At 46.8% G+C, this 126,388-nt stretch overlaps 1 long non-coding RNA gene across 1 annotated transcript; it reads right to left on the reverse strand.

Annotated features, from left to right (window-relative positions):
- Positions 1–20,349: 20,349 nt before the first annotated feature.
- LOC141173012 (uncharacterized) lies at positions 20,350–110,356 on the reverse strand. Its single transcript, XR_012252571.1, has 4 exons — positions 110,311–110,356; positions 56,933–57,041; positions 30,226–30,256; positions 20,350–20,381 (listed from the first exon to the last, which is right to left on the reverse strand). It is a non-coding gene; the product is annotated as an uncharacterized lncRNA (long non-coding RNA).
- Between the last annotated feature and the right edge of the window lie 16,032 nt (positions 110,357–126,388).

Raw genomic sequence — 126,388 nt, forward strand, 5'->3', positions numbered from 1 at the left:
GTGGTCACGGCAAGTAACGACAGAGCCTCCAGGTAGGCTAGCAGGCTGGCAGCAGGTGGATGCTCCCAGGTGAGCGAGCAAGAGTCTCTGGACAGGCAGGTGGTCACAGCACGTGACGGCGGAGCCTCCAGGTAGGCTAGCAGGCAGGTAGCAGGTGAGCGCTCCCAGGTGAGCAGGCAAGATTCTCTGGACAGGCAGGTGGTCACAGCACATGACGGCGGAGCCTCCAGGTAGGCTAGCAGACAGGTAGCAGGTGAGCGCTCCCAGGTGAGCGGGCAAGAGTCTCTGGACAGGCTGGTGGACACAGCACATGACGGCGGAGCCTCCAGGTAGGCTAGCAGGCAGGTAGCAGATGTGCGCTCCCAGGTGAGCGGGCAGACCGATCCATAGACAGACTGGCAGAGCTGCTAGGCAGACTGTCGGACCGCAGGAATAGCAGCAGGTAGACAAGAGTCAGGCAGGTATCAGACAGGAAACTGGCAGGTAACTGGCAGGTAACTGGCAGGTAACTGGCAGGTAACTTGAAACGGGACCTGATGGCTGAAGCAGAGTGATGAACTGGGCTACAACATTGCTCGGGCACCTCCATTATGGAGGAGGAGCCTTAAATATGGTGAAGTCCTCCGGCCATTGGCTGGGGACTCTTTAGGACGGCGCGCGCGGCCCCTTGAAGAGAGGGGGAGCGCGCGCGCCCTAAGCACCGTGGCCGGGAAGCAGCGCGCGCTGCCAGCAGAGCGGGAGGAAGACGCCGGGCACGTTGCGGAGAGGTGAGGGGAACAGCGTCCCTGCCTAGCAGGAGGCAGGGACGCCGACGCTACAGTGTGTTCAGCGCTGCTGGTGGTGTGCTGACAGATAAGCGCGTGCGGCTGTCCACTGACATTGTAGACAGACTCACGTTCATAAAGATGAACAAATCATGGATCCGCAAGGACTTTTCTACCCCTGTGTCATCCTGGGAAGACTAAAAGCTTGAGGATTTTGTAAAATCACCTCACCAACCATTTTAAGCAACTCTGGGGCAATTGATGCCACTTAAGTGATGTCTGTGCCACAATTTTTGGAAAAAATGGAGATGCTTTTTGGAGTCCCCTTGCTGTGTTTTAATGACATTGGCATTGTTAATTCCAGGTGGGTCGGGTCGCTCCCCCCTTTTTAACCGTAAGAAACTACATACACTATTGCTTGGGGTAACACAGATGGTTGAGTCTGCAAAGCTGTTTACTCATAGTATAGCCTGGAAATCAGAGGTCTGCTCCAAAGCTTCAGTGTCTGCTAGTCAGTGTAGTAGCCTAGCTGTGAAGCAAGCTACACCACCTGTGTATCTAATAACAATTTTTTACTGCATCTAACCCAGCCAATCATTTTGGGCTAGCAGCAGTGTCTCGTAGTCAGCGGAGTAGCCCATCTGAAGCAAGCTACACCGCCTTTGTATCTAATAACAATTTTTAACTGCATCTAGCCCAGGCAATACTTTGGGTCTAGTAGCAGTGTCTGCTAGTCAGCGGAGTAGCCCAGCTGTTAAGCAAGATACACTGTCTGTATATCTAATTACAAATTTTTAACTGCATCTAGCCCAGGCAATACTTTGGGCCTAGTAGCAGTGTCTGCTAGTCAGTGGAGTAGCCCAGCTGTTAAGCAAGCTACACCGCCTGTAGCTCTAATTACAAATTTTTAACTGCATCTAGCCCAGGTAATACTTTGGGCCTATTAGCAGTGTCTGCTAGTCAGCGGAGTAGCCCAGCTGTTAAGCTACACCACCTGTGCTTTGGACACTTAATTATTTCAAAGGAAATGCTTCTGGCCCCCGGAACACTCAGTGAAGAGCATCGGGGAGGCGCCTCAAGGCACAGGGGCTGGGACTGGCAGTAGCACGCCTTGCAGCGGACCAGCAAGTTCGATCCTTCTAAAAGATTTTTAACTGCAGCAGCTGTAGTGGACGCTACTGGAGCTGGAATTACAGCGGCTGGTGGCACCAGACTTGCCCTCCAATAGATCCTTGTAAAAGGATTTAAAGTGTACTCATTCAAATTACAGAGCATAGACCTGCCTCCACCACGGGGTGTCTTGACCCACCAGTATTGGGAGAGGGGGGCTGGCCATCAGGATCCACCGAGGCTCTGGCACAAACCCGGCGACATGAAGGTCACATGGGCAGGAACGGCCTGGCCGTGTCTGCTTCGCACTCTAGCGTAGTCCCTCTGCCCGCTCGCGCCCGTAACCTCAAGGGGATGCGCAAGCGGCTTTTCTTCCCAGAGCTGTTCCCCACCCAGCAGGAACGTGGGGGGAGCTCAGGTCGGCCTTCCACCGTACTCCCTTACCTCCCTCGCCCTCTTTCCTTCTTCTGTTCTCCATCTAACCCCTCGACTCTGTGGTGTCCACTCTCCCTCCAGTTCTCTCCTTCTCACAGGTAGACTGCCACGTGTATTCACACTGTGGTGAATCTTTTGGGCCCAGGCATAAGAATTCATTGAGTTAATGGATAATATGCGCCCCCTTAGAAACGTCCATGATAACCCATTCGAGGAAGCAACTAAATGCCTCAAATAGTGAGCAGGATATGGAGGTGCCATGGACAAACAGCGATCTATATAGTATGATCCTTCCCAGAAACAGCCCAATATTCAGAGCGTATTCAGAGGCACAAGTAGTAAGTAACCGGAATGCCCCCTCAAAGTCTGTTTTGGCCATTAGGGTGCCCCTTCCCAACTTCTTAACCCGCCTGATTGCCTTGTCAAAGGATGTACAGTATATACTACTGTACTTAGTTCTGTGTCGATGTTGTCATTTACTGACCTGCCCCTTGAATATGACAAATGGTGGATTAGTCCGAATGTATTGGGTTCCGTTTTTGGCACGACTCCCAACGGGGATACCAATACGTCTTGTAAGGAAAGTTTTCTGAATGGAACCGCCATTCTACCTAAAGATGTATATTTTTTTAATTTTCTTGTCACGACGTCTGGGTGTTGGTAGGCTGATTTTAGATTTTTACTCCAGCCTTTCTTGATTTTAGAAGGGCATGACATGCCTATATCTCTGTCTCCTCCTCCTTTTACTCCTCCACCTCTTTTCTTTTCGCATGACTATATGTACTTGTCACTTTTCCATGTGTTATTTGTGTCTTCTGAGCAGTTTGTCAGCTTTTGGACGCTTTGAAGGTGTTTTCTATGTGTTTTCTATGTGTATCTATGTGTTTTTGTTTGCCTGCCATTGGTTTTAACGGTGTTCGACGAACCGAACCGAACCCGAACACTACGGGGGTGGCTCAACACTAATTGTCTCAAAAGAATGATCTAATTTATTATTAGAATCCCCAAGGTTTTATACTTTTGTATCAGGGGATAGGATTATGTGAATTTGCGTAAACAACATATGGTACTTGGCAGACATTTATACAGACATTTGGGTTAAAGGAATTAATTGTGTACCTTCTATCAGGTCACTGTGATAGTGTGGGATACATCCTTTCACACACATAGAATCTTGGGGAAATTGCCAATCCTTGGCTAACCACTTATTTTTGGTACAATCCAATCTTGGGGACATTTAGGGAGTTTTTCCTGGAATTGATGAATCAGAATAGAAATGATGTTCTTTGTCACTACTGGACAGATTTGGACATGCATAATAATTGTAGGCTTGCACGCCAATTTGTCAGTAAGTATACAGGTCATTCTTGATATCTTTTAGAAAAACAATATGAAAAAGTGAAAACATTTTGTAAATTACACTCCTGAAGGAATTTATCTAGAGGTGTGGTGAGCACCTTAATCCCACAAGTGCTTCACAGAATTTTATAATGTTGAGTTGTGGAAATGTAAAAATAAATTTTTCTCACAAAAATGTTGCTTTAGCCCTAAACTTTTCATTTTCACAAGGGTAAGTAGAGAAAATGAACCATACAATTTGTTGTTCAATTTCTCCTGAGTACACTAATACCCATATGTGGTGGAAAACTACTGTTTGAGCGCATGGCAGGACTCGGAAAGGAAGGAGCACCATTTGACTTTTGGAGGACAAAATTGTTTGGAAACAGTGAAAAAAACATAAGTCACCCCATTTTGGAAACTACACCCCTCAAGGAATTTAACTAGAAGTGTGGTAAGCATCCTGAATCCATATATGATAAATCAAATTGTATAACATTTGATCGTGAAAATAAAAAATTAATTATTTTCCAAAATAATGTTGCTGTTCTCCAAATTTTTCATTTTCATAAGGGTACCAGGAGAAAGTGGTTGACAAAACTTGTTGTGCAATTTCTCCTGAGTACAGGGATACCCGATATGTGGTCAGAAACTTTTATTTGAGCACACGGCAGGGCTCAGAAAAGAAGAAGCAATATTTGATTTTTGTATTGCAAAAGTGTCTGGAATAAATTGTGGACGCCATATCCCACTTGGAGAACAATTGAGGTTCAAAAACAGTGGAAACCCCCACAATTGACCCTATTTTGTAAGCTTCACCTCGTGAAGAATTCCAAAGGGATGTAGTAAGCATTTTATACCCACAGAATTGTATAACATTGAGCTGTAAAAAGGACAAATTACATTTTTTCCACTAAAATGTTGTTTTAGCCCTAAGTTTATAATTTTCTAAAAAGCTAATATGAGAAAATGGACCAAAAAATGTGTTACAAATTTTTTTTTTTTGTTATCAAAAACTTCTTTTAAGCACAGTGCAAAGCTCAGAACAGCAGAACCACTCATAAGGAACCCAATTTTACAAATTACACCTCTTGATGAAATCATCTAGTTGTGCAGTGAGCATTTTGACACCACATATGTTTCATAAATTTTATACTATTGAGCGGTGAAGAAAAAATAATTACATTTAAACTACTAAAATGTTGTTTTAGCTTAAGATTTTATATTTTCACAAAAGGTAGTAGGCAAAAATGACCAAATATTTTTTTACACAATTTCTTGTGAACAAAGCAATAATACCCCATATGTGATTTTACAGTACTGTTTGGCCTCGCAGAGTGACTCTGGAGAGAAGGAGCACTATTTAAGTGCCAGAAGAGCAGAAACCTCCCTAAATTTACCCCAATTCAGAAATTACACCCCTCTGGAAATTTATCAACAGGTTCAATGACGATTTTGATTCCATTTTGATTGCACAGGTGTTTTCTAGAAGCAAGCAAAAATGGACATTGCAGAGTAAAAATCCAAATCTGCCATTGTAGTGCTCATACATTGTAGTGCTCATACATTGTAGTGCCCATTATATTGCAGTGCCAGTACATTGTGCCCAGTTCCTGCTTCTGGAGACATGTGGGGCTCAGGAGGAGGAGGAGCCTTTATGCTCCCAGAAATGTGGACACTTCCTATATTTCTGTTAGCAGATGATGGACTTCAGTGGAGACTTGATTTTTTTCAGTTCAGTACAAATTTTATTGGTAGCATTTTGGGTACAGAACATTTTTGATCAGTTCACATCTATCCATGTTTTGTCGTTTCTACACATTAAAACAATTTTATAGAAAAAATATTGTTTTTGCATCTTGGTATTCTGAGAGTTATGACTTTTTTATTTTGTCACTGATGGAGCTGTATGGAGGTTTATTCTTTACAGAACAAGATGATGTTTTTAGAGATACCATTTTTATTTACATTCTTCTTTTTGATCATGTTTTATTCCAGTTTCTTTCTGGATGTATGATGAAAAAGCATCAGTTTTTGCTCTGTGTTTTATTTATTTTTTATGTTGTTTACTGTAGGGGTTAACTAGTGTAACAGTTTTACAGATCAGGTCATTCTGGACGTGACGCCACCAAATACGTTTACTTTTTTATTTGCATAAACATGTGTATTTTTTGGTGTATTATTTTTTTTATTTTATGGGGGGGTTTCAATCATTTTTCAATTTTTTCTTTACTTTATTTTACCTTTTTAATTAGCCCCGCTAAGTTTAACTTTCATTACTCTGATCACTTGTCTCAAGTATTGAAATTCACCAGCACCGCAATGGATGAGACCTGTGAGATTACACTTGCAGATTGCCTGTTTCACCCTGCCCATGGCTGGGTCTAACAGGCCACCATACCTGGCTCAAATCCAGGTGCCATGACATTCATCGGCTCCCTGTGATTTTGTCATGAGGGTGCCAAAGGGTGTGGACCGGTGGCACACTCCCTCTTACAACCTTTGAAATGACACAATTGCTATTGATTGCGACATCTGTAGTGTTAATCAGCTAAGGGCGGTACAGGTAACGACACATACCAGCCCCAGCTGTTACCTAAGGAGCTGGCCTGCCAAGTTCTCGGTGGTGATCATGCAGGTAAGTGTTGATGTTTCAGCACTACCCACTGTTCACATGCTTTGATCGGTCAGTCGGATTAACTGACCGATCAAAGCAATCAAAGAGCTGAATAAATTCGAGGATCGCTGAAATGGGTCCCTGTATCTCTTGTTGAGGTGGTCAGTTATCAGTGACTGCTGTCTGTACAAGGCTGTCACTGTGTGTTTTCAGACAGTGACAGCTCAAATACATCACATTTGCAGCACATCATGATGCGGGAACTGACACCTGCTCATGACATGCTATACCTGTCATTGGTTGTTAAAGGTTAATATTGCTAAAGGGAGAGTATATCTAACTTTTTACATTATAAAAGTATGCACAAGTAAAGCTTTAGCTTAACATTAGTTCACTCAACGAGTGTTCTGCAACTTCTGAAACAAAGGTTTTGTTAAATTCCTTCTAATTCCTTTCCTTCCAGTTTTGGCCAATAGATGACTCGTATCTGGAGCTTAGAATTCCTGGTCTAATTTTGCAGAAAAAGCATTAGAGAAAGAGCTTCTGCTATAGCCAGGTGCCTTGTGTAAAACTTACATCAAACTGTTAAGGGGTTGTATGTCTAGTACTTTGATATTGATGACCTCTTGTTAGGTTAGATCGTCGGTATCAGATATCGGTGAAGGTCCAGTTCAGCTATTATTAGATCCAGCTAAAATTGCAAAGTGCTTTTAAAAACTATCAAGTCTGAAACTTACCTCTTATTAAGAATTCTCTCCAATTGTCAACAGCAGATACATTTTTAACTTTATGGTTTAATGCTCACTGTCTAGGTTACTAGCTACATCTGCCACCTATCAGAGGTTCAGAGTGGACAGTTCCTTATGAAAGAAGCAAGTGTTTTCCTCTGCTTAGCATCTTAGATCACACAATCAACCTGGAATGCACCACCGCTGGAGGCAAGTTTGAAGCTTCTAGACAAGGAAGTGGTGCACCCATTATGACAAAATAGTTACCACAAATGCTTGAATATATGTTATCCACCTTATACAGTTAGGTCCATATATATTTGGACAGAGACAACATTTTTCTAATTTTGGTTCTAGACATTACCACAATGAATTTTATACAAAACAATTCAGATGCAGTTGAAGTTCAGACTTTCAGCTTTCATTTGAGGGTATCCACATTAAAATTGCATGAAGGGTTTAGGAGTTTCAGCTCCTTAACATTTGCCACCCTGTTTTTAAAGGGACCAAAAGTAATTGGACAGATTAAATAATTGTAAATAAAATGTTCATTTCTAGTACTTGGTTGAAAACCCTTTGTTGGCAATGACTGCCTGAAGTCTTGAACTCATGGTGTTAAAACTCTCCTGTTAGGTTTTTTCTATCTTGCTGGTCACAAGACCTTTTTTGCCTATTTAGTCCTGCTCCGCCCTCCTGGCCTTGCTGGACTTCATTGTAATTTCTACTCTTAAGCTATCTTGGTGCTTAGTTACTTTTATCAGTCAGTTTTCCTAGGTCTTCGGACCTTTGTTCTATGTTGTGTGTTTGTCTTTTACTGCTACAATTTCTGCTAGAAGGTGTCCAACTTTATCTCAGTCCCTAGTTCTTATAGGATCCCTTCCTTGCATCTATAGGTCTTCGTACAGACTAGCCGAGGACTTTAGCGGGTCTGATCGCAGGATCAGGTTCCCCGTTACATCGTAGGGATCTAGCTTAGTTCTATTGTAGGGACAGATCTCCTTTCTTTCCTTAGTGCTTGTAGCAGATCATAACAGTAAGTCCAGCCCAAAAATATCTCTAAGGAAAGACTTCCAGTTTCCATCATGGTGTCGGTTCAGGATTTGGCTCAACGCCTGCAGGGACTCTCTCTGGAGGTGGCCGAGCTCCAACAACACGTGAGTAGCTGTTCTGGAGCGCATTTTGTGGAGCCAAAGGTACGTTTGCCTGATTTATTTTTTGCTGATCAACAGGAATTTTTTTCCTTTAAAAATGCTTGTTTATTGTATTTTCGTTTGAGACCCAGATCCTCTGGTGATGAATCACAGCGCATAGGGTTCATAATGTCACTTTTGCGCAAAGAACCTCATGGATGGGCCTTTTCTCTCCAACCTAATGACCCATGCTTTAGATCAGTGGATAGTTTTTTTTCTGCTTTGGGTTTGTTGTATGATGATCCTGATCGTGTCTCATCAGCTGAGACTGAATTGAGACGTTTGAGGCAGGGATCAGGTAATGTGGAAAAATATTGTTCTCACTTCCGTCGGTGGTCTGCCCAGGTGGGGTGGAACGATTCAGCTTTGAAAAGTTTGTTTCTTGCGGGGCTAGGTGAAAGGGTTAAGGATTTGCTGATTGCTTTTCCCACACCTGGAAACTTGCAGGAGGCAATGCAATTAGCTATACGGGTGGACAGGAGACTGCGTGCAAGAGTTAACGAGAGTAAATCCTCTGCCAATGCAGCTCCTAGTCTTGAGAGGGTCTGTACTGACATTGGAGAGCCGATGGAGAGTGGGGCGATGGCACCCCACTCTCAGGAAAAAGACCGCAGGTATTCTGAAGGTTTGTGCTTTTATTGCGGGAAATCTGACCATTTTATTAAGAACTGTGTGCAGCGTATGAACAAAGAAAAAAAAAAGGTCAGTTACGCCCGTATAGCCTGTTTAAATACTAAGGGTGTATTTCTTTCTGCTACTACTGCTGCTCAGGAAGAATTAATTGAATTTCGGGTATTTGTGGATTGTGGTTCAACTCTGAATGTGATTGATGGGGGATTCTTGGAAAAACTTAAATTTAATCCCAAACCTTTGTCATCCCCTATTGCTGTGGTTTCTGTCGATGGCTCTCCCTTGAAGAGTGTTACCCACAAGGTCTGTAAATTTCCCCTCACTATTAATGGTGTTCACCAAGAGAATCTGGATTTGGTAGTATTAAATAATTTGCCTTCTCCAGTAGTTTTGGGATTGCCCTGGTTAAAATTGCACAATCTTGTACTGGATTGGTCTACCAATGAAATTAAGTCCTGGAGCCCTAAGTGTTATGACAAGTGTTGTAACAGACGTATTGCTGCGGTGGAAAAAGGGGAATTACCTGTACCTATTCAGGATTTTTGGGGAATTTTTTCTGAGGAGGAGTCACAAATTTTGCCTCCCCATAGAGACTATGATTGTACCATTGAATTTGTCCCTGGAGCGACGCTTCCTAAAAGTCATTTATTTAATCTTACTATTAGTGTTGAGCCACCCCCGTAGTGTTCGGGTTCGGTTCGATTCGTCGAACACCGGGATGTTCGAGGAACTGTTCATCGAACTGTTCGTCGAACACCTTAGAACACCGTCGAACACCGTTAAAACCAATGGCAGGCAAACAAAAACACATAGAAACACATAGAAAACACCTTCAAAGGTGTCCAAAAGCTGACAAACTGCTCAGAAGACACTCTCTTTAAAAAAGCCGGCCGGCAATTCAGCAGCGGCATACACCGGTACCCGACAATTTAGACAAGAAGAAATAGAGCCTCACACATAGATTAGATAGATAGAAACATGTCAGTCACATATATATGAAGTACAGTGACAGTGTTGCTTACTGTACTTGTCATTTAGTGTAAAGGATTTATTAAAAAATATAATAGTGTTTTCATGCACTGTCTCTTTAAAAAAGCCGGCCGGCAATTCAGCATCTGTACCCGACAATTTATAACAGACAGAATAGAGCATCACACATAGATTAGATAGATAGAAACATGTCAGTCACATATATATGAAGTACACTGATAGTGTTGGTTACTGTACTTGTCATTTAGTATTAAAATAAAGGATTTATTATTAAAAAAAATTGGCGTGGGGTTCCCCTTAATTTTAGTCTCTAGCGGAGGTTAAGCAGACAGCTGGGGCAGATGTTTGAAGCCTGGGAAGGGGGTAATACCCACGGAGCTTCCCAGGCTACTAATATCAGCCCCCAGCTGAATACATAGCCTTTACTAGCTATTAAAATGGGGGACCCCCCCCAAAAAATGACGTGGGGTCCCCCCTAATTTAATAGCTAGCAAAGGCTAGGCAGACAGCTGGGGGCTGATATTAATAGCCCAGGAAGGGAGCCTTGAATATTGGCCCCCTCCCAGGCTAGAAACACCAGCCGTCAGCCGCCCCAGAAATGGCGCATTCATAGGATGCGCCAATTCTGGCACTTAGCCTCGCTCTTCCACGCTGCCCTGTAGCGGTGGCAGGGGGTAATAGGGCTGGGGTTGATGTCAGCTTATAATGCCAGCTGACATCAAGCCCAGGTTAGTAATGGAGAGGCGTCTATAAGACACCCCCATTACTTACCCCCTAGTCAAAGTTAAAAGAAAACACAAACACCCAGAATAAAGTCCTTTAATTGAAATAAACACACAATTCTTTATTGTTCTAAATTAAACTATACTTACCATCACGCCCATTCCAGCTGAAGCCAACGATCTCCTGCAATAAAAGAAAAATAATAAACCAACCTCATCCTTACCTTTCCATGGTTCCCACGACAGCTTCAGCTCTGCTACATCGAGATGACAGGCTGGACCGCAGCAGAACGCCGCCATCCAGCCTGTCATCCCGCAGACACTGAGAAGAGCAGGCATGCTTGCGCTCCTCAGTGTCTCGCTGTGACGGCATCCAGATGAGACGAGGTCATGTCCAATGAACTCGGCTCACCTCATGCACGTCACTGACAGCGTGGGAAAATTCTCACGCTGAAGTGCTGAGTGCAGAAGAATTCTCCCACGCTGTCAGTGACGTGCATGAGGTGAGCTCATGTCCAATGAACTCAGCTCACCTCATGCACCTCACTGACAGCGTGGGAAAATTCTCCTGCACTCAGCGCTTCAGCGTGAGAATTCTCCCACGCTGTAAGTGACGTGCATGAGGTGAGCCGAGTTCATTGGACATGACCTCGGCTCATCTTTATGCCGTCACAGAGAGACAATGTGGAGTGCAAGCAAGCCTGCTCTTCTCAGTGTCTGCGGGATGACAGGCTGGATGGCAGCGTTCTGCTGCGGTCCAGCGTGTCATCTCGATGTAGCAGAGCTGAAGCTGTCGTGGGAACCATGGAAAGGTAAGGATGAGGTTGCTTTATTATTTTATTTTTATTGCAGGAGATCGTTGGCTTCAGCTGGAATGGGCGTGACGGTAAGTATGGTTTAATTTAGAACAATAAAGAATTGTGTCTTTATTTCAATTAAAGGACTTTATTCTGGTGTTTGTGTTTTTTTTAACTTTGACTATGGGGTTAGTAATGGAGGTGTCTTATAGACGCCTCTCCATTACTAACCTGGGCTTGATGTCAGCTGGCATTATAAGCTGACATCAACCCCAGCCCCATTACCCCCTGCCACCGCTACAGGGCAGCGTGGAAGAGCGAGGCTAAGTGCCAGAATTGGCGCATCCTATGAATGTGCCATTTCTGGGGCGGCTGACGGCTGGTGTTTCTAGCCTGGGAGGGGGCCAATATTAATGGCTCCCTTCCTGGGCTATTAATATCAGCCCCCAGCTGTCTGCCTAGCCTTTGCTAGCTATTAAATTAGGGGGGACCCCACATCATTTTTTTGGGGGGGTCCCCTATTTTAATAGCTAGTAAAGGCTATGTATTCAGCTGGGGGCTGATATTAGTAGCCTGGGAAGCTCCGTGGGTATTACCCCCTTCCCAGGCTTCAAACATCTGCCCCAGCTGTCTGCTTAACCTCCGCTAGAGACTAAAATTAAGGGGAACCCCACGCCAATTTTTTTAATAATAAATCCTTTATTTTAATACTAAATGACAAGTACAGTAACCAACACTGTCACTGTACTTCATATATATGTGACTGACATGTTTCTATCTATCTAATCTATGTGTGATTCTCTATTCCTTCTATTCTAAATTGTCGGGTACCGCTGCTGAATTGCCGGCCGGCTTTTTTAAAGAGACGGTGCATGAAAACACTATTATTTTTTTTGATAAATCCTTTACGCTAAATGACAAGTACAGTAAGCAGCACTTTCACTGTACTTCGTATATATGTGGCTGACATGTTTATATCTATCTAATCTATGTGTGAAGCTCTATTCTTTCGGTTCTAAATTGTCGGGTACCGGTGTATGCCGCTGCTGAATTGCCGGCTTTTCGTGTTTCACTGTGAGCACAGTTCCCATCGATTTGGGCAATCACTGTAATGCCACAACCACCATGGCTGTGGCATTACAGTGAGTGGCAGACAATCCCTGCATGATTCGTGCTCTAAATAGCACCAGACATGCAGGACACGCTTTTGGTGCACGAACAGTTATCGAACATAACCTCGAACAGCCGAATTTTTTGCAAATCGTTCGGGTTCGTCGAACAACTCGAACACCGCCCAAAACAGCTCGAATTTGAGATTGGCGAACAGTTCTAGTCGAACACCGCTTATCTCTACTTACTATTCCTGAGAGAAAGGCTTTGGAGGAACACATACAGACAAGCTTGGCCGCCGGTCACATTAGGCCTTCCAAGTCTCCTGTGGCTGTTGGATTTTTTTTTGTTAAAAAAAAGGACGGCGGTTTACGTCCTTGTCTGGATTTTCGTGAGATTAATAAAATTATTGTACGCAATCCTTACCCACTGCCATAGATTCCTGATTTGTTTAACCAGTTAGTGGGGGCCAAGTGTTTCTCTAAAATTGATCTCCGGGGGGCATACAATTTGTTGCGCATGAAGGAGGGTGATGAATGGAAGACTGCTTTTAACACTCCTGTGGGTCATTTTGAGAATCTGGTTATGACTTTTGGTCTTACCAATGCTCCAGCATTTTTTCAGAATCTTATTAATGACATCCTTAAACCGTTGATCGGCAAAAATGTGGTTGTGTATTTGGATGACATTTTGATTTATTCACCGGATCTGGAGTCTCATTGGCGGAGAGTACGTGAGGTATTGCAGTTATTAATTGACAATTTGCTTTTTGCTAAGCTGGAGAAATGTGAGTTCGCTGTACAGAGAATTAGTTTTTTGGGCTACATTATCTCCAGCGAGGGCTTTGAGATGGACGCGGTGAAAGTTCAAGCTATGCAAGAATGGCCTAGGCCTATTGGTTTGAAATCGATACAGAGGTTTTTGGGTTTCGCCAATTATTACAGAAAATTCATTAAAAATGTTTCTATTATTGTCAAACCACTGACCGATCTCACCAGGAAAGGTGCTAATGCGGTTCAGTGGACTACTGAGGCCATTGAAGCTTTTGTGTTTCTAAAGGAGAGGTTCAGTTCTGCTCCCATCCTTATGCAGCCTGATGTGACTAAGTCGTTTTTGGTTGACGTTGATGCTTCTTCGGTGGGGGTCAGTGTGGTGTTGTCTCAGAAAAACAAGGATGGAGTACATCCCTGTGCTTTTTTTTCCAAAAAATTTTCTGAGACTGAACTTAATTACGATATTGGTAATCGGGAATTGCTGGCTATTAAACTCGCATTTGAACACTGGCGTCATCTCTTGGAAGGTGCTGAATTTCCCATTCAGGTTTTCACTGATCATAAAAATCTGATCTATCTTGATGCTGCCAAGCGCTTGAATGCCCGTCAGGCTAGGTGGGCACTTTTTTTCTCGCGGTTTAATTTTTACGTTACTTACATCCCGGGCACCAAGAATGTTAAAGCTGATGCTTTGTCTCGCAGCTTTTCTCCCATGGTCGGTGCTGAGGAGGAGGAGAGCATTTTACAAGAAGGTGTTGTGATTGCTGCTTTGGACTCCATTTTGGAAGATGAGATTCTTAAAGCACAGGAGAATGCCCCATCTAACACTCCCCATGGGAGGTTGTTTGTGCCTAGGACCTTTAGGAGAGATTTGTTTGTCGAGTGTCATGAGTCTCGGTTGGCAGGTCATCCAGGAATTTCTGAGACCAAGAGACTTGTGGGTCGCAGTTTTTGGTGGCCTGGATGGCAGAAGGAAGTCATTAAGTGGGTGCGTCAATGTACGGTGTGTGCTAGATCTAAGTCTTCACATGCTCCTGCAGCAGGGTTGCTTTGCCCTTGGGAGGTTCCTAGTGCACTTTGGACACATCTGGCTATGAACTTTATTACTGACCTTCCCCCCTCTGAGGGTTTCACGGTCATCTGGGTGGTCGTGGACCGTTTTAGCAAGATGTGTCACTTGGTTCCCTTCATCAAACTGCCCTGCACTAAGACACTCGCTTAGGCCTTTGTCAAGGAAATTGTCAGACTACATGGCGTTCCTACTGACATTGTTTCGGACAGGGGACCTCAGTTCGTGGCTCATTTTTGGTGTGCTTTTGGTGACAGGTTGGGAGTTCATTTGTCGTTTTCATCCGGATATCATCCTGAGTCTAATGGCCAGACAGAAAGGAAGAATCAGAATGTTGAGCATTTCTTGCGTTGTTTTGTGGCAGACAATCAGGAGGGGTGGTCTGAGTTTCTGCCACTTGCTGAGTTTGCTCTTAACAACCATGCATCCTCTTCTGCTGGTTGTTCGCCTTTTTCTAGTTGTTCTGGGAGACATCCGTCTTTTGGGTCATTCTCCAAATTGGTATCGGCTGTGCCTGAGGAGGAGAGTTTTTCCGGTGATTTGGAGAGAGTTTGGACGGATGTGCGTGGTAATCTTCAGGAGGCTAACAAAAATTCTAAGAAGTACTTTGATAGGAAACGGCAAAAGGTTTTGTTTGCTATTGGTGACATGGTTTGGTTGTCCTCTAAGAATCTGCGGTTGAGGATTCCTTCTAAAATATTGGGTCTCAAGTTTGTAGGGCCCTTTAAGGTGCTTCAGGTAGTTAACCAATCTGCTGTTAGGTTGGAGGTTCCTACCTCCTTGAAGATTTCTCTGTTGAAAAGAGCTTATGTGTCAGATGGTGACGTCTCTGCCACTGTTCCTCCGGTGGTGGAGGACGGGGAATACGAAATTTCCCGCATCCTAAATTCTAGACGGTAGAGAGGGAGTTTGCAGTATCTCGTCGCTTGGAAGGGTTTCGGACCCGAGGATAACTCATGGGTGAGGGCGGATGATGTTTCTGCTTCCGGACTTGTCAGAGCATTTCACAAGAGGTTTCCTGATAAGCCTGGGCCTAGGGGATCCGGAGGATCCTCATAGAAGAGGGGGGTACTGTTAGAACTCTCCTGTTAGGTTTTTTCTATCTTGCTGGTCGCATGACCTTTTTTGCCTATTTAGTCCTGCTCCGTCCTCCTGGCCTTGCTGGACTTCATTGTAATTTCTACTCTTAAGCTAGCTTGGTGCTTAGTTACCTTTCTCAGTCAGTTTTCCTAGGTCTTCGGACCTTTGTTCTATGTTGTGTGTTTGTCTTTTACTGTTACAATTTCTGCTAGGAGGTGTCCAACTTTATCCCAGTCCCTAGTTCTTGTAGGGATCCCTTCCTTGCATCTATATGTCTTCGTACAGACTAGCCGAGGACTTTAGCGGGTCTGATCGCAGGATCAGGTTCCCCGTTACATCGTAGGGATCTAGCTTAGTTCTATTGTAGGGACAGATCTCCTTTCTTTCCTTAATGCTTGTAGCAGATCATAACACATGGACATCACCAAACCCTGTGTTTCCTCCTTTTTGATGCTCTGCCAGGCCGTCACTGCGGTGGTTTTCAGTTGCTGTTTGTTTGTGGGCCTTTCTGTCTGAAGTTTAGTCTTTAACAAGTGAAATGCATGCTCAATTGGGTTGAGATCAGGTGACTGACTTGGCCATTCAAGAATATTCCACTTCTTTGCTTTAATAAACTCCTGGGTTGCTTTGGCTTTATGTTTTGGGTCATTGTCCATCTGTAGTATGAAACGACGACCAATCAGTTTGGCTGCATTTGGCTGGATCTGAGCACCCAGTATGGCTCTGAATACATCAGAATTCATTCGGTGGCTTCTGTCCTGTGTCACATCATCAATAAACACTAGTGACCCAGTGCCACTGGCAGCCATGCATGCCCAAGCCATCACACTGCCTCCGCCGTGTTTTACAGATGATGTGGTATGCTTTAGATCATGAGCTGTACCACGCCTTCGCCATACTTTTCTCTTTCCATCATTCGGGTAGAGGTTGATCTTGGTTTCATCTGTCCAAAGAATGTTCTTCCAGAACTGTGCTGGCTTTTTTAGATGTTTTTTAGCAAAGTCCAGTCTAGCCTTTTCCTTCTTGATGCTTATGAGTGGCTTGCACCGTGCAGTGAACCCTCTGTTTTTACTTTCATGCAGTCTTCTCTTTATGGTAGATTTGGATATTGATACGCCTACCTCCAGGAGAGTGTTGTTTACTTGGTTGGCTGTTGTGAAGGGGTTTCTCTTCACCATGGAGATTATTCTGTGATCATCCACCACTGTTGTCTTCCGTGGGCGCCCAGGTCTTTTTACATTGATGAGTTCACCAGTGGTTTCTTTCTTTCTCAGGATGTACCAAACTGTAGATTTTGCCACTCCTAATATTGTAGCAATTTCTCGGATGTTTTTTTTCTGTTTTTTCAGCTTAAGGATGGCTTGTTTCACCTGCATGGAGAGCTCCTTTGACCGCATGTTTACTTCACAGCAAAACCTTCCAAATGCAAGCACCACACCTCAAATCAACTCCAGGCCTTTTATCTGCTTAATTGAGAATGATATAGCGAACTGATTGCCCACACCTGTCCATGAAATAGCCTTGGAGTCAATTGTCCAATTACTTTTGGTCCCTTTAAAAACTGGGAGGCACATGTTAAGGAGCTGAAACTCCTAAACCCTTCATCCAATTTTAATGTGGATACCCTCAAATGAAAGCTGAAAGTCTGAACTTCAACTGCATCTGAATTGTTTTGTTGTTTAAAATTCATTGTGGTAATGTCTAGAACCAAAATTAGAAAAATGTTGTCTCTGTATAAATATATATGGACCTAACTGTATATTATGCACCAAAAAAGGCAAAAATTATTATAATCCAATGAAAATTGTAACTTTATTTATGATTTAGGCATTTAGCAAGAGAAAAACACTTCCCTGCTAGAGGTGAAGACTTTGCTCATTTGTAGTGTCCCTGCCTCCCATATACAAGGTCACAAATCCGAGACCCTGAAGAAACAAGTGAAAAATAATTACCTATGTATGAGAGAATTTTTGTTTTTACAAATACACTTTGTATAATTTCTGAGGTGATGTATTCTAGACAGCACCTTTATTTACCTACTCCCTTTGGAGTTGAGTCACAGTCTGGTCAGCACTTACGTGATCTGATGGAAATAAAGTTACTGAAAGAACATTTTCAAAATTTGGATTTTACTGACTCAAGATTAGAAAACACAAAAGTCGCATTTCAAACCCTCGTTCTCAGCATCAGTGGGACCTCAATTGATGAGGATACTAATCGCGGTTGACTCATTAAAGCTTTTACACTAGAAAACTGTGGTTGAAGTTTTGAAAAGTTGCAAAAGTTTTGTGCAATGTGGAGTTGCACAGCAACTTTGTGACTTTTTTTTTCATTTTCCCACTAGTTTTAATTAGCTCTGCTAAAATGAACGGAGTATGGGGAGCAGCCGGGGCAGGACGAGACTTGTCCACATCCACCTGTCCAATTAATTAAATCTGCCAGCGTTTTGTATGCCAGAAAGTCCCTCTTTTGACTTATTAACTTTCCTCTGGAGCCATACTTACAGCGAAGTTCCACAATACAAGGGCGTTTTTTCTTACCTAATCTTGTATTCATGCTCTTTTTCTACTGAAGTCTGGAAAGAAGTCTTGGGTTCTCTATGTCTTATATTGTTGCTCTCATTACATGTGACTATCTTTTTTTTCCATATTGATCTTTACATATTGTTGGTCTTATCACAACCCAAATTATATGGTGCATTTGTATTATCCATGATTCCATAATTATTGCCTTAATTTAAGCTGATATTGGTTTATTCCAGTTTTTAAATATTTGGAAAAATATCTAATGATATTTTTCACTCAATCATTTAGATTGTTATTTATTCTGGACCAATGAATGCTTGTAATTCCTTATTTGTTACTCATGGTTAGGTGCATTTGTATATTTTTTTCACTATTTATTATTTTGTCCTTACGCAGTGCATCTGATGAAGGTCAATGTTTTGTCCAAAACGTTATGCTTTCACGCGGATTGAATCTATGAATAAAACACCTTAAATTGCAATTCTTTTTGAGTGCCAAGTGGTTCAAGAATATCTTTCTAAAAGTTTGGGCCCCTACTTGTACATCAACATTACGGGAGTTCCTTGTTCTATTTAATAGGAAGAAAAAAATGGGGGGAAATTTCAGCCTACCATACATATGCCATTAGGGTCCACTGGTGCACGCAAATCCTTGGTAGCGAATACAGGGATGAGAAGCAGTAAGAAGTAGATTAGAAAAACTCCAGCACCTTCTCCGTATCCATCACAAGAGATGTAAAGTTAAAACGTCCATTTTCCATTAATAAAGCACCATATGTAAGGCAAACCTTACGTGTTTCGAACCAAACAGGGGTTCTTAATCAAAGGTTACATTGCTATGGTTAAAAGACATATATATATATATATATATATATATATATATATATATATATATATATACATATGGACTGAAAACAAAAGAGAAAATAGGGTGGAGACCGACAAAGAACTGGAAGTTCATTAGTGAATGAAAATCCTCCTGAGGATTATTGCTCAGTAATATGCATAAATTAAACTTATGTGCATGGTATGCTGGCAAATTAAGTACATCATTAGAAAAAAGTATCAAAAAATGTACATTAAATCATCGCGAAAATTGAGACCATTGGGAATGCGAGAGTTAAGTTTAAGAATCCATGAGGCTTCTCTGGCTAGGAGAAGTTTGCCTCTATCTCCGTATTTGTCTTTTCACCTTGTCTATACCAATAACCTTAACTGTGGAAAGATATCCACAGTGAAAATCAGCAAACTGTTTGCTGAGCCCTGACATGGAGGACTCACTGCATTAGGACTGGAGTCCTCCAGTAACATGCTCTGCGATGCGTCTTTTGAGCATGCAGCTGGTGCAACCCACGTAACATTTTTTGCAAGATGTGCACAGTGCTTGATAAATGACATATATACTAGAGCCATTAATAAAGTGCTTGATATTATATATTTTGCCTTCCCTGTCAGTAAATGTCTGGGTCTTAAACATAAATTTGCAAATATTACACTTGGTTCCTCCACGTTTATAGGATCCATTAATATGAAGCCATGTGTCAGACCTTGGGCTTTTGGTGGACAAAAAACTTGGAGATAATAAATTTCCTATATTGGGGGATTTTTTTAGCAACTAAATTTACGCCTTAATTAAGGATGCTCTGAACTACTTTGTCCTGATGTAATATACAAGCAAGCATATTTCCGAATTAAATCTGTGGTAGCCGGATAGACTGTACTATAAGTAACTTGTTGTTTATTTCTCTTACATACCGTGTTATTCTCCAGTAAAGATGTTTGTGTTTTGTGAAAGGCTATATTACGGGCTCTGCAAATATCTGTATGTGAATAGCCTCTATGTTTAAACCTGTGCTTCAGTATGTCACATTCATGACTATAGCTCTCATCCGTAGAGCATAGACGTCTGGCTCTAATGTGTTCACCTAGTGGTAGGTTTTTAATAGTATGTGCTGGATGACAGCTGTTTGCCATCATCATCGTATTGCCAATGGTTGGTTTTCTGTACAGACATGTGGGGATGCAGTTATTGCTGCTGTCTCCAGTTAAATATACATCCAAAAAGGCGGTCTCATTTTGACAAATGTTAATGGTAAATTGACTTTCAAACAGCCCTTAAGATAATGAGACATACAACAAAGATCATTCCGTTATACCAACAACATTTAACCAGTCAATGGAAATATCATTTTTCTCTAACAAAAGTAAAGCGATAGACCCCATGCCTACATCAGTAGAAGATTTTATTATCATCCATGTTGTTTGTGGACATTTTCATAATCATTAGCTGCACCAACATCCGATGACGATGTCTGCACGGGTCATAGGCTGTAAAATAAAACATTGAAATTCATATAAATATGCGAAAAAAAATCAAAATAAAAGTAGAATTATAAACACCAGTAAACAACAGAGTTGCAACAACAATATCATAATTACCTTCAATTGATGTCACATGTGTCTGTAATTTCTGACCTCCTCAGATCTGTATATGTGGCTATAATCTGCCGGAACAAAAAGTTGTGATTGAATTAAATTTCAAAGACATTGAGAGAAAAAATAAAAAACTTTCAAGAATTATTTTTGCTTAAGTACTCGTATTTTAAGCTAACTATGTTTGCTGTTGGACTTTAGTGATGAGCGAGTATGTTTTGTTAACCCTTTCGCTGAGTATGCTCGGGCGAGCACCAAGTATTTATAGTGTGCTCGGTGATATGTTTGAATCGCTTCCCGTGTGCATGATTTGCGACTGTTTGACAGCTTTAACACATGTGAGGAATGTCTGCTTCTTACACATTCCTATCACCGAGCACGCTGTAAATACTTGGTGCTCGCCCGAGTATACTCGGCGAAAGGGTTAACAAAACATATTCACTCATTACTATTGGACTTCAATAAAAATGTTGAACCATTTGTATTTTAACAGTTTTGACTGTAGAATGAGTTAACCAAAAACTTATCAATGAACTTGTTCTGTTAGAGCATGTATAACTCATTTATCAGTCTTTTTTGAGCATTTGGATGCTTGATCGATGTGTCGAGTATCATGTCGTGCTCGAGTTCTAGGATTACTGTAACAAGCTCATTTGAATCTGAGCCACACTTTGCACTGAATCTGGAAATTCTCTTGCTGGGAGCGCAGGGTCCTCTGTCAGCCGGACTCTTTGTGAGCTCTTTCTCTCTCATCTACTTCAATCAGTCATATGTATACAGCACCCCCAGAGATCCAGCCACAGTAGCAGAGAGGATGTCAGGAGAGTCAGCCACTCTGTTGCTGTGGCTGGCTCTCTTGATATCCTCTGTGTTCCTGTGGCTGGCTCTCTTGATATCCTCTGTGTTCCTGTGGCAGGATCTCCTCACATCCTCTGTCCTGCTGTGGCTGGCTCTCCTGACATCCTTTGTGCTGCAGTGGTTGGAACTCTGGAGGTTGCTGTGCACATATGATTGGCTGATGTAGATGAGAGAAAGAGCTCACAAAGAGTCCAGCTGACAGGAGTCCCTGCACTCCTAGCATGGGAATTCCCAGCTTCAGTGCCGGCTCAAGGCTCAGATTCAAATGAGCTTATTACAGGGACCCGAGCATCTCTCTCTCTGACCTTGCCATCAAGTGCAGGTTTACTGGAAAAATGATTGACTCCTTCATTGACTTTCATTATGCTTGGTACTCGAATCGAGCACTCCGACCTGCTCGATTCGAGTACTGAGCACCCGATCAGTTACTGCTTGCTCATCACTAGAGATGAGCGTTGTTCTACTCGAACTGTTCGCCAATCTCAAATTCGAGCTGTTTTGGGCGGTGTTCGAGCCGGTCAGCGAACACGAACAATTTGAGAAAAATTCGGCTGTTCGAGGTTATGTTCGATAACTGTTCGTGCACCAAAATCATAACTGGATTTTTTCTCAGTAATGATGAAAATTAATGTTAATACGCAGTTTGAGTGTACAGCGGGACGGGGGGAGGGGCAGGGGATGGATCTCTGCAGGAACAATGAAGATCTCCATTTTTTTTTCTCTTTCCCGCATTTGCAGTGGGGAGGTGCAATCTGTCAGCCTATCAGCAGCGCACACACGGAGCGAAGTGCTTTTTTTCACACAAGCAAGGGCATGTGTGATTGGCAGTGTATGTCACATGTCCTTGCCCTATAAGACCAAGCCATTTTCCCCATCGCCACCATTTTCTCACTGCTGCAGCTGCGTGTTAGACGGCACCGCTGTTGCTGTGTGCGATATACCTTGTTGATTTCAAGCCAATTTTCGCACAAATATACAGATAGCTTGGGAGTAGGGAATAGTTGTGATTGCAGTCCTTTTAAGGACTAGGTTACAGCATTTCCTACGACTTTTATCAGGCAGGTCTGTGCTCTTAAATAGATAGATTGTGGGAGTAAAGACTAATTGTAATTGGAGTCCTTTTCAGGACTAGGTTACATCAGTTCCTATCAGTTTTTGCCAGGCAGGTCTGTGCCAGTGCTGTGCAAGTTTTTTTCACAGCATTTGGCTGAATCTAGCAAAGCTAATCCTTTTTGGCCTATTGCAGAGTGTGTTAGTCAGTGGAGTAGCCTATCTGTGTTGCAAGATATACCACCTGTGTATAGAATACCAATTTTTTTACTGCACCTAGTGAAGTAAAATCTTTTGGGCATAGCATCATTCTATTAGTCCATCTATACTGACCTCCATCAGGTTGCAAACTGAATATAATTTTTTTCTGCACCTAGCTCTGAAAAAATATTTGGGCTTCTAGCGGTGTGTGGGACTTGGTCTATTAGTCCATCTATACTGACCTCCATCAGGTTGCAAATTAAAAATAATTTTTTTCTGCATCTAGCTCTGAAAAAATATTTGGGCTTCTAGCAGTGTGTGGGACTTGGTCTATTAGTCCATCTATACTGACCTCCATCAGGTTGCAAATTAAAAATAATTTTTTTCTTCATTTATCTCTGAAAAAATATTTGGTCTTCTAGCAGCGTGTGGGACTTGTTCTATTAGTCCATCTATACTGACCTCCATCAGGTTGCAAATTAAAAATAATTTTTTTCTGCATCTAGCTCTGAAAAAATATTTGGGCTTCTAGCAGTGTGTGGGACTTGGTCTATTAGTCCATCTATACTGACCTCCATCAGGTTGCAAATTAAAAATAATTTTTTTCTGCATCTAGCTCTGAAAAAATATTTGGGCTTCTAGCAGTGTGTGGGACTTGGTCTATTAGTCCATCTATACTGACCTCCATCAGGTTGCAAATTGAATAAAAAAATTTTCTGCATCTAGCTCTGAAAAAATATTTGGGCTTCTAGCGGTGTGTGGGACTTGGTCTAATAGTCCATCTATACTGACCTCCATCAGGTTGCAAATTAAAAATAATTTTTTTCTGCATCTAGCTCTGAAAAAATATTTGGGCTTCTAGCAGTGTGTGGGACTTGGTCTATTAGTCCATCTATACTGACCTCCATCAGGTTGCAAATTGAATAAAAAAAATTTCTGCATCTAGCTCTGAAAAAATATTTGGGCTTCTAGCGGTGTGTGGGACTTGGTCTATTAGTCCATCTATACTGACCTCCATCAGGTTGCAAATTAAAAATAATTTTTTTCTGCATCTAGCTCTGAAAAAATATTTGGGCTTCTAGCAGTGTGTGGGACTTGGTCTATTAGTCCATCTATACTGACCTCCATCAGGTTGCAAATTAAAAATAATTTTTTTCTTCATTTAGCTCTGAAAAAATATTTGGGCTTCTAGCAGTGTGTGGGACTTGTTCTATTAGTCCTTCTATACTGACGTCCAGCAGGTTGCAAATTGAATATAATTTTTTTCTGCATCTAGCTCTGAAAAAATATTTGGGCTTCTAGCGGTGTGTGGGACTTGGTCTATTAGTCCATCTATACTGACCTCCATCAGGTTGCAAATTAAAAATAATTTTTTTCTGCATCTAGCTCTGAAAAAATATTTGGGCTTCTAGCAGTGTGTGGGACTTGGTCTATTAGTCCATCTATACTGACCTCCATCAGGTTGCAAATTAAAAATAATTTTTTTCTGCATCTAGCTCTGAAAAAATATTTGGGCTTCTAGCAGTGTGTGGGACTTGGTCTATTAGTCCATCTATACTGACCTCCATCAGGTTGCAAATTAAAAATAATTTTTTTCTTCATTTAGCTCTGAAAAAATATTTGGGCTTCTAGCAGTGTGTGGGACTTGGTCTATTAGTCCATCTATACTGACCTCCATCAGGTTGCAAATTAAAAATAATTTTTTTCTGCATCTAGCTCTGAAAAAATATTTGGGCTTCTAGCAGTGTGTGGGACTTGGTCTATTAGTCCATCTATACTGACCTCCATCAGGTTGCAAATTGAATAAAAAAAATTTCTGCATCTAGCTCTGAAAAAATATTTGGGCTTCTAGCGGTGTGTGGGACTTGGTCTATTAGTCCATCTATACTGACCTCCATCAGGTTGCAAATTAAAAATAATTTTTTTCTGCATCTAACCCAGCCAATAGTTTTGGCCTAATACCACAGTTTGGCCACTCAGCTCTGCTCGGTTACCATCCATTGTTTTTTTGTGCAAACAACTCCAGAGTTGTGAATTAGTTAACCACCAAAATGAGTGGAAAAAGGCCTGCTGCTGGTGGAAAGGGGAATAGGCGTGTTGGGAAGGGGAAAAAAGGTTGTGTCCGTGGGGTAGGTGCAGAAGAAAGACCATCTTCCAGCCAAACTAAAATGTCTACTTCTTTTAGCGGACAATGTGATAAGATCCCTTTCTTACGGCCACGCCAATCGCTACAAATTCCAGATGAGGCACAAAAACAGCAGGTGCTTCAACGGATATCAAGTGCTCCTTTAAGTGGGCTCTCCTCCACATCAACTTCAACATCACAAATACTCCAGTCCTCAAAGGTGTCACCCAAATCGCACTTGCTTCCTCACAGCTCCCAAATCTCCAGCTGCCCGTCTGAGTATGAGGTAGAACAGATGGTTGAGTCTGCAGAGCTGTTTACTCATACTATAGCCTGGGAATCAGAGGTCGACTCCAGCGCTTCTGTGAATCCAGACGAGGAAATGATCTGCACTGATGCCCAGAATCTTTATGAGTCGGATCCAGGACCAGACGCAGAAGGTTCTGACCATAATGTAGACCCTCATTCCCAAACTCTAACTCCTGTTGGTGGAGACAATGAGGAAGACGATGATAAGACTCAAATACCTGATTGAAGCGACAACTTTAGTTTTTTGTCAGGGCAGGAACAGGTTGGCTCTGAGGACGACGGGTGTGATAACGCACAGGGTGATGATGATGAGGTCGGAGATCCCACTTACTGTCAACCCACAGTCAGCCAAGAGATGAGGTCAGCAGAGGAGGTGGAGGAAGATGCTAGTGACGACGAGGTCAGGTTGCGCCTTCCTGGACAGAGACGTAGTACTGGAAGCACGTCAACAACTGCATCCTCAAACACAACTCTGCCTCTCACCACAAGTCGTGGTGGCTCTTCAGGTCGCATGGGTGCTAAGCCTTGCATAGCCTGGGCATTTTTTCAGATCGATAAAGATGACCCAACTCGTGTTATCTGTAACATTTGTCAGCAAAAGCTAAGTAGAGGCCAAAAAATACATAGTTTGAGTACTTCATGCATGAACCGGCACATGGACATTAAGCAGTTTGCCGGGGACACCCTTATCAACCCCGTCTAAGCACAATAGCCAGCCCTCGGTCCCTCAGATGTGGACAAGTAAAAGACCATTTCCTCCTAGCCATGAGAAAGCTAAGAGGTTGAATTTCACCATCTGCAAGCTCTTGGCTACAGAAATGCTGCCTTTCCGCCTGGTGGACACAGAGGATTTTCGAGACCTTATGTCCGTCGCAGTGCCCCAGTACCAGATGCCCAGTCGGCACTACTTCTCAAAGAAAGGTGTGCCTGCGCTCCACCAGCATGTCGCACACAACATCACCGCTTCTTTGAGAAACTCTATGTGTGACAGGGTGCATTTCACCACAGACACTTGGACGAGTAGGCATGGACAGGGGCGTTACATGTCGCTGACTGGTCACTGGGTAACTATGGTGACAGCAGGACAAGGGGCTGCTGTCCAAGTCTTGCCGTCCCCACGAGTTGTGCGTCAATCCTCTTTATGTCATTTTTCCTCCACTGCTTCTGCCTCCTCAACCTCCTCTCGGTCTTCCACCTGCACCCAAAGCCTGTCTGGTCATGCCACAAGCTTTCTAACTGCGCAGAAGGGATCCTGCACACCTCCTTACTATGCTGGCAGTAGGGCTCAACGTCATCAGGCGGTTTTTACATTGAAATGTCTGGGAAATGTGAGTCACACAGCTGAGGAGTTGTGGTCAGCTCTGGAGAACCAATTTCATGAATGGTTGTCTCCACTGGACCTGAAACCAGGGAAGGCCGTGTGCGACAATGCTGCAAACCTGGGTGCGGCCCTTCGCCGGGGCAATGTCACACACGTGCCTTGTATGGCTCACGTGTTGAACCTGGTTGTCCAGCAATTTTTAGCCCACTATCCCAGACTAGATGGCCTTCTGCAGAGGGCACGGTCGCTGTGTGCTCACTTCCGCCGTTCGCATCCCGCAGCTCAGCGACTTACATCTCTACAGAAGTCGTTGGGCCTGCCACTTCACCGGCTAAAATGCGATGTGCCTACCCGGTGGAATTCAACTCTGCACATGTTGCAGCGACTGTGGCAGCACCGACAAGCCCTGGTGCAATACGTTCTGACGTATAGCCTGGGCCAACGAGATTCAGAGGTGGGGCAAATCACGCTGGAGGAGTGGTCTCAGATCAGGGACCTATGCACCCTTCTGCACAGTTTTGAAATGGCGACGAAGATGTTTAGTGCTGACGATGCCATTATCAGCATGACTATTCCGGTGATTTACATGCTGGAGCACATGTTAAACAGAATTCGGAGTCAGGTGGTGGCACAAGAGGAGGTGGAGGAAGTAGAGGAGGAGGAGTTGTATGCGGAAGGGCTAACATCTGTAAGGTCCAGACGGTCGGCAGCACCAAGGCGGCAGGCATGTGAGGGTGGGGGAGATGGTTTAACCAGGGTGCATGGTAGCAGCCAAACTAGTGAGGAAGGTGCAGGAGCCCAGGAAGAAGTGGAGGACGAACTGATGGAAGACTCATCAGATGAGGGAGACCTTGATCACATTTCTGTTGTGCGAGGTTGGGGGGAGAGGACAGAGGAAGGAAGCATGATTGTTACCTCGCCACCAACACAACAGGGACTTGGTGCTCCTGGATGCGCAACACACATGAGTGCCTCCTTGCTGCACTACCTGCAACATGACCCTCGAATTGTGAGAATTAGAAATAATCCTGACTACTGGGTTGCCACACTGTTAGATCCCCGGTACAAAAGTAAATTTGCAGAAATTATTCCTGCCATAGAAAGGGATGCACGCATGCAGGAGTATCAGCAGAGACTGTTGCAGAATCTTACATGTGCTTTTCCACAAAATACCAGTGGTTCACGTAGTGAATCTTACAGTTCTAACTTGCCAACCGTGGTCTTTATGGAATTGTTCAATAAAGGGCCCAAAATTAAGATAACATAGATGGGAGAGGTCTCTATGAATAGGAATTCCTAAGTATTTGATACCCTGTGAGGGCCAGGCAAAGGGAAAGTTGGACTGGATGGAATCCTATATGGATTTAGGGAGGGAGACATCGAGGGCCTCAGACTTCGCTGCATTGATTTTAAAATTTTACCATGTAACAAAGTGATCTATTTCAGCCATAACAGCAGGGATGGATATATGTGATTGAGTGATATATACTAGGACATCATCAGCAAATAGAGAGCACTTGTACTCGGTGCCTCCCACCTCAATCCACCTACTATTGGGGTTATGGCGAATTGATGAGAGCAGGTGCTCCGTCACTAGGATGTATAAGAGAGGGGACAGAGGACATCCCTGCCTTGTCCCATTGGTGATTGTGAAAGGTGATGAAAATGTTCTGACGCACCCCCTGGGCCTTGGGACACCCGGAGCCGGACCCTTTTTGGTGGATGCTGGTGGTTGTAGTCTTCGTGGCGGCGATCCGGTTCCGTGGCTCAGGGCGGTCAAACCAGTGGCGGAACTATTTATGTGGTTTTGATGTTTAAATGTCCGACTACGCCACCCGTGGATTGCGGTCAGAGTGAACCGCCGCTACAGGGCAGACCGCTAAGGCTGGTGTTGTGGGTGCAGCAGAGCGTAGCATAACTCCCCACGGGAGGAGTATAGCCTCAGGGCAGTGTATGCGGAGGATGGGGGTGATGGTGCAGGGCAGCAGCAGTAACGACACGGAGTCAGTGATGCAGTTCAGGGCCTTTACTCACAGTTCTTATTATCCAGACCACGTCTGCAGGTAACGGCTGCCCACGTCGTACTGTGCTCACCAGGTGAGGGGCTCAGACAACTCCCAGATAACTTTGGAGCGCTTCACAGGACCCCCTTTGTGTGTCCTTTGTCTGGCCTTTCTTACCAACACTTCTGTCCGGCTGCCTCGGGCCTCCTCTTGGTAAACTTGGCGCCAGTTTCCCTGACCCTATGTGGTGCCTTCCTAGCGGGTGGAGCAAGGGGCTGCGCCACATAAAATGTCAGAGCCTCCGGTTTCTAGCTGAGGGTCGTTTCCTGCCTCCACTAGTTCGGGGACCGGTCTACCCCTTTGGCCTGACCCCTCCACGCAGGTGGATTCGGGCGTGCGGTGGCGACTCGCCCGTCCGCACCCCTGGGATCCCTTCATTCCTCGTTCCTGGAGCCTTCTCCGCTCCTCTTCCTTCCTTCTCCCTCTTGCAGGCCTGGGCCTCTGTTACTAGGCCCGCCTCCGGAGCAGAGCTCATGCAGAGCCCTTGCTCCCTGCCACTTCTGCTCAGACTTCTCTGCACTGAACTAAGATGGTGCCCACCTTTTATACTCCCTTCTCAATGCACCCAGGAACTGCTTCCTCCCTGCTCCTGCACTGCAGGGTTCCCCTTCCTCAGTGTTCCCTCCCCCCACTCCAGCCAGGGACAGGGACTGTCGTGCCCATCTCAGGGGCATATTGGTCGCCCTGCCCCACGGCAATGTGGTGTAATGCATGCAGGTGTCGGGTCCTGATCCACACTCCATCCTTATCTGAGAGTGAGATATCACACCTCTGGGTGAGGTGCAATACGTCTGTAGCAACCGAGCCCTCAGTGCTACAGTTCCATTTATCTTCAGCCTAGGTGACGTATTGTGATACAGGGCCGTGATTTTGGCTATAAAAGGGTCCCCTAGACCCCTACCCCAAGCTTTTTAAGAGAATCATATATGGCGTGCCAGAAGACTCTATGGAATGCTTTCTCAGCATCCAACGAGAGTATCTACTTACAAATTTTTAACTGCATCTAGCCCAGGAAATACTTTGTGCCTAGTAGCAGTGTCTGCTAGTCAGCGGATTATCCCGGCTGTTAAGCAAGCTACACCACCTGTAGTTTGGACACTTAATTTTTTCAAAGGAAATGCTTCGGGACCACGGGATACTTAGTGAAGAGCATCAGGAGGCACCCCAAGGCATAGGGGCTGCGACTGGCACTAGGATGCCTTGCGGTGGACAGCCGAGCTCGATCCTTATAAAAGCTTTTTAACTGCAGCAGCTTTAGTGGACGCTACTGGAGCTGGAATTACGCGGCTGCTGGCATGAGACTTGCCCTCCAATAGATCCTTGTAAATGGATTTAAAGTGTATTCATTCAAATTAGAGGGACAATTTAAATTAAAAAGCTTAGAGCTGCCTCCACCACAGGGGGGCTCTCTCGACCCACCAGCGGACAGGCACCAGTATTGGGAGAGGGGGGCTGGCCGTCAGGGTTCACCGCGGCTCTGGCACAAACCCGGCGACACGGAGGTGGCACGGGCAGGAGCGGACTGGCCGTCTCGGCTTCTCACTTTTTGGATTTTAGAAGGGCATGACATGCCTATATCTGTGTCTCCCCCTCCTTTTACTCCTCCACCTCTTTTCTTTTCGCATGACTATATGTACTTGTCACTTTTCCATGTGTTAGTTGTGTCTTCTGAGCAGTTTGTCAGCTTTTGGACACCTTTGAAGGTGTTTTCTATGTGTTTCTATGTGTTTTTGTTTGCCTGCCATTGGTTTTAACGGTGTTCGAAGGTGTTCGACGAACAGTTCGACGAACAGTTCGGCGAACACACGGGTGTTCGACGAACCGAACCGAACTCGAACACTACGGGGGTGGCTCAACACTACTCATCACTAGTTAAACACCAAAAATATTGTCTTAGAGAAGATTACAAAGTAATTACAAAGACATCCATATACCTAAAGAAGGCCAATAGAAAGAAGTGGTCTTCAATATCTTAGTATGCCACATACCTCAATGCTCGTTAGCTTCTTCTGTCTTTTTCTATGGAAACAGTAAATATGTCACAATTATTACTGATGATAACAAATTAGAAAAAAAATGAAATATTGACAGAAAGTGTAATTATAGTTACATTTTTAAAAACTCTTTCAGTAATCACGCTAGACCTGCTGGGGATCCTAGCAACACATGTTCACTTTGCCTGCAGTGCCACCACAGGAAAAATTAAGTATTACAGTATGTTAGTATTGTAGAACCTGGGATAAAATTGACACTGTTATGTCTGTCAGAATTTAGAAACCTAAAAGCTTACATCAGACAGACTTGGCTAAGCCACTCCGTCAAACAGATCCCATAGGAAGACCAGCCTTTCAGTTTTAACCTTTATTCAGGGATCTAGACTTACTACGGTGCTGAGTGGGTTGCATCCACGGAGTGGCTGCTGTCAAGAGGAGCGAACTTGTAGCAAGGATGGTCAAACAAAGCCAGTGCAACATCAGGAGAGACAAAACAGAGTACAGAAACAAAAAAAACAGAAGTCTGAGAGGAAGCTGAAGTCAGAAACCAAAAGGTCAGTCAAGAGAGGAGTCAGAAAAGTAGAAATCACAATCAGGAAGGATATTGGAAAAGACTATGATCAAGATAAAGCCAGTTTAGAAGCAGAACATTGGCAGGAATTGCACAAGTGATGTCTCAGTTTAAGGCCAGATTCCGAGAGAATCAGTCCAATTATGTTAATCACACTCTGATCAGAGGTTGATCAGAGTATTATCAGAGTGTGATATGATTTTCTTGGATGTGGAGAAGATGGAAAAATGTCTCTATCTTCTCCATATTGTTAGTCTATGAAACTCAAATCATATTTGGATGTCATCCGACTGCGGTCTGATTTTTTTGACGGATCCATTGACTAGCATGGCCGAGTGTGTTACCATTATCAGATGCAAATCATTCATGCTTCAATTTTTTCTCAAAGAGAGTCAGGCTGAGGAAAAAAAATGAGACGTGGGCATAGCCCCATAAAATAACATTGCTCCGAGTGTGATGTGAAGTTTTATCGAAACACACTAGGATCAAAAATACAATCGCCTGTGTAAACTTTCTCATAGGCAAGTGCCATGAGTCCGACACCCCGGCACACTACAGAAATTACGGGCTTGCTTTTGGTTTGTGTGCTGTTGTTGTGACTCTGGACACTTCTTGACTCCTCTGGTCTGTCGCGATAAGCATGTCCATGATCCCTGCGACTCCATGAACGGGAGACCACAATAGTTTATAAAAACAAATTCAACTTTACTGTCCGTTTCATTTATCAACAAAGCACAGCAAGACATGCAGACATCTTTCTTTGAGTTACAGTACAGAGGCATGTCTTCAACAAACATTTTCAGTGGCACAGTTGATGAAACTTCTCACTAGCAGAGTTAGGAGCTTTCAAGCTTCCAAGAAGAGATGAGCGTTGTTCGCCTCGAACTGTTCGCCAATCTCAAATTCGAGCTGTTTTGGGCGGTGTTCTAGCCGTTCGGCGAACACGAACGATTTAAGAAAAATTCGGCTGTTCGAGGTTATGTTCGATAACTGTTCGTGCACCAAAATCATAACTGGATTTTTTCTCAGTAATGATGAAAATTAATGTTAATACGCAGTTTGAGTGTACAGCGGGGTGGGGGAGGGGCAGGGGATGGATCTCTGCAGGAATAATGAAGATCTCCATTTTTTTTTCTCTTTCCCGCATTTGCAGTGGGGAGGTGCAATCTGTCAGCCTATCAGCAGCGCACACACGGAGCGAAGTGCTTTTTTTCACACAAGCAAGGGCATGTGTCATTGGCAGTGTATGTCACATGTCCTTGCCCTATAAGACCAAGCCATTTTCCCCGTCGCCAGTGAAGTAAAATCTTTTGGGCATAGCATCATTCTATTAGTCCATCTATACTGACCTCCATCAGGTTGCAAATTGAATATAATTTTTTTCTTCTTCTAGCTCTGAAAAAATATTTGGCCTTCTAGCAGTGTGTGGGACTTTCTCTATTAGTCCATCTATACTGACCTCCATCAGGTTGCAAACTGAATATATTTTTTTCTGCATCTACCTCAGAAAAAATATTGGGCTTGTAGCTGTGTGTGGGACTTGTTCTATTAATCCATCTATACAGACCTCCATCAGGTTTCAAACTGAATATAATTTTTTTCTGCATCTAGCTCTGAAAAAATATTTGGGCTTCTAGCTTTGTGTGGGACTTGTTCTATTACTCCATCTATACTGACCTCCATCAGGTTGCAAACTGGATATATTTTTTTCTGCATCTACCTCTGAAAAAATATTGGGCTTCTAGCTGTGTGTGGGACTTGTTCTATTAATCCATCTATACAGACCTCCATCAGGTTGCAAACTGAATATATTTTTTTCTGCATCTACCTCTGAAAAAATATTGGGCTTCTAACTGTGTGTGGGACTTGTTCTATTAGTCCATCTATACTGACCTCCATCAGGTTGCAAACTGAATATAATTTTTTTCTGCATCTAGCTCTGAAAAAATATTTGGCCTTCTAGCAGTGTGTGGGACTTTCTCTATTAGTCCATCTATACTGACCTCCATCAGGTTGCAAACTGAATATAATTTTTTTCTGCATCTAGCTCTGAAAAAATATTTGGCCTTCTAGCAGTGTCTGGGACTTTCTCTATTAGTCCATCTATACTGACCTCCATCAGGTTGCAGATTAAAAATAATTTTTTGTCTGCATCTAGCTCTGAAAAAATATTTGGCCTTCTAGCAGTGTGTGGGACTTTCTCTATTAGTCCATCAATACTGACCTCCATCAGGTTGCAAACTGAATATATATTTTTTCTGCATCTAGCTCTGAAAAAATATTGGGCTTCTAGCTGTGTGGGGGACTTGTTGTATTAGTCCATCTATACTGACCTCCATCAGGTTGCAAACTGAATATATTTTTTTCTGCATCTACCTCTGAAAAAATATTGGGCTTCTAGCTGTGTGTGGGACTTGTTCTATTAGTCCATCTATACTGACCTCCATCACGCTGCAAACTGAATATAATTTTTTTCTGCATCTAGCTCTGAAAAAATATTTGGCCTTCTAGCAGTGTGTGGGACTTTCTCTATTAGTCCATCTATACTGACCTCCATCAGGTTGCAAACTGAATATATTTTTTTCCGCATCTACCTCAGAAAAAATATTGGGCTTGTAGCTGTGTGTGGGACTTGTTCTATTAATCCATCTATACAGACCTCCATCAGGTTGCAAACTGAATATAATTTTTTTCTGCATCTACCTCTGAAAAAATATTTGGGCTTCTAGCTGTGTGTGGGACTTGTTCTATTACTCCATCTATACTGACCTCCATCAGGTTGCAAATTGAATATAATTTTTTTCTGCATCTAACCCGGCCAATAATTTTGGCCTAATACCACAGTTTGGCCACTCAGCTCTGCTCGGTTCCCATCCATTGTTTTATTGTGCAAACAACTTCAGAGTTGTGAATTAGTTAACCACCAAAATGAGTGGAAAAAGGCCTGCTGCTGGTGGAAAGGGGAATAGGCATGTTGGGAAGGGTAAAAAAGGTTGTGTCCGTGGGGTAGGTGTTAAAGCAATAGTAACATCTGCAGAAGAAAGACCATCTTCCAGCCAAACTAAAATGTCTACTTCATTAGCGGACAATGTGATAAGATCCCTTTCTTACGGCCACGCCAACCGCTACAAATTCCAGATGAGGCACAAAAACAGCAGGTGCTTCAACGGATATCAAGTGCTCCTTTAAGTTGGCTCTCCTCCACATCAACTTCAACATCACAAATACTCCAGTCCTCAAAGGTGTCACCCCAATCGCACTTGCTTCCTCACAGCTCCCAAATCTCCAGCTGCCCGTCTGAGTATGAGGTAGAACAGATGGTTGAGTCTGCAGAGCTGTTTACTCATACTATAGCCTGGGAATCAGAGGTCGACTCCAGCGCTTCTGTGAATCCAGACGAGGAAATGATCTGCACTGATGCCCAGAATCTTTATGTGTCGGATCCAGGACTAGTGTTGAGCCACCCCCGTAGTGTTCGAGTTCGGTTCGGTTCGTCGAACACCCGTGTGTTCGCCGAACTGTTCGTCGAACACCTTCGAACACCGTTAAAACCAATGGCAGGCAAACAAAAACACATAGAAACACATAGAAAACACCTTCAAAGGTGTCCAAAAGCTGACAAACTGCTCAGAAGACACAACTAACACATGGAAAAGTGACAAGTAGATATAGTAATGCGAAAAGAAAAGAGGTGGAGGAGTAAAAGGAGGGGGAGACACAGATATAGGCATGTCATGCCCTTCTAAAATCCAAAAAGTGAGAAGCCGACACGTTCAGTCCGCTCCTGCCCGTGCCACCTCCGCGTCGCCGGGTTTGTGCCAGAGCCGCGGTGAACCCTGACGGCCAGCCCCCCTCTCCCAATACTGGTGCCTGTCCGCTGGTGGGTCGAGCGAGCCCCCCTGTGGTGGAGGCAGCTCTAAGCTTTTTAATTTAAATTGTCTCTCTAATTTGAATGAATACACTTTAAATCCATTTACAAGGATCTATTGGGGGGCAAGTCTCATGCCAGCAGCCGCGTAATTCCAGCTCCAGTAGCGTCCACTAAAGCTGCTGCAGTTAAAAAGCTATTATAAGGATCGAGCTCGGCTGTCCACCGCAAGGCATCCTACTGCCAGTCCCAGCCCCTATGCCTTGGGGTGCCTCCTGATGCTCTTCACTGAGTATCCCGTGGTCCCAAAGCATTTCCTTTGAAAAAATTAAGTGTCCAAACTACAGGTGGTGTAGCTTGCTTAACAGCCGGTATAATCCGCTGACTAGCAGACACTGCTACTAGGCACAAAGTATTTCCTGGGCTAGATGCAGTTAAAAATTTGTAATTAGATACTCTCGTTGGATGCTGAGAAAGCATTCCATAGAGTCTCCTGGCACGCCATATATGATTCTCTTAAAAAGCTTGGGGTAGGGGTCTAGGGGACCCTTTTATAGCCAAAATCACGGCCCTGTATCGCAATACGTCACCTACGCTGAAGATAAATGGAACTGTAGCACCCTGAGGGCTCGGTTGCTACAGAGTTATTGCACCTCACCCAGAGGTGTGATATCTCACTCTCAGGTAAGGATGTAGTGTGGATCAGGACCCGACACCTGCATGCATTACACCACATTGCCGTGGGGCAGGGCGACCAATATGCCCCTGAGATGGGCACGACAGTCCCTGTCCCTGGCTGGAGTGGGGGGAGGGAACACTGAGGAAGGGGAACCCTGTAGTGCAGGAGCAGGGAGGAAGCAGTTCCTGGGTGCATTGAGAAGGGAGTATAAAAGGTGGGCACCATCTTAGTTCAGTGCAGAGAAGTCTGAGCAGAAGTGGCAGGGAGCAGGGGCTCTGCATGAGCTCTGCTCCGGAGGCGGGCCTAGTAACAGAGGCCCAGGCCTGGAAGAGGGAGAAGGAAGGAAGAGGAGCGGAGAAGGCTCCAGGAACAAGGAACGAAGGGATCCCTGGGGTGCGGACGGGCGAGTCGCCACCGCACGCCCGAATCCACCTGCGTGGAGGGGTCAGGCCAAAGGGGGAGACCTTTCCCCGAAACTAGTGGAGGCAGGAAACGATCCTCAGCTAGAAACAGGAGGCTGTGAAATTTTATGTGGCGCAGACCCTCGCTACACCAGCTAGGAAGGCACCACATAGGGTCAGGGAAACTGGCGCCAAGTTTACCAAGAGGAGGCCCGAGGCAGCCGGAGAGAAGGGTTGGTAAGAAAGGCCAGACAAAGGACACACAAAGGGGGTCCTGTGAAGCGCTCCAAAGTTATCTGGGAGTTGTCTGAGCCCCTCACCTGGTGAGCACAGTACGACGTGGGCAGCCGTTACCTGCAGACGTGGTCTGGAAAATAAGAACTGTGAGTAAAGGCCCTGGACTGCATCACTGACTCCGTGTCGTTACTGCTGCTGCCCTGCACCATCACCCCCATCCTCCGCATACACTGCCCTGAGGCTATACTCCTCCCGTGGGGAGTTATGCTGCGCTCTGCTGCACCCACAACACCAGCCTCAGCGGTCTGCCCTGGAGCGGCGGTTCACTCTGACCGCAATCCACGGGTGGCGTAGTCGGACATTTAAACATCAAAACCACATAAATAGTTCCGCCACTGGTTTGACCGCCCTGAGCCACGGAACCGGGTCGCCGCCACGGAGACTACAACCACCAGCATCCACCAAAAAGGGTCTGGCTCCGGGTATCCCAAGGCCCAGGGGGCGCGCCAGAACATTTTCATCACCTTTCACAATCACCAATGGGACAAGGCAGGGATGTTCTCTGTCCCCTCTCTTATACATCCTAGTGACGGAGCACCTGCTCTCATCAATTCGCCATAACCCCAATAGTAGGTGGATTGAGGTGGGAGGCACCGAGTACAAGTGCTCTCTATTTGCTGATGATGTCCTAGTATATATCACTCAATCACATATATCCATCCATGCTGTTATGGCTGAAATAGATCACTTTGTTACATGGTCAAATTTTAAAATCAATGCAGCGAAGTCTGAGGCCCTCGATGTCTCCCACCCCAAATCCATATAGGATTCCATCCAGTCCAACTTTCCCTTTGCCTGGCCCTCACAGGGTATCAAATACTTATTAAATCCTATTCATAGAGACCTCTCCCATCTATGTTATCTTAATTTTGGGCCCTTTATTGAACAACTCCATACAGACCACGGTTGGCAAGTTAGAACTGTAAGATTCACTACGTGAACCACTGGTGTATTGTGGAAAAGCACATGTACACTGTGTTCCAAATTATTATGCAAAAAGTGTTTAGGAGTGATAAGGGAAGAATTTGTTTGTTTGTCAGTTAAACTCATTGATGGTGATGTGTGTCAGGGCTCTTTATATCACTGTAAGCAATTGCAGACACCTGTGCTAATTAGTTTGGCAGGTGTGGCCAATGAAAGGCAAGACTACTTAAGAAGGCTGTCTCACATTATTAAGCAGCCTACATTTTCTGCCAAAATGGGAAAGAAAAAGGATGTGTCGGCTGCTGAGAAGCAACAAATTGTGGAGTGTTTAGGTCAAGGCATGACTACAATCAACATTGTGCGATGATCAGGATGAAGTGTCTTGGCAATCAAGAAGTATGTAGCTGATTCACAGTACACACGTGTGCGTGCTGATAAGGGCAAATTGAGGACTCTTTCCTACAGGCAATTACGTCAGGTTGAAAGAGCAGCGGCAAAAAAGCCTTGTCATAGCAGCAGACAAGTTTTTGAAGCTGCTGGTGCCTCCAACGTCCCCCGAACAACAAGATGCAGGGTCCTTCAGAGGTTTGCAGCTGTGCATACGCCATCCTGTCGACCTCCTCTATCCACTTCACACAAGCAGAAACGGCTCCAGTGGGCCAAACATTACATGAAGACTGATTTCAAAACTGTTTTGTTCACGGATGAGTGCCGTGCAGCGCTCGATGGTCCAGATGGATGGAGTGGAGGATGGCTGGTTGATGGACACCCCACGCAAACACGGCTACAGCGCCAACAAGGAGGAGGTGGAGTAATGTTTTGGGCTGGAATCATGGGGAGAGAGATTGTCGGCCCCTTTAGGATCCCTGAAGGCGCTAAAGATGAACTCCATAATGTATGTGGATTTTCTCAAACAGCACTTCCTGCCATGGTTCAAGAAGAAGAACCGTGTATTTCACAGCAAGATCATTTTTTTGCATGATAATGCACCATCTCATGCTGCACATAAAACATCTGCATCTCTGGCTGATATGGGCATAAAAGGGGACAAACTTATGGTGTGACCCCCATGCTCCCCTGACCTCTACCCCATTCAGAACCTTTGGAGCATCATTAAAAGGAGTGTCTATGATGGCGGGAGGCAGTTCACATCTAAGCAACAGCTCTGGAAGGGTATTCTGTCCTCATGCAAAACAATTGAAGCAGAAACCATCCAAAACCTGACAAATTCAATGGACGAGAGAGTTCAGAAGCTCCTTTCGAACAAGGGGTCCTATGTGAAAATGTAACATCACCTAGAATAAAGTTTTGAGCTGAAAACTGTTTGATTTCAGTTTCTAACAACCTGCTAATGCTTATAATTTCAAAAATGACCATTTTTTTGGTCTTTATTAAAATGAAAAGGTTGATCGAAAAGTTTGGGGGATCTAAGAGTGTGGCAACCCAGTAGTCATGATTACTTCGAATTCTGACAATATGAGGGTCATGCTGCAGGTAGTGCAGCAAGAAGGCACTTATGTGTCTTGCGCATCTCGGAGCCCCAAAATTATTTTCCGGGCTAGATGCAGCTAAAAATTATTATTAATTTTAAATCTGGTGAAGCTTTAGTATAGATGGCCTAATAGGATCAGTGCTGCACACTGCTACAAAGCCCAAATTATTTTCCAGTCAAGATACAGATAAACATGATTAGTAATTTTAAATCTGGTGGAGCTTATTATAGATGGCCTAATAGAATCAGTGCTGCACACTGCTACAAAGCCCAAATTATTTTCCAGCCAAGATACAGATAAACATGATTAGTAATTTGAAAGCTTAAAATGGTTGGTAGGGTGATTTTAATCAATCATCAAGCTTTTACTCTCCCCAGGATGACACAGGGGTAGAAAAGTCGTTTCGGATCCATGATTTGTTCATCTTTATGAACGTGAGTCTGTCTACATTATCAGTGGAGAGCCGCGTGCGCTTATCTGTCAGCACACCACCAGCAGCGCTGAACACACGTTCAGACAGAACGCTGGCTGCGGGGCATGACAAGATCTCCAAGGCGTAAGTGGCTAGCTCCGGCCATTTATCCAGATTGGAAGCCCAAAAAGAGCAAGGGTCCAGTGACACAGTCATGGCTTCAATGTTTACTTGGAGATACTCCTGTACCATCGTCTCTAGGCGTTGACTATGTGTCAGACTTCTTGTCTCCTGTGGCCTTGCAAAGGATGGGCTAAAAAGTGGTGAAATGATTCCGCAAAATTGATGTTACCAGCAGATACTGTGGTTCTGTTACGGTTTGAGTGCTGAACACTTGACGGTCCCACGGTTGGCAAGTTGGAACTGTGAGATTCACTACGTGCACCACTGGTATTTTGTGGAAAAGCACATGTAAGATTCTGCAACAGTCTCTGCTGATACTCCTGCATGCGTGCATCCCTTTCTATGGCAGGAATAATTTCTGCAAATTTACTTTTGTACCGGGGATCTAACAGTGTGGCAACCCAGTAGTCAGGATTATTTCTAATTCTCACAATTCGAGGGTCATGTTGCAGGTAGTGCAGCAAGAAGGCACTCATGTGTGTTGCGCATCCAGGAGCACCAAGTCCCTGTTGTGTTGGTGGTGAGGTAACAATCATGCTTCCTTCCTCTGTCCTCTCCCCCCAACCTCGCACAACAGAAATGTGATCAAGGTCTCCCTCATCTGATGAGTCTTCCATCAGTTCGTCCTCCACTTCTTCCTGGGCTCCTGCACCTTCCTCACTAGTTTGGCTGCTACCATGCGCCCTGGTAAAACCATCTCCCCCACCCTCACATGCCTGCCGCCTTGGTGCTGCCGACCGTCTGGACCTTGCAGATGTTAGCCCTTCCGCGTACAACTCCTCCTCCTCTACTTCCTCCACCTCCTCTTGTGCCACCACCTGACTCCGAATTCTGTTTAACATGTGCTCCAGCATGTAAATCACCGGAATAGTCATGCTGATAATGGCATCGTCAGCACTAAACATCTTCGTCGCCATTTCAAAACTGTGCAGAAGGGTGCATAGGTCCCTGATCTGAGACCACTCCTCCAGCGTGATTTGCCCCACCTCTGGATCTCGTTGGCCCAGGCTATACGTCAGAACGTATTGCACCAGGGCTTGTCGGTGCTGCCACAGTCGCTGCAACATGTGCAGAGTTGAATTCCACCGGGTAGGCACATCGCATTTTAGCCGGTAAAGTGGCAGGCAAAACGACTTCTGTAGAGATGTAAGTCGCTGAGCTGCGGGATGCGAACGGCGGAAGTGAGCACACAGCGACCGTGCCCTCTGCAGAAGGCCATCTAGTCTGGGATAGTGGGGTAAAAATTGCTGGACAACCAGGTTCAACACGTGAGCCATAAAAGGCACGTGTGTGACATTGCCCCGGCGAAGGGCCGCACCCAGGTTTGCAGCATTGTCGCACACGGCCTTCCCTGGTTTCATTTCCAGTGGAGACAACCATTCATGAAATTGGTTCTCCAGAGCTGACCACAACTCCTCAGCTGTGTGACTCACATTTCCCAGACATTTCAATGTAAAAACCGCCTGATGACGTTGAGCCCAGCTGCCAGCATAGTAAGGAGGTGTGCAGGATCCCTTCTGCGCAGTTAGAAAGCTTGTGGCATGACCAGACAGGCTTTGGGTGCAGGTGGAAGACCTAGAGGAGGTTGAGGAGGCAGAAGCAGTGGAGGAACTTTGACATAAAGAGGATTGACGCACAACTCGTGGGGACGGCAAGACTTGGACAGCAGCCCCTTGTCCAGCTGTCACCATAGTTACCCAGTGCCCAGTCAGCGACATGTAACGCCCCTGTCCATGCCTACTCGTCCAAGTGTCTGTGGTGAAATGCACCCTGTCACACACAGAGTTTCTCAAAGAAGCGGTGATGTTGTGTGCGACATGCTGGTGGAGCACAGGCACACCTTTCTTTGAGAAGTAGTGCCGACTGGGCATCTGGTACTGGGGCACTGCGACGGACATAAGGTCTCGAAAATCCTCTGTGTCCACCAGGCGGAAAGGCAACATTTCTGTAGCCAAGAGTGAAATTCAACCTCTTAGCTTTCTCATGGCTAGGAGAAAATGGTCTTTTACTTGTCCACGTCTGAGGGACCGAGGGCTGGCTATTGTGCTTAGACGGGGTTGATAAGTGTGTTCCCGGCAAACTGCCGGTCTGTGAGGAATATGCATGTTTAATGATCATGCTGTGATGGAGGGAGAACGCGGTGTCCACCACTTGTTCAAGTCATAGCCTTGAACAAGCGGTGGACACCGCGTTCTCCCTCCATCACAGCCACCCTTGATCACTATACCCCACAGCTCATCTCTTCTAGACTTCTTCTGTACACCGATGAAGGTCCGTGGGACCGAAACGTCTGCTTATTGTACTACATTATCATTAAACAATTATTTTTTTAAAAAAATCTTCAAAGAAATCTTCAAGTCTATTTGAGTGCCAGGTTTTTGGTTTAATATTACGTCGGGCTTGCAACCCTACCTGAGCACCTCACTACTCCAGGAGTGCGGTAGTTTCTCTATTTTGTGAGGAAGATGCAGGCGGACATGTTAGGTTGCCTTGATCCAAAGGTGGTGCTATCGATGTCGGACAGCGCTCAACACCAGCTGGTGTTACCACCTCCAAAGAAAATGATGACCTGCCAATCACGCTGGCTGTTGCGGGTAAACAGGTGGCAGGTCTGCGCCCCAATACAGGTGTGACTGCTGTCCCCCCAGTCACAGAGGATGAAGAGGCCGCGGATGCACAAGATATGGCAGACGGTGGTTGGCCCGGCCGGCTAGGACGCATTGTAGCACACTGAGCTTCCCACTGCAACTTATGCTTCATGTCCATGTGCCGGTTCATGCATGAAGTACTCAAACTATGTATTTTTTGGCCTCTACTTAGCTTTTGCTGACAAATGTTACAGATAACACGAGTTGGGTCATCTTTATCGATCTGAAAAAATGCCCAGGCTATGCAAGGCTTAGCACCCATGCGACCTGAAGAGCCACCACGACTTGTGGTGAGAGGCAGAGTTGTGTTTGAGGATGCAGTTGTTGACGTGCTTCCAGTACTACGTCTCTGTCCAGGAAGGCGCAACCTGACCACGTCGTCACTAGCATCTTCCTCCACCTCCTCTGCTGACCTCATCTCTTGGCTGACTGTGGGTTGACAGTAAGTGGGATCTCCAACCTCATCATCATCACCCTGTGCGTTATCACACCCGTCGTCCTCAGAGCCAACCTGTTCCTGCCCTGACAAAAAACTAAAGTTGTCGCTCCAATCAGGTATTTGAGCCTTATCATTGTCTTCCTCATTGTCTCCACCAACAGGAGTTACAGTTTGGGAATGAGGGTCTACATTATGGTCAGAACCTACTGCATCTGGTCCTGGATCCGACTCATAAAGATTCTGGGCATCAGTGCAGATCATTTCCTCGTCTGGATTCACAGAAGCGCTGGAGTCGACCTCTGATTCCCAGCCTATAGTATGAGTAAACAGCTCTGCAGACTCAACCATCTGTTCTACCTCATACTCAGACGGGCAGCTGGAGATTTGGGAGCTGTGAGGAAGCAAGTGCGATTGGGGTGACACCTTTGAGGACTGGAGTATTTGTGATGTTGAAGTTGATGTGGAGGAGAGCCCACTTAAAGGAGCACTTGATATCCGTTGAAGCACCTGCTGTTTTTGTGCCTCATCTGGAATTTGTAGTGATTGGCGTGGCCGTAAGAAAGGGATCTTATCACATTGTCCGCTAAAAGAAGTAGACATTTTAGTTTGGCTGGAAGATGGTCTTTCTTCTGCAGATGTTACTGTTGCTTTAACACCTACCCCACGGACACAACCTTTCTTGCCCTTCCCAACACGCCTATTCCCCTTTCCACCAGCAGCAGGCCTTTTTCCACTCATTTTGGTGGTTAACTAATTCACAACTCTGGAGTTGTTTGCACAAAAAAACAATGGATGGGAACCGAGCAGAGCTGAGTGGCCAAACTGTGGTATTAGGCCAAAACTATTGGCTGGGTTAGATGCAGAAAAAAATTATATTCAATTTGCAACCTGAAGGAGGTCAGTATAGATGGACTAATAGAACAAGTCCCACACACAGCTAGAAGCCCAAATATTTTTTCAGAGGTAGATGCAGAAATTTTTTTTATTCAGTTTGCAACCTGATGGAGGTCTGTATAGATGGATTAATAGAACAAGTTCCACACACAGCTACAAGCCCAATATGTTTTCAGAGGTAGATGCAGAAAAAAAATATATTCAGTTTGCAACCTGATGGAGGTCAGTATAGATGGACTAATAGAGAAATTCCCACACACTGCTAGAAGGCCAAATATTTTTTCAGAGCTAGATGCAGACAAAAAATTATTTTGAATTTGCAACCTGATGGAGGTCAGTATAGGTGGACTAATAGAACAAGTCCCACACACTGCTAGAAGGCCAAATATTTTTTAAGAGCTAGATGCAGAAAAAAATTATATTAAGTTTGCAACTTGATGGAGGTCTGTATAGATGGATTAATAGAACAAGTCCCACACACAGCTAGAAGCCCAAATATTTTTTCAGAGATAGATGCAGATAAAAATTATTTTTAATTTGCAACCTGATGGAGGTCAGTATAGATGGACTAATAGAGAAAGTCCCACACACTGCTAGAAGGCCAAATATTTTTTCAGAGCTAGATGCAAATAAAAATTATTTTTAATTTGCAACCTGATGGAGGTCAGTATAGATGGACTAATAGAGAAAGTCACACACACTGCTAGAAGGCCAAATATTTTTTCAGAGCTAGATGCAGATAAAAATTATATTCAATTTGCAACCTGATGGAGGTCAGTATAGATGGACAAATAGAACAAGTCCCAAACACAGCTAGAAGCCCAAATATTTTTTCAGAGGTACTGTAGATGCAGATAAAAATTATTTTTAATTTGCAACCTGATGGAGGTCAGTATAGATGGACTAATACAACAAGTCCCACACACAGCTAGAAGCCCAATATTTTTTCAGAGGTAGATGCAGAAAAAAATATATTCAGTTTGCAACCTGATGGAGGTCAGTATAGATGGAGTAATAGAACAAGTCCCACACACAGCTAGAAGCCCAAATATTTTTTCAGAGGTAGATGCAGATAAAAATTATTTTTAATTTGCAACCTGATGGAGGTCAGTATAGATGGACTAATATAGAAAGTCCCACACACTGCTAGAAGGCCAAATATTTTTTCAGAGCTAGATGCAGATAAAAATTATATTCAATTTGCAACCTGATGGAGGTCAGTATAGATGGACTAATAGAGAAAGTCCCACACACTGCTAGAAGGCCAAATATTTTTTCAGAGCTAGATGCAGATAAAAATTATATTCAATTTGCAACCTGATGGAGGTCAGTATAGATGGACTAATAGAACAAGTCCCACACACAGCTAGAAGCCCAAATATTTTTTCAGAGGTACTGTAGATGCAGATAAAAATTATTTTTAATTTGCAACCTGATGGACGTCAGTATAGATGGACTAATAGAGAAAGTCCCACACACTGCTAGAAGGCCAAATATTTTTTCAGAGGTAGATGCAGAAAAAAATATATTCAGTTTGCAACCTGATGGAGGTCAGTATAGATGGACTAATACAACATGTCCCACACACAGCTAGAAGCCCAATATTTTTTCAGAGGTAGATGCAGAAAAAAATATATTCAGTTTGCAACCTGATGGAGGTTAGTATAGATGGACTAATACAACAAGCCCCCTTCACAGCTGGAAGCCCAATATTTTTTCAGAGGTAGATGCAGAAAAAAATATATTCAGTTTGCATCCTGATGGAGGTCTGTATAGATGGATTAATAGAACAAGTCCCACACACAGCTAGAAGCCCAATATTTTTTCAGAGGTAGATGCAGAAAAAAATATATTCAGTTTGCAACCTGATGGAGGTCAGTATAGATGGACTAATACAACAAGTCCCACACACAGCTAGAAGCCCAATATTTTTTCAGAGGTAGATGCAGAAAAAAATATATTCAGTTTGCAACCTGATGGAGGTCTGTATAGATGGATTAATAGAACAAGTCCCACACACAGCTAGAAGCCCAATATTTTTTCAGAGGTAGATGCAGAAAAAAATATATTCAGTTTGCAACCTGATGGAGGTCAGTATAGATGGACTAATACAACAAGTCCCACACACAGCTAGAAGCCCAATATTTTTTCAGAGCTAGATGCAGAAAAAAATTATATTCAATTTGCAACCTGATGGAGGTCAGTATAGATGAACTAATAGAATGATGCTATGCCCAAAAGATTTTACTTCACTAGGTGCAGTAAAAAAATTGGTATTCTATACACAGGTGGTATATCTTGCAACACAGATAGGCTACCCCACTGACTAACACACTCTGCAATAGGCCAAAAAGGATTAGCTTTGCTAGATTCAGCCAAATGCTGTGAAAAAAACTTGCACAGCACTGGCACAGACCTGCCTGGCAAAAACTGATAGGAACTGATGTAACCTAGTCCTGAAAAGGACTCCAATTACAATTAGTCTTTACTCCCACAATCTATCTATTTAAGAGCACAGACCTGCCTGATAAAAGTCGTAGGAAATGCTGTAACCTAGTCCTTAAAAGGACTGCAATCACAACTATTCCCTGCCCCCAAGCTATCTGTAGATTTGTGCGAAAATTGGTTTGAAATTAACAAGGTATAGCGCACACAGCAACAGCGGTGCCGTCTAACACGCAGCTGCAGCAGTGAGAAAATGGTGGCGACGGGGAAAATGGCTTGGTCTTATAGGGCAAGGACATGTGACATACACTGCCAATGACACATGCCCTTGCTTGTGTGAAAAAAAGCACTTCGCTCCGTGTGTGCGCTGCTGATAGGCTGACAGATTGCACCTCCCCACTGTAAATGCGGGAAAGAGAAAAAAAAAATGGAGATCTTCATTGTTCCTGCAGAGATCCATCCCCTGCCCCTCCCCCCACCCCGCTGTACACTCAAACTGCGTATTAACATTAATTTTCATCATTACTGAGAAAAAATCCAGTTATGATTTTGGTGCACGAACAGTTATCGAACATAACCTCGAACTGCCGAATTTTTCTCAAATTGTTCGTGTTCGCCGAACGGCTCGAACACCGCCCAAAACAGCTCGAATTTAAGATTGGAGAACAGTTCGAGTAGAACAACGCTCATCTCTATCCAGGACCAGACGCAGAAGGTTCTGACCATAATGTAGACCCTCATTCCCAAACTGTAACTCCTGTTGGTGGAGACAATGAGAAAGACGATGATGAGACTCAAATACCTGATTGGAGCGACAACTTTAGTTTTTTGTCAGGGCAGGAACAGGTTGGCTCTGAGGACGACGGGTGTGAGAACGCACAGGGTGATGATGATGAGGTTGGAGATCCCACTTACTGTCAACCCACAGTCAGCCAAGAGATGAGGTCAGCAGAGGAGGTGGAGGAAGATGCTAGTGACGACGAGGTCAGGTTGCGTCTTCCTGGACAGAGACGTAGTACTGGAAGCACGTCAACAACTGCATCCTCAAACACAACTCTGCCTCTGACCACAAGTCGTGGTGGCTCTTCAGGTCGCATGGGTGCTAAGCCTTGCATAGCCTGGGCATTTTTTCAGATAGATAAAGATGACCAAACTCGTGTTATCTGTAACATTTTTCAGCAAAAGCTAAGTAGAGGCCAAAAAATACATAGTTTGAGTACTTCATGCATGAACCGGCACATGGACATGAAGCATAAGTTGCAGTGGGAAGCTCAGTGTGCTACAATGCGGCCTAGCCGGCCGGGCCAACCACCGTCTGCCATATTTTGTGCATCCGCGGCCTCTTCATCCTCTGTGACTGGGGGGACAGCAGTCACACCTGTTTTGGGGCGCAGACCTGCCACCTCTTTACCCGCAACAGCCAGCGTGATTGGCAGGTCATCATTTTCTTAGGAGGTGGTAACACCAGCTGGTGTTGAGCGCTGTCCGACATCGATAGCACCACCTTTGGATCAAGGCAACCTAACATGTCCGCCTGCATCTTCCTCACAGACCGGCAGTTTGCCGGGGACACCCTTATCAACCCCGTCTAAGCACAATAGCCAGCCCTCGGTCCCTCAGATGTGGACAAGTAAAAGACCATTTCCTCCTAGCCATGAGAAAGCTAAGAGGTTGAATTTCACCATCTGCAAGCTCTTGGCTACAGAAATGCTGCCTTTCCGCCTGGTGGACTCAGAGGATTTTCGAGACCTTATGTCCGTCGCAGTGCCCCAGTACCAGATGCCCAGTCGGCACTACTTCTCAAAGAAAGGTGTGCCTGTGCTCCACCAGCATGTCGCACACAACATCACCGCTTCTTTGAGAAACTCTGTGTGTGACAGGGTGCATTTCACCACAGACACTTGGATGAGTAGGCATAGACAGGGGCGTTACATGTCGCTGACTGGGCACTGGGTAACTATGGTGACAGCAGGACAAGGGGCTGCTGTCCAAGTCTTATCGTCCCCATGAGTTGTGCGTCAATCCTCTTTATTTCAAAGTTCCTCCACTGCTTCTGCCTCCTCAACCTCCTCTCGGTCTTCCACCTGCACCCAAAGCCTGTCTGGTCATGCCACAATCTTTCTAACTGCGCAGAAGGGATCCTGCACACCTCCTTACTATGCTGGCAGTAGGGCTCAACGTCATCAGGCGGTTTTTACTTTGAAATGTCTGGGAAATGTGAGTCACACAGCTGAGGAGTTGTGGTCAGCTCTGGAGAACCAATTTCATGAATGGTTGTCTCCACTGGACCTGAAACCAGGGAAGGCCGTGTGCGACAATGCTGCAAACCTGGGTGCGGCCCTTCGCCGGGGCAATGTCACACACGTGCCTTGTATGGCTTACGTGTTGAACCTGCTTCCTCACAGCTCCCAAATCTCCAGCTGCCCGTCTGAGTATGAGGTAGAACAGATGGTTGAGTCTGCAGAGCTGTTTACTCATACTATAGGCTGGGAATCAGAGGTCGACTCCAGCGCTTCTGTGAATCCAGACGAGGAAATGATCTGCACTGATGCCCAGAATCTTTTTGAGTCGGATCCAGGACCAGACGCAGTAGGTTCTGACCATAATGTAGACCCTCATTCCCAAACTGTAACTCCTGTTGGTGGAGACAATGAGGAAGACAATGATAAGGCTCAAATACCTGATTGGAGCGACAACTTTAGTTTTTTGTCAGGGCAGGAACAGGTTGGCTCTGAGGACGACGGGTGTGATAACGCACAGGGTGATGATGATGAGGTTGGAGATCCCACTTACTGTCAACCCACAGTCAGCCAAGAGATGAGGTCAGCAGAGGAGGTGGAGGAAGATGCTAGTGACGACGAGGTCAGGTTGCGCCTTCCTGGACAGAGACGTAGTACTGGAAGCACGTCAACAACTGCATCCTCAAACACAACTCTGCCTCTCACCACAAGTCGTGGTGGCTCTTCAGGTCGCATGGGTGCTAAGCCTTGCATAGCCTGGGCATTTTTTCAGATCGATAAAGATGACCCAACTCGTGTTATCTGTAACATTTGTCAGCAAAAGCTAAGTAGAGGCCAAAAAATGCATAGTTTGAGTACTTCATGCATGAACCGGCACATGGACATGAAGCATAAGCTGCAGTGGGAAGCTCAGTGTGCTACAATGCGGCCTAGCCGGCCGGGCCAACCACCGTCTGCCATATTTTGTGCATCCGCGGCCTCTTCATCCTCTGTGACTGGGGGGACAGCAGTCACACCTGTTTTGGGGCGCAGACCTGCCACCTCTTTACCCGCAACAGCCAGCGTGATTGGCAGGTCATCATTTTCTTAGGAGGTGGTAACACCAGCTGGTGTTGAGCGCTGTCCGACATCGATAGCACCACCTTTGGATCAAGGCAACCTAACATGTCCGCCTGCATCTTCCTCACAGACCGGCAGTTTGCCGGGGACACCCTTATCAACCCCGTCTAAGCACAATAGCCAGCCCTCGGTCCCTCAGATGTGGACAAGTAAAAGACCATTTCCTCCTAGCCATGAGAAAGCTAAGAGGTTGAATTTCATCATCTGCAAGCTCTTGGCTACAGAAATGCTGCCTTTCCGCCTGGTGGACACAGAGGATTTTCGAGACCTTATGTCCGTCGCAGTGCCCCAGTACCAGATGCCCAGTCGGCACTACTTCTCAAAGAAAGGTGTGCCTGCGCTCCACCAGCATGTCGCACACAACATCACCGCTTCTTTGAGAAACTCTGTGTGTGACAGGGTGCATTTCACCACAGACACTTGGATGAGTAGGCATGGACAGGCGCGTTACATGTCGCTGACTGGGCACTGGGTAACTATGGTGACAGCAGGACAAGGGGCTGCTGTCCAAGTCTTACCGTCCCCACGAGTTGTGCGTCAATCCTCTTTATGTCAAAGTTCCTCCACTGCTTCTGCCTCCTCAACCTCCTCTCGGTCTTCCACCTGCACCCAAAGCCTGTCTGGTCATGCCACAATCTTTCTAACTGCGCAGAAGGGATCCTGCACACCTCCTTACTATGCTGGCAGTAGGGCTCAACGTCATCAGGCGGTTTTTACTTTGAAATGTCTGGGAAATGTGAGTCACACAGCTGAGGAGTTGTGGTCAGCTCTGGAGAACCAATTTCATGAATGGTTGTCTCCACTGGACCTGAAACCAGGGAAGGCCGTGTGCGACAATGCTGCAAACCTGGGTGCGGCCCTTCGCCGGGGCAATGTCACACACGTGCCTTGTATGGCTTACGTGTTGAACCTGGTTGTCCAGCAATTTTTAGCCCACTATCCCAGACTAGATGGCCTTCTGCAGAGGGCACGGTCGCTGTGTGCTCACTTCCGCCGTTCGCATCCCGCAGCTCAGCGACTTACATCTCTACAGAAGTCGTTGGGCCTGCCACTTCACCGGCTAAAATGCGATGTGCCTACCCGGTGGAATTCAACTCTGCACATGTTGCAGCGACTGTGGCAGCACCGACAAGCCCTGGTGCAATACGTTCTGACGTATAGCCTGGGCCAACGAGATCCAGACGTGGGGCAAATCACGCTGGAGGAGAGGTCTCAGATCAGGGACCTATGCACCCTTCTGCACAGTTTTGAAATGGCGACGAAGATGTTTAGTGCTGACGATGCCATTATCAGCATGACTATTCCGGTGATTTACATGCTGGAGCACATGTTAAACAGAATTCGGAGTCAGGTGGTGGCACAAGAGGAGGTGGAGGAAGTAGAGGAGGAGGAGTTGTATGCGGAAGGGCTAACATCTGCAAGGTCCAGACGGTCGGCAGCACCAAGGCGGCAGGCATGTGAGGGTGGGGGAGATGGTTTTACCAGGGCGCATGGTAGCAGCCAAACTAGTGAGGAAGGTGCAGGAGCCCAGGAAGAAGTGGAGGACGAACTGATGGAAGACTCATCAGATGAGGGAGACCTTGATCACATTTCTGTTGTGCGAGGTTGGGGGGAGAGGACAGAGGAAGGAAGCATGATTGTTACCTCGCCACCAAAAGAACAGGGACTTGGTGCTCCTGGATGCGCAACACACATGAGTGCCTTCTTGCTGCACTACCTGCAACATGACCCTCGAATTGTGAGAATTAGAAATAATCCTGACTACTGGGTTGCCACACTGTTAGATCCCCGGTACAAAAGTAAATTTGCAGAAATTATTCCTGCCATAGAAAGGGATGCACGCATGTAGGAGTATCAGCAGAGACTGTTGCAGAATCTTACATGTGCTTTTCCACAAAACACCAGTGGTGCACGTAGTGAATCTCACAGTTCCAACTTGCCAACCGTGGGACCGTCAAGTGTTCAGCACTCAAACCGTAACAGAACCACAGTATCTGCTGGTAACATCAATTTTGCGCAATCATTTCACCACTTTTTTAGCCCATCCTTTGCAAGGCCACAGGAGACAAGAAGTCTGACACATAGTCAACGCCTAGAGACGATGGTACAGGAGTATCTCCAAGTAAACATTGAAGCCATGACTGTGTCACTGGACCCTTGCTCTTTTTGGGCTTCCAATCTGGATAAATGGCCGGAGCTAGCCACTTACGCCTTGGAGATCTTGTCATGCCCCGCAGCCAGCGTTCTGTCTGAACGTGTGTTCAGCGCTGCTGGTGGTGTGCTGACAGATAAGCGCACGCGGCTCTCCACTGATAATGTAGACAGACTCACGTTCATAAAGATGAACAAATCATGGATCCGAAACGACTTTTCTACCCCTGTGTCATCCTGGGGAGAGTAAAAGCTTGATGATTGGTTAAAATCACCCTACCAACCGTTTTAAGCTTTCAAATTACTAATCATGTTTATCTGTATCTTGGCTGGAAAACAATTTGGGCTTTGTAGCAGTGTGCAGCACTGATTCTATTAGGCCATCTATAATAAGCTCCACCAGATTTAAAATTACTAATCATGTTTATCTGTATCTTGGCTGGAAAATAATTTGGGCTTTGTAGCAGTGTGCAGCACTGATCCTATTAGGCCATCTATACTAAGCTCCACCAGATTTAAAATTAATAATAATTTTTAGCTGCATCTAGCCCGGAAAATAATTTTGGGGCTCCGAGATGCGCAAGACACATAAGTGCCTTCTTGCTGCACTACCTGCAACATGACCCTCATATTGTCAGAATTCGAAGTAATCATGACTACTGGGTTGCCACACTCTTAGATCCCCCAAACTTTTCGATCAACCTTTTCATTTTAATAAAGACCAAAAAAATGGTCATTTTTGAAATTATAAGCATTAGCAGGTTATTAGAAACTGAAATCAAACAGTTTTCAACTCAAAACTTTATTCTAGGTGATGTTACATTTTCACATAGGACCCCTTGTTCGAAAGGAGCTTCTGAACTCTCTCATCCATTGAATTTGTCAGGTTTTGGATGGTTTCTGCTTCAATTGTTTTGCATGAGGACAGAATACCCTCCCAGAGTTGTTGCTTAGATGTGAACTGCCTCCCGCCATCATAGACACTCCTTTTGATGATGCTCCAGAGGTTCTGAAGGGGGTAGAGGTCAGGGTAGCATGGGGGTCACACCATAAGTTTGTCCCCTTTTATGCCCATATCAGCCAGAGATGCAGATGTTTTATGTGCAGCATGAGATGGTGCATTATCATGCAAAAAAATGATCTTGCTGTGAAATACACGGTTCTTCTTCTTGAACCATGGCAGGAAATGCTGTTTGAGAAAATCCACATACATTATGGAGTTCATCTTTAGCGCCTTCAGGGATCCTAAAGGGGCCGACAATCTCTCTCCCCATGATTCCAGCCCAAAACATTACCCCACCTCCTCCTTGTTGGCGCTGTAGCCGTGTTTGCGTGGGGTGTCCATCAACCAGCCATCCTCCACTCCATCCATCTGGACCATCGAGCGCTGCACGGCACTCGTCCGTGAACAAAACAGTTTTGAAATCAGTCTTCATGTAATGTTTGGCCCACTGGAGCCGTTTCTGCTTGTGTGAAGTGGATAGAGGAGGTCGACAGGATGGCGTATGCACAGCTGCAAACCTCTGAAGGACCCTGCATCTTGGTGTTCGGGGGACGTTGGAGGCACCAGCAGCTTCAAAAACTTGTCTGCTGCTATGACAAGGCTTTTTTGCCGCTGCTCTTTTAACCTGACGTAATTGCCTGTAGGAAAGAGTCCTCAATTTGCCCTTATGAGCACGCACACGTGTGTACTGTGAATCAGCTACATACTTCTTGATTGCCAAGACACTACATCCTGATCATCGCACAATGTTGATTGTAGTCATGCCTTGACCTAAACACTCCACAATTTGTTGCTTCTCAGCAGCCGACACATCCTTTTTCTTTCCCATTTTGGCAGAAAATGTAGGCTGCTTAATAATGTGAGACATCCTTCTTAAGTAGTCTTGCCTTTCATTGGACACACCGGCCAAACTAATTAGCACAGGTGTCTGCAATTGCTTACAGTGATATAAAGAGCCCTGACACACATCACCATCAATGAGTTTAACTGACAAACAAACAAATTCTTCCCTTATCACTCCTAAACACTTTTTGCATAATAATTTGGAACACAGTGTACATGTGCTTTTCCACAAAACACCAGTGGTTCACGTAGTGAATCTTACAGTTCTAACTTGCCAACCGTGGTCTGTATGGAGTTGTTCAATAAAGGGCCCAAAATTAAGATAACATAGATGGGAGAGGTCTCTATGAATAGGAATTCCTAAGTATTTGATACCCTGTGAGGGCCAGGCAAAGGGAAAGTTGGACTGGATGGAATCCTATATGGATTTGGGGAGGGAGACATCGAGGGCCTCAGACTTCGCTGCAGTGATTTTAAAATTTGACCATGTAACAAAGTGATCTATTTCAGCCATAACAGCACGGATGGATATAGGTGATTGAGTGATATATACTAGGACATCATCAGCAAATATTGAGCACTTGTACTCGGTGCCTCCCACCTCAATCCACCTAATATTGGGGTTATGGCGAATTGATGAGAGCAGGTGCTCCGTCACTAGGATGTATAAGAGAGGGGACAGAGGACATCCCTGCCTTGTCCAATTGGTGATTGTGAAAGGTGATGAAAATGTTCTGATGCGCCCCCTGGGCCTTGGGACACCCGGAGCCGGACCCTTTTTGGTGGATGCTGGTGGTTGTAGTCTCCGTGGCGGCGACCCGGTTCCGTGGCTCAAGGCGGTCAAACCAGTGGCGGAACTATTTATGTGGTTTTGATGTTTAAATGTCCGACTACGCCATCCGTGGATTGCGGTCAGAGTGAACCGCCGCTCCAGGGCAGACCGCTGAGGCTGGTGTTGTGGGTGCAGCAGAGTGTAACATAACTCCCCACGGGAGGAGTATAGCCTCAGGGCAGTGTATGCGGAGGATGGGGGTGAGGGTGCAGGGCAGCAGCAGTAACGACACGGAGTCAGTGATGCAGTCCAGGGCCTTTACTCACAGCTCTTATTATCCAGACCACGTCTGCAGGTAACGGCTGCCCACGTCGTACTGTGCTCACCAGGTGAGGGGCTCAGACAACTCCCAGATAACTTTGGAGCGCTTCACAGGACCCCCTTTGTGTGTCCTTTGTCTGGCCTTTCTTACCAACCCTTCTGTCCGGCTGCCTCGGGCCTCCTCTTGGTAAACTTGGCGCCAGTTTCCCTGACCCTATGTGGTGCCTTCCTAGCGGGTGTAGCGAGGGGCTGCGCCACATAAAATGTCACAGCCTCCGGTTTCTAGCTTAGCGTCATTTCCTGCCTCCACTAGTTTCGGGGACCGGTCTCCCCCTTTGGCCTAACCCCTCCACACAGGTGAATTCGGGCGTTCGGTGGCGACTCGCCCGTCCGCACCCCTGGGATCCCTTCGTTCCTCGTTCCTGGAGCCTTCTCCACTCCTCTTCCTTCCTTCTCCCTCTTCCAGGCCTGGGCCTCTGTTACTAGGCCCGCCTCCGGAGCAGAGCTCATGCAGAGCCCCTGCTCCCTGCCACTTCTGCTCAGACTTCTCTGCACTGAACTAAGATGGTGCCCACCTTTTATACTCCCTTCTCAATGCACCCAGGAACTGCTTCCTCCCTGCTCCTGCACTACAGGGTTCCCCTTCCTCAGTGTACCCTCCCCCCACTCCAGCCAGGGACAGGGAGTGTCGTGCCCATCTCAGGGGCATATTGGTCTCCCTGCCCCACGGCAATGTGGTGTAATGCATGCAGGTGTCGGGTCCTGATCCACACTCCATCCTTACCTGAGAGTGAGATATCACACCTCTGGGTGAGGTGCAATACCTCTGTAGCAACCGAGCCCTCAGGGTGCTACATTTCCATTTATCTTCAGCCTAGGTGATGTATTGTGATACAGGGCCGTGATTTTGGCTATAAAAGGGTCCCCTAGACCCCTACCCCAAGCTTTTTAAGAGAATCATATATGGCGTGCCAGGAGACTCTATGGAATGCTTTCTCAGCATCCAACGAGAGTATCTAATTACAAATTTTTAACTGCATCTAGCCCAGGAAATACTTTGTGCCTAGTAGCAGTGTCTGCTAGTCAGCGGATTATCCCAGCTGTTAAGCAAGCTACACCACCTGTAGTTTGGACACTTAATTTTTTCAAAGGAAATGCTTCGGGACCACGGGATACTCAGTTTAGAGCATCAGGAGGCACCCCAAAGCATAGGGGCTGGGACTGGCAGTAGGATGCCTTGCGGTGGACAGCCGAGCTCGATCCTTATAAAAGCTTTTTAACTGCAGCAGCTTTAGTGGATGCTACTGGAGCTGGAATTACGCGGCTGCTGGCATGAGACTTGCCCTCCAATAGATCCTTGTAAATGGATTTAAAGTGTATTCATTCAAATTAGAGAGACAATTTAAATTAAAAAGCTTAGAGCTGCCTCTACCACAGGGGGGCTCGCTCGACCCACCAGCGGACAGGCACCAGTATTGGGAGAGGGGGGCTGGCCGTCAGGGTTCACCGCGGCTCTGGCACAAACCCGGCGACACGGAGGTGGCACGGGCAGGAGCGGACTGAACGTGTCGGCTTCTCACTTTTTGGATTTTAGAAGGGCATGACATGCCTATATCTGTGTCTCCCCCTCCTTTTACTCCTCCACCTCTTTTCTTTTCGCATGACTATATGTTCTTGTCACTTTTCCATGTGTTAGTTGTGTCTTCTGAGCAGTTTGTCAGCTTTTGGACACCTTTGAAGGTGGTTTCTATGTGTTTCTATGTGTTTTTGTTTGCCTGCCATTGGTTTTAACGGTGTTCGAAGGTGTTCGACGAACAGTTCGACGAACAGTTCGGCGAACACACGGGTGTTCGACGAACCGAACCGAACTCAAACACTACGGGGGTTGCTCAACACTACTTCCTAGCCAGCAATAACATTTTAGCTGCTCCTTCCTATTTTCTATATCTTCTGCCCACTTTCAGGAACCATGTAAACGGATCACCTGTGGCTAACTCCTTTACTCTATGTGCCCGCAGCCTCGCTGATTTCTCTCTTCACAGACCCACAGCTCTCAAGACTTGGCTGACACTTTCCACTCCTGGAGGCCTATAGGGACTCTCACAAAGTTGCTGAACCAAAGTCCCCTTCCCAACGCACCTGCTATAGGTTTTCCTTGACTACCATTCAAGCTCCTTCCTTTACTTGTTTTCCTTCTGTCTGTCTGCTTTTCTGTCCTCCCTCCTCTTTTACATCCAGACACTCCGGTGAAGGACACTTTGACCAGAGGAGTGTCCTTCTTTCCTTGTCCGAACTCACTTACTAACTGAACTTCCTATTCCTGTCACTAACCCTCAATCCTCCCCATCCTGACCTGGGCTTTACAGTTAAGCCTGCCTATACTACCAACAGGAAACTTCAGCTACAGAAGAATAACTCAAATATAACACTGTAACACATATGTAAAATGCATTTTCATAGATTTAACCACTAGGAGATGTTAGAGGAATGGAACGCCATCCTCACCACCCTTACACCTGCGCTATCCTTAACAGAGCACAATATCGGTCAGTCCGCAGCAGAATTCTAGAAGTTTAATACAGGTGTGGTGCTTACTCAAGGGCCACAGCATGGAGTTAATTACTGCAGCTGGGGTTCAGGACAGCACCCCCAATCCTTAGTATGCCTGGGTGGAATCACAGGTCCAAGCAACATCAGTACAGTGTGTGCTGCCCAGAGATATTCATTGTGATGTCTTCTCCATCAATAGAGCCAAAAGCAGAGACCCTATTGAAAAAATCAACATCGCTGGAACAAGACTGGGTGGTGTTGTCAAAGATGCTCTTTGCAGATGGTCTCTGCTCTAGTTGTTGGAGGTTACAAAAACGAAACACCCCACCGGACTAACCCATAATACGTCAATTGGGTGTTTCAAAATGAGTTTTATAAACCAGACAATAGACAGATATGAGATGTAGGAATTCACAGTCATTAATGGTGATTGAGTAACGTGTATTACCTCCAACAAGCGTACACAAGCAGTACAAGAAGTAGAAGGCAAATTGTGCCAATCGTTGCTGGAAGAATGTGTCCAAAACTGTTTACAAATGAATCTCTGGATTCTTCATCTACATGGAAATAAATATTGATACAACAGATTAAAATTGGAATTATTCAACCCAAATCATAGCCAAAATGTTGTAAACATGGGCTTTCGATTCAAGGCTACATAAATTTGACTCAAATTTTTTGAAGCATTTGTATTCTCACAAATACAGTACAGACCAAAAGTTTGGACACACCTTCTCATTTAAAGATTTTTCTGTATTTTCATGACTATGAAAATTGTACATTCACACTGAAGGCATCAAAACTATGAATTAACACATGTGGAATTATATACTTAACAAAAAAAGTGTGAAACAACTGAAAATATGTCTTATATTCTAGGTTCTTCAAAGTAGCCACCTTTTGCTTTGATGACTGCTTTGCACACTCTTGGCATTCTCTTGATGAGCTTCAAGAGGTAGTCACCGGAAATGGTCTTCCAACAATCTTGAAGGAGTTCCCAGAGATGCTTAGCACTTGTTGGCCCTTTTGCCTTCACTCTGCGGTCCAGCTCACCCCAAACCATCTCGATTACGTTCAGGTCTGGTGACTGTGGAGGCCAGGTCATCTGGTGTAGCACCCCATCACTTTCCTTATTGGTCAAATAGCCCTTACACAGCCTGGAGGTGTGTTTAGGGTCATTGTCCTGTTAAAAAATAAATGATGGTCCAACTAAACGCAAACCAGATGGAATAGCATGCCGCTGCAAGATGCTGTGGTAAACATGCTGGTTCAGTATGTCTTCAATTTTGAATAAATCCCCAACAGTGTCACCAGCAAAGCACCCCCACACTATCACACCTCCTCCTCCATGCTTCACGGTGGGAACCAAACATGTAGAGTACATCCGTTCACCTTTTCTGCGTTGCACAAAGACATGGTGGTTGGAACCAAAGATCTCAAATTTGGACTCATCAGACCAAAGCACAGATTTCCACTGGTCTAATGCTCATTACTTCTGTTCTTTAGCCCAAACAAGTCTCTTCTGCTTGTTGCCTGTCCTTAGCAGTGGTTTCCTAGCAGCTATTTTACCATGAAGGCCTACTGCACAAAGTCTCCTCTTAACAGTTTTCTGCTGCTAGAACTCTGTGTGGCACAGACCTGGTCTCTAATCTGAGCTGCTGTTAACCTGTGATTTCTGAGGCTGGTGACTCGGATAAACTTATCCTCAGAAGCAGAGGTGACTCTTGGTCTTCCTTTCCTGGGGCGGTCCTCATGTGAACCAGTTTCTTTGTAGCGCTTGATGGATTTTGCAACTGCACTTGGGGACACTTTCAAAGTTTCTCCAATTTTTCGCACTGACTGACCTTCATTTCTTAAAGTAATGATGGCCACTCGTTTTTCTTTACTTAGCTGATTTTTTCTTGCCATAATACAATTTCTAACAGTCTATTTAGTAGGACTATCAGCTGTGTATCCACCAGACTTCTGCACAACACAACTGATGGTCCCAACCCCATTTATAAGGCAAGAAATCCCACTTATTAAACCTGACAGGGTACACCTGTGAAGTGAAAACCATTTCCGGTGACTACCCCTTGAAGCTCATCAAGAGAATGCCAAGAGTGTGCAAAGCAGTCATCAAAGCAAAAGGTGGCTACTTTGAAGAACCTTGAATATAAGACATGTTTTCAGTTATTTCACACTTTTTTGTTAAGTATATAATTCCAATTGTGTTAATTCATAGTTTTGATGCCTTCAGTGGGAATGTACAATTTTTCATAGTCATGAAAATACAGAAAAATCTTTAAATGAGAAGGTGTGTCGAAACTTTTAATCTGTACTGTACATATTTTGTGTCATAAGCATAGCACCTTGGAACTATTCTGCTGATTTGTAGAGGGCAAGTAAAGGCATGAAAAAAAATACCACCACCCCCATTTATCATCTTCCATGTAGCTTCTTATGCCATTTTTTCTAAATCTCTATGACAAGTGATGTCCTATTTTTTATCTTCACTCTGTGTCAGCGCTTCAAAGAAAAAGTAGAGGAGAGGAGAGGATTGAGGGAGCTGCACAGAAGACTGGATGATGGGCTGCTGTGGTAAGAAAGGTCAGTGGCAAGGTGAGATTTTTTTTCCTCACTATGTATATTATACTCTGGAGATTTTAGACACCTCAGAGCCTGGTAAGACAAATTTGGTTTGCATTAGATAAAATCTATGCAAAGTCCTATTTCTTAGTACTGAGGATAAAGTCATGTAGCTCAATGGCTAAAATGGGAGTCTATATACAGATTCTGCAAGGAAATATTATCAGATCCCCTTGAGAAGCAGAGAGCAGCCTAATGTAGAGAAATTTCATAAATTCACCATAACCAGTAGATCCAGTTCCAAGTAATAGCTGGTACCAGAGTAAGAGGAGCTAAAGACGGAGCAAACAAGGCAAAATGGAACCTGCTGTACAGAGAGGCTGACTACAAAAGAAAGTAACAAAGACAAGGTCCTTGAATAATATTGTGTAATTGTGTTGGACATAGGACACTGTGCCTTTTTACTTACTGCAGTGTATAACTGACAAGTTCTGAGCCTAAATACTGTGTGTAACTGACAAGTTCTGAGCCTAAATACTGTGTGTAACTGACAAGTTCTGAGACGTGATGAGCGAGTACCATAATATTAATAATCGCTATACTCGTAACGAGTACTTTGTAATAATCACGTATTCGTTCCGAATACCTAGTACAATGTAAATCAATAAGAAATGCGAGTAATTTTCTGTTGGACCCTACAAAGGAGTCTGGGGGCCTGAGGAAAAGGCTGAAATGGATGGGAAAGTGATGAAACAGAATGGGAAGAGCCTGGAGAATGTGCATGCATGCATTTCTGACTCACATATGGTTTCTGGGAATAAGTTTGTCGCAGTATTACGCCACTTTTACAGACACACAAGAACAACTACCAAATCTAACCTAAATTGCATTTTACAGGCCAAAAAGGTTAGGAAACAATTTTTCCTGCACAATAACTTATATATAAGGCTAAATAAACCAGAGAAACCAAAAAATATCCCTTTTAGCCTTTGTTCACACATACTGTTGTGGCTTTTTCTCGCCGTTTACAATTGGGAGGGCCCTGACTTATACATTTTGTAGGTCCCTCTGTCCTACATAATTTTTAGTTCGCTATTCCCCAGCACTTTACAAGCACAGCTAGAACGCACCAGTAGGTATGTTGATGTTTGACCTGAGAGGCCTCAGGTGGCTCTGTAACATGCGTTTTGGAGGGACAGCTGTTACTTAGACATTTGGGCCGTCCCTCTATCATTGACGCTCAGATAGTGGAATACATATTCCATAGCAGTTTACAATGTGCCCATTGTAGCATTGGGCTTGACCCCCTCCTCCTCCACCACCATGTGATACTGCGGCGCTAAATTCAAATGTTCAGAGGGCCTGAGGAGGCAGGAAAGCTGAGTTTTGTGAGAGCCCTCGTGTGGCCCTATAACATACATTTTGAAGTGCCCTCCTCTAGAGATTTTGGAGGTGCCTCTTGTGTACATTTGAGAGTGCCCTCACATATTCATATTGTAAGGCCCTCATTCTATTATTTAACTCATTTAATGGCAGAGATTACAGAGAAAAAAGCCAAGAGACATGGAGTACTAGAAGGTGACAGTGAGTGCGGCCTGTGATCCTCAGGTTTGTCAGAAATATGTGAACCGGAAAACTAAAGCTGCACTAGTCAACTGAATGACGAGCTGAAATATATCACTTGTGCAAGTCAATGGACAAAGGATATATGGTGCCCCCCTCCAGGATGGGTTGGAGAAGCTTCTCCAAATGGCTCAGAGATTTTGATTGTCATTATTCCCCAGATTATATAGGAAGAGAAGACTTCTTAATACTGTACTACTTGGTCCAGTGCAGAATGTGCATCTTGTTTCCAAAAATTACTCCTGGAGGCTGTGTCATAGGTGCAGGAAGATTCCATGACAAGGGCCTCCCTTAACAAACATTATCTACGATAAAGTACTGTTGTAGTTGTGGACCTCAATTCAAGTTTTCAGAGGGCCATCAGTCGGTCATCAACAGTCAGTGTAAATTTCTATTGAATATGTATCCCCAGTCTCAGTCACATAGTGGCACAAGCAAGGCATTTTTTTGCCAAATAGGGTGACTCAAAGTGCATTTCTATTGAATATGTATCACCTATCACAGTCACAATGTGGCACAACCTGTGACAAGGGCCTCCAATGACAAGTTTGGTAGGACCACTGTACATTCCAGTACAAGTCACGGTAAGTTTTCAGAAATTTCTGAACAACTATGTTCAGCACGCGAGCCATGCATGGCACTTGTATCAGCTTGCCGAACTTTAAAGCCGCCACCAGGTTACGCCCATTATCGCAGGTGACCAGACTGGGTTAGAGGTGCAGAAAGGAGAGCCACTGATCGGTCTGTTGTTTTAAAGCTTGCCGCAGCTCTGCTGCAGTGTGTGCTTTCAGAACTAATCAGATCAGCTTCAGCAGAGCGTGTTGCCGCTTTGCCATTGTGCTCCTGCACAGGTCCCAGCTTGGCAGTGATGGGGAGGGTATTCAGCAGAGGATGAGGAGCAGGAGGAGGGAAGAGAGGAAGTGGAATATGAAGATGTGGAAACCCTGACATAAGTTGGGCCCGCTATTCTTGGCGTGGGTAGGATGTGTGATGTTCCTGTTTGCTCCTTTGTCTCACCCCCCACCAGGTTCACCCAGTGTGCCGTGACAGAAATGTTTCATCCCTGTCCACAACAACTTGTCCAAGTGTCTGTTGTTAGGTGGACCTTCCCGGTTACACTGTTGGTGAGCGCACGGTTCAGATAGTTTAACACGTATTTGTGTAATGCAGGGACGGCACACCGGGCAAAATAGTGGCGACTGGGAACACTGTATTGTAGGGCAGCCACAGCCAAGAGATCACAGAAATTCTGTTTTCCTAAAAGCCTAAACGGCAACATCTCCACAGCTAGCAATTTGGCAATCTGCGAGTTTAGTATTTGTGCCTGTGGGTGCGTGGCTGGGTATTTATGCTTTCTTTCCAAGCTCTCAGGCATGGACAATTGGATGCTTCACTGGGACAAGGAAGTGGATGTGTTTGATGTTTGTTGTGTGTGAACAGTATCAAGAGAATATAGTCGGCACTCCGTACAGCTGGGGTGGTGCACGTGGAAAACAATGTTTCTAGGAAGAGCAAATCCCAGCACTCACATGATGGTGGTTAATTTGTTTATTCCACAACTTTTATGTTGTGTGTGACTAACCGCAGCTTGTGGGCAGGAGGTATGAGCGCCTGCTTCCTGAACAGCAGATTCTGAAAGACATAACCCAGGTGACATGGCATTGGTTTGACCCGCAGACGCAGATTTGGTACCTTGGTGTTCCGCCCACCAACTGGGGTGCTTGGCTGCCATGTGGTTTCACATACTGGTGGTGGTCAGGTTGCCTTTGCCCTGGCCTCTGCTCAACTTGGTATGGCAGATGCTGCAGACTACAATGTTTTTCTCTGAAGGACTTTCAAAAAAAAAATTCCACACAGCAGCTGAACGCCCCCTTGCCCTGACTTGGCGCACAGGAGGGGTGCTCTTGGGAACAGTTGACCCTGTTCTAACTCTGGGGAGAAACCACAACCCCTTGGTGCCTGGGTTGGTGCTACATATCCATCTTCCTCTGTGTCGCTTTCATAGCTATGCGTGCCAATGATCCAGATCGGATCAGTGGACTCATCATCGACCACCTTGTCTTCCATCTCATCCTACTTCCCAGTTGATATTGTAGGCTGACCTTATGGCAACTGTGTCTCATCATCATCAGCCTCCACATCTGGAGATAGTAATCGACGCTCCTCCAAGTTGCTTTCATTTGGCCGTAGGTCCTCAAAGGCTTACGCCCCTCTTCAATGCTGCACGGGGATAGGCCAGAGACAACTAAAGGATACGTACCAAACAGGTCCTCAGAGTGGCCAACCTTGGGGTCATATGTCTCCTGTGACTGATAATGGTGGGAGGAAGGAGAACCAGCTTCAGGATTGGATAGGCCAGCCTTCTGTGTATCCACTGTAGACTGTATGGTCGTGGAAGATTTTTGCTGCATGACAAATGCATAGAGGCCTTGTCTGCTATCCAAGACTGCTCTTCTGGCTTCCACACACGTTTACATTCCTGATCGGGAAATTTTTCCAGGAACATAGTGGATGCATCAAGCTTCCTCTGACCTGACACAGACTGTGTGCCTTCTCGCGCACCACTGACAACACCACGTCCACATTCACGTTCCTGTACCTTAACAACAAGATTTTTTGGCATTTTGGGTTTTGTTGACAGATTTTCAGATGTTTATGGCACAAGCTAAGCAAGCTGTCACAGCCAAAATAGTGGGTAAAATGGCCTGGTGCGTGCTTGGTAGCAGGCAGTAGGAAATATTTGGACTACTGCTTTGCATGGGGCACTAACTGCCTTTTTAAGTGGACTAATGTGGTCAGCAGAAGCCAGGCTCTGAGCCCTAAAACAGCAAGGAAAATAGACCGATGCTTTTAAAAGAAAAGGCAGCACAAAATGCTACTACTTTGTGTGCTGGAAAAATATTCCTTTTCCTCGGTTGTTTTAAAATGGATACTGAAAGAACACTTTAACCTCTCCCAACGTAATACACAATCTCTCTCTCCCTGTACTCTGACTTTGCTGTGTGTCTTCAGCTCTGAAAAGAGCTATTTTTTGGTGTTATTATGGAGCTAGTGAGCGGCTCCTTTAAACTATCCCTGCTCGATCATCTTTCCCTCCCTACTCTACACTGAACTAGTACACACTGCAACACTGCAGGTAGCCTTGAACAGGAATTTTGTTTTAAAAAGAGGCCTAAACACTCTCCCTAGCAGCTCAGTGATTTTTCCCTATACTTGTAGAATGCAGGCTCCGGATGCAATGTGCACAAAATGGCGGCGGTAAGGCTTAAATAGACCCTATGAGGCTGGGCGGCCAGCGAATCACTGTAATGCCACAACCAAGATGTCTGCGGCATTACTGTGATTGGTTAAGAAGCCAAGTATGTTTAGTGGCTGCAAAGGAGGGGCCAAACTGCAGGGAGGGATATCCGAATATAGCGAGGCGAGTACACAAATACTCGCAATATAGCGAGTAACCTGAATACCGTACTATCCATGCGAATAGCGAATAGTAATGAATACAATCACTCAACACTACTTCTGAGCCTAAATATTGTATGTAATTGACAAGTTCTGTGCTTAAATACTGTATGTAACTGACAAGTTCTGTGCTTAAATACTGTGTGTAACTGACAAGTTCTGTGTTTAAATACCGTGTAACTGACATGTCCTGAGTCTAAATACTGTGTTTAACTGACAAGTTGTGAGCCTAAATACAGTATGTAACTGACAAGTTCGGATCCTAAACACTGTGTGTAATTGAAAAGTTCTGAGCCTAAATACTGTATGTAACTGACAAGTTCGGATCCTAAACACTGTGTGTAACTGACAAGTTATGAGTCTAAATACTGTATGTAACTGACAAGTTCGGATCCTAAACACTGTGTGTAATTGAAAAGTTCTGAGTCTAAATACTGTGTGTAACTGACAAGTTGTGAGCCTAAATACAGTATGTAACTGACAAGTTCGGATCCTAAACACTGTGTGTAACTGACAAGTTCTGAGTCTAAATACTGTATGTATCTGACAATTTCTGAGCCTAAATACTGTGTGTAATTGAAAAGTTCTGAGTCAAAATACTGTGTGTAACTGACAAGTTCTGTGTTTAAATACCGTGTAACTGACATGTCCTGAGTCTAAATACTGTGTTTAACTGACAAGTTGTGAGTCTAAATACTGTATGTAACTGACAAGTTCGGATCCTAAACACTGTGTGTAATTGAAAAGTTCTGAGTCTATATACTGTATGTAACTGACAAGTTTGGATCCTAAACACTGTGTGTATTTGAAAAGTTGTGAGCCTAAATACTGTTTTTAACTGACAAGTTCTGTGCTTAAATAATGTGTGTAACTGACAAGTTCTGATTCGAAATACTGTTTGTAACTGACAAGTTCTGAGCTTAAATTCTGTGTGCAACTGACAAGCCCTGAATCTAAATACTGTGCATAACTCACAGGTTGTGAGTCTAAATACTGTGTGTAACTGACAAGTTCTGAGCCTAAATATTGTATGTAACTGACAAGTTCTGAGCCTAAATACTATGTTTAACCGACAAGTTGTGAGCCTTAAAACTGTGTGTACCTGACAAGTTCTGAGCCTAGATACTGTGTGTAACTGACAAATTCTGAGCCTAAATACTTTATGTAACCTGCAAGTTCTGTGCTTAAATACTGTGTGTAACTGACAAGCTCTGAGTTTAAGTACTGTGTCACTGCCAAGTTCTTAACCTAAATACTGTTTGCTACTGACAAATTCTGTGCTTAAATACTATGTCTAACAAACAGGTTCTGAGCCTAAACACAGTGTGTAACTGACAAGTAGTGGTGAGTGAACACTAAAATGCTCGGGTGCTCGTTGCTCGGGTCAAGCAAATTGGAATTCTTGGGTGCTTGACCAGAGCAACGAGCCCAATGTAAGTCTTTGGGAAACTCAAGCATTTTTCCGGCGGCCCCCCCCGGCGGTCTGCTGAAGGACTGGAAATTGCAGAAATCAATGGGAGCAATGCTCAAATGACATGGGAACAGCATGTGGAAGACCCCTGGAAGCATTTCTGACTCCCAAGACACTGCTGTGAACAATGTTGTCAGAGTCTTGCGCCACTTTTACAGGCTTACAATAAAACTTACAAAAACAAAACCAAAATGGATTTTCCAAGGAAATATGTTAAGGAACATCCTTTCGAGGGTAATGACTTTCATATAAGGCAAAATAAATAACCAAAAACAAAAATGGTCCCCCACACCTTGGGCTATGCTCACATGTAGCATTTTTGCACTTTTGCATTGCTTTCAATGGTGAAAAATACAGTCACCATTGAATGCCATTCATTATAACATTTTACTATCTTATCTGGCCATGTGGTGTGTGAGAAATGATCAGACACATCTTGTTTCATTTATGAAGGAGGGACTCCGAAAGTCACAAAGCCTATTTTTATAGGGCCATCAGGCAGCCTTTACTATTCTTAAAGGGCCAGCAGTCGGCCCTCACTTTTGTTAGAGAGCCATCAGCCGGCTATGCTTTGTTGTTCCCATTACTAAAGAGTGGATCTCCTATACTGTTAAGGCATATGCAGTGAGTGGCAGGGCTGCCCAAAATTTGGACGCACCCCAATACCCCTTTGAAGAGACGTAGAGGATGTCCCCCTGAAAACAATGTTCCCATTTTAGGAAGTGGGTACTGTTTGCCTATGTAGTGAATGCAAGGGCTGACAAAAATTTGGACCTACTCCAATGCCCTTTGATAGAGACGTAGAGGATGGCCTCATTAAAAAAAGTTCCCATTATTAGGAAATGGGTCTCCCATAGTGTTTGCCTATGCAGTGAAGCAACAGCTGCCAAAAATTTAGATGCACTCCAATGCCCTTTGAAAGACACGAAGAGGTCAGAGAGCCTCCTAAAAACAATGGTCTGAGAACCTCCTAAAAACAATGTACCCATAATTAGGAAGTGAGTCTCCCATAGTGTTTTCCTATGCAGTGAAGCAACGGCTGAAAAAATTTGATGTAACTCAAATGCCCCTTGCATGACACAGAGGTCAGAGGGCCTCATGAAAAAATGTTCACATTATTAGGAAGTGGGTTTCCCATAGTACTTACCTATGCAGTGAAGCAACGGCTGCCAAACAATTCGAGCAACTCCAATGCTCCTTGGAAGAGACATAGAGGTCAGAGGGCCTACTGAAAACAATGTTCCCATTATTAGGAAGTGTGTTTCCCATAGTGTTTGCCTATGCAGTGAACTAAGGGCTGCCAAAAATTTGGAGGCTCTCCAATGCCCCTTGGAAGAGATGTAGAGGATGGCCCAATGAATAAATGTTCCCGTTATTAGGAAGTGAGTCTCCCATAGTGTTTGCCTATGCAGTGAAGCAACAGCTGCCAAAAATTTGGAGGCTCTCCAATGCCCTTTGGAAGAGATGTAGAGGAGGGCCTAATGAAAAAATGTTCCCATTATTTGGAAGTGGGTCTCCCATAGTATTTACCTATGCAGTGAAGCAACAGCTTCCAAAAATTTGGAGGAACTCCAATGACCCTTGCAAGACACGAACAGGAGGTTATATGGTAGATATGGTGGTGATGGAGGATGAGGAGAATGAAGAGGACAAGAGCAAATTGACAAAATCAGGAAGCGTATACCCATGTTCGGGTGTGAAGAGGTGCATGGCAATACACCTCCCAAAAAAAACCACTAGATTTGAGTTTATTTTATGCAGCTATCATTCGGTGGTGTTGGGAGGTCTGGCCCAATCCAGCCCTTGTTAATTTTTATAAGAGTCAGCCTGTCAGCATTTTCAGTTGACAGGCGGATGCGCTTATCAGTTATAATTCCACCAGCGGCACTAAAAACCCGGTCTGACAAAATGCTAGCGGCATGGCAGGCCAGGACCTCCAAGGCACAGAGAGCCAGTTCATGCCACGTATCCAGCTTGGATACCCAATAATTATAAGGCACAGAGGAATCACGGAGGACATTGGTACGGTCGGCAAGGTACTCCCTCAGCATCTTCACAAACTTTGCACTCCTTGTGAGAATACCCCGCGCCTCAAGGCCTGTGGGTTGGGAGGGTCTGAGAAAACTCTCCCAGAACATTGTCAGTGTTCCCCTGCCTCTGCTGAATTGGAGTTGTGTCTCTCTCCCCTGTGCTCCTTGCTTGTCCAATGAACTGTGACCTCTGCCGCCAGCATTTTCAGGTGGGAAATTTTTTAAATAATTTCTCAACAAGGGCCTTCTGGTACTGTCCCGTTTTAGTAGATCTGTCTGCCTCGAGAATAAGAGATAGAAAGTTCTCATTGAAGCGTGGGTCTAGAAGTGTCACCAACCAGTAATGACTGTCTCCCAAAATTCTGAGTACATGAGGGTCATGGGCTAATGTTGCAGGACACATGCTTGTGTAATGGTGGGACGGCATACCAGAATAAATAGTGGCGGCTGGGCACCGACTATCGAGGGACGGCCGCCACCATCAGGTTGTGGAAGGCTTCCATCTCTACGAGCCTAAAAGGCAACATTTCGAGCGCAAGCAGTCACGAAATGTGGGAATTTAGTCATCTGGGCTGTGGGGTGTTGGCTGCATATTTACACTTGAATTCCAAGTACAGGAGTATGGACAACTGAACTTTACACTGGGACAAGGACATGGATGTGCTTTTTGATGGTGCTAGTTGAGAGTGTGCAACGACCGTTGCAGGGCAGGAGGCATCTTCGCATGTTCCATGGACAGGGGATTGGCTTGCACGCACAACAGTGGAAGAAGCAGTGGTGTCACCTGCAGACACTGTTCCTGGACCCTTGGGTTCGGCTCACAAAGTCAGGTGCTTTACTGCCATGTGCCTGTTCATGCTGGTGGTGGTCAGGCTGGTAGTTTTGCTACCGCTAATGATGTTGGCCTGGCAGATGGTGCAAATGGCCTTTTTGGGGTTATAGGCAGAGTCTTTAATTAACAACCAGACTCAGGAAGACCTAACAGTTGGACAGGCAACTTCCGTCGTGTTGGTGTTGTGGGGAACTGTTGCCCGCCTTCTGTCTGTGACCACAACACTGCTTGTTCTTGCCTATTGTGTTGCTGCGCCTTCTTTCCCCTGTGTACTGCTATCTTCGCTCTGCATGTCACCTTGCCAGGTTGGGTCAGTGACTTCATTGTCCATAACCTCATTTTCCACTTCTGCACCCTGGTCCTTCTCCTGACTTTCTGGCAATTGTGTCTCATCATCATCCACGTCTTGTGACAGTTACCCACCATCTCCTTCGTGTGACCGTGGCTGCTGAAATATTTGGGCATCGCTACATGCTTTCTCCTCTTGCCCCGCTTCAAGTGAACCAGGCGAGAGACCCAAATCTATAAATGGAAAGGTGAATAGCTCTTAGGAGTGTCTAAGTGTAGGATCAGTTGTCTCCGGGCACTCGGCATGGTGGGAGGAAGGAGGATCAGGATGAGGAATATGTGGTCCAGACTCACGGCTACTGAGACTTGACCGTGTGGAAGACAGGGTGGAAGTGGTGGTGGCAAATTGACTGGAAGCATTAACCGCTATCCAAACAACAACCTTTTGACACTGCTCTGGGTTCAATAGTGGTGTGCTGCGGTCCCCTAGTAATTGGGACAGGAAGGTCGGGCGAGAAGATGTGGGTGTTTGTTGTGGCACAATTTAAACTTGCCCACGGCCTCGGCCTCTGCATGCACCATCACCATCACGTCCAGTTCCCATCCCTTGCCACGCACCTTGCCCAATTTAAATGGAGGAAAATATTTTCCACATTCGTTACAAATGGTGGAATTTGGAGCAAACTTATATGTGATAAATGTGAAGGAAAACCACAGTTTTAAATAGCTGGCCTATAGGTTACTATTTTTAACAGCGACCTGATGTGAATAACTTCACAAACACACTGCAACAAAATTTAAATGGAGGCCAAAATTTTCCACGTCCACTGCAAACTTCTGTATTTTTATCGCTGTAATATGGAAAGGATCTGGCTGTATTCTGCAGTGTCAACAAGCAAATGGAACAGAAAAACAGTGTTCTCTGGATTGCTTTTTAAGCATATAATCAGGATTAAGATAAAAATATATCCCTGGCCCCAAATACTTGGGGCTTTATCTAGAAATTTCTTTAACAGCAGCAGCAGCAGGCAGAACTGGAATGCAGGCTCATGTGCTGTATGCACTGCAGCATGCCACACACACTGCCTGCCTGCCTAGCACTGATTATATCTATGCAGCTGGATTAGTCCTCAGAAGGACTGTTGATTCAGATGGATATAGTTACATGTTGTGGCATACCTACACTAACTATGAATAAGCAAAACTCTTCCTAGCTCAGCAGCACCTCTCCCTACTCTGCCTGATTCCAGGGTAGACTGTGACGAGCATGGCGGCGCCAGGTCTGATATAGACCTGATGATGCTGTGCAGCCAGCCAATCACTGTAATGCCACAACCAACATGGCTGTGGCATTACAATGTGTAACGAAAATAATTGGCGTGCACTAAGTCTGAGGCGAGGTGGCCTGTCCATTCCTCACTAGCAAGGCGCAGGAGCGCCGCTACACCCTCATCGCAGACAGGACGCTCACACCCACAGAACGCTACTTACAAGCCTCGGTACCACAATTCAAGCCTGCCCTTCTGCAAGCGCTTCCTGGACCTGCTCAAGTCCTCCACCTCTGTGGCCCCACCAATAACTACAACCTAAACCCCAGGCTATGTACAAACCAAATAACAATAGCGACAAAAATGAATAAGGCCATGTAAAAGGCCAAAACATCTTCTCTTGTGTCGCCACTCACTATTGGTTTGAAAGTTTTTTCTGGGTTTGTTCTACAAATAAATGAATTTTGCATTTCATCATTTGAGAGTGCGATGAATTAGCATTACAGTGTGTGGCAGGCAATCCCTGGATATTCATTGGCTCTTTAAGGAGCGCAAAAAATTAAGGGAGGGGACCCGAGCTCCCGCCCGAGCCTCCGGGGACTACTTCCGAGCTCCGAGCATCTCGAGCTGTGAGATGCTCGGGTGAGTAACAAGCAGTGGCAAGAATGCTTGATCATCACTACTGACAAGTTCTGAGCCTAAATACTGCGTGTAACTGACAGGTTCTGAGCCTAAATATTGTTTGTAAGTGACAAGATCTGTGCTTAAATACTGTGTAACTGGCAAGTTGTAAGCCTAAATACTGTGTGGAATTGACAAGTTCTGAGCCTAAACACTGTGTGTAATTGACAAGTTGTGAGCCTAAATACTGTGTGGAATTGACAAGTTCTGAGCCTAAGTACTGTGTGTAAATTACAAGTTCTGAGCCTAAATACTGTATGTAACTGACAAGTTCTGGGTTTAAATACTCTGTGTAACTGGCAAGTTCTGTGATTAAATACTGTATGTAACTGACAAGTTGTGAGCCTAAATACTGTGCCTAACTGACAAGAACTGAGTCTAAATACTGTGTGTAACTGACAAGTTCTGAGCCTAAATAATGTGTGTAACTGACAAGTTCTGAGCCTAAATAATGTGTGTAACTGACAAGCTCTGAGCCTAAATGCTGCATGTAAGTGACAAGTTGTGAACCTAAATACTTTGTGTAGCTGACAATTTCTGTGCTTAAATACTGTGTGTAACTGACAAGTTGTGAGCCTAAATACTCTGTTTAACTGACGAGTACAGTGTGGAAATACTGTATGTAACTGACAAGTTATGAGCCTAAATACTGTGTGTAATTGACAATTTCTGAGCCTAAATTCTGTATGTAACCTGCAAGTTCTGTGCTTAAAAACAGTGTATAACTGACAAATTCTGAGCCTAAATACTCTGTGTAACTGACAAGTTCTGAGTTGAAATACTGTATGTAACTGAAAAGTTCTGAACCTAAAAACTGTGTGCATCTGACAAATTCTGTGCTTATATACTATGTCTAACAAACAAGTTCTGAGCCTAAACACAGTGTGTAACTGACAAGTCCTGAAATTAAATACTGTGCGTAACTCACATGTTTTGAGCCTAAATACTGTGTGTAACCGACAAGTTCTGAGCCTAAATACTGTGTGTAACTGACAAATTCTGAGCCTAAATACTGTATGTAACCTGCAAATTCTGTGCTTAAATACTGTGTGTAACTGACAAGTTCGGAGTTTAACTATTGTGTCACTGCCAAGTTCTTAACCTAAATACTGTTTGCTACTGACAAACTCTGAGTCTACTGTAAGGAAGCGCTAGTCATCATACTGGGGGATACTCGCTGCAGCGCGTCAATTAAAGCACACCAGCCATGACTTTGTGGTGTTTCACAGTCCAACAGTTTATTACACTTCATAAACTGCTGATCACACAGTCCATCTTAGTGCTCACCGGCATATTACACATATAACATCCAGGAGCCTTTCAACTAGCAGACAGGCCATCTTGGCTCCAGTTACATCCCCCCCGGCTAGGCACCAACATCAATGTCCATATCAATGTCCACATCAAGCAGTGTTTTACCTTTCGCCGGGTTGTAGCTGCTTCAGTCTGCTTTGTTCCGCCACCACTGTGGCTCTAATGCTTACCACACGTGGTCTCCAGCCCTTATCCCCGTCCAAGGCCACTGGCATCTCTCACACACAGAGATCCAGGCTCTGCCCTCCAGGACACATATCCTCCAAAACCTCTGGCCCTCCAAGGCTTACTGGCATCGCTTACACACACAAGGATCCAGGCTTCACCCTCCAAGAATCCACCAAGCTTCCTCAGGCCTCACACGGTGCCACACACATGGGGAACAGGCCTCACGCCTATCACACCCCTTGCACACTTCTGTCTCAAATCACCAGGGTTTTTATATCCTATAGAAACAGCCACAGGACCTGTGCTTATCTCACAATCACGTGTCCAGACCTTCTGTGAGCAAAAGGACCTGTATGATGTCACAGTCATGTGACCAGTCAGCTGAGGGAGGTACATGGTCCGTCAAAACACACACTGAACCATTAAAGGGATGCCTGCTGCATCACATATCCCTCGCCCTGTTCAAACTTGTGGGGTTGAACACCTAATATACACAATGACATTCTAACCCCCAGTTCACACAGAGACTATGTAGTTATCATTTGTGCCGCTCAGCCCCTGGAATATTAGTCAATGACATTAGCCCATTCCTTAGGGACCTACCAACTGTCACCGTCACTGACTTTATCAAGTCTTATTTCCGGGTCGTAACCTTGTCAGCGCTACCCCGCTCCCAGCGGTCAGTCGAAACCCTGTCAGGTCTCCCCCGCTCCCAGCGGTCAGTCGAAACCCTGTCAGGTCTCCCCCACTCCCAGCGGTCAATGCAGCAGTGCGACTCACATGTCCTTGTACCCAAGGTCCGGTTCGACTCCATATTGTCCCGTCCTCTATTGGGTCGTTTGTATGGGCCACCCAAACCTGAGTTACTGGAGGTCTCACAACCTCTAAACACACGCCCACTACTCTCAGGACATCTTGAAGGGTCCCTAACTTCAGCTGTTCTGTTATCTAGCGGGCCTTTCTCTGTCAGGTCCCACCATTTCCAGACGGCTGCCATCCTCTACTGCTCAGATGATACTGTCCATCTACTCGCAGTCTAGCGAGATTCAACTGTTCCACCTCTCGCACGTAGGTCACTCGGTACTTTTCATGCTCATATATGCAAGACTTTCTTCCGTTCCTATAGCGTAGAATGACACCATGCCGTCTTCATCTGGTATCCAGTCTTGACGATCACGTGGACTGCTTACTTTCACCACACCAGACTTCTTCACAATCATCTGCATGGCTCGGCCATTTCTCCCAACGAGGTTTCTCACCAGAACATGAGGCACCCGGATGACCTCTTCCTGCCGACTGTGAGCTTTTCTCTTAAGCTCCAGTTGTCTAACGGCTTGCTCCGTCTTCAACCGGAGAAACTGCTTCGTCGAATACATCGCCAGTGCATGTCACTTAGGATCGCCACCCTCTTCACTGTTACTTCGGTCGTGGACAGGACCACCAGCTGTCTAGCCTCTGAGGTCAAGTACACCTTACAGGCTCCCACAGCCTTCTTAAACTCCTCATGCACGGACTCACTGGTGCATTCTTCCCTCAAATCCTCGGGTACATCTACGAGGCAATTGTACTGAGATGTTTCGGTCTCCAGACGATCAACCAGCTCAGGGTTCAGGGACAACTGACTCTCAGCTTCTTCCCCCTTTACGCTTCCCCTGAGCTGACTCACAGCTACCAATTCACGAACTTTCATCTTGATCACCTCCACTTCATATTTATCTTCTGTTACCATACTCTTAGCTCTCCTCAGGTCCACCTTTTCATGGTATAAGGGAGAGAGCGCCACGTGTTTGCCCTTTTCCTTCTCCAAGGAGGCCTCCTTCACTGAGTGATACTTTGCCAGACGACTTTTTAGCCCGAAAACTTCTTCCTCTAGCTCCGTCACCCGCCTCTCAGCGGCCCGTCTCTGAAGCTCTTCCTGTTTCAACTGCTCTTTTAATAGTAGAGTTCTCTCAGACCTCTCTGTCTCCAATGCGTCCACTCAGCTCTCAACAGCCAGTCTCTCAAGCTTCTCTTGCTTCCAATGGGCTTGTAGCGACTCCTTGAGCTCCTTGATCTCGGCTCCTACATCCACTGAATCATCCGAGCTCGCATTATTCGAGCCTGTTTTTGCCTTCGTGACCGGGCCAATTTTTTCAATTCTGACCACTGTCACTTTATGAGGTAATTACTCTGGAACGCTTCAACGGATCCCCCTGACTCTGAGATTGTTTTTTGTGACATATTGTACTTCATTATAGTGGTAAAATTTCTTCTATATCACTTGCGTTTATTTGTGAAAAAATCAGAAATTTGGCAAAAATTTTGAAAATTTTGCAATTTTCAAACTTTGAATTTTCATGCCCTTTAATCAGAGAGATATGTCACACAAAATAGTTAATAAATAACATTTCCCACATGTCTACTTCACATCAGCACAATTTTGGAACCAAAATTTTTTTTTGTTAGGAAGCTATAAGGGTTAAAAGTTGACCAGCGATTTCTCATTTTTACAACAAAATTTACAAAAACATTTTTTTAGGGACCACATCTTATTTGAAGTGACTTTGAGGAGCCTTTATGACAGAAAATACCCAAAAGTGATACCATTCTAAAAACTGCACCCCTCAAGGTGCTCAAAACCACATTCAAGAAGTTTATTAACCCTTCAGGTGCTTCACAGGAATTTTTGGAATGTGGAAGAAAACAATGAACATTTAACTTTTTTTCACAAAACTGCTAATTTAACCTCAAATTTTTAATTTTCACAAGGGCAGTCAGAAAAAATGGACCCCAAAATGTGTTGTGCAATTTCTCCTGAGCACGCTGATACCCAATATGTGGTGCAAAACCACTGTTTGGGCGCACGGCATGGCTGGGAAGGTAAGGAGCGCCATTTGACTTTTCTAATGGAAATTTGACTGGAATCGATAGCGGGCACCATGTAGCATTTGGAGAGCCCCTGAGGTGCCTAAACAGAGGAAACCCCCAACAAGTGACCCCATTTTGGAAACTAGACCCCTCAAGGAACGTATCTAGATGTGTGGTGAGCACCTTGAACCCTCAGGGCCTTCACAGAATTTTATAATGTTGAAGTGTGAAAATAAAAAAAACACATTTTTAACACAAAACTGCTACTTTAGCCTCAAATTTTTAATTTTCACAAGGGCAGCCAGAAAAAGTGGACCCCAAAATGTGTTGTGCAATTTCTCCTGAGCATGCTGATACCACATATGTGGTGCAAAGCCACTGTTTGGGCATACGGCATGGCTTGGAAGGTAAGGAGCGCCATTTGACTTTTGGAATGGAAATTTGACTGGAATGGATAGCGGACGCCATGTTGCATTTGGAGAGCCCCTGAGGTGCCTAAACAGAGGAAACCCACAACAAGTGACCGAATTTTACAATCTACTCCTCTGTATAAATTAATCTAGTGGTGGTAAAATAAGTAGATAGGTAAATGGTCACTAAACCCATAGATGAATTCCCACAGAGGTGTCATTTCCATAATGGGGTCACTTCAGGGGGATTATGCTGTTCTGGCACTTTTCAGAGTACCAGAGCTAAAGAATCCCCCCTGAAGTGACCCCATTTTGGAAATGACACCCCTCTGGGAATTCATCTATGGGTTTAGTGACCATTTAACTCAATGGATGATTTCCAGAAACAAGCACACAATGGAAGGTTTAGATTCTGGAGAACCCCCCCTGGAAATTAAGTGAGCTCTACTCGAATGTGTCATTCACTAAATGAACCAAATGTTTGAATGACAAATTGGGATACATTTTTACAGTTTAAAAACGTGGTTCTGTGTGGAAGATTTTAAAGCAGTCAGTGACGCATAAGGCTGGCAATGATGGGCATTGTGGGCAATAGTAGCGGGTATCACGCCTCATTCCTCTCTTAGTACATACACGACATCTTTTCTGAGGGTTCCTTCTTGTTTCTGTTGCTGGAATAAGTGCAATAAAATGTCGCTCAGTGAGTCTTTTCACATCCTCAGATTCTAATGGATGAGCGGGGCTAACACTTTGAAAGACAAGATTTTCAATTACCTTTTCTTGATAATCAAGAAAAGGATCTGAATTTCCTGCTTTTTTGAACAACACAAAAGAATTGTATGTGGCCACCTGAAACAAATAAATAACCAACTTTTTATACCAGGTATAGGACTTTCTTGTTCCCTGGTATGGCTGTAGAACCTGGTCTGCAAGGTCCACACCCCCCATGTGTTTGTTGTAGTCAATGACTGACATAGGATTTTGCTTAGGAGTGGTGGATCCTAGTTCTACAGTAGCCCTTGTGGCATCTGTGTGGATCGAGCTGAGGACAAAAATATCCCTCTTATCCCTATATTTCAGGGCAAGCAGTTCTCCGTTGCGTACAGCCCCTGACTGCCCCTTTTGAAACTTTTGGTTGACCAATGGTTGTGGAAACCCCTGACGTTTTTTACGGATGGCCCCACAAGCCCCGATGTTGTGTTCAACCAGACTTTTAAATAGGGGTATGCTGGTGTAATAATTGTCCACATATAGATTGTAGCCTTTTTGAAAAAATGGACTTATCAGCTCCCAAACAATTTTTCCAGATGTCCCCAGATAAGTAGGGCATCCTGGTGGGTTTAGTTGGCTATCTTTCCCCTCATATATGCGAAAGGCGGATGTGTATCCGGTTGAACTTTCGCACATTTTATAGAGCTTTATTCCAATCTTGCCCTTTTAGATGGAATAAATTGCTTGAGGTGCAGTCTTCCTTTGAAGTTTAAAAGCGACTCATCTATAGAAATATTTTGTGTTGGGGTGTAGAGGCTTAAGAATTTTTCTGACAAATTTTCAATGATGGGTCTAATTTTATATAACCTGTCATGTTCTGGGGCATTTCTGGGCAGGCATTGACTATTGTCGTTAAAATGCCAAAACCGCATGAGCATTTCATAACGGGTCCTAGGCAGAACGACTGAAAACATAGGGGTGGCTTGAACAGGGTGATTGGACCAGTAGGATTGAATGCTCGGTTCTTTAACAAGCCCCATGGCAAATGTAAGCCCTAAAAAATTTTTTATTTCCGGGACATTAGTTGGTGTCCATAAATTTGCCCTACCATAGTAACATCGGGGATTCTGGCTTATGAATTGGGATGCATATAAATTTGTTTGCACGACAATATGCTCTAGCAAGCTGTCTGTAAAAAACAAATTAAAAAAATGAATTGGTCCAAAATCTTCCACCTCCACATTTATACCAGGAATGGCGTTGAAATCAGGGCTGAATGGAGCAGCGGAATCCGAAGCCTCCCATCTGGGAAATGCTAGATCATGTGGCAAAGCCCCTTGTACACTGGCGTGTGCCAATTCACTGGTAGCAGGGACAGCGCTTGTACTGGGCAGTGTTCCCTGATTTGGAGACGTTTCTCCAGTAGCGCTATTTGCCCCTATTGCTGTACTGGTCCTTGGGTTTGAAGATGGAACAGAATCACTGCTCATTTCTGAGCTCTCAGTGTCGCCGCTACTAAAGCCCTCAAAATCCATATCTCCATCTGAGATTGCACTGTCATCAGTGTCAGAACATAGCAGGGCATACACCTCTTCTGCGGTATAAGTCTGACGGGCCATTTTATTTTTATATTTTTTGACTGGAATGACCGGACTGGACTGACCGGACTGATCTGACAGGACTGATCTGACAGGACTGACTGATCTGACAGGACTGACTGATCTGACAGGACTGACTGACTTATCTGACAGGACTGACTGACAGATCTTACAGGACTGACTGGACTGACAGATCTGACTGATCTGACAGGACTGACTGATCTGACAGGACTGACTGACTGATCTGACAGGACTGACTGACTGATCTGACAAGACTGACTAACCCTAACTCTTACTTTCTTTTTAATTTTATTTTTTTCACTTTTACTGTGGCAAGGCTGACAGCTCTTGTCACAGTGTTTCTCCTCTGCTCTCTCACTGAGATCGGAGGAGAAACAGTGTATTTATCAGGCAGATCGCCCGGGAAAGTTTGTTGCTAAAACAAACTTCCCTGGTGATCTCTCTGATAGGCTGGTGTGACGCTGACATCATCGAGACCTGAACCAATCAGGTCTCGATGATGTCAGAGATCACAGCACCGGGATCCCAGCCGCTGGCAGGTATGTGGGGGGTCCCGATCGCCGACCACCGGCTGTCACTATCTTTTAAATGCCGCGATCGCTATGCATCGCGGCATCTAGAAGATAGGAACAGGTTAACTTCATGGGGACCTGATCCAATCAGGTCCCCATGATGCCACATGTCAGAGATATCGCTCTGAACCGGAACCACAGCGCTAGCAGGACCCTGGGGGTCCTGAGCGCTGCGGGACCACCCACCGTTTTTAAACGTCGGCGCTGCACAGAGCCCAGGCAGCGCCGACGTTTATGTACAGTGGGCGGTCCTGAACCGGTTAAGGCACGTCTCTGCCCTCTGGAGATTATCACAGAACGTCTGCCACTCCTTCACCTGAGCTTCCAGACCTAAGGTCTTTCTGCGAAGATCACCATTTTCATCCCGGGTGTCTTGCAGAGTGGTCTCAACCACTTGGCGCACTTGCACCTTATCCTCCTCTAGTTTTTCATTAACTTTGAGGAGATTCTCATAATCTCTCTTAATCTGTTGCAGTTCCTCACTGAACTTTTCATGCCTCTTGAAGTCACACAGGTCCCGGTTGAACTGTTCGCGCAGTCGCTCTAGGATTTGTTCACGCCCAGAAACTTCATCCTGCAGCGCTTCCTTCTCAAGCTTCAACCGCAAAACCTCCTCCTTGGTTCTTCGGCGGTCCTCCTTAATTCCCTGGAACATTTCCTTCCATTGGTCAACTTCCTCGTTGCTTTCTTCCAGCTCTTGCTGCAAGCTTCTCACAACCTGGTATAATTTCTGCCTTTCAGACTCCAGGCTCTGCTGGTCTGAAGACACGATCTCCAGGCTTCCACATAGTTGTTGCATGTCACTCTGACACTGCTGCCTGATATGTAAAGAGAGGAGAGAACAAGGCGCAATGGGTGACTCAGTATTGCAATTTGTAGAGGGGTGTGGGGATGGCTACTAACCTTATGAAGTTGTGCACCTCTGCACAACCCCAGTGTAAAGCTCCACAAGCTCCGCTCTGTTGGTGGCTGTCATCTATTTCCAGCGGCGTTCACAGATCCTGATCTCTTGGTGGTATATCACGTGGTCAGGTTAGTAGCATGTAACGCCGAGATAGACGCCCAGCTTCACCAACACCCCCGGCAGCGTTCCGGAGGGGTTAGGGCAGCGCAGCTTGGAAAACCAGGGTAGTAATTCTAATTAAATTGCTCCCACAGGTGAAAAAACAATAGATTAAAGGCAGCTCTACCGCACCCCAACACCTGATGAAGGTGGCTGTGTCCACCGAAACGCGTTGTGTGTGTATTAATAAATCAGTCCTTTTAATATTTTTGCCCTGTTATTGGCGCTCTGGTACCGCTATTCATATTCACTGACTGCTGCCTGATAGGCTCTAGCTCATGCTCATGTGTGGCCGCCTCCTCTTTCAGGGCTGTCAGACCCTTCTGACCCGCTACTGCATCGGAGGTTGTCACTGGCAACGTCACCTCCCCCTCTGCCTCTAAAGGAGGATCCACCCTTGAAGCAAAGGCACATAGTACTATACCTTCTCCACTTTCACTTTCAGCAAGAACTACAGGAGCAACCCCCTTGCGGCCCTTGCGCCGTCTACGAGATGGGGACTTTCTCACCTCGTCTAGCCCCTCCTGACTGACTTCTCCTTCTACTTTCGTTGTCACCGTCAGCTACGGGGTCTTTGTCACTCCCCATGGTGTTGTGGACTAACAGGTCACCTACCACTTTTTGACGCCACCCCCTTCAACTGGAGCTACCCCATTATCAATGGTCACATTGTCATTTTTAGGAGGTACCAACCCACCACCAGTAACAACTTTCAGTTTTCTACACTCCACACTCTTGTGCAAATCCGCCCCTTTTTTAGACTCCGCCCCCTTTTAAACAACCACATCGGCAGGGTAATTTTTACACAAAAGATCAGCAACAGTCTTATGACTCAGTTCACAACATCTCTTACCACCTCCCCGGGCACTCTGGGACAGCACTGGCGCCCCCGAAGAGTTCATAGAATGGTCTACTGCCGCCATTCTATATGGTGCCCACAGCTCTTGCGGTTCCCGCACCATGTCCTGTAAAAGTTTATCAAATACCTGCTCCGGTCCCAACCGGCCCTTCAATCGCTCAACAGTTTCAGTCTCATTTGCTGCTCCGTTCACAGCCATCGCGGTACACTATTGACACTTGAACTTCACCGCTCTCCCCGAAAAAATTTTTGTGGCCCCACCGAGCCACAGCAAAACCGGATTTGAGTGCGACGACAATCTTCGCAAACCAATCGAGTTGCAGCCAGACGCTTTAATCTTCGTGACCCCGCCGAGTCACAGCAAAACCGGATTTGAGTGCGACGACAATCTTCGCAACCCCACCGAGTTGCAGCCAGACGCTTTAAACTTCGTGACCCCACTGAGTCACAGCAAGATGCCTGCATCCACACTCATCATCCTGTGCCGTTGTCTCTAGCAACCGCACTGCAGTTGCCCCTAGCAACCGGACTGAATTTGCCCCTAGCAACCGTACTGCAGTTGCCCGCATTCTCGAACCACATGTAAAGCAGCGCTAGTCATCATCCTGGGGGATACTCGCTGCAGCGCGTCAATTAAAGCACACCAGCCATGACTTTGCGGTGTTTCACAGTCCAACAGTTTATTACACTTCATAAACTGCTGATCACACAGTCCATCTTAGTGCTCACCGGCATATTACACGTATAACATCCAGGAGCCTTTCAACTAGCAGACAGGCCTTCTTGGCTCCAGTTACATCCCCCCCCGGCTAGGCACCAACATCAATGTCCATATCAATGTCCACATCAAGCAGTGTTTTACCTTTCGCCGGGTTGTAGCTGCTTCAGTCTGCTTTGTTCCGCCACCACTGTGGCTCTAAGGCTTACCACACGTGGTCTCCAGCCCTTATCCCCGTCAAAGGCCACTGGCATCTCTCACACACACAGATCCAGGCTCTGCCTTCCAGGACGCTTATCCTCCAAAACCTCTGGCCCTCCAAGGCTTACTGGCATCGCTTACACACACAAGGATCCAGGCTTCACCCTCCAGGAGTCCACCAAGCTTCATCAGGCCTCACCAGGCCTCACACGGTGCCACACACACAGGGAACAGGCCTCACGCCTATCACACCCCTTGCACACTTCTGTCTCAAATCACCAGGGTTTTTATATCCTATAGAAACAGCCACAGGACCTGTGCTTATCTCACAGTCACGTGTCCAAACCTTCTGTGAGCAAAAGGACCTGTGTGATGTCACAGTCATGTGACCAGTCAGCTGAGGGAGATACATGGTCCGTCAAAACACACACTGAACCATTAAAGGGATGCCTGCTGCATCACACTACATACTTTGCTTAATTGACAAGTTCTGAGCTTAAATACTGTGTGTAACCGACAAGTTCTGAGATTAAATACTGTGTGTAACTGTCAAATTCTGAGCATTAATACTGTGTGTAACCTGCAAGTTCTGTGCTTAAATACTGTGTCACTGTCAAGTTCTTAAAATGAATAATGTTTGCTACTGACAAATTCTGAGTCTGCATACTTTGTCTAATTGACAAGTTCTGAGCCTAAATACTGTGTGCAACTGACAAATTCTGTGCTTATTTACAATGTGCTTAAATACTGTGTGTAATTGATAAGTTCTGAGTAGTGATGGGTGAGCACTAAAATGCTCGTGTGCTCGATGCTCGGGTCGGGCAAATTGGACTACTCGGGTGCTCGACCCGAGCAACGAGCCCAGTGTAAGTCTATGGGAAACTTGAGCATTTTTCAGGCGGCTCCCTCCGGCGGTCTGCAGAGGGCTTAAAAATTGCCCAAATCGATGGGAACAGTGCTCAAATGACATGGGAACAGCATGAAGAAGAACCGTGGAAGCATTTCTGACTCCCAGCTCACTGCTGTCAACATCATTGTCAAAGGTATTACGCCACTTTTACTGACTCACAATAAAACATACAAAAATGAATCCTAAATGGATTTTCCTGGGAAATAAGTTAAGGAACATCCTTTCCAGGGTAATGACTTCTATATAAGGCAAAATAAATAACCAAAACCAAAAATACTCCTCCACACCTTGGGCTATGTTCACACATAGCATTTTGATGCATTTTTGAACTTTTGCATTGCTTTCAACCAAGACAAATGCATTCACCAGGAAATGTAATTTTAACATTTTACAACCTTATCTGGCCATGTGGTGTGTGACACATAATCAGACACATGCATACAGTGCTGAAAAGACATGAGAACAGAATGGAGAAGACCTCTGGAAGCATCTCTGACTCCCAGGTCACTGCCTAAAAGTGTGCCCATCATAAGTGATCCTTGGCGCATGCGAAGATGCCTTCCGCCATGTCGTTGCAGACTTACAACAATCACCGTCCACGTTTTTGTCCCAGTGCAACGTTCAGTTGTCCCTACCCCATTCCTTGGAATGCAAGAGCAAGTATGCAGCCCGCCACCCACCAACCCACAGGCTGCAATACTATACTGCCAAATTTTTGACAGCTGATTGCACTTGAAATGTTGCCATTAAGGCTCATGGAGGCGGAAGTTGTCCACAATCTTATGGCGGCAGCGATCGGGTATCCATACTCGGTCCCCAGCCACCACTATTTGCCCCGGTGTGGTCTCCGCCTACCACATGCACGGGTCCCACAACATTACCCGTGCCCCACCCAGTGAACTTACTGGGAAGGACCGCCTACCCACAAACATGTGGTCAATTGAATGTGGCCAGGGACGGTACAGAGCCAGTCCACAGCTTTTTTTGCTGAGTTGTATTTCACCACAGCCATACTGTTTAGCTTGGTGAAAGGACTTGGGAAACCATATCTACTCCAGCTGTCATTTCTCCCAGGAAGTCCTCTAAAGCTGCTTTCACTTGAAATGTGGCATTTTAGGCTCGTGGAGGCAGAAGCTTTTCACAACCTCATGCCAGCAGCGGCCGGGTATCCCTACTTGGTCCCCAGCCGCCACTGATTCTCTCGGTATCGTCTCCGCCTTCCACAATCACTGGTCCCACAACATTATCCGTGCCCTTCCCAGTGCACTTACTGGGAAGGACCAGCTAACCACAAACACGTGGACGATTGTATGTGGCCAGGGAGGGTACGGACCCAGTCCACAGCTTTTTTTGCTGAGAGTTGTATTTCACCACAGCAATATTCTTTAGCTCGGTGAAAGGACTGGCATAGAGGGAAATCATATCTACTCTGGGTGTCATTTCTTACAGGAAGTCCTCTAATGCAGCTTGTTGCAGAAGCAATGGCATCCCGTCCAACATCAACTCGCACTTGTGGGTGGTGCTTTGACACACAAACATCTTTCTTTTGTGCATTTAATTTCATGACTACCGAGTTGGGCAATTGCCTGATCTGCAATGCGGTTTGAGAAATACCATGCATAAGAACGTCCGATCCACAATAAAAAAGCAGCCATAGAGTGTTCGGGAACCTTCCCCCACACTTTTCTTAGCCAGGGCTGCTTCTCAGCAAGGTTGGACGGGCCCACCAGAAAACCGGAAACTCCTCCGGTGGGCCCTGGCTTCTCCTTCAGGAGAGTTCACAGTGCCGAGGTGAGGCGATGATGATGATAGAGGCCACCATCTGCTTAGTTTTCTGTTACTTGGAATGCAAGTGCAAGTATACAGCCAGCCAGCCACCCATCCACTTACCCATAGGCCGCAATATTAAACTGCCAGATTTCTGGGCAGCTGCTTGCACTTGAAATGTGGACTTTTAGGCTCGTGGAGGCGGAAGCTTTTCACAACCTCATGCCTCATGGCTCGTGTCCATACTCGGTTCCCAGCCGACACTATTTCTCTCGGTGTTGTCTCCACCTTCTACAAGTGCGGGTCCCTGAACATTACTGTTGGTAGTTTTCTGTGGGAATCTGCTTGCCTCCTATCAGCCTGGAATATTTCCAGTAAACTCTGGTATGACGCCATGGTATTAGCACTGCCCCCAGTACCAGTAGCGAAGCCATTCCCAATTTCCTTCTCAGGAACTTTATTTGGTAGACTGAGTGGCTGCCCAAATACATTAGTTTCTCACAAAGGAGCTGAAGATAGATTTGCAGTAGGTGCAAGTTTCTCCAGCCTGTTAGATATCACAGGGTGAACGTCAGCACATTGGATAAGTGGTTAGCACTGAAGCCTTGCAGTACTGGGATCCTGGGCTCAAATCCCAGCAAGGACAACATCTGCAAGTACTTTGTCTGTTCTCCCCGTGTTTGCGTGGGCTTCCACATCAGTAAACAAGCAGCCATAGAGTGTCCGAGAACCTTCCCACACACTTTTCTTAGCCAGGACTGCTTCTCGGCAGGGTTGGACGGTCCCTCCAGAGAATCCTCTGGTGTGCCTTGGCTTCTACATTAGGAGAGTTCAGGATAGCACTAACTTTGCAGCTACTATGGGGCTCTTGAGCGGGAGAGAAAGGTGAGCCCTCAGAATCAAATCCTCTGGTGGACCCAATGTTTTTCAATCTGAAACAGCTTCTCAGTGGGAGTTGTATTTCGCAACAGCCATATTCTTTAGCTTGGTGAAAGGACTGGAATAGAGGGAAACCGTATCTACTCCGGCTGTCATTTCTTTGACACCAGGTTCCGCTCATTGTCATAGACGACAATGCCTGGATGTATGTTCAGCGGTGAGAGCCACAGAACAGGCTGCTGTGTTACAGCTTTCAACAACTCTGCAACACTGGGCGGTTTGTCACCTAAGCATTAAGCATGTTATCTTCAGCACAGTCTGTTGCCGCTTGGTCAAGGCAGTGCTGAAGTGCTTTCAGCTTGTGACTGATGTGGTCATTTCGGAGATGGAGGAGGAGGTGCAGGAGCTGAACAATGTGATTATATTGAGGTTACAATGGCGACTCTGTTTTTTATACTAAAGAAAGATTATACTGCTTTTTTTTTTTTACTTTATTTTTTAAGTCAAATGCATTCACCGGGAAATGTAATTTTAACATTTTACAACCTTATCTGGCAATGTGGTGTGTGAAACATCATCAGACACATCCTGTTTCATTTACATTGGAGCAACTCTGAAAGTCACAAAGCCTATTTTTATCGGGCCATCAGGCGGCCCTTACTATTCTTAAAAGGCCAGCAGTCTACCTTCTCTATTGTTAGAGAGCCATCTGCCGGCTATGCTTTGTTGTTCCATTATTAACAAGTGGGTCTCCTGTACTGTTATTGCGTATGCAGTGACAGCAAGGGCTGACAAAAATTTGAATGCAACCCGAGCTCCGAGTATTTACAGCTGCTCGGTGATATGTTTGAATCGCTCGCGTGTGCATGATTTGCAACTGTTTGACAGCTTTATTACATGTGAGGAATGTGTAATAAATAGACATTCCTCACATGCAATAAAACTGTCAAACAGTTGCAAATCATGCACACGGGAGCGATTCAAACATATCACCGAGCAGCTGTAAATACTCGGAGCTCGGCCCGAGCATACTCGCCGAAAGGGTTAATAGAGCATACTCACTCAACACTATTAGAGAGCCATCAGCCAGCTATGCTTTGTTGTTCCCATTATTAATGAGTGGGTCTCCTATACTGTTATTGCGTATGCAGTGACTGCAAGGGCTGCCAAAAATTTGGACGCAACCCAATACCCCTTTGAAGAGACATATAGGAGGGGCTCAGTAAAAAAAATGTTCCCATTTCAAAGGAGTGGGTCTCTTATAGTGGTAATGCTCATGCTGTGACTGCAAGGGCCGACCAAAATTTGGAAAAAAAACCACTAAGAAATTAAAGACGCATAGTGCAGGGCCACAGTAATGACGTTTCCATTACAAAGGAGCGGGTATGCTATAAAGTTATAAGGTATGCAGTGAGTCCAACGGCTGACCAAATTTAGGAAAAACCCCACTAATAATTTAAAGACACATAGAGCAGGGCCACAGTAACGAGAACGACATATTCCCATCAGAAAGGAGAGGGTCTGCTATACAGTTATAGGGTATGGAGAGATTCCAACTGCTGACAAAGTTTAGTAAAAACCCCACTAACAATTTAAGGACACATAGAGCAGGGCCACAGAAACAAGTACGACATGTTATCATTAGAAAGGAGAGGGTCTGCAATACAGTTATAGGGTATGCAGTGAGTTCAACAGCTGACCAAATTTAGGTAAAATCCCACTAAGAATTTGAAGACACATAGAGCAGGGCCACAGTAATGACATGTTTCCATTACAGAGGAGCAGGTGTGCTATACAGTTATAGGCTATGCAGTGAGTCCAATGGCTGACCAATATTAGGAAAAACCACACTAACAATTTAAAGACACATAGAGCAGGGCCACAGTAATGACAAATTCCCATTAAAAAGAAGAGAGTCTCCCATAGTGTTGGCCTATGCAGTGAATGCAAGGGCTGCCAAAAATTGGGAGGCACTCCAATGCCCCGTGGAAGAGACTGAGAGGGCCTCTTAAAAAAATGTTCCCATTAGAAAAGAGCTGGTCTCCTATATTTGTAATGCCCATGCACTAAGTGTATGGGCTGACAAACATTTACACCTGGGGGGTATACATGAACATACTGTATAGAAAAATTTTTTTACGAGCATCATAAACACCCTTTAAAAAAATTATGTGGGTGTTGCATCATGGACCACGGTCACCCTGATGATATGGTGGTGGAGGATGATGATGAGAAGAAGGAGGAGGACAAGAGCAAATAGCCAAAATCAGGAAGCATATACCAATGTGTGGGTGTGAAGAGGAGCATGGGAATACACCTCCCAAAAAAAGACACTGGATTTGAGTTTATGTTATGCTGCTTTCATTCGGTGGTGTTGAGTAGTGTGGCCCAATCCAGCCCATGTGCATTTTTAAAAGAGTCAGCCTGTCAGCATTTTCAGTTGACAGGTGGATGCACTTATCAGTTATCATTCCACTAGCGGCGCTAAAAACCTGCTCTGATAAAACGCTAGCGGCATGGCAGGTCAGGATCTCCAAGGCATAGAGAGTAGTGTTGAGCCACCCCCGTAGTGTTCGAGTTAGGTTCGGTTCGTCGAACACCCGTGTGTTCGCCGAACTGTTCGTCAAACTGTTCGTCAAACACCTTCGAACACCGTTAAAACCAATGGCAGGCAAACAAAAACACATAGAAACACATAGAAAACACCTTCAAAGGTGTCCAAAAGCTGACAAACTGCTCAGAAGACACAACTAACACATGGAAAAGTGACAAGTACATATAGTCATGCGAAAAGAAAAGAGGTGGAGGAGTAAAAGGAGGGGGAGACACAGATATAGGCATGTCATGCCCTTCTAAAATCCAAAAAGTGAGAAGCCGACACGTTCAGTCCGCTCCTGCCCGTGCCACCTCCGTGTCGCCGGGTTTGTGCCAGAGCCGCGGTGAACCCTGACGGCCAGCCCCCCTCTCCCAATACTGGTGCCTGTCCGCTGGTGGGTCGAGCGAGCCCCCCTGTGGTGGAGGCAGCTCTAAGCTTTTTAATTTAAATTGTCTCTCTAATTTGAATGAATACACTTTAAATCCATTTACAAGGATCTATTGGAGGGCAAGTCTCATGCCAGCAGCCGCGTAATTCCAGCTCCAGTAGCGTCCACTAAAGCTGCTGCAGTTAAAAAACTTTTATAAGGATCGAGCTCGGCTGTCCACCGCAAGGCATCCTACTGCCAGTCCCAGCCCCTATGCCTTGGGGTGCCTCCTGATGCTCTTCACTGAGTATCCCGTGGTCCCGAAGCATTTCCTTTGAAAAAATTAAGTGTCCAAACTACAGGTGGTGTAGCTTGCTTAACAGCCGGGATAATCCGCTGACTAGCAGACACTGCTACTAGGCACAAAGTATTTCCTGGGCTAGATGCAGTTAAAAATTTGTAATTAGATACTCTCGTTGGATGCTGAGAAAGCATTCCATAGAGTCTCCTGGCACGCCATATATGATTCTCTTAAAAAGCTTGGGGTAGGGGTCTAGGGGACCCTTTTATAGCCAAAATCACGGCCCTGTATCACAATACGTCACCTAGGCTGAAGATAAATAGAACTGTAGCACCCTGAGGGCTCGGTTGCTACAGAGGTATTGCACCTCACCCAGAGGTGTGATATCTCACTCTCAGGTAAGGAAGGAGTGTGGATCAGGACTCCGACACTTGCACGCATTACACCACATTGCCGTGGGGCAGGGCGACCAATATGCCTCTGAGATGGGCACGACAGTCCCTGTCCCTGGCTGGAGTGGGGGGAGGGAACACTGAGGAAGGGGAACCCTGTAGTGCAGGAGCAGGGAGGAATCAGTTCCTGGGTGCATTGAGAAGGGAGTATAAAAGGTGGGCACCATCTTAGTTCAGTGCAGAGAAGTCTGAGCAGAAGTGGCAGGGAGCAGGGGCTCTGCATGAGCTCTGCTCCGGAGGCGGGTCTAGTAACAGAGGCCCAGGCCTGGAAGAGGAAGAAGGAAGGAAGAGGAGCGGAGAAGGCTCCAGGAACGAGGAATGAAGGGATCCCAGGGGTGCGGACGGGCGAGTCGCCACCGCACGCCCGAATCCACCTGCGTGGAGGGGTCAGGCCAAAGGGGGAGACCGATCCCCGAAACTAGTGGAGGCAGGAAACGACAGTCAGCTAGAAACCGGAGGCTGTGACATTTTATGTGGCGCAGCCCCTCGCTACGCCCGCTAGGAAGGCACCACATAGGGTCAGGGAAACTGGCGCCAAGTTTACCAAGAGGAGGCCCGAGGCAGCCGGACAGAAGGGTTGGTAAGAAAGGCCAGACAAAGGACACACAAAGGGGGTCCTGTGAAGCGCTCCAAAGTTATCTGGGAGTTGTCTGAGCCCCTCACCTGGTGAGCACAGTACGACGTGGGCAGCCGTTACCTGCAGACGTGGTCTGGATAATAAGAACTGTGAGTAAAGGCCCTGGACTGCATCACTGACTCCGTGTCGTCACTGCTGCTGCCCTGCACCATCACCCCCATCCTCCGCATACACTGCTCTGAGGCTATACTCCTCCCGTGGGGAGATATGCTACGCTCTGCTGCACCCACAACACCAGCCTCAGCGGTCTGCCCTGCAGCGGCGGTTCACTCTGACCGCAATCCACGGGTGGCGTAGTCGGACATTTAAACATCAAAACCACATAAATAGTTCCGCCACTGGTTTGACCACCCTGAGCCACGGAACCGGGTCGCCGCCACGAAGACTACAACCACCAGCATCCACCAAAAAGGGTCCGGCTCCGGGTGTCCCAAGGCCCAGGGGGTGCATCAGAACATTTTCATCACCTTTCACAATCACCAATGGGACAAGGCAGGGATGTCCTCTGTCCCCTCTCTTATACATCCTAGTGACGGAGCACCTGCTCTCATCAATTCGCCATAACCCCAATATTAGGTGGATTGAGGTGGGAGGCACCGGGTACAAGTGCTCTCTATTTGCTGATGATGTCCTAGTATATATCACTCAATCACATATATCCATCCATGCTGTTATGGCTGAAATAGATCACTTTGTTACATGGTCAAATTTTAAAATCAATGCAGCGAAGTCTGAGGCCCTCGATGTCTCCCTCCCCAAATCCATACAGGATTCCATCCAGTCCAACTTTCCCTTTGTCTGGCCCTCACAGGGTATCAGATACTTAGGAATTCCTATTCATAGAGACCTCTCCCATCTATGTTATCTTAATTTTGGGCCCTTTTTTGAACAACTCCATACAGACCACGGTTGGCAAGTTAGAACTGTAAGATTCACTACGTGAACCACTGGTGTTTTGTGGAAAAGCACATGTACACTGTGTTCCAAATTATTATGCAAAAAGTGTTTAGGAGTGATAAGGGAAGAATTTGTTTGTTTGTCAGTTAAACTCATTGATGGTGATGTGTGTCAGGGCTCTTTATATCACTGTAAGCAATTGCAGACACCTGTGCTAATTAATTTGGCAGGTGTGTCCAATGAAAGGCAAGACTACTTAAGAAGGCTGTCTCACATTATTAAGCAGCCTACATTTTCTGCCAAAATGGGAAAGAAAAAGGATGTGTCGGCTGCTGAGAAGCAACAAATTGTGGAGTGTTTAGGTCAAGGCATGACTACAATCAACATTGTGCGATGATCAGGATGAAGTGTCTTGGCAATCAAGAAGTATGTAGCTGATTCACAGTACACACGTGTGCGTGCTGATAAGGGCAAATTGAGGACTCTTTCCTACAGGCAATTACGTCAGGTTAAAAGAGCAGTGGCAAAAAAGCCTTGTCATAGCAGCAGACAAGTTTTTGAAGCTGCTGGTGCCTCCAACGTCCCCCGAACAACAAGATGCAGGGTCCTTCAGAGGTTTGCAGTTGTGCATACGCCATCCTGTCGACCTCCTCTATCCACTTGACACAAGCAGAAACGGCTCCAGTGGGCCAAACATTACATGAAGACTGATTTCAAAACTGTTTTGTTCACGGATGAGTGCCGTGCAGCGCTCGATGGTCCAGATGGATGGAGTGGAGGATGGCTGGTTAATGGACACCCCACGCAAACACGGCTACAGTGCCAACAAGGAGGAGGTGGAATAATGTTTTGGGCTGGAATCATGGGGAGAGAGATTGTCGGCCCCTTTAGGATCCCTGAAGGCGCTAAAGATGAACTCCATAATGTATGTGGATTTTCTCAAACAGCACTTCCTGCCATGGTTCAAGAAGAAGAACCGTGTATTTCACAGCAAGATCATTTTTTTGCATGATAATGCACCATCTCATGCTGCACATAAAACATCTGCATCTCTGGCTGATATGGGCATAAAAGGGGACAAACTTATGGTGTGACCCCCATGCTCCCCTGACCTCTACCCCATTCAGAACCTCTGGAGCATCATCAAAAGGAGTGTCTATGATGGCGGGAGGCAGTTCACATCTAAGCAACAGCTCTGGGAGGGTGTTCTGTCCTCATGCAAAACAATTGAAGCAGAAACCATCCAAAACCTGACAAATTCAATAGACGAGAGAGTTCAGAAGCTCCTTTCGAACAAGGGGTCCTATGTGAAAATGTAACATCACCTAGAATAAAGTTTTGAGTTGAAAACTGATTTCAGTTTCTAATAACCTGATAATGCTTATAATTTCAAAAATGACCATTTTTTTGGTCTTTATTAAAATGAAAAAGTTGATCGAAAAGTTTGGGGGATCTAAGAGTGTGGCAACCCAGTAGTCATGATTACTTCGAATTCTGACAATATGAGGGTCATGTTGCAGGTAGTGCAGCAAGAAGGCACTTATGTGTCTTGCGCATCTCGGAGCCCCAAAATTATTTTCCGGGCTAGATGCAGCTAAAAATTATTATTAATTTTAAATCTGGTGGAGCTAAGTATAGATGGGCTAATAGGATCAGTGCTGCACACTGCTACAAAGCCCAAATTATTTTCCAGTCAAGATACAGATAAACATGATTAGTAATTTTAAATCTGGTGGAGCTTATTATAGATGGCCTAATAGAATCAGTGCTGCACACTGCTACAAAGCCCAAATTATTTTCCAGCCAAGATACAGATAAACATGATTAGTAATTTGAAAGCTTAAAACGGTTGGTAGGGTGATTTTAACCAATCATCAAGCTTTTACTCTCCCCAGGATGACACAGGGGTAGAAAAGTCGTTTCGGATCCATGATTTGTTCATCTTTATGAACGTGAGTCTGTCTACATTATCAGTGGAGCGCCGCATGCGCTTATCTGTCAGCACACCACCAGCAGCGCTGAACACACTTTCAGACAGAACGCTGGCTGCGGGGCATGACAAGATCTCCAAGGCGTAAGTGGCTAGCTCCGGCCATTTATCCAGATTAGAAGTCTAAAAAGAGCAAGGGTCCAGTGACACAGTCATGGCTTCAATGTTTACTTGGAGATACTCCTGTACCATCGTCTCTAGGCGTTGACTATGTGTCAGACTTCTTGTCTCCTGTGGCCTTGCAAAGGATGGGCTAAAAAAGTAGTGAAATGATTCCGCAAAATTGATGTTACCAGCAGATACTGTGGTTCTGTTACGGTTTAAGTGCGCTGAACACTTGACGGTCCCACGGTTGACAAGTTGGAACTGTGAGATTCACTACGTGCACCAATGGTGTTTTGTGGAAAAGCACATGTAAGATTCTGCAACAGTCTCTGCTGATACTCCTGCATGCGTGCATCCCTTTCTATGGCAGGAATAATTTCTGCAAATTTACTTTTGTACCGGGGATCTAACAGTGTGGCAACCCAGTAGTCAGGATTATTTCTAATTCTCACAATTCGAGGGTCATGTTGCAGGTAGTGCAGCAAGAAGGCACTCATGTGTGTTGCGCATCCAGGAGCACCAAGTCCCTGTTATGTTGGTGGTGAGGTAACAATCATGCTTCCTTCCTCTGTCCTCTCCCCCCAACCTCGCACAACAGAAATGTGATCAAGGTCTCCCTCATCTGATGAGTCTTCCATCAGTTCGTCCTCCACTTCTTCCTGGGCTCCTGCACCTTCCTCACTAGTTTGGCTGCTACCATGCGCCCTGGTAAAACCATCTCCCCCACCCTCACATGCCTGCCGCCTTGGTGCTGCCGACCGTCTGGACCTTGCAGATGTTAGCCCTTCCGCATACAACTCCTCCTCCTCTACTTCCTCCACCTCATCTTGTGCCACCACCTGACTCCGAATTCTGTTTAACATGTGCTACAGCATGTAAATCACCGAAATAGACATGCTGATAATGGCATCGTCAGCACTAAACATCTTCGTCGCCATTTCAAAACTGTGCAGAAGGGTGCATAGGTCCCTGATCTGAGACCACTCCTCCAGCGTGATTTGCCACACCTCTGGATCTCGTTGGCCCAGGTTATACGTCAGAACGTATTGCACCAGGGCTTGTCGGTGCTGCCACAGTCGCTGCAACATGTGCAGAGTTGAATTCCACCGGGTAGGCACATCACATTTTAGCCGGTGAAGTGGCAGGCCCAACGACTTCTGTAGAGATGTAAGTCGCTGAGCTGCGGGATGCGAACGGCGGAAGTGAGCCCACAGCGACCGTGCCCTCTGCAGAAGGCCATCTAGTCTGGGATAGTGGGCTAAAAATTGCTGGACAACCAGGTTCAACACGTGAGCGATACAAGGCACGTGTGTGACATTGCCCCGGCAAAGGGCCGCACCCAGGTTTGCAGCCTTGTCGCACACGGCCTTCCCTGGTTTCAGGTCCAGTGGAGACAACCATTCATGAAATTTGTTCTCCAGAGCTGACCACAACTCCTCAGCTGTGTGACTCACATTTCCCAGACATTTCAAAGTAAAAACCGCCTGATGACGTTGAGCCCTACTGCCAGCATAGTAAGGAGGTGTGCAGGATCCCTTCTGCGCAGTTAGAAAGCTTGTGGCATGACCAGACAGGCTTTGGGTGCAGGTGGAAGACCGAGAGGAGGTTGAGGAGGCAGAAGCAGTGGAGGAACTTTGACATAAAGAGGATTGACGCACAAATCGTGGGGACGGAAAGACTTGGACAGCAGCCCCTTATCCTGCTGTCACCATAGTTACCCAGTGCCCAGTCAGCGACATGTAACGCCCCTGTCCATGCCTACTCGTCCAAGTGTCTGTGGTGAAATGCACCCTGTCACACACAGAGTTTCTCAAAGAAGCGGTGATGTTGTGTGCGACATGCTGGTGGAGCGCAGGCACACCTTTCTTTGAGAAGCAGTGCCGACTGGGCAACTGGTACTGGGGCACTGCGACGGACATAAGGTCTAGAAAATCCTCTGTGTCCACCAGGCGGAAAGGCAGCATTTCTGTAGCCAAGAGCTTGCAGATGGTGAAATTCAACCTCTTAGCTTTCTCATGGCTAGGAGGAAATGGTCTTTTACTTGTCCACATCTGAGGGACCGAGGGCTGGCTATTGTGCTTAGACGGGGTTGATAAGGGTGTCCCCGGCAAACTGCCGGTCTGTGAGGAAGATGCAGGCGGACATGTTAGGTTGCCTTGATCCAAAGGTGGTGCTATCGATGTCGGACAGCGCTCAACACCAGCTGGTGTTACCACCTCCAAAGAAAATGATGACCTGCCAATCACGCTGGCTGTTGCGGGTAAAGAGGTGGCAGGTCTGCGCCCCAAAACAGGTGTGACTGCTGTCCCCCCAGTAACAGAGGATGAAGAGGCCGCGGATGCACAAGATATGGCAGACGGTGGTTGGCCCGGCCGGCTAGGCCGCATTGTAGCACACTGAGCTTCCCACTGCAACTTATGCTTCATGTCCATGTGCCGGTTCATGCATGAAGTACTCAAACTATGTATTTTTTGGCCTCTACTTAGCTTTTGCTGACAAATGTTACAGATAACACGAGTTGGGTCATCTTTATCGATCTGAAAAAATGGCCAGGCTATGCAAGGCTTAGCACCCATGCGACCTGAAGAGCCACCACGACTTGTGGTGAGAGGCAGAGTTGTGTTTGAGGATGCAGTTGTTGACGTGCTTCCAGTACTACGTCTCTGTCCAGGAAGGCGCAACCTGACCTCGTCGTCACTAGCATCTTCCTCCACCTCCTCTGCTGACCTCTTCTCTTGGCTGACTGTGGGTTGACAGTAACTGGGATCTCCAACCTCATCATCATCACCCTGTGCGTTATCACACCCGTCGTCCTCAGAGCCAACCTGTTCCTGCCCCGACAAAAAACTAAAGTTGTCGATCCAATCAGGTATTTGAGTCTCATCATCGTCTTCCTCATTGTCTCCACCAACAGGAGTTACAGTTTGGGAATGAGGGTCTACATTATGGTCAGAACCTTCGGCGTCTGGTCCTGGATCCGACTCATAAAGATTCTGGGCATCAGTGCAGATCATTTCCTCGTCTGGATTCACAGAAGCGCTGGAGTCGACCTCTGATTCCCAGGCTATAGTATGAGTAAACAGCTCTGCAGACTCAACCATCTGTTCTATTTTTTCAGAGGTAGATGCAGGAAAAAAATATATTCAGTTTGCAACCTGATGGAGGTCAGTATAGATGGACTAAAAGAGAAAGTCCCACACGCTGCTAGAAGGCCAAATATTTTTTCAGAGCTAGATGCAGACAAAAAATTATTTTTAATTTGCAACCTGATGGAGGTCAGTATAGATGGACTAATAGAGAAAGTCCCACACACTGCTAGAAGGCCAAATATTTTTTCAGAGCTAGATGCAGATATAAATTATTTTTAATTTGCAACCTGATGGAGGTCAGTATAGATGGACTAATAGAGAAAGTCCCATACACTGCTAGAAGGCCAAATATTTATTCAGAGCTAGATGCAGAAAAAAATTATATTCAGTTTGCGACCTGATGGAGGTCAGTATAGATGGACTAATAGAACAAGTCCCACACACAGCTAGAAGGCCAAATATTTTTTCAGAGGTAGATGCAGATAAAAATTATTTTTAATTTGCAGCCTGATGGAGGTCAGTATAGATGGACTAATAGAGAAAGTCCCACACACTGCTATAAGGCCAAATATTTTTTCAGAGGTAGATGCAGACAAAAAAATTATTTTGAATTTGCAACCTGATGGAGGTCAGTATAGATGGACTAATAGAGAAAGTCCCACACACTGCTAGAAGGCCAAATATTTTTTCAGAGCTAGATGCAGACAAAAAATTATTTTTAATTTGCAAACTAATGGAGGTCAGTATAGATGGCTAATAGAGAAAGTCCCACACACTGCTAGAAGGCCAAATATTTTTTCAGAGCTAGATGCAGATAAAAAATATTTTTAATTTGCAACCTGATGGAGGTCAGTATAGATGGACTAATAGAGAAAGTCCCACACACTGCTAGAAGGCCAAATATTTTTTCAGAGCTAGATGCAGAAAAAAATTATATTCAGTTTGCAACCTGATGGAGGTCAGTATAGATGGACTAATAGAACAAGTCCCACACACAGCTAGAAGCCCAAATATTTTTTCAGAGGTAGATGCAGATAAAAATTATTTTTAATTTGCAACCTGATGGAGGTCAGTATAGATGGACTAATAGAGAAAGTCCCACACACTGCTAGAAGGCCAAATATTTTTTCAGAGCTAGATGAAGACAAAAAATTATTTTGAATTTGCAGCGTGATGGAGGTCAGTATAGATGGACTAATAGAACAAGTCCCACACACTACTAGAAGGCCAAATATTTTTTCAGAGCTAGATGCAGAAAAAAATTATATTCAGTTTGCAACCTGATGGAGGTCAGTATAGATGGAGTAATAGAACAAGTCCCACACACTGCTAGAAGGCCAAATATTTTTTCAGAGCTAGATGCAGAAAAAAATTATATTCAGTTTGCAACCTGATGTAGGTCAGTATAGATGAACTAATAGAACAAGTCCCACACACTGCTAGAAGCCCAAATATTTTTTCAGAGCTAGATGCAGAAAAAAATTATATTCAATTTGCAACCTGATGGAGGTCAGTATAGATGGACTAATAGAATGATGCTATGCCCAAAAGATTTTACTTCACTAGGTGCAGTAAAAAAATTGGTATTCTATACACAGGTGATATATCTTGCAACACAGATAGGCTACTCCACTGACTAACACACTCTGCAATAGGCCAAAAAGGATTAGCTTTGCTAGATTCAGCCAAATGCTGTGAAAAAAACTTGCACAGCACTGGCACAGACCTGCCTGGCAAAAACTGATAGGAACTGATGTAACCTAGTCCTGAAAAGGACTGCAATTACAATTAGTCTTTTCTCCCACAATCTATCTATTTAAGAGCACAGACCTGCCTGATAAAAGTCGTAGGAAATGCAGTAACCTAGTCCTTAAAAGGACTGCAATCACAACTCTTCCCTACTCCCAAGCTATCTGTAGATTTGTGCGAAAATTGGCTTGAAATTAACAAGGTATAGCGCACAGAGCAACAGCGGTTCCGTCTAACACGCAGCTGCAGCAGTGAGAAAATGGTGGCGACGGGGAAAATGGCTTGGTCTTATAGGGCAAGGACATGTGACATACACTGCCAATGACACATGCCCTTGCTTGTGTGAAAAAAAGCACTTCGCTCCGTGTGTGCGCTGCTGATAGGCTGACAGATTGCACCTCCCCACTGTAAATGCGGGAAAGAGAAAAAAAAATGGAGATCTTCATTATTCCTACAGAGATCCATCCCCTGCCCCTCCCCCCACCCCGCTGTACACTCAAACTGCGTATTAACATTAATTTTCATCATTACTGAGAAAAAATCCAGTTATGATTTTGGTGCACGAACAGTTATCGAACATAACCTCGAACAGCCGAATTTTTCTCAAATCGTTCGTGTTCGCCGAACGGCTCGAACACCGCCCAAAACAGCTCGAATTTGAGATTGGCGAACAGTTCGAGTCGAACAACGCTGATCTCTAATAGAGAGCCAGTTCATTCCACGTATCCAGCTTGGATACCCAATAATTATAAGGCACAGAGGAATCACGGAGGACGTTGGTACGGTCGGCAAGGTACTCCTTCAGCATCTTCCCAAACTTTGCACTCCTTGTGAGAGTATCCCGCGCCTCAGGGACTGTGCGATGGGAGGGGCTGAGAAAAATCTCCCAGAACTTTGACAGTGTCCCCCTGCCTCTGCTGTATTGAGGTTGTGTCTCTCTTGCCTGTACTCCATGGTTGTCTAGCGAACTGTGACCTCTGCCGCCAGCGTTTTCAGATGGGAATTTTTTTAATAGTTCCACAACAAGGGCCTTCTGGTACTGCCCCATTTTTGTAGACCTGCCCGCCTCAAGTATAAGAGATACAAAGTTCTCCTTGTAGCGGGGGTCTAGAAGTGTCACCAACCAGTAATGACTGTCACCCAAAATTTTGAGAACGCGAGGGTCATGGGAAAGGCAGCTTAACATTAACTCAGCCATGCGTGCCAGACTGCTAACAGGCAAGAATTCCATGTCATCACCAAGAGGATGATTGACCATGCTCTCCTCCTCCCCCTCCACCTCCTCTCTGTCCTCTGGCCATCCACGCTGAACAGACAGTATGACAGTTGTGCAGGTAGTCTAAAGCGCTTGAAACTAGCTCCTGTTTTACCTTCTCCTCCTCCTCTTCCTCATTCTTACCCAATCCACGTTGAAATGAGATGAGGCTGGGCTGTGTGTAATCACCCTGTATGGTTCCTTGCTCCATCTCATCATGCTCCGCCTGCAATGCATCCTCTTTGATTGTGAGCAGAGAGCATTTTAGAAAACTGAGGCGCAGGATGGTGATGCTAATTATGGTGTCATCGCTGCTCCCCATCTTGGTGGAGTCCTCAAAGTTTTGGAGGATGGTACATATGTCTGACATTCATGTCCACTCCTGAGGTCTTATGTGTGGAGTCTGAACTGAATACCGATGGCCTTGTTGATGTTGGTACTCAACAACTGCCCTCTTCTGCTCACAAATCCTTCCCAACATCTACAGTGTAGAGTTCCAACGCATGGGGACATCACACACCAATCTGTGAGCCGGAAGCTGCAAACACTGCTGAAATACAGCAAGGGCTGAGGAAGCTGTAGGTGACTTTCTAAAATGGGCACACAGGCAGCGTACTTTAACAAGCAGATATGGCAGCTTCAGGTAGTATTTGAGAAATCGCTGAACCACAAGGTTAAGCACATGGGCCAGGCATGGTACGTGTGTGAGCTCGCCTTGCCTCAGAGCTGCCACCAGGTTCCGGCCATTGTCACACACGTCCATACCTGGCTGTAAGTTCAGCGGTGTGAGACACAGATCTGCCTGCTCTTTCAGAGCTGCCAACAGCTCAAAAGCATTGTGAGGCTTGTCACCTAAGCATATTAGCCTCAGCACAGCCTGTTGCTGCTTGGCCAAGTCAGTGCTGCAGTGCTTCCAGCTTGTGACTGATGTGGTCATTTCAGAGATGGAGGCTGAAGAGGAGGAGGAGGCTTAGGAGGATGAGGTGCAGGAGCTGTGGGCAACCCTGATTGACTTAGGGCCCGCAATCCTTGGCGTCGGGAGGATGTGTTCCGTCCCAAGGTCCGACTGGGTCCCGGCTTCCACTTTCTTAACCCAGTGTGTCGTCAGCGAGATGTACCATCCCTTCCCACAAGCACTTGTACACCTGTCCATGGTTAGGTGGAACTTCCCGGTAACTGCATTGTTGAGGGCACGGCTAATGTTTTGGGACAAGTGCTTGTGTAATGCGGGGACAGTACAACGGGAGAAATAATGGTGAGTGGGGACCGAGTTACGGCCGCCGCCATCAGGTTGCGGAATGCTTCCGTCTCCACGAGCCTAAAAGGCAATATTTCTAGCACAAGCAGTCGCAAAATGTGGGAATTTAGTACTGTGGCCTGTGGGGCGTTGGATGCGTATTTGCGCTTACGTTCCAAGGACTGAGGTATGGACAACTGAACGCTGCGCTGGGACAAGGGCGTGGACATGCTTCCTGATGCTGTTACTTGAGAGTGTGCAATGACAGGTGCAGGGCAGGAGGCATCTTCGCATGCACCATGGACAGGGAATTGGCTTGCTTGCACAACAGCAGAAGAAGCAGTGGTGTCACCCGCAGACACTGTTCTGTTCCAGGACCCTGGGGTTCGGCCCACAAAGTCGGGTGCTTAGCTGCCATGTGCCTGATCATGCTGGTGTTGGTCAGGCTGTTCGTTTTGTCACCCCTGCCGATGCAGGCCTGGCAGGTGGTGCAAATGGCCTTTTCGTGGTGATCGGCAGAGTCTTTTAAAAAAAACAGACTCGGTAAGACCTAAAAGTTGTACTGGCAACTTCCTTCGTGTTGCTGTTATGGGGAATGGTTGCCTGCCTTCTTTCTGGGGCCACCGCACTGCTTCTTAGTGCCTATTGGGGTGCTCTGCCTCCCTCCCTCTGTGTGCTGCTGTCCTCGCTCTGCATGTCCTCCTTCCAGGTTGGGTCAGTTACTATATCATCCACCACCTCGTCTTCCACTTCCGCACTCTGGTAATCCTCCTGACTTTCTAGCAATTGTGTCTCATGATCGTCCACCTCTTGTGACACTTTTCCACCGTCGCCTTCCTGTGACCGTGGTTGATCAAATATTTGGGCATCGCTACATGTGATCTCTTCTTGCCCCGCTTTAAGTAGACCGGGCAATAGGCCCAAATCTATAAATGGAAATGTGAACAGCTCTTCGGAGTGTCCAAGTGTGGGGTCAGTTGTCTCTGGGCACTCGGCATGGTGGGAGGAAGGAGGTTCAGGGTGAGGAATATGCGGTCCAGACTCATAGCTACTGAGACTTGACCGTGTGGAAGACAAGGTGGTGGAGGTAGTGGCTAAGTGACTGGAAGCATTATCCGCTATCCAACCAATAACTTTTTCACACTGCTCTGTGTTCAATAGCGGTGTTCTGCGTTCCCCTATTAATTGGGTCAGGAAGGTTGAGCGAGAAGATGTGGGTGTTTGTTGTGGCACAATTTCAGCTTGCCCATGGCCTCGGCCTCTGCATGCACCATCATCACCATCACGTCCAGTTCCCCGTCCCTTGCCACGTGCCTTGCCCATTTTAAATGGAGGACAATATCTTCCACGCTCACTACAAATGACTGAATTTGGAGCGAATTTATATGTGATCTGTGTGACGGAGAAACCACAGTTTTAAATACCTGGCCTGTAGGTAACTATTTTGAACAGCAAACTGGTGTCAATTGCTTCACAGACACACTGAAAAATTTTTTAATTGAGGTCAGAAATGGCTGTATTTTCTGAAAACGTGTATGTGATCCGTGTGATGAAGAAACCACAGTTTTAAACACCTGCTCTGTAGGTAACTATTTGGAACAGCGAACTGGTGTCAATTGTATTACTGAGACACTGAAACAAATTTTTAATGGAGGTCAGAAATGGCAATATTTTCTGAAAACGTATACAGTACAGACAAAAAGTTTGGGGCCACCTTCTCATTTAAAGATTTTTCTGTATTTTCATGACTATGAAAATTGTACATTCACACTGAAGGCATCAAAACTATGAATTATCACATGTGGAATTATATACGTAACAAAAAAGTGTGAAACAACTGAAAATATGTCTTATATTCTAGGTTCTTCAAAGTAGCCACCTTGTGCTTTGATGACTGCTTTGCACACTCTTGGCATTCTCTTGATGAGCTTCAAGAGGTAGTCACCAGAAATGGTCTTCCAACAATCTTGAAGGAGTTCCCAGAGAGGCTTAGCACTTGTTGGCCATTTTGCCTTCACTCTGCGATCCAGCTCACCCCAAACCATCTCAATTGGGTTCAGGTCTGGTGACTGAGGAGGCCAGGTCATCTGGCTTAGCACCCCATCACTCTCCTTCTTGATCATATAGCCCTTACACAGTCTGGAGGTGTGTTTGGGGTCATTGTACTGTTGAAAAATAAATGATGGTCCAACTAAACATAAACCGGATGGAATAGCATGCCTCTGCAAGATGCTGTGGTAGCCTTGCCTGACGGCACACTGGGTAAACATAGTGGAAGCCGGGACCCAGTTGGACCTTGGGACGGAACACATCCTCCCCATACCGAGGATTGTGGGCCCTATGTCAGTCAGAGTTGCCCCCACAGTGTACAGCTCCTGCGCATCATCCTCCTCCTCCTCCTCATGTTCAGCCTCCATCTCAGATATCAACACATCAGTTACAAGCTGGAAGCACTGCAGTACTGCCTCCGCCAAGCAGCAACAGGCTGTGCTGAAATTCATAAGCTAAGGTGAGAAACCTCACACTACTTGTGAGTTTTGGACAGCTGTGAAAGAGCAGGCAGATCTATGGCTGAGACCGCTGAACCTAAATCCAGGCATGGTCGTGTGTGACAATGGCCGTAACCTGGTGGCGGCTCTGAGGCGAGGTGAGATCACACACGTACCATGCCTGGCTCATGTGCTTAACCTCGTGGTTCAGCGGTTTCTTAAATCGTACCCCGAGTTGCCAGATCTGCTCATCAAAGTACGCCGCCTGTCAGCTCATTTTTGCAAGTCAGCTACAGCTTCCGCCGCCCTTGCTGTGTTGCAGCAGCGTTTGCAGCTTCCGTCACACCGACTGGTGTGTGATGTTCCCACACGTTGGAACTCTACCCTCCTCATGTTGCAAAGGATTTGTGAGCAGAAGAGAGAAGTTGTGGAGTACCAGCTGCAACAAGGCCATCGATATTCAGGTCAGACTCCACACATAAGACCTCAGGAGTGGACCTGGATGTCTGACATCCGTACCATCTTGGCAAACTTAGAGGAGTCCACCCAGATGAGATGGATGAAGAAGCAGTAGCGGTCGATTACACACAGCCCAGCCTCATCTCATCCCAACATGCATTGGGGGACAATGAGGGAGAGGAGGAGGAGGAGGAGGAGGAAGAAGAACAGGAGCTGGTATCATGCGCTGTAGATGGTAGTACCTGTACAACTGTCATACCGTCGGTTCAGCATTGGTGGCCTGAGGACAGGGGGGAGGATGAAGAGGAGGAGAGCATGGTCAGTCGTCATCTTGGTGAGGACACGGAAGTCTTGCCCATTACCAGTCTGGCACGCATGGCTGACTTTGTTACGCTGCCTTAACTGTGACCCTCGCATTGTCAAAATGTTGGGTGACAGTCATTACTGGCTGGTGACACTTTTAGATACCCGATACAAGGAGAACTTTCACTCTCTTATTCCTGAGGTGGAGAGGTCTGCAAAAATGGGGCAGTACCAGAAGGCCCTTGCTGCAGAACTGTTAAAAAAGTTCCCATCTGAACACGCTAGCGGCAGAGGTCACAGTTCGTTGACCAACCAAGGCGTACAAGTGAGAGAGAGGCAACTCCAATCCAGCAGAGGCAGGGGAACACTGTCAACGTTCTGGGACAGTTTTCTGAGACCCGCCCAGCTTACAGGCCCTGAGTCACGGGGTAATCTCACAAGGAGTGGAAAGTTTCAAAAGATGGTGAGGGAGTACCTTGCCGACCGTACCAGTGTCCTCCGTGATTCTTCTGTGCCTTTTAATTATTGGGTATCCAAGCTGGACACTTGGAATGAACTCGCTCTGTACGGCTTGGAGGTCCTGGCCTGCCCTGCCGCTAGCATGTTATCGGAGCGTGTTTTTAGTGCCACTGGGGAAATTATAACTGATAAGCGCACTTGCCTGTCAACTGACAATGCTGACAAGCTGACCCTTATCAAAATTAAAAAGGGCTGGATTGGGCCAGACTTCTCATCACCACCAAATTACAGCAGAGTAACATAAAGTCAAATCCTCTGTGTTTTTTCGGGAGGTGTATTCACATCCACCGCTTCACACGCACACATGGGTATACACTTCCTCATTTTGGCTGTTTTATGTTCTTCTCCTTATCCTCGGCCTCCACCACCACTATACCACCAGGGTGACCGTGGTCCGTGTTGCCATTATTGAAAGTTCCTCCGTCCTTATTTTTGTCAGCTTTTGCTTGGAAGGCATAAGCAAAGACTGTGGGAGCCCCACTCCCCAATAATGGGAATAATATTTTTAAGATGCTGTACTGTATGGCTCTTGTAAGGGGCATTGCAAGTTCCTCCATCCTAATTTTGTGGCAGCTTTTGCTTGGAAGGCATAAACAAATACTATGGGAGACCCACTCCCCAATCATGGGAATAATGTTTCTAATATTCTGTACTGCATAGCTCTTGTAAGGGGCATTGCAAGTTCCTCCATCCTAATTTTTGTCAGCTTTTGCTTCGAAGGCATAACCAAAGACTATGGGAGACACACTTCCCAATAATGGGAATAATGTTTGTAATATGCAGTACTGCATGGCTCTTGTAAGGGGCATTGCAAGTTCCTTCGTCCTAACTTTTGGCAGCTTTTGCTTGGAAGGCATAAGCAAATACTATGGGAGACACACTCCCCAATAATGGGAATAATGTTGTTAAGATGCTGTACTGTATGGCTCTTGTATGGGGCATTAAAAGTGTCTTGTTAAGCTACTGTGACCTTCACCACTTTTCTGAGGGGCATTAAAAGCATCTTGTTAAGCTACTGGGACCTCCACGTCTGTTCTGAGGGGCATTAAAAGCGTCTTGTTAAGCTACTGGGACCTCCACGTCTCTTCTGAGGGGCATTAAAAGAGTCTTGTTAAGCTACTTGGTCCTCCACAACTTTTCCGAGGGGCATTAAAAGCATCTTGTTAAGCTACTAGGACCTCCACGTCTCTTCTGAGGGGCATTAAAAGCGTCTTGTTAAGCTACTGGGACCTCCATGTCTCTTCTGAGGAGCATTAAAAGCGTGGGACCTCCACGTCTCTTCTGAGGGGCATTAAAAGCATCCTGTTAAGCTGCTGGGACCTCCACGTCTCTTCTGAGGTGCATTAAAAATGTCTTGTTAAGCTACTGGGACCTCCACGTCTCTTCTGAGGGGCATTAAAAGCGTCTTGTTAAGCTACTGTGACCTCCACCACTTTTCCGAGGGGCATTAAAAGCATCTTGTTAAGCTACTGGGACCTCCACGTCTCTTCTGAGGTGCATTAAAAGCATCTTGTTAAGCTACTGGGATCTCCATTTCTCTTCTGAGTGGCATTAAAAGTGTCTTGTTAAGCTACCGTGACCTTCACTTCTCTTCTGAGGGGCATTAAAAGTGTCTTGTTAAGCTACTGGGACCTCCATGTCTCTTCTGAGGGGCATTAAAAACATCTTGTTAAGCTACTGCGACCTCCACCACTTTTCCGAGGGGCATTAAAAGCGTCTTGTTAAGCTACTGGGACCTCCACGTCTCTTCTGAGGGGCAAGAAAAGCGTCCTGTTAAGCTACTGGGACCTCCATGTCTCTACTGAGGGACATTAAAAGCATCTTGTTAAGCTACTGGGACCTCCACGTCTCTTCTAAGGGGCATTAAAAGCGAATTTTTAAGCTAATGGGACCTCCACGTCTCTTCTGAGGGGCATTAAAAGCATCTTGTTAAGCTACTGGGACCTCCACGTCTCTTCTGAGGGGCATTAAAAGCGTCTTGTTAAGCTACTGGGACCCTCCACCACATTTCCGAGGGGCATTAAAAGCGTCTTGTTAAGCTACTGGGACCTCCACGTCTCTTCTGAGGGGCATTAAAAGTGTCTTGTTAAGCAACTGGGACCTCCACCACTTTTCCGAGGGCCATGAAAAGCGTCTCGTTAAGCTACTGGGACCTCCACTTCTCTTCTGAGGGGCATTAAAAGCGTCTTGTTAAGCTACTGGGACCTCCACATCTCTTCTGAGGGGCATTAAAAGCATGTTGTTATACCACTCTGACCTCCACGTCTCTTCTGAGGGGCATTAAAACCATCTTGTTAAGCTACTGGGACCTCCACGTCTCTTCTGAGGGGCATTAAAAGCGTGTTGTTATACCACTCTGACCTCCACGTCTCTTCTGAGCGGCATTAAAAGCATTTTATTATACCACTCTGACCTCCACGTCTCTTCTGAGGGGCATTAAAAGAGTGTTGTTATACCACTCTTACCTCCACGTCTCTTCTGAGTGGCATTAAAAGCATATTGTTAAGCTTCTGCGACCTCCACGTCTCTTCTGAGGGGCATTAAAAGCGTGTTGTTATACCACTCTGACCTCCACGTCTCTTCTGAGGGGCATTAAAAGCGTTTTGTTATACCACTCTGACCTCTACGTCTCTTCTGAGGGGCATTAAAAGCGTGTTGTTGTACCACTCTGACCTCCACGTCTCTTCTGAGGGGCATTAAAAGCGCGTTGTTGTACCACTCTGACCTCCACGTCTCTTCTGAGGGGCATTAAAAGTGTGTGGTTATACCACTCTGACTTCCACGTCTTTTCTGAGGGGCATTAAAAGCGTGTTGTTATACCACTCTGACCTCCACCTCTCTTCTGAGGGGCATTAAAAGCGTCTTGTTAAGCTGCTGCGACCTCCATGTCTCTTCCGAGGGGCATTAAAACCATCTTGTTATACCACTCTGACCTCCACGTCTATTCTGAGGGGCATTAAAACGGTCTTGTTAAGCTACTGGGAACTCCACGACTCTTCGAACGGGCATTGCATTTCCTCATAATTTTTGGCAGCTTTTGCTTGGAAGGCTTAAGCAAATACTATGGGAGACCCACTCCCCAATAATGGGAATAATGTTTGTAATGTGCTATACTGCATGGCTCTTGTAAGGGTATTGCAAGTTCCTCCGTCCTAAGTTTTGGCACGTTTTGCTTGGAAGGCATAGGCAAAGACTATGGGAGACCCTCTTCCCAATAATAGGAATAATGTTTGTAACATACTGTACTGCATGGCTCTTGTAAGGGTAATGCAAGTTCCTACGTCCTAATTTTTGGCAGCTTTTGCTTGGAAGGCATAAGCAAATACTATGGGAGACCCACTCCCCAATAATGGGAATAATGTTTGTAATATGCTGTACTGCATGGCTCTTGTAAGGGTATTGCAAGTTCCTACGTCCTTATATTTGGCAGCTTTTGCTTGGAAGGCAAAAGCAAATACTATGGGAGACCCACTCCCCTATAATGGGAATAATGTTTGTAATATGCTGTACTGCATGGCTCTTGTAAGGGTATTGCAAGTTCCTCCGTCCTAATTTTTGTGAGCTTTTGCTTGGAAGGCATAAGTAAAGACTGTGGGAGACCCACTCCCCAATAATGGGAATAATGTTTGCAATATGCTGTACTGCATGGCTCTTGTAAGGGTATTGCAAGTTCCTACGTCCTAATTTTTGTCTGCTTTTGCTTGGAAGGCATAAGCAAAGACTATGGGAGACCCACTCCCCAATAATGGGAATAATGTTTGTAATATGCTGTACTGCATGGCTCTTGTAAGGGTATTGCAAGTTCTTCCGTCCTAATTTTTGGCAGCTTTTGCTTGGAAGGCATAAGAAAACACTATAGGAGACCCACTTCCCAATAATGGGAATAATGTTTGTAATATGCTGTTCTGCATGGCTCTTGTAAGGGTATTGCAAGTTCCTCCATCCTAATTTTTGGCACCTTTTGCTTGGAAGGCATAAGCAAAGACTATGGGAGACCCACTTCCCAATAATGGGAATAATGTTTGTAATATGCTGTACTGCATGGCTCTTGTAAGGGTATTGAAAGTTCCTACATCCTAATTTTTGGCACCTTTTGCTTGGAAGGCATAAGCAAAGACTATGGGAGACCCACTTCCCAATAATGGGAATAATGTTTGTAATATGCTGTACTGCATGGCTCTTGTAAGGGGGATTAAAACCGTCTTGTTAAGCTACTGCGACATCCACGTCTCTTCAAAGGGGCATTAAAACCATTATGTTAAACTACTGAGACCTCTACCACTTTTCCAAGGGGCATTAAAACCGTCTTGTTAAGCTACTGCGACCTCCACCACTTTTCCAAGGGGCATTAAAAGCGTCTTCTTATGCTACTGCGACCTCCACGTCTCTTCTGAGGGGCATTACAACCGTTTTGTTAAGCTACTGCAACCTCCATGTCTCTTCCAAGGGGCATTAAAACGGTCTTGTTAAGCTACTGTGACCTCCACCACGTTTTCAAGGGGCATTAAAACCGTCTTGTTAAGCTACTGTGACCTCCACGTCTCTTCCGAGGGGCATTGAAATGTTGTTTTTAATTACCTCTAACCTCCACGACTCTTCCAACGGGCATTGCATTTCCTTCTAATTTTAGTCAATGCAAAGGCGAAAACTAACGGAGACCCACTCCCCAATAATGAGTGGAAGGTTTTTAGTACGCTGTAATCCACGTCTGTTTCAAGGGGCATTGCAGTTCCTCATCATTTTTGGAAAACCTTCCATTCACTGCTTAGACCAACAGTGTACAGGAGACCCAGTTGCTATAAATGGAAAAAACAGTTTAGTTAAGGCCCTCTGACCTCCATGTCACTTCCAAGGGGCATTGGAGTGCCTCAAAATGTTTGGTAGGCATTGCACTCACTGTATGCCCTATAACTGTGTAGCTGAACCGCTCCTTTTGGTACAGAAACATATCCTACAAGACATGTGTGGTTGACTGACCTGATATTGCTGTAAATGGTCCCAGTTCCTCCTGCTCTTTCTCCTTTGCCACCACCTCATCCATCATTTATCACCTGAAGCTTTGTTTTAACAGGAGTCATAGAACAGGGATAGGAGCAGGAAAACATCCAGCAATCCTCGGAGGTCGTAGGATATGCGCCAAAACGCTGACCACCTAAGGCCTAGCCGCTACTACATACATGCATTCCAAGAAAACAAAGCAGATGCTAACTTCTATCATCATCATGCTCCTCACCTTGGCACTCTCAACTCCTCTGATGGAGAAGCCAGGGCCCACCGGAGGAGTCTGGTTCTCTGGTGGGCTCGTCCAATGCTGCCCTAAAGCAGGCCAGTCTAAGAAAAGTGTGTGGGTCGGTAACAGGAGAAATTGGGGCGGCTGGGGACCGAGTATGGACACCCGGCCGCCCCCAGGCGGCTGGGGACCGAGCGGGGACACCGGTCCGCCGGGCGGCTGGGGACTGAGTATGGATAAAAGGGCCGCCGACGCAGCCTTGACATGGTGGCCGGCGTCTGCCTCCACATGCCTAAAAGGCCCAATTTCAAGTGCAAGCAAGCTAGCAGTATGGTATTGCAGCCTGGGGGTGGGTGGGTGGCAGGTTGCACACTTACGCTTGCATTCCAACAAAACAAAGCAGATGCTAACTTCTATCATCATCATCATGCTCCTCACCTTGGCACTCTCAACTCCCCTTATGGAGAAGCCAGGGCCCACCGGAGGAGTCTGGTTCTCTGGTGGGCTCGTCCAATGCTGCCCTAAAGTAGGCCGGGCTAAGAAAAGTCTGTGGGGATATTCCACGGAGAAATCGGGGCGGCTGGGGACCGTTTATGGACACCCGGTCTCCCCCAGGCGGCTGGGGACCGAGTGTGCACACCCAGCCGCCCCCTGGAGGCTGGGGACCGAGCGTGGACACCCGGCCGCCGGGTGGCTGGGGGCTGAGTATTGATACCTCGCTGCCAAAGCAGCCATGAGGTAGCGGCCATCTTCGACCTCCTCAAAACTAAAAGGCCCCATTTCAAGTGCAAGCTAACAGTATGGTATTGCAGCCTGCGGGTGGGTGGGTGGTTGGCTGCATATTTGCGCTTGCATTGCAAGGAATGAGGGAGGTACAATTGAACACTGCCCTGGGAAAAGGACTTGCACGGGGATAGTTGCAAGTCTGCATCTTCTGATGCGACAAGGATCACTTCTGATTGGCACACTTTTAGGCAGTGACCTGGGAGTCAGAGATGCTTCCAGGGGTCTTCCCCATGCTGTCCCCATGTCTTTTCAGCTCTGTATGCATGTGTCACACAGCACATGGCCAGATAAGGTTGTAAAATGTTAAAATGACATTTCCTGGTGAATGCATTTGTCCCAGTTGAAAGCAATACAAAAGTGCAAAAACGCATAAAAAATGCTACATGTGAACATAGCCCAAGGTGTGTAGGAGTATTTTTGTTTTTGGTTATTTATTTTACCTTATACACAAGTCTTTACCCTGGAAAAGAAATTCCTTAACATATTTCACAGGAAAAAAGTTTTTGAACGTTTTATTATGAGCCTGTAAAAGTGGCTTAATACCTCTGACCACGTTGTTGACAATGCTTCCTGGGGCGATCCCCATGCTGTCCCCATGTAATTTGAGCACTGTCACTATCGTTATGGGCACTTTTTAGGCTTTTAAAAGACTGCCGGTGGTGCCGCCGCAAAAAATGCTCGGGTCTCCCATAGACTAACATTGGTCTCGTTGCTCGGGTCGAGCACCCGAGTATCACGGCGAACTCGGCCCGAGCTTCGAGCACCCGAGCATTTTAGTGCTCGCTCAACACTAGTTCTGAACCTAAATACTTTATGTAACTGACATGTTGTGAGTCTATATACTGTGTGTACATGACAATATGGTGCCATTATTGAGAGGCTGTAACTGTTTCACTTGCTGACTGATAGTGATTGAACCTCTGTTCTGGTTGACCTTTGCGTCACCTGATTGAGTCGTTGCTTCATTCTTGAGTGAGATACTAGGTGAAAGAGTTATTCTTATGTTTGTTAACAAGTAAAACTGTAAAGTTCTGGCAACACCTAATGATTGATGGCCGGACATCCAACACTAACTCTTTTTTACACTTTTTATACTTTTATACTTACTTTGATGTATGATTTCAATGTTTTTGTGTGTGACCCCATGTTCATTCATTGCAGAACACTGATATCTCCCAGCATCACTGTTATGCACACGCCCGGGCTGAGCGGCGTGTGCGTGTGATTGTAGTGATTCCACTGGACCATGAACCGGAGAGTGCCTGGAGGGGCGTGACTAAGTATCTGGCCGATCCGACCAAGATGGCACGACGGCATACGACGCCAGTGCACCAGGGAGAAACCGGGCAGAGGGACCAGGTGCTACTCCAGGTCAAACTCCGGACACGGGGGTTGACCCACACAGGGATTACTGGATCAGGCTGGTTAGGCTGGCGCACAGACTGGAGGGTATAGGCAGGCACGACTGGTATGCAGGCAGGCGGGTAAAGGCAAGCGCAGCTAGAGTGCAGACAGGGAGGCACTAGCAGGTAGGAACACAGGCGGGATAGGACCCAGTACACACTGGGACTCAGGGACAATACAGGTAGAGGGGTACAGGCAAGCACAGCTAGAGTGCAGACAGGGAGGCACTAGCAGGTAGGAACACAGGCGGGATAGGACCCAGTACACACTGGGACTCAGGAACAGGCAGGTTAGGCTGGCACAGACTGGTGGATATAAGCAAACACGGCAGGTATGCAGATGGGTGGATACAGGCGAGTATGCAGGCAGGGAGGTACTGGCCGAAAGGACAGGCTGGAGCACAGAAAGGTTAAGACCCAGTACAGACTGGGTCACAGGACCGCAGATGCGGTAGACAACCACAGCAGAGAGGGAACGCCCGAAGCGGTGGGCAAGAACAGAGCAGGACAGGGCTGCAGGAGCAGCGTGCAGAATCAGGGCAGGACAGGACTGCCGGAGCAGCGGGCAGAAGCAGGGCAGGACAGGACTGCCGGAGCAGCGGGCAGAAGCAGGGCAGGACAGGACTGCCGGAGCAGCGGGCAGAAGCAGGGCAGGACAGGACTGCCGGAGCAGCGGGCAGAAGCAGGGCAGGACAGGACTGCCGGAGCAGCGGGCAGAAGCAGGGCAGGACAGGACTGCCGGAGCAGCGGGCAGAAGCAAAGGAGTCAGAGCAGGCTAGAACCGCCGGAGCGGTGAGCAAAGGAGTCAGAGCAGGCTAGAACCGCCGGAGCGGTGAGCAAAGGAGTCAGAGCAGGCTAGGCTGAGTAGGGGGGACAGGGCTCTGTTCACACGGAACAGACAGGAAGGGAAAGGCAGAGCCAGACACCCACAGGGTACTTGCAGTGAAGTAGCGAGTGGACCACAAACTCACAAACGGGAGTACAGAGACAACAAGCAGGAGTTAGGTACGAGTTCAGACTCTGCAGAAAAAGGAAGGGAACGGACATAGAGGCAAAACAGGTAAAGGATAGGAGAGAGTTCAGACTGGAACTGAGTGTACGGAGGAGACCGACACTGCAGCGGGATACAGGAGCGGGTCTGGGAATACGGCCCCCAGAGAGGCAGGACGAACAGGCAAGGAGCGAGTTCAGACAGGACAGACAAGATACAGGAGCGGGTCTAGGTAATCAGCCCCTAGAAGGCGAGAGGAACAGGCTAGGAGCGTGTTCAGACAGGTCAGACAAGATACAGGAACAGGTCTAGGTAATCGGCCCCTAGAAGGCAGGAGGAACAGGCTAGGAGCGTGTTCAGACAGGTCAGACAAGATACAGGAACAGGTCTAGGTAATCGGCCCCTAGAAGGCAGGAGGAACAGGCTAGGAGCGTGTTCAGACAGGCCTGGAAATACAGCCTCCAGGATAGGCAGACAAGAGAACACAGAACGGGACCTGGCACCTTCAGAGTGCAAGCACACACTGAAAGAAACACTATGCTCAGGCAGGGATAGATGGGAGCAGCTGAGCTATATACCAGGTGACAGACAGCAATAGGCTGAGGACGCACAAGGGGTGTGACCCACAGCAGGTACAAAAAGCAGGAAGTGATCGGGCGCCGCCCTTAAGCAGCAGAAACAGACACAGACAGCATGGAGGGAAGCCAGAGAGACATTCTGGACAGGAGATCAAGTGCGCGCTCTTGCACAGTGGGAGATGGACCACTATGCAAGGACGCCACCAGGTATGTTACAGTACCCCCCCCCTTACGCCCCCTCTTCTTCAGGCCTGCCAGAATCTTCCGCAGGGAATTCGAGGGCCAATTCTTCACTTCGAAGAGATCACTTCCCCTGTCCACCGGAAAAACTGGTCTCCTCTGGGTAGCTAGGATGCTACCTCCCATCCAGCCACCCTTAGCAACAGACGAAACGGGTGGAGTACCAGGAACAGCACACAAGGAAGTCTCTCTCCACATATTTTCAGGTGGCACCCCAGAGGGTACAGGAGACAACTGGAAGTCCTCCACCGGGTTGGAGGGGGACAGAGACTTGGGGGTAATCTCTGCTTCGAGGTACATCTTGTCAAGCTCACAGGAAGAAATAGACGGGTTATCAGGTACATAATGAGGAAAAGTCACTGTCTCTTTGTTTTCTGGTGGTACCCCGGAGGATTCAGTAAACAACTGGAGGTCCTCCGCCGGGTCAGAAGAGTGCAGAGGCTCAGAGAAAACATCTGCTTCAGAGTACACTAGGTCGGACTCACTGGACGAAGCAGGCGAGGTATCGGGTACCGAGTATAGGAAAGTCTCTGTCCATTCTCCACCAGGTGGCACCCCGAAGGGTTCTGGAGACAACTGGCGGTCCTCCGCCTGGTCAGAGGGGTGTAGAGACTCACGGGTAACCTCTGCTTCGGAGTACACTAGGTTGGACTCACTGGACGAAGCGAGCGAGGTATCAGGTACAGAGTATAGGAGAGTCTCTGTCCTTTCGCTACCAGGTAGCACCCCGAAGGGTTCAGGAGACAACTGGAGGTCCTCCGCCTGGTCGGAGGGGTGTAGAGACTCGGGGGTAACTACCACTTTGGGGTACCCATTGTCAGGCTCACAGGACGAAGCGGACAAAGTATCGAGTACCGGGTGTAGAGAATTCTCTCTCCATTTGTCATCGAGTGGTATCCCGGAGGATTCAGGAGGCAACAGGGGGTCCTCCGCCAGGTAGTAGAGGTGCACAGACTCTGAGGTAACCACAGCTTTGGAGCATCCTTGGACATGCACACCGGTTAAAGTGGGTGAAGCATCTGATGCCGGGTGCAGGAAGTTCTCCTGTGTGGAGTCTGGATGGGCAGAAGTCTCTTCGGGCAGGAGAACTGGTGCACTACCCACGCACATTACCCGTTGGGGCTTCTCCGGGATACAGGGAGATGAAGCTTCAGTAGGGACTTCAAGGTTGGGGTCAGGAGGTCTCAGGGAGGACAGACCCTGGCGTGACGGCTTGCCTCTACGTCTAGCACGTCTGGACTGCCTCTTGAGGTTGGGAGAAGTATTCCGGAAAGCGTAGTCACCCTGTGAGGATTCTGGGTGGGCAGTAGTCTCATTGGGCTGGAGGACTATTGCGCTACCCACACACATTACCCATTGGGGCTGCTCCGGGATATTGGGAAGTGAAGCTTCAGCAGGAGCCTCCGGGTTAGGATCATCGAAGACCATTAGAAAGGCCACCAGGAAGGCCATTAGGTCCAGGAGGATCGGATCCTGTGTTTCATATAGGGGGTTGATCCATTCCAAGGCATCACCCGCCAGGTAAGACATAATGAATGCCACCTTAACCCGATCGGTGGGAAAACATAGAGGGTAGAACTTGAAGTGTAGCATGCATTGCTCCACAAATGCACGACTTTGTCTAGGATCCCCATAATAACGTAGCGGATCCGCGGGAACGAGAGCAGATAGATCCATCTGGACGGGTGCGTAATTCGCCTGGAACTCAGCTAAAGGAAAAAAAAAATATTTATTTATTTATTTTAATGCATGTATTCGCTGGAAAACTTCTCAGAGAGCGAAGGCCGTGGGGCTCAACGGGAACCATGGCCTGAGCATGCTGTTCTGCACACGCCCGGGCTGAGCGGCGTGTGCGTGTGATTGTAGTGATTCCACTGGACCATGAACCGGAGAGTGCCTGGAGGGGCGTGACTAAGTATCTGGCCGATCCGACCAAGATGGCACGACGGCATACGACGCCAGTGCACCAGGGAGAAACCGGGCAGAGGGACCAGGTGCTACTCCAGGTCAAACTCCGGACACGGGGGTTGACCCACACAGGGATTACTGGATCAGGCTGGTTAGGCTGGCGCACAGACTGGAGGGTATAGGCAGGCACGACTGGTTTGCAGGCAGGCGGGTAAAGGCAAGCGCAGCTAGAGTGCAGACAGGGAGGCACTAGCAGGTAGGAACACAGGCGGGATAGGACCCAGTACACACTGGGACTCAGGGACAATACAGGTAGAGGGGTACAGGCAAGCACAGCTAGAGTGCAGACAGGGAGGCACTAGCAGGTAGGAACACAGGCGGGATAGGACCCAGTACACACTGGGACTCAGGAACAGGCAGGTTAGGCTGGCACAGACTGGTGGATATAAGCAAACACGGCAGGTATGCAGATGGGTGGATACAGGCGAGTATGCAGGCAGGGAGGTACTGGCCGAAAGGACGGGCTGGAGCACAGAAAGGTTAAGACCCAGTACAGACTGGGTCACAGGACCGCAGATGCGGTAGACAACCACAGCAGAGAGGGAACGCCCGAAGCGGTGGGCAAGAACAGAGCAGGACAGGGCTGCAGGAGCAGCGTGCAGAAGCGTGGCAGGACAGGACTGCCGGAGCAGCGGGCAGAAGCAGGGCAGGACAGGACTGCCGGAGCAGCGGGCAGAAGCAGGGCAGGACAGGACTGCCGGAGCAGCGGGCAGAAGCAGGGCAGGACAGGACTGCCGGAGCAGCGGGCAGAAGCAGGGCAGGACAGGACTGCCGGAGCAGCGGGCAGAAGCAGGGCAGGACAGGACTGCCGGAGCAGCGGGCAGAAGCAAAGGAGTCAGAGCAGGCTAGAACCGCCGGAGCGGTGAGCAAAGGAGTCAGAGCAGGCTAGAACCGCCGGAGCGGTGAGCAAAGGAGTCAGAGCAGGCTAGGCTGAGTAGGGGGGACAGGGCTCTGTTCACACGGAACAGACAGGAAGGGAAAGGCAGAGCCAGACACCCACAGGGTACTTGCAGTGAAGTAGCGAGTGGACCACAAACTCACAAACGGGAGTACAGAGACAACAAGCAGGAGTTAGGTACGAGTTCAGACTCTGCAGAAAAAGGAAGGGAACGGACATAGAGGCAAAACAGGTAAAGGATAGGAGAGAGTTCAGACTGGAACTGAGTGTACGGAGGAGACCGACACTGCAGCGGGATACAGGAGCGGGTCTGTGAATACGGCCCCCAGAGAGGCAGGACGAACAGGCAAGGAGCGAGTTCAGACAGGACAGACAAGATACAGGAGCGGGTCTAGGTAATCAGCCCCTAGAAGGCGAGAGGAACAGGCTAGGAGCGTGTTCAGACAGGTCAGACAAGATACAGGAACAGGTCTAGGTAATCGGCCCCTAGAAGGCAGGAGGAACAGGCTAGGAGCGTGTTCAGACAGGTCAGACAAGATACAGGAACAGGTCTAGGTAATCGGCCCCTAGAAGGCAGGAGGAACAGGCTAGGAGCGTGTTCAGACAGGCCTGGAAATACAGCCTCCAGGATAGGCAGACAAGAGAACACAGAACGGGACCTGGCACCTTCAGAGTGCAAGCACACACTGAAAGAAACACTATGCTCAGGCAGGGATAGATGGGAGCAGCTGAGCTATATACCAGGTGACAGACAGCAATAGGCTGAGGACGCACAAGGGGTGTGACCCACAGCAGGTACAAAAAGCAGGAAGTGATCGGGCGCCGCCCTTAAGCAGCAGAAACAGACACAAACAGACAGCATGGAGGGAAGCCAGAGAGACATTCTGGACAGGAGATCAAGTGCGCGCTCTTGCACAGTGGGAGATGGACCACTATGCAAGGACGCCGCCAGGTATGTTACAATCACTTTCGGTAATGTTGATGAGTTGAATGGTGACAATCTGGTCTTTCATGTTCCAGTGAACCATCATGTCTTCCTTATACCAAGTGATGGAAGCTTTCGGGTTACTGTCCACAATGCACTGAAGAGTTACAGAATCTCCGTCCATCACAATCACAGCAGTCGTATCATTGGTATCAACACCTAAGAGAGAGATATATATGAAAAGATAGATTTTATGCAATTCACCTTTCTGTCTATTTAATTATCTATATTTACCGTAAATGGGAAAGATGTAATTTCTTTGATGAGATATAGTGATGGAAGAGAACTAGTGATGAGCGAGCATACTCGCAAGTACTCGGTACTCGCCTGAGCATCTCAGTACCCGAGATGCTCGGAGCTCTCCGAGTACTTGCGAGATGCTCGGGCTGGAGCTCGGGTCCCCTCCCTGCATGTTTGGCGCTCTTTAGACCACCAATCAACATGCAGGGATTGCCTGTCACTCACTGTAATGCCACAGCCATGTTGGTTGTGGCATTACAGTAATTGGCTGGCCGCACAGAGCCATCAGGTCTATATCAGACCTGGTGCCGCCATGCTCATCACAGTCACTCCGGAATAAGGCAGAGTAGGGAGAGGTGCTTCTGAGTTAGGGAGAGATTTGCTTGTGTATTAGGTAGTGTAGGGAGAAAACAAGAACATTACACATATCCATCTCAACAAACAGTCCTTCTGAGAACTAATCCATCTGCAGAGATATCAGGCAGGCAGTGTATATAGGCAGGCAGGCAGTGTATATAGCATACTGCAGTGCACATAGCACAAGAGGCTCCATTCCAGTTCTGCCTTCTGCTGCTGTTAGATATTTCTAGACTAAGGCCCAGGTCTCAGGGGCCAGGAATAATTTTTTGGGATCTTAATCCTCATTATTTACTCAATAAGCAATCCAGAGAACACCGTTCTTCTGCGCCATTTGCTTGTTGGCACTGCAGATCACAGCCAGGTCCTTTCCATATTACAGCGCTAAAAATCCAGCTATTTAAAACTGTGATTTGTCCGTCACACAGATCATATATAATTGCACTGAAAATCCTGCCATTTTTGGCCTCCATTCAATTTTTTTTTCTGTGTGTCAGCAAAGATATTGGCACCAGTTTACTGTTCAAAATAGACACCTAGAGGCCAGGTATTGAAAACTGTGGTTTGTCTTTCACACGGGTTACATATTGTAGCGCCGGCGTCCCTGCCCTCTGCTAGGCAGGGACGCTGTTCCCCTCACCTCTCTGCTCCAAGCCCGGCGTCCTCCTCCCGCTCTGCTGGCAGCGCGCGCTCCTTCCCGGTCACTGTGCTTAGGGAGCGCGCCCGCGCGCTCCCTCCCTCTTGAAGGGGCCGCGCGCGCCGTCCTAAGGAGTCCCCGGCCAATGGCCGGAGGACTTCACCATATATAAGGCACCTCCTCCAAAATGGAGGTGCCCGAGCAATGTTGTTGCACTGTTCACTACTCTGCTTTAGCCCTCAGGTCCCATTGCCAGTTATCTGCCAGTTACCTGCCAGAATCCTGCCAGTTTGCTGTCTGTTTCCTGCCTGATATTCCTCCTACCTGCTTGCTAGCCTGAGGTCCGACGGTCTGCCTTCCTACTCCTGTCAGTCTGTCTATGGACCAGCTTGCCCACTCACCTGGGAGCGCACATCTGCTACCTGCCTGCTAGCCTACCTGGAGGCTCCTCCGTCACGTGCTGTGACCACCTGCCATTCCAGAGACTCCTGCCCGCTCACCTGGGAGCGCACATCTGCTACCTGCCTGCTAGCCTACCTGGAGGCTCCGCCGTCAGGTGCTGTGACCACCTGCCATTCCAGAGACTCCTGCCCGCTCACCTGGGAGCGCTCATCTGCTACCTGCCTGTTAGCCTACCTGGAGGATCCGCCGTAACATGCTGTGACCACCCGTTTATCCAGAGACTCTCGCTTGCTCACCTGGGAGCACACGTTTACCATCTGCCTGCTAGCCTACCTGGAGGCCCAGCCATCACAGGTCGTACCTACCCTTTACCCAGAGACTGCCCCGGTCACTTGCCGTGACCTCCTGCCCGTTCATCCAGAGACTGCCCCGGTCACTTGCCGTGACCTCCAGCCCGTTCATCCAGAGACTGCCCCGGTCACCCAGAGACTGTCCCGGTCACCTGCTGTGACCGCCTGCCCGTCTTCCCTGGTCGCCACCCGCTCCCTTACAAGGACCCCCCCCTTGTATAGTAGCTCAGAGGTTCCGTCTCCCAGACCCGTTACAGTTTGCTCGGGCCATGGAACCCGGTGGCACCCAAGCTCCCTCGCTTTCGGACCTTTGTCATGAACTGTCCCGTCAGAGGTCCCAACAGGAGTCCATCCTGGGTCACCTGCGGAATGTCAATTCTCGCCTGGACACTCTGACTGCTCCTCCAGCAACCACCGCCAGGGTCATGACTCGCAACCCGGCAGCTCCGCTGCCCACCAATACCATGGTATCCTACCCCGGACGCCGGCTTTCTGCACCTCCTCGCTTCGGAGGCGACTCCACTCAGGCTCGGGGCTTCATAAATCAGTGCACCCTGCACTTTGAACTTTTGTCCCACCAGTTTAACTCTGACCGGGCCAAAATTGCCTTCATCATGTCCCATCTCACCGGGGAGGCCCTGGCCTGGCTGAATCCTCTATGGGAGACAGGAGACCCCCTGGTATCCGACTTGCCTGCCTTTCTCACGACTTTCCGGAAAGTCTTCGACGAACCCGGACGGAAGACCTCATCCGCATCGTCTCTGCTACGCCTCCGTCAGGGAAGTCTCACCGTGGGCCAATATGCCATACGGTTCCGTACCCTTGCCTCGGAGCTGGCCTGGGATAACGATGCTCTGGTATCTGTCTTCTGGGAGGGCCTGTCCGGCCGTATAAAAGATGAACTCGCCGGTCGGGACATTCCTACCACTCTCGATGACTTAATAACTCTTGCCACCCGGATTGACCTACGGTTCCAGGAGCGTGCCAAAGAGGTCACCCGTGAGAGGAGGTTTCCACGTCTAGCTCCTACTTTTCTGAAACCCGTCACTCCCTCCGTTTCTCCCCAGGTACACTCTCCTGAGCCTATGCAGGTCGACCAGACCAAGATGGTCAAAACCCGTCAGGACTTACGCCGTGCCGAGGGGAGCTGCTTCTACTGTGGCAGTAAGGAGCACCGGATCCGTACCTGCCCGGAGAGGTCGGGAAACGCCTGTGTCTAGGTTCGCTCAGAGAGGTCGACCTAGACAAGAATAAATCCTCTCCATCTCTGCTGCTGTCAGTCTCAATTATCTGCGGGGAGAATCATTATTTCGAACTAGCCCAACTTGACTCTGGAGCGGCCGGGAATCTTATTTCTCAGTCCCTGGTAGAAAAATACCAGATTCCTACCAAACCTCTGGCTGTATCATTATCTGTCGCTGCTGTGGATGGGGGCCTCTTACCACGTCCCATCCAACTCATCACCGAATCCATAACTCTGCAGGTGGGAATGCTGCATTCTGAGAGCATCTCTTTTCATGTTCTGCCTGGACTCTCTCACGCCCTCTTACTAGGTCTACCTTGGCTCCAGAGACATGCACCCGTGCTTGACTGGCAAACCGGAGAGGTCCTTCGCTGGGGACAGGACTGTCATAAGACTTGTTTGGTTCCTGTTCATCCCGTCCGTCCTTCTCCTACCCCAACTAATCTACCTGGACTTCCGATTCCCTATTGGTCATTTGCTGATGTCTTTAATAAAAAGGAGGCAGAGACATTACCCCCTCACAGACCATACGACTGTCCTATCGACCTGTTACCTGGTACTACGCCTCCCCGTGGGCGTATTTACCCATTGTCCGCTGCTGAGACCCGGTCGATGTCCGAATATATTGAGGAGAATCTGGCCAGGGGATTCATCCAGAAATCTACCTCCCCGGCGGGAGCAGGCTTCTTTTTCGTTAAAAAGAAGGACGGCTCTCTCCGTCCCTGTATAGACTATAGAGGCCTTAACCAGATCACGGTGAAGAATAAGTACCCCCTTCCGCTCATTCCGGAATTATTTGATCGTCTGAGGGGCGCTAAAATCTTCACCAAACTGGACCTCCGTGGGGTGTACAACCTGGTCCGTATCCATCAGGGGGATGAATGGAAGACTGCATTCAACACCCGGGACGGCCACTATGAATATCTGGTAATGCCCTTTGGTCTCTGTAACGCTCCTGCCGTCTTTCAAGAGTTGGTCAATGACATCTTCCGGGACCTTCTTTACTCCTGCGTAGTGGTGTACCTGGACGACATCTTGGTCTTCTCTCCGGATCTCCAGACTCACTGGAGGGACGTTCGTCAGGTCCTGCTCAGGCTCAGGCAGAATCACCTCTTCGCTAAGTATGAGAAGTGCCTCTTTGAGCAGACCTCGCTTCCGTTTTTGGGCTACATCATTTCTCAGACCGGTCTACGAATGGATCCAGAGAAACTGTCTGCCATCGATAAATGGCCTCGACCGGTGGGGTTGAAGGCCATTCAGCGGTTCCTGGGCTTCGCCAACTACTACCGCCTCTTCATACCGCACTTCTCTTCCCGGACTGCCCCAATTTCCGCGCTCACTCGTAAGGGTACTAATCCCAAAGAGTGGCCGCCCGAAGCAGAGGAGGCCTTTCTTTCCTTAAAACAGGCCTTCTCTTCCGCCCCGGTGCTGCATCGCCCGGACGGCAACAAGCAGTTCTTCCTGGAAGTTGACGCCTCCTCCTCTGGAGCCGGAGCGGTACTTACTCAAAAATCATCTTCCGGGAGGATGGTAACTTGCGGCTTCTTCTCCAAACTCTTCTCCTCCTCTGAGCGCAATTATTCCATAGGAGACCGAGAGTTATTGGCCATCAAGCTGGCATTGGAGGAGTGGCGGTACCTACTCGAGGGGGCTCTTCATCCGGTAATAATTTACACTGACCACAATAACTTGGCTTACCTCCAGCATGCCCAGAGACTTAACCCGCGCCAAGCCCGGTGGTCCTTGTTTTTTGCTCGCTTTGATTTTGTTCTACATTTTCGCCCGGCTGACAAGAACATCAAAGCAGACGCCTTGTCCCGATCCTTTCTGGTGTCTGATCTCGAGGAAGAACCTAAACATATCATCGATCCCGCCAGAGTAATGCAGGTGGCTCCCGTGAGCTTAAATCGTCTCCCTCCCGGTAAGACGTTCGTCTCGGTACCTGATCGGGAGAAGATCCTACACTGGGGTCATTCGTCTAAACTAGCTGGCCACGCTGGTCAGAAAAAGACCCTCCAGCTTATTACCCGGCACTACTGGTGGCCTACCCTGCACAAGGACGTAATAGACTTTGTTTCTGCCTGTGTCTCCTGTGCCCGCAACAAAGTTCCTAGACACCTGCCTGCCGGTCGCCTCCTTCCGCTTCCTGTACCCGCTGCCCCCTGGCAGCATATAGCTATGGACTTCATAACTGATCTCCCCGTCTCTGCCGGTTGTACGGTCATTTGGGTGGTCGCTGACCGCTTTTCCAAGATGGCTCACTTTATTCCCCTGCCAGGCCTCCCGTCTGCACCCGAACTAGCTAAAGACTTTATCCGCCACATCTTCCGTCTTCATGGCCTGCCCCGCCACATCGTGTCGGATCGTGGGGTACAGTTCACCTCACGTTTTTGGAGAGCCACTTGTAAATTGCTAGACGTCACCCTGGACTTCTCCTCCGCTTACCACCCACAGTCCAATGGTCAAGTGGAGCGGATCTATCAGATCCTGACCAGTTACCTCCGGCACTTCGTTAATGCCCACCATTCTGACTGGTGGATCTCCTGCCATGGGCCGAATTTTCTTACAACAATCACGAGAGCGAATCTTCCTCCAAATCCCCGTTTTTTGTAGTCTTCGGTCAGCATCCTCGGATCCCATTTCCCGTCTCCACCTCGGTGGACAATCCGGCTGCGGAATCTCTTGTTAACAAATTTTCCTCCATATGGGAGAGTACCCGGTCCGCACTCCTTCTGTCATCCGAGCGTATGAAAAGACATGCTGACAAAAAACGTCTGGATCCTCCTCAATTCCGTCCAGGGGATAAGGTCTGGCTCTCGTCCAAGTATGTCCGGCTCAAGATTCCTTCCTATAAGTTAGGGCCTCGGTTCATCGGTCCTCTGGAGGTCATCAGTCAGATCAACCCGGTGGCCTATAAATTGAAACTCCCGGCCAAATTGCGGATCCCTAACTCCTTCCATGTATCTCTCCTCAAACCTGTGGTACTTAACTCTTTTTCCAAGTCTACAGGTACGCCTCCTGCTCCGGTTTCCACTGAAAACGAATTTGAGGTAGAGAACATTCTGGCCACCAAAAGGGTAAGAGGGAAGACCTTTTTTCTAGTAGATTGGAAGGGGTTTGGTCCTGAAGAGAGAACGTGGGAGCCCCGGGAGAACATCCATGCCCCTCTCATCCTTGCTAAATTTCTGTCTGGCCTAAAAACGGGGGGCCTAAAGGGGGGGTACTGTAGCGCCGGCGTCCCTGCCCTCTGCTAGGCAGGGACGCTGTTCCCCTCACCTCTCTGCTCCGAGCCTGGCGTCCTCCTCCCGCTCTGCTGGCAGCGCGCGCTCCTTCCCGGTCACTGTGCTTAGGGCGCGCGCGTGCGCTCCCTCCCTCTTAAAGGGGCCGCTTGCGCCGTCCTAAGGAGTCCCCGGCCAATGGCCGGAGGACTTCACCATATATAAGGCACCTCCTCCAAAATGGAGGTGCCCGAGCAATGTTGTTGCACTGTTCACTACTCTGCTTCAGCCCTCAGGTCCCGTTGCCAGTTACCTGCCAGTTACCTGCCAGAATCCTGCCAGTTTGCTGTCTGTTTCCTGCCTGATATTCCTCCTACCTGCTTGCTAGCCTGAGGTCCGACGGTCTGACTTCCTACTCCTGTCAGTCTGTCTATGGACCAGCTTGCCCGCTCACCTGGGAGCGCACATCTGCTACCTGCCTGCTAGCCTACCTGGAGGCTCCGCCGTCATGTGCTGTGACCACCTGCCATTCCAGAGACTCCTGCCCGCTCACCTGGGAGCGCACATCTGCTACCTGCCTGCTAGCCTACCTGGAGGCTCCGCCGTCACGTGCTGCGACCACCTGCCATTCCAGAGACTCCTGCCCGCTCACCTGGGAGCGCACATCTGCTACCTGCCTGCTAGCCTACCTGGAGGCTCCGCCGTCACGTGCTGTGACCACCTGCCATTCCAGAGACTCATGCCCGCTCACCTGGGAGCGCTCATCTGCTACCTGCCTTTTAGCCTACCTGGAGGATCCGCTGTCACATGCTGTGACCACCCGTTTATCCAGAGACTCTCGCTTGCTCACCTGGGAGCACACCTTTACCATCTGCCTGCTAGCCTACCTGGAGGCTCAGCCATCACAGGTCGTACCTACCCTTTACCCAGAGACTGCCCCGGTCACTTGCCGTGACCTCCTGCCCGTTCATCCAGAGACTGCCCCGGTCACTTGCCGTGACCTCCAGCCCGTTCATCCAGAGACTGCCCCGGTCACTTGCCGTGACCTCCTGCCCGTTCATCCAGAGACTGTCCCGGTCACCTGCTGTGACCGCCTGCCCGTCTTCCCTGGTCTCCACCCGCTCCCTTACAAGGACCGCCCCCTTGTATAGTAGCTCAGAGGTTCCGTCTCCCAGACCCGTTACACATATACGTTTTCTGAAAATTCTGCTATTTTTGGCCTCCAATCAAATTTTTTTTTCAGTGTGTCAGCAAAGTTTTTGGCACCGGTTTGCTGTTCAAAATAGTTACCTATAGGTCAGGTATTTAAAATTGTGGTTTCTCCATCACACGGATCACATTCACATATAATTGCGTTGAAAATACTGCCATTTTTGGCCTTCATTCCATTTTTTTTTCAGTGTGTCAGCAAACGTTTTGACACCAGTTTGCTGTTCAAAATAGTTACCTACAGGCTAGGTATTTAAAACTGTGGTTTCTCCGTCACATGGATCACATTCACATATAATTGCGTTGAAAATACTGCCATTTTTGGCCTCCGTTCAAATTTTTTTTCAGTGTGTCAGCAAAGTTTTTGACACCGGTAAGCTGTTCAAAATAGTTACCTACAGGCCAGGTATTTAAAACTGTGGTTTCTTCATCACACGGATTACATATAACTTTTCTCCAAATTCAGCCATTTGTAGTGAGCATGGAAGATATTGTTCTCCATTTAAAATTGTTAAGGCGCGTGGCAAGGGACGGGGAACTGGACATGATGGTGATGGTGATGGTGTATGCAGAAGCCGAGGTCGAGGCCCTGGGCAAGCTGAAATTGTGCCACAACAAACACCCACATCTTCTCACCTGACCTTACTGTCCCTATTCCTAGAGGACCGCAGCACACCACTATTGAACCCAGAGCAGTGTCAAAAGGTTGTTGGTTGGACAGCGGATAATGCATCCAGTCACTTAGCCACCACCACCACCCTGTCTTCCACACGGTCAAGTCTCAGTAGCTGTGAGTCTGGACCGCATATTCCTCACCCTGAACATCCTTCCTCCCACCATGCCGAGTGCCCGGAAAAAATGATCCCACACTTGCACACTCCGAAGAGCTGTTCACTTTTCCATTTATACATTCGGGCCTCTCGCCCGGTCCACTTGAAGCGGGGCAAGAGGATATTGCAAGTAGCGATGCTCAAATATTTGAGCAGCCACCGTCACATGAAGGCGACGGTGGGAAAGTGTCACAAGAAGTGGACGATCATGAGAAACAATTGCCAGAAAGTCAGGAGGAGGAACAGGGTGCAGTAGTGGAAGAAGAGGTCATGGATGTTATAGTAACTGACCCAACCTAGCAGAAGGACATGCAGAGTGAGGACAGCAGCACAAAGGGGGAGGGAAGCAGAGCACCCCAACAAGCAGGAAGAAGCAGTGTGGTGGCTGCAGACAGAAGGCAGGCAACTGTTCACTGTAATACCAACACAAAGGAATTTGCCAGTGCAACTTTTAGGTCTTCCCGAGTCTGGTTGTTTGTTAAAGACTCTGCCGATAACCCCAAAGAGGCCAATTGCACCACTTGACAGGCCAGCATCAGCAGGGGTGGCAAAACTACCAGCCTGACCACCACCAGCATGATCAGGCACATGGCAGCAAAGCACCTGACTTTGTGGGCCGAACCACAGGGTCCAGAAACAGTGTTTGCGGGTGGCACCATTGCTTCTTCCGCTGTTGTGCATTAAAGCCAATCCCCTGTCCATGGTGCATGCAAAGATGCTTCCTGCCCTGCACCTGTCGTTGCACATTCTCACGAAGCATCATCAGGAAGCACATCCACATCCTTGTCCCTGCCCAGCGTTCAGTTGTCCATACCCCAGTCCTTGGAACGCAAGCGCAAATACGCAGCCAACGCCCACAGGCCACACTACTAAATTCTCACATTTCACGAATGCTTGCGCTATAAGTGTTGCCTTTTAGGCTCGTGGAGATGGAAGCATTCCGAAACCTGATGGCAGCGGCCATCCCTCGGTACTTGGTCCCCAGCCGCCACTATTTTTCCCAGTGTGCCATCTCCACATTACACAAGCACGTGTCCCAATGCATTAGCCGTGCCCTCAACAACGCAGTTACCAGGAAAGTCCACCTAACCACGGACACGTGGACAAGTGCTTGTGGGCAGGGATGGTACATCTCGCTGACAGCACACTGGGTTAACATTGTGGAAGCCGGGACCCAGTCGGACCTTGGGACTGAACACGTCCTCCCGACGTCAAGGATTGCGGGCCCTAGATCAATCAGGGTTGCCCCCATGGTCAACAGCTCCTGCACCTCATCCTCCTCAACCTCCTCCTCCTTTTCAGCCTCCATCTCCGAAATGACCACATCAGTCACAAGATGGAAGCACTGCAGCACTACCTCGGCCAAGCGACAACAGGCTGTGCTGAAGCTAATATGCTTAGGTGACAAACCACATAATGCTGAAGAGTTGTTGATCTGCTGCTCACACCGCTGAACCTACAGCCAGTCATGAATGTGTGCGACAATGGCTGGAACCTGGTGGGGGCTCTGAGGCGAGGCGAGCTCACCCATGTACTATGCCTTGCCCATGTGCTTAACCTCGTGGTTCAGAGGTTTCTCAAATCCTACCCGGAGCTGCCTGATCTGCTTGTTAAAATATGCCGCCTGAGTGCCCAT

Source organism: Phyllobates terribilis, unplaced genomic scaffold (genome assembly GCF_046119375.1).
Source record: "Phyllobates terribilis strain yellow unplaced genomic scaffold, ASM4611937v1 Scaffold_12__6_contigs__length_324123572, whole genome shotgun sequence".
Classification (NCBI taxonomy): domain Eukaryota; kingdom Metazoa; phylum Chordata; class Amphibia; order Anura; family Dendrobatidae; genus Phyllobates; species Phyllobates terribilis.